Below are 127925 nucleotides of genomic sequence, written 5' to 3'. Positions count from 1 at the left end.
GGAAGGTGCGATGTCCCTAGGTACGATGTCCCCAGGTGAGGATGAGGAAGGTGCGATGTCCCTAGGTATGCTGTCCCCAGGTGGGGACGAGGAAGGTGCGATGTACCCAGACGGGACGGGAGCAGAGGGATGGCACTTGCACTCACCAGGGCACAGCACGGAGGATCCCCACGACTTTGGGACAATGCAGTTCCCTTCCCTCCGGTCCTGCCCTGAGCAGCTCGGCGTTGAGGCAACCTACAGGCAAAAGGAAAAACAAACAAACAAAAAAAACCCAACAAAAAAGAAGTTGGGAAAAAGAATCTGAAGCTTGAAGAAACAAATGAAATCTCATCATTTATCCCCAGTGGTCAGTGGCACAGATAACATTTTTCAAAGTGTAATTGCAGTCAATTGTACTTTCCCCCCAGTGCCCGTCAGCTCATCTTAGCTGGTGTGATAAATGTTAGCTTTTAAGCAAGAATGGATTGATTATTAATAGCTTAGATACCAGTTACAGGAACTGCAATAAAACTAGATTTTAATTTCCCTCTCTATTAAGGAATCTCATGTTTCATTCAACGTAGAGAGAAAATAGGGGGTTTTGCGAAGATATTAGATTTACTGCTACTATAAGAGATCATTGATGCACCGAACTCTGGGTTATATTTGACCAGTTTTTCAACGAAAGGCAACCCGGTGGGTTGCCGAGTCTGCCCTGAGCCTGGCTCGGCCCTCCCTGGTGGAAAGGGGCTGGGAGGGGATGCTCTGACCAGCGTTAAGGCATTACCTTTAAAAAACTCTGATGCTTCAGGTGAGCAGCCCTCTCCTGTGCCGGGAGAGCTCGCTGCTGGGGTGGGAGGATGCAGCACCCCGGGGTGTCCCGCGCCCATCGCTTCTCTCCATCCTGGGCAGCGCTCGGGACCCCGAAACTCCCTGGCACCAGCGAGCAAAGGGGTTTTGCAGCTCCAGCATCTTCGATGGCAGCAGAGCCCGGTGCCAGCTCCTGATCCGCTCTAACCTCCCTCCCGTGCGCTCCTGCTCACCATTAAAACAAAAATCCCTGCAGAAAATCACTTAATCAGGGTAGGGATGTTTCGGCTGTGATTTGTGTCTAAATCAGGAGAAAAAGCATAAAAGCTGCCTTGACTGAAGAACATAGTTGTGCATTTTAATCTCTTATAACTTACTTTTATGATGTAATTCTGAATTATGTTATTGCATTTGTATTTAGAGAGCACACCAGATGGTGCATGCAGTAACACTTTAAATTAGGGTTTCCCAAATACACATTAAATTTAGATTTAATAAGACAGTTATCACATGGGAATTAAATACCAATTGATTATTTATAAAATATCACAGCTCAGCAAAGTGTGCACCACAGATGACGCAGGGGAAACGCACCTTTCGGGAGCGACTGGGGGTCCTGCCCCAGCTCTTGGGGGCACCGATGGCCACTGGCCTCCCTGGCTCCTTGCCACCTTGTCGGCCTCCTTGGCACCTTTTTCGGCAGCAGAGAATGGACACGAAGGGAGGGACACTGCCATCCTCCCCCCAGCCAGGCCAGCGCCCTGGCATGCTGCCTATCCCAAGTGGCACCCAAATTGGAGCAGTGACTCCCAGTCCGGCGGCCGGAGGGGGACCGCGGCTCGGCTGATGGCTGTTTCAGACCAGCATCACCTCCAGGTACATAAAATCATGCCCTCAAAGGTGCCTCCAGCCACATAAATCTGTGCACGTCCCCTTCGGCCGTGCATGTCCAGCCATGCCGGTTGCCCGCAGCCCCGCACCTACACCGAGCTGTGCACATCGCTTTTGGGCAGGGAGGTGCTGCTGGCAGACCCCAACGGGCTCGTCCCCTGTGGAGGGTGCCGGTGGCGGGGGGGGTCCCCACAGACGTGGGGCAGCTCTGCCCAGGGGTCCTCCGGCGCAGGGAGCCAGCCCCGTCTCCGTGCCAGGCAGCAATCACAGCTCAGTCACTGCCCGAGTGGCTCCATTCCGTGAAAACAGTTAAGATCCTTTGCTGCCACTGATTTATTTTTTATTATTATTATTATTATTCAGAACTGCAATATGCTGCTCATATACTCTGGGTAATTTACTTTTCTAATCAAATTGATTTCCATTCAAATGAATTCTCTTGTCCGTCTCTATTCCAGTAATGTTATTTTAAGCATAAGCTGTGTCTTGGTACAAATGTATAATCAAACGGGTAGATGCAGAGGGCATTGTGGTACTTTATGGTGAATCAAATAGAAGCGAAATTATAGAAGCTTTTAGGCGCAATAATTTATGTATTGTAACTTCTGGTTGGGCCCAGCAAGTGAGATTACATACCCCTCCTGGATTTATCTGTCGTCTTGGTTTGTGGCTCAGCATTTCTTTCTTTCTTTTTTTTTCTTTTTGTCCTTGCGTTGAATTAGACTGATCTAATTCCTCTCCCCAGAGGGAGCAGAGGCCCAGGGGTCGAGGGCTGGGTGAGGGCTGCCGATCCCGTGGGACCCTGCCCGAACCCAGCAAGGACCGGACCGAGGATTTGGGGTACCACCCCGCTGTCATTGCCCCCATCCCAGCCCCAGCGCAGACAGCATCCCCTGGGGCCAAAAATCAAGTGCCTGCCTCCCTTAGCCATCCTCCCGCAACGCATCCCTCCGTTAGCTGCTCGGGGAGCAGCCACACGTTAATTATCTGCACGCCGGTGGCAGCTTTCCTGCAGGAACTTGTTAATTGCTGCCGTGCCACCGCCACCATCGCTGGCTGTCACCACCCTGGTGCGACCCTGAGGATGAGGCCAGCCACCACGCTGGCACTCCGACCCATCCCTGCCACCTCACACCATTCCTTCACCAAACCTGGGGCATAATCATTACTATTTTTATTATTACTCTCAAGATATCCTACAATAACACTCCAAAGACCCTGCCTGCAGCCCTGCTTGCTGGGGCTGATTTATGTGCCGGTGGCAATCTTAATTCAGCGCCGGTGCCCCCAAGTCAGCGCCGCAGAGCAAGGCGGGCACGGCGGCGTGCGTCAGGAATGATGCAGTTCCTACCCTTCACCCTTTATTTGTATTTTCTGTCCTGCACGATATATATCAGCCATCGCCGGCGCTGGAGTGCCGCTCCACAGTCTATTATAAAATGGCTTGGTGCAAAAGATGCATATAAATAAGAGAAGCCATGAAGTGTTCCTCAGCCGCTGGTGCAGGGAGCGCTCGCGGCCGTGATTTATAGCATCTGCTCGATGGGCCTCTCTGACATAAATCTCACACTTCATTCACATGTACGGAGTTAGGGAGAGGGAGCGGCGGCACCCCCAGCACCCGTGGGCGCACACCCTCTCTGCTCTTCCCCCCCGCCAGCAATCTCAGGGAAGGGGATGGATCCATCCAGGGATGGATCCAGCTGTACCTGGTGTCTCGGCTCTGGCCAGGTGCAGCTCTTGCTCTCTCCTCTTTCCCACAGGGTTGAGAGCAGGGAAAGTGCCAGGCTCACATGGGAGCTCAGTGCTGGTGGAGCAGCGTGGTGCTGGGATACCGCAGCTCCCGGTGTCCGCTGGCTGCCTGGCGGCATCCCCCAGCTGCAAAGGCAAGGACCAATGTCTTCTGCAATGGCCAACACCATCTGCAATGACCAACACCTTCTGCAATGGCCAACACCGTCTGCAATGACCAACACCATCTGGAATGGCCAACACCATCTGCAATGACCAACACCTTCTGCAATGGCCAACACCATCTGCAATGACCAACACCATCTGCAATGGCCAACACCATCTGCAATGACCAACAGAGTCTGCAATGACCAACACCATCTGCAATGACCAACATTGTCTGCAATGGCCAACACCGTCTGCAATGACCAATGCTGTCTGCAATGGTCAACACCGTCTTTGATGGCCAACGCCGTCTGCAATAGCCAATGCCATCTTCCACAACCAACGCCGCCTGCAATGGGCAATGCCTTTTGCACCAGCCAACATGGGTATGTCTGCCCGGGGCCATGCCGTTCCCGGGCCCTCCTGCATGTGGTTCTGGGCAGCTGTCTTCCAGAGCCTCCTGCTTTCCCCTATCTACAGCTCACATTTCGTGATCCTTCCAGGCACCTGGAAGGAAGTTCCTGGCCCTTTCGCCTCGGCCGTGTTTAGTTCCAGCCGGGCAGCCTCACCTCCTCCACTGCGGTGGGTGACGAGCTCCCCTTCACCCTCCTGGGGTGGTACGTCATCAGGACCTGGTGCAGAGCAGAGCTGGAAAAGATAAACTATAAAAAAGCCCCCAAAAGCAGCCTAAATCTGCAGCCCAGCAGGGACTGCAGCAAGCGGAACAGCTTTTACTCAATTTGGGCAATTTTTCCTGGAGAAGGAGGGAGCCGCTGGGCACTATGAGAGACCTGGATCTATTTTCCCCCGAGCCACGCAGGGTGGAGCGGTGTCCCTCCTGTCCCCGGGCTGGTGGTCCCCGACCCCAGCACCCACCTGGCTGTGTCCCTGGGGGCCCACGGTGGGGACAACCTGCACCCAGAACAGCCCTGTAACACCCCGGGGACCAAAAACCAGCAGGGCTGGAGGTGAAGAGCCAAATTCAGAGAGTTTAGGTAGGTGCAGCGCTCCTGCGTCTCTCCCTCCGGAGCAGATCCCAAGAAAATGAAGACGTCTTGAGCCTTTAAAACCCAGGGCTCCCTCCCAGAAATCAGCTGTGATCCAATACAGCATCAACCGATCCTCATTGTTTAATGCCCCACGGAGGAGTGTTTAATGCACCCACGGCTGCACCCATCGCCCCGCGGCTCAGCCTCCTCCCTCTCACCTGGAGGGTGCTGCCGAAATCACGGCCCCGCGCCGGGCAGAGGGAGACCGGCCGTTTTATAATAATAGCAATAAAAATAATAACGTTAACGTAAAGAGGAAATCTTTCTCCATCTGCCCCGCGTCTGCTCCACCGGTTTCCCCGCGCGCCTCTCGGCTGCCGCAATGCGAGGCACGTTACAGCGCGGTCCTGCCCCCCCCACCCCCCCGCACACTTTCCCTCTGCACATTTCTACAGCAATGTCGTTTACTTGGTTAAATAACTCATTTATCTTTTTATACTCTCTGCAGATCATAATACACCCACTCTGACAATACCGCACACCAAAGACCTAATTTTAGAAATGGTGTTTATAAGTAATCAGTTTGAAATATTGGAGCAGTCGTATGATGGTTTTTTTTCTGAAATACTGACGTTTGCAAGAAAGCTGCTCATAAGGAAAATTCTGATTATAACAACTCATTTAGAATAAATCAGTTTGAAATGGTTTATATAACACGGCGGTATGTGCTGTACATGAGCATCCAAGTTTCTGTGTTTTTCCTTTCAGTAAGATGAGATTAAATGAACCCCCAAATGCAAGTGGTTTTGGGCACTTTTTTTTTTTTTTTTGCTAAGCAGAGGAAATGCAGCTTCTCAGCAATTTTATGGCCAATTGGGTTGGGGAAAAAAAAAAGAAAGACAAAAATTACGGAGAGCAAAATTACCACCCTAACAGCCCACCCCACTCCTGCTCGCCCCGACACCCCCAGCCCTCCCTTCCAGCTGGGGGGGGTCCCTTGCACCCCACTCTACCCACCCTGCAAGGGCATCTCAGGCTTTTTGGCTTTGTCGGGGGCTTTGCAATCCTTTTCCCCCCCTCCCCATCCCAAAACCAACACCAACCCCTGCAACAACCCCATCCCTGGGCAAAGCCGGAGCCAAGAGCCCCGGGGCAGGTACAGCCTCACCACCGGAGCATCTTCCCCATCCCTGCCGGTACCTCGCCCCCCCCCAGCCCCGGCAGCAGGGATGGCGTACGCAGCCACCGACCCCGCATCTCACGGAGCATCCTCACCCGCTGCCCGAGGCCTGGCAAACTCATCACACGTCTCCGCGGGCTGGGGGCTGACTCCCACCGTGGAAGCAGAACTGCCCAGCCGGGGCGCGGGGCAGCCGCCCCTGCAGCGGTCATTTCTCTGCCCCTATTTTCGGAGCCCAATTAAGGTTTTCCCTTGACGATCAGGCAGAAGGCGCTCGGCGGAGCGGGGAAGCGGCAGGTTCTGGCTGACGCTGCATCCTCCGACCTCGGCCCCGGTCTCAGGCAAAGCGCCTGAGCGCCGCTTCGGGGGGCTGCGAATTGAATTTAAAAAAATAATAATAAATAAAGCAAGTGTGATAGGGAGGGAGCGTGTGATGTGTCCAGGAAAGAAAGCCAGAAGATGCCCAAAGCCAGCTCAGGTGAGGTGTGGGGAGAGCCCAGGGCAGGGAACTCCAAAAACCCCCAAATTTGGGCAGAAGCATGCCACGGGCCAAGGCTGGGGTTCGTGTCAGTTCAAAGTGGAGCCCGGCCCCTCGGGGCAGCACGGGACCCTGGAACCCCTTCAGCCCACTTCTGATTACAACATCCACTACCCAGAAAGAAAGAAACCAGAGGGAAAAAAAAAAAGCTTTTAATTGTAATTTACTTTATTATTTTGTAAATGTGAATTTTACAAAGCGTTTTACAATTAATGATCACATTGGGGTTTTTTTTTAAATGGATTTTTCATCATATGAAAACAGCTATGAGCACAGTTCCAACTCGGGGGTCTTAATCTTTTCTCTTTTTTTTTTTTTTAGTTACTGATATATCGTGTCAGCCATGGCTACAAAATAACAGTCTTAACTATACAGAGTAAGAGCACATAAATACTAGTGAATAATGCACGATAAAAAAAAAAAAAAAAAAAAAAGAAGCTAGCATCGTTCGTGGCTGAGACAGTTGAGGAACATAATTCAGTGGTACTGTGAGATTTCCGTACAGCACAGAAAGTATTTTTAACAGTCATGAATTACAGTACTACTTAATACCCTATGAAGACGCTTTAAAAACAACCTTGTACTTTAAGTCCTTTTTTTCCCAAACATTCTGTCCAAAGGATTAATGTTCTATTTGAATCAAGTGCCATCCAAATGTTCAAGTCAAAAATATTTATACATTTATACTCAGTTGTTTTTTTTTATTTATTTATTATTTCTTTTTTTTTTTTTTTGTCTGCTAAAAATAGTATTGCAAGTTTTGGCTTTTTACCTTGACATAAAAATCACAATTTCGTGTGCAAAACGCTTAAACAGTGGAAGAAACTCATCGGAGGAGTTGAGGGGTTTCCAATGTGAGTGCGTTAGACGTCAGCCCCCCCCGGGCGAGCGGGGCTGGGGAGCTCCCCGCTCGCTTCCCTCCCACCCCGCGCGCTCGGGGCTCGCTCGCTCGCTCGCGGCACGACCGATTCGGACAGCAGGAACACTTTGAACAGCAGTTGAAGCCCGAGATGGCTGTGGACTGGCAATGGGGTGGTGGGGATTGACTGCCGGGGAGGCGGCGGGGGGGCTCATCCCGGATTTTCCCGTTGGCCCTTCTCCATTGGCGGTGAGCTATTTCCAGAAAAACGAGCCATCCACAAGCGAAAAACCCGGCAGCAAAGGGCTGAGGGGAGGCGGCGGCCCCCCGCGTAACGCCACGGCTAGGACGCTCCCTCCAACGCTGGTCAAGCCGTGGGAAATTCCAGTTTTGGGGGGGCCGTGTGGGGTTGAGCCCCTCGCCCGGCCGCAGGAGGGGAGCCCCGGTGCGCGGCACCCACGGCCGGGGTCCCCCGCCACCAGCCCCGCACCCACCCACCCTCCCCCGGGCGATTTTTAGGGTGAAACCACAGTTAGAAGAATTAAACCAACAAGGTGGCAATAAGGACCCGCTCCCCAATTTCTTCCCTCTCCGCGGGCAGCTCCCGTCACCGGCCCCGTGGGGATACCGGGGGGCTTCACCGCGACCCCCCGGGAAAAGCTGGGCCTGCGGGACGCCGGGACGTGGGACCGGGGTGCGGGAGAAGAAGGTCATGCAGCCCTTCTGCAAAGCGGCAGCTCGCAGGATGGTGGTGTTAATTGGCGCTAACGAGGAGGAGAGGGGCTGGCTTCTACACTATATGGCAGCTGCAGGTAACTTGTATGCTTACACTCCATTTTCTTTAAAGGTGCTTGGTATAACTTTAGATATATAATATACATGTAATATTGCTAATAGTCAAGCATAAGAATAAAGGTGCAGACATACCATAAATACTGATGCTTTGATTTTACACTATCAGACCTAGATGAATGCAGTTTCCTATTCACATTATAAAGCAGCCCCAAATTCTATAATTTAAAATAGTGTCGTAAACAAAGAGGAGGAAGGAGTCGGTTATGATCTGATCTTCTTAATCTGTTTTCCTTGGAAAAAATGATCAAAAAATTCTAAGGCACTCAGGAAAGCCGCATACAATCGATGGACTGCTCTGTTCTCACCTTACATTCAGTATTTTAAAGGGGTTACTTTTTTTTTTGTTTTTGTTTTTTTCGGAAGAATACAATCATTACCATATAACATTTTCAAACATATCATTAATCCTCCACACACAGGAAACATTAGTGCAAAATGCTTGCCCTCATCTACCAGATAAGGAAAAACCCAACGCCCTTCACATTTTAGAAGTTTGCCTTCCTAATAAAATAATTAATAAAACAAACAAACCCAAATCAAAAAAAAAAAAAAAAAAGAAAGAAAAGAAAAAAAGGAAAAAGAAAGAAAAAACCCCAAAAATATACAGGAAGTTGTGCTAGGTATAAAAATATATATTTTCACTGTGCAACTTGACTCTCTTCAGACTCTCTGTCCTAAGCCATTCAAGTACTTCTGCTGCTGCCCCCCCCGGGGTGGCCCCGCCGGCCGGGGCCGTCTGTCTGGGCACGGGTTTGGTCCAGAATTAATACCTGCAGCCAACTGCGAACCCCGGCTGGCGGGCTCAGCCTGCTCACCGAACCCCGGCAAGTGCCAAAAAGGAGGAGGAATCCTTTGCGGTATCTTTAATATATCTCTATATGCACACAGACACACAACGAAGGGACGACTTTTGATCTCCGACACCCCGACCTGCTCCCAGCTTGCCTCAAACTTTTGGCAAACCCAAACTTTGGGGGATCAGGAGGGGCCTCAGCCAAACCTGACCCCCCGAGCCCCGCCAACCCAGCCGAGCTGCCCAAGAGCTGGCCCCCCAGAAAACGCTCCCGGGGGGGGACGGGGACACCCCTGGGGCCAAGGAACCGGACCGCTCCGTCTCCTCGGGAGCGTCCGGGGAAGAAGCCCACCCCAAGCTCAGCCCTGTGGTCCCCGGTACACCCCCCGCTCACGTTCCGTCCCCCCGGCACGGGTAAGCACCGACGGGCATCACCGCGCAAGAAGGAGCCTCCTCCCGCGGGCAGGGGACGAGCTCCGGGCTTGGGCGAGAGCGCGAGTTTTGTTTGCTGACGTGGGTAAAGTGCAAATAGAGCCCCCGGCCGTGCTCGTCCCCGCTCCCCGAAGCATCGCGCACCTCTGCACCGGCTCATCGTCACGCCGTCACCTGCAGCAGCCCCCGCAACCCACCCCGCCGGCAGCAGGGCGCCCGGTCCAGGGCATCACGGTCCACCCAAGCCAAGCCGTGCCAAAACTCCAGAGCTGTGCAAGACGCGAGGCAGAGACCGCCCCGTCCTTGACTGTTTTATTCTCGGGGCAAGGAGCAGTGGAACAGGCTAAGCGCCGGACAGCTTTGTTACCACGATGCAAAAAACTGCTTCAAGTATCAAAGAAAAGAAAACAAATGGCCAAAAGTTGGGTTATCCTCTTCCCCACTCCCCCTTTCCCAATGGAAATACAAAGAAGGAAGAAAAACCCTGAGCAAAGCGCCGTCTGGATTCAGGAACCAAAGCAGGAAAGAAAAGAAGAGCGCAGCCACAGTAGCCTTCAAAAGCGACTCTCGGTGCACCTTGCATTTGTTCAATAGTCCCAAACTTGTGAAAGAACGAGCTGCAAATACCATTAAAGCAGGCCGCCTAATCACAGTAAAAATAATAAAAAAAGAAAAGAAAAAAAAGCCATACTTGGCTTTCACGTCACTGCCCCCATCCCTTGGGTGGACCCTGGCTTCAGCATCCCCGCGGGTGCCCGGCACCCCCCAGCCCGGCGGCAGCACCCAGGGCAAAGCCACGGGGATGGCAGCGACTGTGCCCAGCGCCCTGCGGGAGCCGGGTCTGCGGGAAGGGTTACGGTCGCTTTGGGGCATTTTTAAGGGCGAGCGGGCAGAGCCGATGCAGGCAGGAGGCAGCAAGCGGAGGGGGTGAGCTGGTACCCGCTGCCCGGCCAGGCTCCAGGGGCACCTGCAGGTCCCATCCCTGCGCCCGCACCATCGAGCCGAGGCCAGCTGGGGCCACCAAAGCCAACACAGCCTGGGGACATCAGCTTTCAATTAAAAAAAAAAAAAAAAAAAAAAAAAAGGCAAATAACTCAACATTGGGCTTTTCCCCAGAAGAGCCCGTCTGGAGGATGAGCAAGAGGCGAACCGCTTCCTCTTTCCCAAAACCTCTTCGCAGAAGGGCACAAAGCTAATTTTTTTTTTTTTAACTTTTTTTGCATCCAATACACTCCAAATTATTAAAAAGTGAGAGTGGGTGGCCTGGGGAGGAGGGGAGGGGGCAGCGGGCGAGCCCCGCACGCCGGCGGCTGCACCGTGCCCTGCCTCCGGTGCGGATGCTCCTGGGAGCCGACACCGAGAGCTCCCGGCTCCGTGCCCTTCGGAGCAAAACCAACATGCTTTCCGTGCTCAGATTCCCCTCCAAAGCCCTTCGTAGGCGGCTGAGGGGGGCTACTCTCCCCCCCGCCAGGAGGTGGCCCCAGGACTTGGTCCGCCTGCCTGCCCACCCTGTTGCAGTGGGGTGACACCAGCCTGTTCGCCCAAGAAGCGGGTGACGTGAAGTTGCAAGCAAGGAGAAGCAAACGAAAAAGAGTCGCTGGGAGGGAGGGAGGGAGGGAGAAACCAAACCCAAAACCCAGCTGTATTGGGGAAAAAAAACCCGACAACAACCACAACACCGGCCAGGGACTCCACCTGCATCCCACGCAGTCCTCCTGACACGTGCAAGCCTCAACTCCCGCGGAACCATCCCTGCTCCCGGGAACTGGATAAAAATCCCCGAGACAACGGCACCGAGTCTCCGCCAGCCTCCGGCAGCGGCCGGGCACCGCAGCACCCTGCCCCGCAGCACCCACGGCAAGGGGCTCCCTCCGACACCAGAAGCCTCTAACGATTTCCCCCACCCTGTCCCACTTGGCTAGAGCCCTTCTGCTAGAGACAAACATCGCCAGTCACAGCACTTGTACCCTAACACACCTTGCTTTCCTGTTAAGTGACGGTAAAACTTTCTTTAGAGGACAAGGTTAACGATGGCTTTACTTCTGAGCTGAGTAATGGATGGGGTGGTGATGATGGGGGGTGGTGGTGGTGGTTGGGGGGGGTTGGCTAGCTTTTCTCCTCCCCTTCTTAAAATAAAAAAAAAAAAAAGGAAAAAAAAAAAGAAAAAGCTACAATCTTATAGACTAACCTCAGGAATATCAAAAAAGGAGCCCAATATTTTTTTTAAGTAGGTCGCCACAGACCTAGTTGTTTACAGTATAACGAATGCGATTATTTCCTTCATAAATTTTAAATACAAGCAGAATAAAAATCACATTTTTTTCAGGCAACAGTAGCAGTTCAGTAGGTAAGTGGCTTGATCACATTTTTTGTTTTGTATTAGTAATGCATGCAAGCAGCTTTAGTATTACAGATCCCTTATAGGTCACGAAACGTTTGCTCTCTTTATAAAGTCCCTCCGTAAGTACCATCTTGTCTTCTCACGGGAGTTTCGGGCCGGCTGGAGGAGCCCGAACCTTGTTCAAAAGGTTGCGGAGTGCTTTGGGTATCCGATGCCATAGCATCTGTGGCAGCTGCCTCCTGTATCACAGAGCCAGCCCCTTCGGCATCCTCGCTCTGTTCGAAGGACTGGTTGGATCCATTGCTTAGCTCTACGTTCACCGTGTTAGTTCTCAAGGCTACTATAGTTCCTGAATCGCTCCTCCTTTCTGCATAGATTCGCTGCTCAAAGACCTGAGCAGTGTTGGGCTGGAATTCAGGATCCAGGGGGACACTGTTTGTGGTGGAGCCCATGACTGTGCGGTACATCTCCATCCCTTCGGGCAGCATGGACTTAATCTTCGGCAGCCAGCGCTTGCGGACCCGGCGGGCGTTGGTGCACATATCGGCTGCTATAACATTCATCTCGCTTTCCTTAAAGCTCGGGGCAAAATTCTGACAATACACTGCAAAGACAGGGATACATACAGCTGAGGATTCAGAGAAAGCAATACAAAGGCAGCACAAAGGTGATCACAGCCTCTGCCCCGTCCCAGAGACCTGCCGCGGGGCTTAGCGTGGGCTGATGCCACGGAGGGGAGGCTCGCCCGTGGACCGGAGCTCTCGCAAGGACAGACTTACAGACAAGGACTCCTCAGCTCAAGACAGAGACAATCGAGAAGGGATAAAACCAGAAGGCTGAAAAATCCCAGGTGGCACAGGGAAGGGGCTGGAGAAGGACCACTCGCTCCCCGGGGACCCAGCGAGCCCCACAGGTACCGGGGTCCTGCAGCCTCCAGCCGCGGCACGCCGGGATGGCCAAAAGCAAGAGATGGACCCAGAAAAGGTCAACACGAACTCCTCAACAGTACATCCGTTAATGGCTCTTAAAACCACGGTGGCGCAGGCAGAGCTGCGGGGCTGGCAAACGTCAGAGCTGCTCTCTACCGAGCGGAGGGGACTGCCCGAAGGACTGTCCTCTGCCCGTCCCACGCTTCCCACCGGCCGCTGCAGAGCCAACCGGCACCGCACGGACCACCGGCCCGGCCGGTGCGGCTGCTCCAACATCCCACCACCAGCGCATCAGCTGGCACGTAGCCTGCAGAAGCCCAGAATACCTCGGCTGCAGCCCTGCTCCTCCACGGGGGCCAAGCACCTGATGTTACGGAGCAACATCCAAGAAACTGCCGCGGTGAATAATTATCAACTAAAGCTTGTGCGCAGGGTAGAATTCAGGCAGTGAGAAGTCATCTTATGCCCTGACACACGACAGCATGTCGTAGGCGCTGTCACTGGACAGCAACGCCTTTCCAACCTCCGAAGGTATTTGCAAGCCTTAGCAAGGACCAAGGCTGGAAGGTCCAGACCCAGGGCTCCCTGGGCTGAAGCTGCTAACGGGGAGGCTGTCTCAGGAGAGCACCACGAGCAAGCTACGGGCAAGCACCAACAGCACAGTCTAGTGATTCTGTCTTTATGTACTGGACATCTGCCACCTTATCCTTTCTCTCCACGTGCTGCAGATCTCAGAGGGTGGCTGGAAGGCCCCTGGAGTTCAGCAGCACAGCAACAATTAGGGAGAGGAAAGATTTATCTTCTAAATCTTAAAAATAAAAAATAAATTGCTTAGAGTTTCATTTTCCAGCGCAATAATATTTACATAAAGATTTACTATCCAGGATCCAGCGAGGGTGAGAGAACACATTGCTTTCCACTGTATATCAAGCCCACGGTAAACAAGCTTCGCTGCACTAACCCATCGGGGTTTCCTACACCACACAGGTCCCCGCTCACCAGCAGGCACCTTTTGTCCCACAGCACGCTCCTTGTATTCAAGGGTGACTGCAAGAGCCAAATATTTAACCATTTGTTTCTGGTGCCTGACATAAATAATGAAACTACCTCGATGGAAGTAGCAAACCTCTCCTTTTCTTGTACGAACACCAGGCGTTGGGCACAAATAGGCACACTGAAGCAGGTAGCCTTGCACATCTCAGCCCTGGCTAAAGTTAGGGCGCTGTGTAATCATGCAAACACAGGGGATCTTACCTGCAGGACAGCAGAAGGGGTGTTCAACAGCTGAACCTTTTGTACCCCCGGCTCTGAGACAGAGCTCAGCGGCTCTACAGAAAGACAGACTGACTAGCTGAGCTACGTGGCACGATGCAGAACTTTGTTTGCAGTTCAAACGTTAAAAGCAGAAGGTCCTGTTGCTTTATGCAATCTTTTGAAAAGGCAATTACTTGCAGCAGGGCTCCCATTTTACATATTTTAAAAAAGAAAAAAGTCTACAAAATATATTCAAGGACATAGACTGTAAAACTAACAGAAAGGCTGCCAGCGAGATGGAGAGCAGATCCTCCCATGCTGCCAGGGCTGAAGCAGCCAGTGGATTCCCTGATTCCTGGGGGCCCATTTACTGCTGAAGACCAACAGCCCCCAAAGCCCAGGGCACCGCAAAGCATGGCTGCTCTTGGGCATCGCCACAGCCCGGGCACAGCGGGGCCGGCACCTCTGAGAGATGCGCGGAGGACGTCTCTGCGAGATGGATTGGAGCTGTATGCTCTGCTCCTGTAAACCAGGGGATTTGGCAGAGCCCTGCACTTGGATGAATCCAAATATGAGCCGGAGCCTGGGGGCATAAAAGCCAGCACATGGAGACGGCCTGTTTCAGAGGTATCAAGCTCTGAATGTTGCCAAAACTATAATTTCAATTTCCTTCTTAAAGCCCCTATCAATAAAATGATTAACTGCAAAATTAGTGCTTTAAAATATTGCAAAACAGTCAAGTAGCAATAATGTTTTATATTAAAACACTGCCAAAACCCACCAAAAATTAACTTCAGCCCCCCAAAAAGATGCAAAATAAAAAATAAATTGATTTTCCTACACTCTAATTTCACCATATATAGTTCCCATTATTACGCAACAGAGATGGCCTTCCCTGCTTAGTTTTCGGCTTTGCTCTCGGCATGCTGTTCCAACAGAGCAGCAGTAAATCTCTCTCCTTACATTTGACTGCATTAAGAACCCTGCTGTCCAGGGGCTTCCTGCTGGGATCGCTCGTGGAGGACCGGATTCCAGTTCCGCAGCTGTTGGCGAGCGTGTTCCTGCAAGAAAGGCAAAGGAAGATCCTGACACCGGGGACTCCAAGGGACAGCCACTGCCTTGTCCTCTTCCCTTTAGGTTCTTACAGAAGTATCACCACCTTGCACGATTTTAAGGTAAGGAATTGGAAAACCTGGTGCTCGGGTTCAAGCATTGTTAAGAAAAGGCACAGAAATCAGTGCAGCATATACAAAGGATGAAGCACTCACGAGAAATTATCTATTAACATGGTTAAAACACCAGAAACTAAACCGAATCCCTTGGGAGAGCACAAAGAGGACATACCGATCAAAGAAGGTGGCCAGAAGACGTCTCAGAAGGACCTTGTGTTTGACACCGGCACATAAGTGGCAATTCATCAGCTGCCCCCGGGTGATGTAAACACCTGAGCCTGGAAGGGTTGGAGAGGGAGAATTCAAAATTAAACCCTTGCCTCGCTGACAGCACTGCCTGCAAGCCACAAACAAACTGCTCCTCCTGCGCTGGTCGGTCCTGACGCTGGTGTGACACGGGAGGGAGCGTGCTCGTCACGTCCTGCTACAGAAGCCCAACAAGGATGGCAGGATTTTTGGAAAAGCCTAGCAGGGACGGTTATTGCAGTCCCTCAGGGCCTTGGCAAGTCCCAGGTAATAATAATTCCTAATTTTATCTGTACAGAAAGGAAGTCTGGAAATGAAATGACCCTTTTTAAAATTTTTTTTGCAAAGACACACAGTGCAAGGCTTTATTCTGTGATTTTATATGTACAGAACAGATTATTTATTCTTTCTGAAGGAAGAAAACCCCAATCCATTTGGCCTTTTCTTTTCTCAAGTGAAAGATCGTAGAACACAGAACTAGAAAGAAAGGAAAAAAAACCCCATCTAGCACAGAAAAGGTACTCGGTTACACTACAGATCTAACCGTTTCCAAAAACCCCAGCCCATCACCTCTTGATACTTCTGGTGAGCAGGGAATTTTCCTTCTAATGCACAGGAACAGCTGACTTTGAAATAGCCTGCCTTTAAGGACGTTCTCCAGAAGAAAAAGGAGCCCCTGCCAAAGCAGCTTTACCCATCCAGGGGTTTGGCAGTGCTTTACAGCAGGTTTCTTATCAAACCCTTTTACTTTGCACATAGCTCACAGACCAAACCGCTCCTGCCTCAGCATCGGCTTGCAGGGGGAGGTTACCCTATTTTTCAAGCGTACTGTTATACAAGAGGGTTTTGGTATTTGCTTTTAATTAAGATTAAATAATGGGTTGTATCTGGATCCAGAACACACTCTGTCCTCCTCAAGATATAAAAACATCTACTGCAGAAATAAAATTACCTCCTGGATTTCCAGGAAAGCCTACAGATGATTGTCCCTGATCTTCAGGATGAAGACAGAGCTGCAGAGCAGCCCACGCCGGTGGGCTGTGCCGGGGCAGGCGCCCCGCAGCCCCCCGAGCCCGACCCTCTCCCCGCGGTGGGCAGCTGCCTGCACCTTCCCTGCTGCCGTGGGCAGCCCGGGCCACTGGTCCTGCCCCCGAAAAGAGCAAGCATCGCTTCGGATCTCCGAGCCATCCCACTTCTCGCCAGGTATCTTCCACATATCGTCTTCCACGTATCTTCCACGTATTCTCCTCCACGCACAGCATCTGTCCATCAGATGTACTACGAAGACTGCAAGGCTTGTTGAAGACCCTCTTGGAGAGAGCTGCTGAAGTTTGCAGAATCAGTCATGGCGTGAAAAATCAGAGACAAAAGGAAAATACTCCGAACGGAGAGTTGAGGAAAACTTTCGCTGCAGGATCTTCCTGCGTGCTCCGGGCTCGAGCCCCCTCCCAGGTCTCACCAAGTTTGAGACAGGAATTAGCTTTCTTCAGCAGTGGTATTTTAAGAGATAAGCCATCAGAGAGAACGCCAGACACTACTGAGGGTAACTTCACTTTAATAAATAAAAAATAACCGAGGCAGCCACTATCGGTTAGTGATATTAATCTACTTTTTTTCCAGATTGAAAAATGTAAATCAAGCAGAGCTGCCTCAAGCGAGTTTGCAGCTCTCACTGTGAAAATAACCTGCACCACTTGATGGTTTTAAGAAGTCTCACATAGAATGTAAATGGGTAGAAAATGAATATTCCAGATACAAAATAAATACTTGTGGTTGTACGCTGTGCTGCGGCGTGTGCCTTTTACTCCTGCCTTCTATCAAAGACCCATGCTCCATCAGATGGAAACCTTTCTGGGCATCCCCTGAAATTCAGATTTCTTCTACAGACTGCAAATAAAAATCACACTACTCACCAAGAGATAAATGACCAGAAAGAAAGGACAACTGATTTGGATTGATTGTGCTGCCACACATCCTCTTTGTACCAAGGGCTTTACAGGTATTAATTAAACCTCCCTGCCTGGGCAGCAGGTACGGGCTGTCGTGCAAAGATCGCTTCATCTAAACATAGCTACATCCAAGGGAAAAAACTTCACAACAGCACGGGCTATAGGCTGAGAGGACCATTGCAGCAAAGGGAAGTTGGGGGGAACTTAGAAAAGCAGATTATAACTATTTAAACTGGAATTTGACCTGGACACCCCAGTCAAACATCCATCTTCTGTGCAGCACTCGGGGTAACCAGGCTGCAGGCTGGCACAGCCACAGTTTCACGCCTGCTGGATTTCACTTTGTCCAGCCCTACACCACCAGTATCATTAAAAGCTAAACAGCACCATCTTCCACCTCAAGTTGGCCATAAATCCTTTATAGAGAAGTAGTGAATTCTCCCAATATCGTAAATTCCCCCCAAAATGAAAAAGAAAGGTAGAAGAAAGGACCAAAACCAATTCCTTCTCTTTCTACTGCAGCGTTCGACCATTTAGTAACGCCCTCAATTTTTTAAAAACTTTTACAGGTTTTTCAAATCTTGTTCACTGACGCAAATTTATCTCCATTGCTTTGTAAATCTTATAATGTGATAGGGTTTTTTGGGTTTGGGTTGGTTTTCTTTTTTTTTTAGATCTGTGCATCTAAATCAAAACACAATTGCAATGCAGCCCACACCAATCGGGAAGAACACAAGCTGGAGAATTCAATTAAAATGCTAAATTAATTCAATTGAATAAATCCTGTTAATGACACATTTTTCTATCAGCAAATTAAAGGAAACTTAGAACTTTTAAAAAGATGATTGGGGATGAATAATCCAGAAAGACACAGCAAGGGCACACAAGATGCATGACTCCAGCAACAGTGCAAGCAAGATGAACACATTTCAGGAAGGAAAACATCAGCAATCCCCAGGCGTTCTCAAGCAAAGAAAAGTTACCCCCCCATTACCTGCAACGAGCTCAAGTTTTTCTCCAGGATCTCCCTCTGAGTAGAGTTTCGGGTGGCAACGGTATCCGATTTGACTGATAAGACTGGCTGGGAGAGCAACTAGATCCCGTCGTATGAGGACACAGGAACGGTTCTCCAGTGGGATCTGCTCTGGCTTCTCTTGAGCAACTTAAAAATTAAAAGGGAAAACCATTAAAGCAGTTTATTATGCAGGCACAACATTAGCAGAAGGTCACACTTTGGCCTTTTCCCGTAGCTGTTGGAAATATTCCTCCCTCTGGAAGTACAACCACTCGCCAGGGCTATCGGCCACAGGGCAGATGCCACCTGAAAGCACGAAAAGATCCCCTGGTCTCCCCCATCATCTACCACAGCACTCTTGTATGCACGTTCAGGTTCTGCAAAAGGGATTCTTAGAATCTAATTATGCTTTAACTTTTCCTAAGTTAATCATTTATGAAAATGGGCAACTCTGCACAGCTGGCATCGTTCTGCAAGTGCAGCATACGGAGCTGGCTTCCCCAAACACTCCCAGAAGAATGGCAGGTTACTTCACCAGGGGTTTCTAAAACAGGCAATAAATTGCCCGAGTTTGATAAATACCTGCATCAGTACCACAACTACTTTTCCTGATGTTTTTTTCCCTGCTGAAATTAAAAGCCAGACCCTGCAGAAACCCACTGCACCAAGAAAAGTCACTGTACCTTCCCCCGAGGACGGCACCCACCAGCCCCCTCCTGCAAGCTCCAACTCACCCTCCGAAGCGCCTTCTCTTACTCTGCCTTTTGCAGGCTAACGTTTCCTCTCAATAACAAGAAAGACCCCAACCAACGAGCCAAAAAATGTTATTAAGCTGTGGCTTCAAAACCAAATTACTGGGTTTTTGCCAGGGCACAGCTGCGACTTGCCCCAACGTACCGTCCCCAGAGCCCAGCACTGCCCTTTAGCAACTGTTAACGTTGAAAAGCTGGAAGTACCGAGCTGTCCTACCAGCACCGCGCAAGTTTGGGTCCTGTGGGCATACAGAGGATTTGCTTTCTAAAGCACATTTTCAGTGCAAGTCCACGGGCTTGCTTAAAATTACAAATTTTGACAGCAAAAGAGGGCTAACATGGGTGTACATCAATGCCAGCTGTACTGGGACGCGCTGGGAGCAGTTACAGTTCTGTATTGCAGCCCATCTCTACGATGATCCATCTTTTTTCCCAAAACTGTTTGATAATGTAGCAAGTGCCACGCATGAAATCAAACCCAGCTCTGCGCTTCAATATCTGTGAATACAGAGAGAAGAAAAAACCCCAGTAATTAGCGTTTCTGAACTCAAAATGTCTCCTACTCAAGAGAAGTCTTTTCCTGCAATTATTTCGGCATTCTGGGGGCCACTTTTCCTCTCTCTAGATAAAATAACAAGTTTTGCAGACTTGTTGCTGCAGTAACCAAAGGGCGATGGCTCCCATACAATGGGAGCAGTGTTCTAACTAGGACATGCCCCGCGACGCCGTGCTGTGCCGTGGCATCCTATCGCAGGCACGGGGCTGGAAGCATCCCCACCCTCATCGCTCTCTCTTTCCCTAATAAGTCGGAATACCAGGAAGATGCCCCTTGCTCATGGAGCCGCGTGGCAGCAGAGTAGCGTTTCCTTCAGTGATTAAGGACCAAACAGGGGCAGAACAATTCACGCGATGTTTTTAAACTAACTTCTCTTGCCATCGCAGCCCGATTATCTATGCAAAGTGGCAGGGCTTTGTAGGGCTGATGTGCAGTCCCACTGACATACAGAATTTTCACCAACTGCAGTATTTCCCTGTCTAATAGCACTCCCAAACATCCAGGCACCCTCTTCTTGGAGATGGGAGTCATCTGCTCACACAGAGGAAGCATCTCAAAGACCTGCTATATTTCTGATGCTTTCAAAGAGTGATAAGCACAGTATATCCAGTTAAATACTAGTATTTTCCTGCTTAAGCAAATCAAAAGCAGAGGGAGAACCAATGCCCAGGGAGGGCCCGCTCTGCTGTCCTTCACTGGTTTTTTGGCTCTGGCAAGGCATGGTCACCAAGGCAGCACAAGGGCCACTGCAAAATAAATGCAAATCTCAAGGGGAAAGGAAGCAGCAGGAATGGACACCACAGTCTGCTCCCACCCAGAGTCCTCTGCAGGTTACACACAGGCTGAACTAAAACGTGAAATTATATATACACCACATACGAGCTATCGTTCTGCTGATGAATCCCAGAAACCAGTCTGGGACAGTCAAGGTCCTCAATAGCAGCAACAAAAGATAGGTGAATGATGCTATTAGGGGAATTTGGCAACAGGTTTTTGTGCTAAATGCATGTGCCGGAGCTGTCAGGAGACAGGACAGGTGAGGACAAGGCTGTGACCGTGCACGGAGCTCCTGCTAATTGCAGGCAGCTCGTCAGGGTGAGCGCTCCGCAGCGCTGGGCTCTCCACGGAGCCACCGCTTCAGCTGCTCGGCAGGAGCAGGAAAACCATCGCAACCCCTCACAAGCACAACGCTCCGCCCAGGCTGTGTAAAATGGCATTTTTAATATTTCATTTTTACTTTTAACTAATGACTCAGGTCAAGAGCGCCCACGACATTCAACACTGCCTAAAATCCAGCAGATGTTAAGCTGCTGAAGGGAAGCTGGGCAGACTGATACAGATTCTCATAAAGTTTCTTAGAGGCTTCCAGTTATTTTTTAAGCGCTATAAAGGCTGCAAGTCTCCAGGGAAAGTAGTTTTGCAATCAATACCCCAAATGAGACAGAGTTCAGAGCAGGAGAGGCAGAAGAAGGTCCTCGCAGCTTGTGACCCAGCGTTGCTGTAATGGGAACAGAAGAGAACTCAGCCCGGAACGGCCATCAGGCGTGCCCTCCTCCTGCCCGCTTCTTCATCGAGAATGCTGCCATTGAAGAAATTGAACACCTACAACATCCAAGTGGCAAACAGCTACAGCGGACAAGGACAAACCTACCTGCTCTGCCACTTTGCGTAGGCAAACATTCAATAAAAAACAATTTTTGGGTCAAAGAGATCCTAAGGTAGCAATAATGAGGCAGGCAAAGAGAAAGATCAGCACAAGCACTGTGCCCACGCTACCTTCTTGGAGAGGTTTTGAAGGATTTGGTGTCAAACCTGTTTCCTGAAAGAAAAGCAGCTTTTCAGGAAGACAACGCTGCCGCGCTGGTTGGTGACAGTCCTGCCTTGAAGAAATTCTTTGCTTTTGAAGACATTTTGCTTCCTACACACAGAGCCATCGAGAAGTTTACATTTCTTCCTGTGAAATCAAATACTTCATAAAACAAACTAAAATTCGGGCTAAAAAGACCAAGTGTAACTCAATCCACTATTCTATTTTGGTTACATCTGTCCTGCTGGCTCGCTGTCTATAAATCTCTTATTAAACATGGGCATGAATCATTTTTTTGACTTTGTTTCCATTAAAGCATTAGCACAAATTCAACGATACTAAACAAAAACGACCAAAGATTTAAGCCTTTCAGTGCCACCTCAATTCAGCAGATAGCAATCAGTTATGTAAAGAAGCAGGATACAAGAGACACTTTGGTCCCATGTTTTCAAAGAAAGCCAGTCTGTTTGGCCTTTATGCTCTGAAGAACAGGATAGTATTCGCTTCTAATTAATTTGTATCTTCAGAGGGCAGCGGCTCCTTCCCTTTGAATGAAAGGGCAAACAATGTGAAGTATTGTTTAATACAGTTTTGTTCTTGACTAAGAAAGGAGCCTACCAGCTAGCGGAGAGGGGCAGGAAATCATTACAGAGGAAGCAATGAGAGCTGCCAGCCAAACACTGGTATATTTTATTTATTCAGATATTTGCTTTCATCTCAAACTTATACGGATGCTGCAGCTAGCAACAAGTGCTGCAGAATGGGATATATCCCAGGTTTTCTGGCTGAAGAAGCAGCCTCAAACTAACTCACCGGTCCATGCTCGGAGGAACGCCGGAGTCACGGGAATTACCGGGGCTCCAGGCTTCGCGTGACGCTGGGAGCACATGTTGTCCTCATCCCTAAAACGTACTGTCTGGTTCAGAGGTCTGTTACACCACCTTCTTGCTGAGCCCATGATGGTTTTGGTGATGCCAGGATGGTTGCACGCCCCACCTGAGGTGCCTGGGACCAGAGATCCTGAGCCCACACAGCTCCCATTGACCCTCATCGGTGATGGGCAACAAGCTGCTCCGGTGAGTGCCTGGGGTCTGGCAGGGCTGGGAATTGCTGGCCACACACCTGGTGCCAGTATTCATTTATTTCCTTAGTTCCTGACAGTCCAAACACCAGCGCTTGAAAATTACTCATGAGCCCCCAGTTCCCACCAGTCTGGGTTCTCCTCTTGACCATTTACTGCACGTAAACTTCAACACACTCCCGTGGGTAAGAAACAACTATTTCTGTTTTAGGAGTGGGATTTTGAGATACAGAAAGAGCAGAGTGATGGACCTTCACCCGAAAGTTAACATTTCCAGAGGCCCAACATGAAACCGTAAGTCACGAGCCCCGGTCCACCGCAACGGTTACAAAATCATCTCCACCTGCTCCACCACCAGTCACCACGTATGCAAACACATGGATAATTCTCCCCTGTTCTCTAGATGTCGAGAAGTTTCTTTTCAAATAGCAATATTTTACAAACATTTTTATCCCATTAGCCTATTTTCCACTGGCAGTAGTTCTACCCCAAAAATAGCATCCCTGCCGCAGCCCCGGCATCGCCAGCATCTGCCTGCGTATGTAAACCTGTACCACAGAGGACACACGCACGCACTGGGACAGATACATGACATAGTCCCAACCGGGATAGTTTATGTTTTACAAATAGGACATTTATAACAACGTACTGGAATGTAGCGATTTGATTTGTGACCTATTTATACAGGGATGTAATCTGGAATTAGTATAGGAAAAATATTACTGGTTTATAAATACCCCTATCTTGCCTTCACTTCAGATCTCAGCCAGGAGTGAAACATCTGCCAGCCTAAAATTAAACATCTGTGTTTTACGGTGAGGAAACTGGGACTGGAAGTTTAATGCCAAAAAAGGGCAGAGGCTGCGCGCCCCCGGCGTGGGGCTCTGCCTTCCTCCGGCTCCTCAGCGGCACCAGTCCCCGTGCCAGGACGGACGATGCCGGAGCTGGCCGGCTCCCGTCGGCACACAGCAGCACTTCCAGCAGCGGGGCTGTTTGCAACCCTCAACAAAAAGCCAAAGGAAAAGCGCTCTGGTGAATAAACAAGGCGTTCTTCACCACTTTATTTCCTAAAAAAAAAAACCCCACTAGCTCTTTGCTCGCGAGCATCCCCCTGTTGCGCAGCACAGCGTCAGACCAGCCATCGCACGGCACTGGTGCTCGCAGGATCAGGTCAGCGTTCCCGCAGTTAGAACCAGTTACTTTATTACGGCTGCAATTATCTGGCGTCGCGAGCCGTGATTTACATCGTCGCAGGGTGTTGCTCCCAGGCTTGGTTTGGGATGCTGCACTGGCTGTGCCGGAGCCACTCATTATGGATTCTGGGTTGTTTCTTGCCCTCTTTCCTTACTGTCAGGAATCAGAGGCCAGGAGAGAAAACTATTCTCTCAGCTAATTACCACAACTATTCTATAATGGCTATTTTAGATGAATTTTTAATGAAGTGTGCTCTTGTCAGTTCGGGATTTCATAACTTTCAAGTCCAGCCTTTACATTCCAGCCATTTGCTGCATAAAGATTTTTCCTCTCCCTGGCAAACCGGCGCAGCAGGAGCAGGGGAGGAGGACGGACCCTCGCGCAACTTCGCTTGCGCCTGTCAAAATTAAATTAACTGCATCTGCTAAGCAGCAAGCTGACTGACAAGAACGCAGTTCAGTGCAGAAAAACGCCGAGCATCTGCAAGTCCTGCTGAAACCCACTTCAGATCAGGCCCACGACGCTGTAATTAACAAGGATAAAAATACTTTGCTTTTGTTTAATATTTTCTGGAGTTGTGCATTCCTCAGATCAGATGCTAGAAACCTCATTAAGTCTCACTCATGTCCTCAAGGCCCACATGTTCTCCACCACCAGACCTAGTTACAGAATAAGGAGCCATTTTACCGCGATGCTCCCAGCCTGCCACAGCAGCAGGCGGGCGCGGGGACGGCGGCGGTGACACCACGGCCACCGAGCGCGGCTGGAAGCAGGTGGGAGCTGAGGCACCTTTTCCTACATCCCTCTGCAAGGTGCCACCCCGTCTACCGACACCTAAACCTAACCCTCCCATCGGCCCGTGTTTAAGACTGGGCTTATCCTTTCATTTACCTGCTGCTCCTTTCACAGGTCCAACATTTTGTCCTGGTCCATCACACCAGTGCCACCAGTGCTGGAGGCACATGGCTTAACGGGACCTCCTCCTCGCTCCCTCTACCACCATCAAACCCTTGGCCAAGGTGAAGATGTGCTCCTTGCCTCTCTGATCCCAGCTTTGGAGATTTGCTGTGGTTCTGACTATAAAAAGGGGTGAACAAAAAATAAATACACCCCCCCCCCCGCCCCCAGCCTTGGGGCAAGAAGAGGCGTCGTGCTGGGCACCTTCCCCTGCCCCACACTGCCCCGGCCTTGGGAGCAGTGGGTGGTGATGCTCAAGGTGGGTGATGCTCAAGGCAAGCGAAGAGCATCACCCACCAGCATCCCACCACACATTCACCGGCATTAGCTCAGTCAACGCTTCAGCCGGGGAATGGAAAAATGGAGAAAAAGGAGAAAAAAAAAAAAAAAATCTCTCTGAAATTCAGGGCTTCATCTGCTGTGCTCTTCTTTGGCTTTGTTTTTGTTTTTACAAACGGGGCTCTTGGAAACCTTGGCAATCACTATTTTAAAGGGCTCCCCCCCTCCCCCAGGCCTTTGTAAGGCTGTCAGGATCTACATGCCAGGAGCAGGATTAGCTGGCTTCTCTCTTCCATCTTATGGTTTTATTATTCTGCACCTTTTGAGGGTACAGTTTATCCCGAGTAATTAAAACACAGTTAGCTGTACAAGTCCAAACCATAATGGAATAGCTTAGGTTTTATTTTTTTAATCTCTTTTTTGTGTGCCCTCTTTTCCAGAAAGCCTGATACTATAGCTGGCTTATTTAAAACAGGAAACTCACTTAAAGTGTGCTGGTGTGGAAGAGGTATTTTAGCAGAAAAGTGGTATATTAGAGCCTTACAGTGGGGCTGGGCAGCACCACACTCCCAACCTGCCTCCTCCCCGCATGGCCCCTGCCTCGGCATCACGACATGGTTCAAGTCTTCCCCCTACAGAAACCAAGAAGGAAAACTTTGCCGCGGGATGCCCGGTTCCAGTGCGAGGGCTGGACGGCTGCAGCATCTCCAGCGATGCCCCAAAAAGCTGCTCATATTTTCACTTTTCCAACTGGGATGACTCCCGCACCGCAAGAATTAGGTACAGCCTCATAGCTGCTGCCTGCACCGTCCCGTGGCTGGTCCTGCCCTCACCTTCTGAATTTATTTTGTTCTTTTACTGCATGAACCAGCCCCGTGACAGGGAAGGAAAACACCGTGTCCAAGGGTATAATCCCATTGCTCTGAGGAATAATGTGGCGAGCTCCGGCGCTCAAGGCAAACCCACATTACTCACCGCCTGCTCCACAGCGGGGAAGCGCAAAGCAAAATAAAACCAAAACCAGTGTGCGGGAAAACAGCCTGATTTCTGTTCGGTCTGACTCTAACAGCAGCTGGGGATGGGCGGCCATGGAGGAGACCCCAACCTTGTCCCCATCCCCTGTCCCCACTCCTCCTCACCTGCCTGGTACCAACTGCTGGGACTTGAAGCACGGCAGAGAGAGCAGACAGGCTTTTGAGGCTCATTTTCTACAACTGGCTTGTCCGTTTTTCTCAGCAAATATTTCTACTATTAAAATAGTAACATTGCTACCAGTATGCTTTCCCCCTTTTGCACACGGCTTGGTAAAAATGCTTGGAAAATATTGCTTATCTGCTTGCTACCTGGCAGGGGGACATGCCAAGGGGACACTGGGGTCTGGCTCTTTGGGATGGGAAGGGATGGGACAGCATGTGGGGATGAGCCCATTCTCACTACTAGGGAAAGCCTGGCTTTAGGTAACAGAAATGGTCATATTTGTCAAATCTCCTCCCTTGCTTAAGAATAAAATCAAACAGCTTTGAGGAAAGCATGCCAGCTCTTCAACAAACGAGACTTAAATATTTGCAAAATTAGTCCAGCAATTTCAGCACAGAACCGTACTGGGGAAAGCGGCTCCAGGCGAGAGGATGCTCCGTGTGGCCAAAGCCGGCGGGAAGATGTCCCTCCCCAGGGAGCACCCGTGGATCAAAGCTGCCACCACAAACACCTGCAGCTCCGACGGGGAGGCCGCTGCACGGAGGCTGAGCCTCCATGCGGGATGCTGCGAGCTTCATCTGCATGGGATGCTGCGAGCTGCATCTGCACGGGATGAGGGCACGCCAGCAACCCAGCCGGGCATCTCCCCCTCCGGTCCTGAGCCCCCAGCTCCGTACCCCCCACTTGCCCCTGCTCCTCAACAGGGTCCGAGCCCTGCCCGGTGCTGGGGGTGCACTCCCCAGGAAAGCCTCTCCTGTGTGCTAAGGGAGAGGGAAGGGGCTTCGTGCCCCTGCGCCTGCTCTGGGGCTGAGCCGTGGAGCTCTCGGCTGAGCCCCACCAAAGTGGAGCCACCTCCTCTAAGGCATGCCCAGGGACTCAGCTAATAGAGAAATAAAATATTAACAAGAAGCCCCCAGATTGCTTTTCCCTTTTTGACAGCGATGCGCTGGGCAAGGCTGGCAAAGGAACGGGGGGTCACTTCAGGCAGTGGGCATAAAAGTCCTTCTTTTCTTCTTTTTGCAGATGTGCCTAATTAACATCTATGAAAATGATTTATTTGATGTTTTTCTCCCTTCCTCCAAATGTCGTACGTTCATCAGCTTTTAAAAAATTTTACTCTAAAAGGCCAGGACGGAGGGAACGTGCACCTTGCTGAAGACTAACTCCCAGCCCGACCACCTAACCCCACCGGGCTGGCAAGGGCTGACGCTTCCCTTCCCACGGATGACCATCCCTCTTGGATGACCAGTGGCAGGTGAGCTCCGCCATCGCCGTGGGACGGTGTCACCACCGCACGCCTCGCATAACCACCAGGCTGCTTGTCGGCACCCTCAGCCAAAAAGCGAAGGGCTACCGACCGTGGCGGATGACGTAGCCTCTCTCATCTAAAGAGCTTCTCAACTGGGGACACGGCCCGTGAGCGATGGCACGGGGGGGGACCTGCTCATGCCACACCCGGACACCAGCACCGAGCCCACCACGTGCACCGCACTACGTAAATAAACAAACGAAGCCCCTGAAGACAAAAGCCTGACGAACAAGCCCAAAGCTACCCGTGCCGGCTGGAGAAGGACCAAGCAACCACCGAAGGAGAGCAGAAAACCCAAGGAGAGAGACCGTCCATTACCAGAGTAGCCTCCCGAGGACTTGATGTACATCTGCCCGTACTGCTCCTCCACCATGGTGTCGTACGCCTCGTCGTCCTCCTCGTCCTCCTCGTTGTGGTAGGAGGTGGGGCTGTCGGTGGTGGGAATGCTGCTGGCGCCGGGGCTCGTCCGCTCCCCCTGCGAGTACTGGACCTGCTGGACGTTGGGGATGAGGGTGGCCAGGTTGGGCATCCCGTAGTAGGAGACGCGGGAGAGCTTCAGGGGACCGGCGTTGGGGCCGCCGCCGCCGGTCCCCTCTCGGGCGCCGGGCTCGAGGGGCCGCTTGCCGGGCAGGCCGGGCAGGGCAGCTGCCTGCAGCTCGAGGTTCTCGTGTTTGACGCGCGTGAGGAGCGGGATGGGCATGGAAGGGGACATGACGTAGGGCGCCGAGGCCGACTGCAGCTGGTTGCAGGGGCTCTGCGGCTCCGAGCTGGGGTCTTCGATCATGGTGGTCTGAGAGTCACAGTGGGGAGAGCTGACCTTGAACATCAAGTCCGTCCCTTTCTCCACGATGTGCTGGATCTGCAGGAAGCCCGCCGTGTACATCACCACCAGCTGCTCGCTCGCCGCCATGGTCAGCTTCCCGGTGTAGCAGAAGGAGAGGATCTGCTGGAAGCAAGCGGGGGGGACGGTACCTGGCAGCTCAAAGGCATTTTTGCTGTTCCCACTGAACAAGTCTCGGAAGTAGAGGCTGCTGGCGGCCAGGACCGCCCGGTGCGCCTTGAAGGCTTGGCCCTTCACCACGATGGAGACGTCGCAGTACAGCCCCAGCAGCCGCTGCTCGTTCAGGCAGCCCAGAACGGTGTTCCCAAAGTTGGGAATCTCTATGTGCAACATCTGCGACATGGCTCAGGATCGGCTGGAGCTCCTCAGACATTCAATGCAGGAATATCCAAAGTAGGGCACATCTGAAAAACGGAGAAGGCAGGGAGAGAGGCACAGCGTTTTTAGACAGTTCACCAAAGCAGGCAGAAGCAGAGGAACCCACCTCACCCAACATCAAAGGCTCCAAGCTAAGCTCTGAGAGCCGATGCGGAAAAGCAATCGCTTACAAAAATTACTTATCGATGTTTTCAAACAACGTTGGAAATGCTATTGGTGGATGGCAAAGGATATTCGGAAAACACAAGTATTTTCTTCAAGTTGTGGTCTGTTTAAATAAGCACCACTGATTTACTCCCCCGGGGGTTTTACTTTATGCAGGAAAATCTGAACGGTAATGGGAGAGGAGTGAACAGTAAAGCAAATGTAAGATAGTCAGACAGATCTCGGGTAGCATTATATAAGAAACACAACAACCACCAGCTATGTTGAAACTACAGAAAAGATATTTATAAAACAATGTGCCATTCTGCCTGAAATAAATACAGGATTCTGCCGGAGCGACAGCTCCCAGGAAAAAGCACTTTGAAAAGCAATCTTCCCATTTGCACCAGAAAGAGGGAGCATTTCAACAGTTAAACCCTTTCTCAACAGATTTATCCTCCAACAAAACGAGGCTTATCTCCAAATTAAGCCAGATATTTGAGCCCCAATAAAACAAACCAACGTGCCACAGCAAGCCGCCTACCAAGTTGTCTTCTTATTTTTCTCCCCGAAATCCAAAGTGGGGCAGGGGGGAGCCCCAACTCAGCCCCTCCTGCGGCCGGAGCCCCCCGGCCCCCCCCAGCCCATCGCCCACCGGCCGGGGGTACCGGCCCCAGCCGAGGGGCATCGGGGACCCTCCGAGCAACCTCACACGAAAACGGGCTCGAGGCGACGACGGCTCCGGCTTTGCATCCCACCGCGGCCGCTCTTTAAGGCCAGCTGTACCTTTTGGCCATGGGGATAATTCCTCCTCTCACCGACCAAAGCCTCGCGTTCGAAGGGAGCTCATACGCAAACCCCGTGCAACGGCGGAGCAGGTAGCGTTAGTGCAGCCCGTGCACTGGAACTCCAGCAAAGGAAATCACTGCGGATTCACCGACACGAGCCGGAGCCCAAACCCCCCCGTCCCCCCTCCCCGAGCTCCACGCAAGAGTCCAGGAGATTTAAAATCCTGTTTGCCTTCAATACTACTGAAGAAAAACTACGGTTAACTAGTGCTGAAAGCTCATAGGAACAATATTAAAAAAAAAAAGAAAAAAAAAAAGAAGAAGTTTATCTGAGAAAGAGGAAAAAAAATATATCTCCGAAAAGAAAATAATAACCCACAAAGAGCTGCTCTGTTCCCATTGCTGGCAAAAAAAAAAAAAAAAAGTCCTATCTGCAAGGCCACGGGGTAACAGGAAGAAAAGGGAACACACTTGGAGCCAATTTAATTGTATCTGCATGGTTAAAAAAAATTCTTCCGAGCGAGGAAGTTCCCGGTCCCCTCGCCTGGCTGGGAGCGAACGTACCTTCAGCAGCAGCCGGTGCCCAGCGTGGCCGCTGGCCGGAGGGGCTCTGCGTCCCTCCGTATCGCCCAGGCCGCCACGCTATACGCAGCGACGACGATCGCTCAGGGGAGGGGAAAAAAAAAAAAATAAAAAAAAAAAATATAGTATCAAACCCTGGGTTTGTATCTGCTGTAGCTCAAGCTTTTACCAAGTCAAATCTCCCCGGCAGCGCACAGCATCTAAATGAATAGGCCGGATGCAGATTAACATTCAGGCTGCTCTCTGCAATGAATAGAGCCCTTTGATTAGGGACCTGAAGTAAATGCCAGTTTCAAACCGAAGCTTTAAAAACAGAGAAATATCAGTGCCAGAGGAATGCTCTCAGTGTTGGTACAAGACAGACTTTTGATGAGTCACTGCAATGCAAACAAAGATGGCAGAAATACTGTACTGTATGCTGATGAAATGCTTAGTGGTGCCACGGCAACTGAGACAGGTTTTAAATTTATAGTGCAGTTTTGCATATGAATTACGCTGTAAACTGCCTCCCCTGCCATCTAGTACATCCAGAGTGTCAAAGCATTTAAACTATTCCAAACAGTCTGCAGAGCTGGCACTGCTGCTGGTTAACTCCTGCAGCCGGAGGAAGGCGCGGCCAGCATCCCCCAGCATCCCCCAGTATCCCCCAGCATCCCCCCAGTCCCAGCACCCCCCCAGCCCCAGCACCCCCCCCAGCATCCCAGCATCCCACCCCAGGGGCTCCCCAAAACCGCCCACCCAAAAGGACAGCCTCGGGAATGCCCAAATCTGCCCAAAATAAAGGTGCTCCTTGGGCGGCCACAGTCCTGATTCGTGCCCCCCTCCCAGGTCCCGTCCCCCCCACCCCCAAGAAAGCCTTTCAAATGCAGGAAAAATGTTTACCCCTTGGGGAAAGCTTCTTTCAGTCTGTGGCTGAATCCACTAAAAGCAAATCCATTTGCTTAAGTAATGAAATCCTAGTCACATTGTCTCCTGGATTCAGATTTTAAATTACCTTCGCATTTATTGAGCATGTTTGGTGCTTTTTTCTGGGAAAGAGGGTGGGGCCTCACTTTGCTTACTTCTCTCTTGCCCAGAGCGTTTTTATTTCTGCTACTGCTCTCGGATTTGTTTCAATTGCTCCGCTCGGATGGTCACACACAGTTAAAATTTAGGAGATTAGAGGTGAAGCCATCCTTAGAGGAGGATAACCGTAGGGAAGAGCAGACCGGGCCGGGGATGCTCCGGCATGACCCCTCCCTGCCGATGGTGCTCATACCTCCGTCCATATCGATGTTTGGTGCATTAAGTTCAACTCCACAGCAGCGAACTGCTGCCACTCCTGCACGCCCAGGGGCTGGCTGCCTTCCCCTGCTCTTCCAGCAAACGGCACTAACACGTCTGCTCGGCATCCCACGGGACCCGCAGCCTCCCGGCGCTTGGCAGAGCCGTGACGCTCCCAGGCGAGGACCTCCAGGACCTCCACGCGTCAGGAGCGCTCAACGCTTCGGCCAAAACTTGGCGTCAGGTCAACGAGAGCTCTGCCTGGTGTTGATGAGGAGGCTAAAGGACCGAGAGGGGACCAAGGTGACATCCTGCGAGGAGGTCAGAGATGACACCGCAACAGCCAAGCCCAAGAGCCCAAGACCTCTTCCAACCACGGCACCACCAACCTCTGCTGGAGAAGGAAAGGAGTCTGCCCTGGCAAACGCAGATCCACTCTGGATCTGTGAAAATTACTGAAATTGCATGTGCTTTACAGAAACATAACTTCTCCACTCAGGGACCTGAATGAAGCCTTGTCCGTGCGGATGGCAGACCACGGGTGGAGAAGGATCTCCTCCTCTTTTCTTCCAGCAAGAGCTCCCTTAGAGCTGGAGGAGAGACCAGGGAGGCACTGGAGGGGACCTCCTTGGACCCGCTCCCAAGCCCCTGCCTCGGAGAAACCCAACAGGGCAGGATGAGTGGGACCAGCCAAGGAGAGCTCGGTAGCACAGAACAAACCAACTTCAAATAGATATCAATTATTAATATTGCTTAGAATCTGCTCTATAAACAAGCCAGGCATGCCAGGAGGAACCCATGCCTCTCTCTAAAAACACCAAAATCGTGCCAGTTCAGGATACGTTTAAACAGGTGAGAAGCACCAGAGTGCCCCAGCCTAGCAAATTATTGGCAGATTTCATGTAAAACCTCCCGTGAGACATCAGAGTTTGAACCAAGATGCTCCACACAACTGACCCCTCCTGGGGGATGCCTCCCGCAGGACTGCAGCCTGGCCTCACCACCCCAAGGGATCCCATCCCCAAAACTGCATCACTCCAGCTCCCGGTGGCCTTTCCTGCCATTCCAGGAGATTTCTGGTCACAAAGGTGCCAAGCGAGCGGGCGAGCTTGCTGGTGGCACTCGGTGACAGTTTAGACCTCCAGGTTTCCCAGAGAAAAAAGCCCCAAAACACCCTCACAGGGAAATGGTGAAAACAGTAACTGTGTTTGGTCTAGAAACGGCATCGAGGAACACAGGCGAAGCTGTACCAGCGAGCTGCAAAAGCCCAAATGACTTCAATAACCATATAGGCCAGGACTGCTGGATTTTTGTTTCTTCCTCCCCGCTTTGCCCCCGCCTTTTCATGATCAGAACATAGAAAAAAACCAAACAACCCAAAACCATCAACAAGCCCCAACCCCCCCAAAATCCAAGAAATAAAAGAAGGCAGTCTTGAAAGCCAATGAGAACCTGCTCACCCCCAGACCTCACATCCCCTCAAAACAACAGCAACAAAATATTATTGTGACTAGAGTGAATGCAATAACATCTGATAACATCTAACTTAAAAATCTCCTCTACTAAATATGCTTTTTTTTTTTTTTTTTTTAAATAGAGCACCAAACTACTTTTGCATGGTTTGAAATGGCTTCAGTCCATTTGACACGGGAAGAGCTGTGCTGCAGGAAAAATGACCTTAGCAATTACAGATGTAAACTGTATTTTGCAATCTCGTCTCCCAAGCTGAGCTGTGCCCCAGGGTGCAGGAGGAGCCCCCAGCAACATCGCCATCCCCCCAAAATCCAGTCCCCTTTGGGCTGCCACGTCCTACAGGTGACAGATCATCAGATGGACATCTCTTACCAAATGGGAAAACTTGGACAAAAGGGGATTAAAACCAGCCAACCACCCCTCACCCCCCCGATTATTTAAGATATGTGACCATTCAAGCAATACATCATTTTGTTTTCTAATGGCAGCCTCTTTTTCCAGCTCTTGGATATAGCAGGACAATTTGTACATGTCTGCATGATTTTTGTAAAGTCATAGCCTTTGTCACAAGATGTTCATAAAAAATGCAGCTGTTATTTGATACGACTTCCATGAGAGTTTGAGAATCCTCAGTTTCTGTGTTCATGTGCTTTGGGGAGAAAAAAGCAGGTTTGCTGTTTTCTAAAGTATTTTCCTGCTCTGAGGCCTGAAAGGTCGGGGTGAGACGACAACAACAAAGGAAAAAAAGCATCGACCTAGAATAAGATGCTGGCATCAGAGCTCCCCCAGGAGTAATCAGAAATAATTAGATAATGTATTTAAATTGTCTTTTTCCTTAGCCAATATACAAAAGGACTCAAAGACTTCACCCCCCCCCAACAAAAAAAACCCAACCCCAAAATCCCCAAAGTCCTAAGGTTCGCAGGAAGGTGCGCTGGCAGCTGGGACAGGGACAAAGGCAGCAGGACCCGCCGGGGGTGGGAGACAAAGCGGTGGAGGGCTTGCACCCCCCCAGCCAAAGCCCCTCAAAAGAAAAGAGCTGAAAAGTCCTGCCCTTGAAGGCCCCAAAGGGTCAAAGGAAACTTCCCTTTCTTCTGTAAATGAGGAGAGAGGGGGGAAAATCCCACCCTTGGATTTGAGGCTGGCAGGGGGATGTCATCCAACCGGGGCGGGGGGCTCCCCAAAGGCGCCCGCCACCCCAGGGCTCTCCCCAATTCCACCCCCCCCCCCAACACAGGGGTGCCACCCACCCAGCTCTTGCTACAGGGTTTTGGGGTTCCCCCCCCCTCTTTTAATGAAAAGGAAACGCACTTTTTACATAAGCCCGAAGGAAAATACGCAACAGCTAACTGCAAAACTCGGTGGCGAAGGACCATCCCCTCAGCACGGAGCTGCTCTAACGCCTTAAATAAAATAAAGAGTTAAATAAAGTCAAATAAAATGCACTTCAGGTCTACGCTGTGCATACCCCCCCCCGCCATGCACCGCAGTGACAGAAGCAAAAAAGAAAAGTCTTTGCACCCCCCCACCCCAAAACCAACCCTCCCCTCTGCCCACGTCGGGGTTCGGGGCGAGAAAACCCAGGGAGGGGGAAGGAGAGGGACCGGGGCACAAATGTGAAACGCCGTGGATGCCTGCACAGTTTAATGCCCGTCTTTGGCAGGGGAAAGAAAACAAGGTTAAGTTTGGTAATCAAATGACAGTCATAGCGAGACTCCTCTTCTCTCCTGCAGCATTTGTTTCTGCAGCTCCAAAGTACTTATTTCTGAAATGCTGCAAGTGGCAAGCAGCGAGCAGTGCTAACGTACCCTATTTTTAGTGTAGCAGCCAGTGGCAATGGGTGAAAGAAGATTATTTCTGCCGTATTAAGACAGCAGAAACTGAATTTGCAAATATTACTAAGTAACACATAAGCAACGCACACGCAGCAGACATGCAGCACGGAGCTACATTTGCTTTATAATCCTAAAAGTTCGCCCGGCAAGTAAAAGACCTGGAGGCTCGGCCAGGGAATGGGGGAAAAGATGGGAAAGTGAATTAAATTAATGCTGATGATGCAGCCCCGCCGGTGCGTGAAGCCCCCGCTGCCAGGGCAGCCCGGGGATGGGGTGCTGGGTGCTCTCCCCGGGGACCCCGGCACCGGCAGCAGCTCCCCAGGCTCCGTCCTGCTGCAAGGTGAGTCACCGGCAGCCTGGGCGCAACATCACCGCTCGAGGTCACCCACCCGGCAGGCTGCTGCCTCCAAAAAGTGCCGTCATTCAGCCAAGGCGAAGCGTGTTATTGCCATTATTTTTTAATTTTTTTTCCCCCCCCTAATCTATCACTGATTTTAAGAGCTCTCAAAGCAAGGAGAAGCAAAAATAGAAAATGCAACATTTTAATATTTTTTTTTTTGCAGATTGCCGTGAGGAAAAGGGGAAGGGAGAGACATGGATAAAAAAAATACAGTTATTCTGCAGAATGTAATTTTTTGCAATCTAATAAAAACTCAAAACCCCGACTAAGTTACATCCACCAGAAAGCATACAGCACCCCATCACCATGCCTTCTGCAAAGCGTGCATTGCCTGCATCCCATCGCAAACATTAATTCACATCCGTAACACATCAAAAAGACAAGTGCCATGCTGAATTGTATTCTCCTCACTCCTAGTACACAACAGCAGAGCTAGCAATATATAACATGCATGACTCAGTTCTACCATCGTGCCACTACGGAGCAGAAAGCCTTAAAATAAAGTAAATATCTTAAAAGGTCAATTAAAAAAGCTTACAAAACATCAGACGCTGCTTCTTGCTAGAGCTCATTACCTAGTATGGTGGAGCTGCCTGTGTGTTTTTTTTCTTGTGCAAGTTAGTCTGTGAGTCAGCATTAACACACATGAGAACATCAGGAATACTGCCTAGTTCTGATGCAATGGAGGTTGTAAAAAAAAAAAAAAAAAAAAAAAAGAAATCGCACTCCGTTTGGACAGGAGCCTGTAATTCAATTGCCTTTACTTTTCAATTACTGCATAGCCTACCCTGACCAACCTGCAGAGGGGAAGGAAACTTTGCTTACATCTCTGTCTTAAAATTAATGACTTTTACTTTTGGCTACAGCTTATTCTCCCTGCTTTCAAAAAAAAAAAAAGTAGGCATAATATAATTAACCCTTGAAGGGCAGCTGAGCCCTTGCAGCTCTCGGGATCTCCATGTTTTTGTAGAAATTTCAGCCCTGGAAAACAATACTGCCAAAAAGTTCTGGCGAAGGAAGACATTTATACATTAAACTTTTAATACTTTATAAAGCGAAGCTACAATTGCATCTGAGCTTGATCCTTAATGGAAATATAAGCCTGCAGAAAAGGAAAGTTATAGACTGCAGAAATTTAACTCTGTACTTTCAGGTTGACAGAAGCAAATACTAGACTGCATAGCATGTTTTTCAAAACTGAGGTTTCTGGTCATTGAGCAAAAACCCCGAGAAACCTAAAAGTTGTGACATGAGGTGGTCACCTCAGCCTGATGCCCACTTTCCCCAGGCTGAGGGGGGGAAGCAGAAGACCTGCATTTTTCATACCTTGCATTCATTGCTTGCGCTTCAGCAAACAATTCTCTCTCCCCCCTTCCCGGGGGGAAACCCCCCTGCAGACTCAGCTCCCACTCTCAGGATCGCAGCATCGAGGCATGAAGGCACAGGAGACAACGCCAACTTTTCATTCCTGACTCCTCTGCTCTTGCAACAAAACCCTTCACCGGTCCAACAAATTTTGCCCAAAGCTTCAGAATGTGACTATTTCTGCAACGTGCCCTAAAACACCCCCAGACAACACTGCAACCCAGAATATTATCTTATATATCTATGATAATATAGATTATATATGGTCAATATATTATGTATATAATATTATTTTTTTATATATATGTATTATATATGGTCAAGTACGTCTTCAGAGCCAACACTAACATCTTACGAGTTTTGTGCTGCTGTGCCACAGCTGAACAGCCAACGTCCCCAGGAGAGCCCTGCTGATGCCCCGCTCTAGCTAAAGCACATACATTGCTTACAATGTGGGGCTTTTATGGAGATCCAAGCCTCATGGAGCAGAGGACGGTCAGAGGTTGGAGGTAAGAAAGTCTCCCCAACGTTCACAACATGCTGCAGACGCGTGCTGCAAACACTGAGCTGATCCCACGAAAACGAACACCGTTCAACCCATCAAAAAAAAAAAAAAAAAGGTATAGCTGATGCATATGGATTAATAATCCAGTGGATCACAAGCATATTCTAAATCCCAGTTTAGTTTGCTGGTTGTTTGTATGAGTGGACACAGGCACTATAAAATTCTTTTTTTTTGTTTGTTTAAATACACAAGTATGAATAATTTTTAATGCTCATTAACCAACAAGGAAACCCCCTGATATTAGAGATCAATCACTTCTGCAGCTCCCCTTGCACGGAAGGGTCTGTCTCAAACCAGTATGAGCCTGGTGGGGTTTTTTTCTTAAGCATGTGGGATACTTGAATACAGATGAATTGAGTTTTAAAGGAAAAAAACCCAAGCAGCAACTTCTGGGCCAAGTTCTTGTGTGCCAAACTTTTCAACTGCCACAGCACAGCTCGACAGTGTTTCAAAAGAATTTAAGCACTGTTTTGAATACTGCTGACAATCTTCCTCATCAAAATTTGTAATTTAAATACCTCAAATCTGAAAAGCACGCTCCCTGGGGCATGCTTCATTCTCCCTCCCCGCCGCCCACCCTCCCCAAACCCCATTCGGCACAAAATCCATTGCTTTCCGTATCTGGCTGGTTTTTCCCCCACCTCCCACAGCCCCCCGGCATCACCCCGCAGCATCCGCTGCATCCCGCAGGGACCCCGCTGCTCAAGCAGAAGTTTGTTCTTCAAATTACCCGTGGACGAAATCTCTGTGTGCACTGCAGCACCCCAAAACACCGTCACCTTCCTCTTTTATAACTATGATGCTAGTTTAGAAAGAAAACCGTTTACTGGTTTAGAAATAAAACGGCGCTAACCGGGCTGCCCAGACTCCTACGGCAAGAAAGGGTTAACGCGAGGAGCCCCGCTTCCCAACCCTCTGCTATCCAGTAGATAAGATGTTCCCTCAAATGCCTTCGGATGTGTCAATAAACCCCCAAATAATTCTATGTCAGTAAGTCTAATTGGCGAGGAATGGCAAAATTAATTTCTTGGGGTCTATGTGATGTTAGAGGCAGCAGCTCCATTTTGGCAGGAGCGTGTTTAAGATTCCCTCCCAGTGCTGCAAAGCACCTTGAAAGGTCGACGAGCGCTTTCATATTCTCAGATCCATCTACAACGCTGCAGCAGATGAAACGGATTGACCTAGACGAGAACTGAAACAGTCTCTGTGAAATAATCCATCAACACCCTTCGCCAGCCGCAGCCGCCTTTGTCATGGGCACGCTTGGAAATCGCACCTACCTATTGCAGCCGATCCGGGGCTCAATAGGGTTTAAATCACGGCCCTGCTCTCCTGGGATGTAACCAAACACGGCATCGATAGCTGCAGAGCCGCGGAGACGGCACACAACATAAAATACCTCCATATTAAAGTGTGTGCAAAGCCTGTGCCCATTACCGAACTCATTAAAGACAGTGATACTTTGTAACATACTCTAATCTTTAATATTCATAGCTTGCTTCATTTGCATACCATGCCATAAATAGTTGAAGCAGAGGTAAAACACAAAGCGCTCTACTTGCATTTCTAATTATGCCTAAAATCAAATGTAAATCACAACACATCCAAGACACAGAAAATACTAAATTTGCTGTCTCTCAGTTAAAATCTTAAAAAAAACCCAACCTCCCCCAAAAAACCCCCCACACGCACAAACCCAATTATTTTTAACAAGAAAAATCAAAGGGGCTTACAGCCGCCTGTAGCGGGGATGACACCGTTTTAAGAGGGGAGCTCACACGTCCAAGCCCCAGCCCTGGTGACGGACCCCAGCAGCAGCCCCGGCTGCAACCCCTCCGGCCAAGCGCTGGCACCAGCTCATCTCCCCAACCCCTAAAAAAAACCCCCAAAACCTGCATTTACCACCGAGCTGTGCTGCAGCTGCTCATTTAACCTTGGTCTTTGAAGAAACAACAGGAACCTTTTCCTCCGGGGCAGCCAGGAAAGCTGATCTCCAGCAAAGGAGGTAAATTTGAAGAATCAGCTCGAATGTGAACTTCGGCTACGGCGTTGGGCTGGCCGGAGGTCGGTGCTTTGGCATCACCAGCCGGCGCGGGAGGGAAAGCGGCCCCGGGGCTTGGAAGCTCCTAAACCCAGAGGTTTAATGAGAAAAGAGGTGTCTTGGGGTGTTCGCCTTCAGCAACTCCCAGTCTAGGGAGAAACAGATGATTTCTGTTCACAACATACCAAAACCACACTGAGGTAGCCTGGGGTGTTTTTTCTCCGTTCTGTTTTTTCCTGAAACATGGAAGAGCCCACGGAGCCGGGAGCAGCCCTGGGGTGCTCCCACACCTGCTGTGGCACCCACCGGCATCAGACCCCTGGAAAAGGCTCAAAATCCCGTTCAACAGCCGGTGATGCCGTTGACGGCAAGGCTTGGCCTTATGGAGCCGGGTGCCCTCCAGGCACATCCCGGACATTATCCCTTATTATAAGAGCTACAGCAAATTCACCTGCCTCCTCCAGAAAGGGTACTGGGGCACTGGGTACTGTCTTTAATGGCTTGTGGGACTTCAGACCCCAGCCACCGCGACCCTGGAGGGTTGGTTTCCACAATGACTCTCAAATTATCGACTTTTAAGGAAAAGCGCGGTGCTGGTGTGGCACAGGAGGAGGAGCTGGGCTGCGCTTGGGGCGCGGGGGGACCAGACATGAGGTCCTGTGTCCTCACCTGTACAACTGAATTAACCACATTTCCCCCCACTTCACAGAGGCATCGGAAGACTGTGAAGCAGAATATCTGTAAAGCAACGCGATACCCTCGTACGAAAAGTGTTATTAGTACATTGCTGCCAATGGCATAAATAATTTCCCTTTAACAAGCTTGTTTCTGCATCAGGCAGCGGAGTCCTCTTGATTTTATGGAAGTCCATCAACACCAACACGTGAAAATGCACATTTTTAGTTCAAGAGCGCTGGCAGGGGCACGGCGTGAGCCTGCACCCACACGCTGCTCCCATCAAGGTGGGTTCCTCCCGCCCATGACCCACAGGACCCACTGGAACCCCAACCCAACCCTGGTCCTGCTGCCACCTCCTGCCCTTCCCCGCACCGAGACACCACTCCCTGCCCACTGCACCGGTCCAACACGCTGCTCCTGCTGCTTCCAGGAGGCTCAAACCCTTCCTCCTCTTCATCCATCTCCCCATTCCTCCTCTTCATCCATCTCCCCATTCCTCTTCTTCATCCATCTCCCAAGAAGCTACCCGCAACAGAGAGGTGCAGCTTCCACAGTACTCAGAACATAATAAAATCTTACAGATTTATGCCCAAAGTCTTGATTAAAATCAAACGAACCAGATTTTGCAGAAGTAGGACAAAAATTGCACATTTTGGGGAGCCATAAGGCGCCCTTGCCCGGCAGAGGAACGCAGCATCCTTTCCCACTTACCTTCCCTTTACTGCTGGGACTCCAGCCGCACAAACCCACTACGTCTTAATGAAAGGCTTTTGCGGGTGGCTGTCCCCAGGGAAAAATGCATTTTTAAGTCACTTGAACCGAGACTGATTTTCAAGAAAGAGCCAGCTAAATATCACCAAAGGGAGCCGGGCACCCGGCAGTCACCCCGGCTGGGAGCACAGCTCCGAGCCATAGCCTCTCCCTTATTAGATTTTTCCCATCTTACAAAAGGCTTAAAGAGACTTCTGAGAATGGAAAGCTGAAAGGAAAAAAAAAAAAAAAAAAAGTGTATCATCGCCATGTTCTGCTCCTGCTCGTATGCCAGGTTTTCAGGATCCTCAAATCCCATCAGGGCGCAGGTCCAGGGATTTGTGCGAGGGTCTCCCTGGGTCCCCCCCCACGTGCTTGTCCTCCCCCGGCACTACAGCTCATCCTGCTCCCTTTCCAGACTTGTGTCCAGCTCAACAACAATATTGCATTGGTTCTATTAAAGAGTTAAAGGATCTTTTCTGCAGTTATCGACTTCCAAAGAATTCCAGAGACGTCATTAAATTTAACCCCCAAAGGTGAGCGTTTGCTCCGTCCCCCCCAGCCCGCGCCGAGGGAGAAGTGAAAGTGAGCTGCTCACAGCCTGCAAAGCTTTTTTGCTGTTCGTATGTACCCTGGCATCTTGCCCGGACCTATTTTTAAGCCCATTTACTAGAAATCCCACAAATTAAAGGAAATACGGATAATGTTGTAAGAATCCTTTGGGCCAAATAAAAGCTACACATAATTTTCCTTGTGCATCAGAGTAAGATCCTTAACCACAAAAACCAGATTTCCCCAAAGCTCTTTTGCAACAGCGAGAGAATCTTGTTTTGTAAAAAGTTGCTTTGATTCACTCCTGGATTACAGGGAGCGCGGCAGACAACCGCTGCCTCCCGGCCAAACCGGGAGAGGTGATTACTGTTATGAAACAGAAAGGTGTTAGGAGAACACAAGTAAATTAAACATCTCTCGCTCTGGAATGGTGACTATTAATGACAGCAAAGCATGCAGGAAGTGCTCGTGGAGAGAAGCTGTAGGATGGTTATCGGGGTTTTTTTCTCTGCATAGGAGACTGACTGTTGTGTGTTTTTATTTTCTAGCTTCTTTCAAACCGCGTGTTCATGGTGCTCATGAAAGGCCAACGTGCTGAAAAGCTTCCTCCAGTGCGTCGCCGCCATCCTGGGCAAATTCCTGCTTGGTGCGCCCCAACCCCACCTTATCCCAGCTCCGAGAAAACCCTGATAATCTTGTTTTGACGGTCCATCTAATAAGAAGACCACCAAACTCATTTCACTTGTCCTCATGCCAAAACCTGACCTGTTCCAGGCAGGACAGTCACCGCAGACCCGTTTCTCCATCTCCAGTCCCCATCCCCAACTGCACCCCAGTGCCACGGTGGGGCTGGGGGTGCTGCCCCCCCCCTGCTGCCCACCTGCACCCCCACGACAGGGCCAGCGAGATGCTGACACAAGCTGTGCATCACGCCAGCCGCCGTGACGGGTCTCCACAGCATCTCCTCGGGGCTTTTATGCAAAACAGGGATTTTATGCAAAACTAAACCTATGCTCCGTATCTCTATATTTATTTAGTAATAGCAGGGTCTCTCGTGGGGTAGTGCAGGACAGAACTGATGGATCTTTCAGCAGAAAGCTCACCCACTGCTCTGCCAATCTCCATCCTGGGCAACTGGTGCCGGTGCCTTGTGGCCGTTGGGTGTCAGCCCCCCGTTTCCCACGGGCACCCCTCACCTGCCACCGCAGCAAACGGAAAAGGGGCGAGCGGCACCGACAGCCCTTCTCCTCCACGTGCTGCCCTGGCTGGAGGAGGCTGCTCCCTTCCCTTTCACCCCTCGCCCACACCGGTTAAATAAAGGAGCATCCGACTGCAGCATCTTCTGCACCAGGGCCGTTGGGAAGGAAGGAGAGAGCCCGTGTTTTATACGGCATCCGCAATTTTAACTATGCAAAGACTCCATCACGTTAAATAAACTCCAGTAACAGCTCTTGTGTTTTGGTAGGATTAAAAAGAAACTAGCAACCAGATACATGTTTCGATGAAACTCCTAAGACAACCAGAAACAGCCCCAAAACACAACGGTAAAAGTGACATTTGTGGTTAGTCCTTGCGGGGAGGGGATGAGAAGGTGCTTCATTTCCAACAGCAATAAAGCAAAGCAAAGCAATCATCATTAAACCTGACTCTCCTTTCACTCTTGTTCATCCCCAGCAGTCGCTTAAAACGCCTTCATCGCAAACATTTCAGCTTCCTTTTGAAAGGAAAATAATTATGCAGGGGACTAACCACTTCTATTCTACAAAGACACAGATCTGAACAGTTAAACACGCAACGTTGGGAAGTTTTCCAAGATTTATATGTTTTGCATGGAAAGCAAATTTTTTTTTTCCTGCCTGGGAAAATATTTAAGTGCTAAGTTTATGAAGCCAAGTCCATTTATTCCTGGTTTATGTTGCTGCTCGGATGGAATCTAATTAGCGACTTAACCAGCAGCGTGGGGATGCGGCGCTGGCCGATGCCACGAGCCCCCCACCCGCGGCTGTGCCGGCACGCAGCCCCGGGGACTCTGGCCCAGAAATAGGTTTTCTCCACGGCACAGGATGGCAGGGCTGGCCGAAGGATCACACCGCGGCCACCCTTCCCTGGAGCATCCCGAGGGCAGGCGGTGCGGAGGTGCCCAGGAGAGAGCCCCAGGTTTTCCCCCAGCCCCACCAGCCGCAGTTCATCGCCATCGCACTTTTTGACATGGTAAAAGTCTTTTTACAGTGATGCTCTTAGAAATAGCAACACCTGATTTGCATTTTCCTGCACACTTGCCTTTCTTACTGAATGGCTGGCTTCACTGTGCACAGACTGAAACTCCTCCTTGTCCTCCCGGCTCAGAGCAGCTTCCACCTCCGTCAGTCCCAGGTGGGATCGGTGCCGGCGAGCCGAGGCAGCGGTGGGGAACAGTCCTGCCGCTGGGATGCCAGTGGGCAAGACTGGGGACAGGCAGCTTTCCCCACCGAGATGGCATTATGTCAGCGAGATGCACGATGCGACCATCGCGGTACGGAGCAGTAGGACTCATTGCACAAATATTATTGAACGTAAACCAACCCCGTTTCTCAGTCCAGGCTCTGTTTTCACACGCACCAGTACCTTCCACAGATGCACTCTGTAAGTGCTTGAAATACATCTCCCCTCCTTTTTTTATTATCCTGCCAGTGCAGTGCCCCTGCTCCCAGGGAGCTGGCGGAGATGCAGAGCGGGAGGAGGCAGCAGCAGCAGGGCTGGGCGCTGGCGGCAGCCACCTCACTCGTCCCCAAATTTGGGAAGCCAGAGAACAAGGCTTCGTCCTTCATCACAGGCCAATGTGGGAGCAGGCGTGGAAAAAAAGCCCCAACGGGGCTGGGCACCATGTGGGTGTGAGAATGGGGGTGACCCCAAAGAGTAACCCCAATTCAGCAGCATCACCCCTGAAGCACACTGCTGACAGTCCGGGATGGGAGCAGCCCCAGGCAGCCCCCACAGCACCCAGACACTTACCTCCTGGGAAAAAACAAGGGAATATGGCCCACAATGGCTTTCCATGCTGAGAAAGAGCTTCCACGTCCGAGCTGGGACTTGCCACCTCCCGAGGTCCCTGCCCTCGGAGCAGAGGATGGTTTCCACACCAGCAGCCTTCCCCTCCCCGCACAACAACCTTTTTCCCATTCATTTCCTATGAACTGGGAATGACAAACATCCCTGTTCTCCCAGGGAACTCTTAGCCTCGGAATTACTTCTTATTTCTAAGAGGGGTTTGTTCTGGCCTAACCCAGAGCAGCATCAGTCTTTCATCAATTAAAGATGATAAAACTCTGAGACCTGTTCAGCCCCAAGTCTCAATCACTTGCTCAGACACCTAGAGACTTTTCACCCAGACATAAGGTCCTTCAGCTTCTTAGAGCAACATGGCAAGTGATTTGCCTCTATTTTTCCATTTATTTTTGTATTTATGAAAATCTTTCTGGCCAGTTAGACCAAAACCATAGCAATTGCAAAATCCAGGAAATTTGCTGCAATGCTCTGTAACACTTGCAAGGCAATTAGCCAAAACCTCACACAAATAAGCTTTTTTGCCACACTGTTCTAACCACCAAGCATTAACCCATTTTCTTAGGAAACAGCATCTGCTGAAATAACTTCCTAATCTAGGAGCAGGTGTGGAAAAAAAGCTGCTGCAAGTATCTCTAGTCCATGGTAAACAAAATTTTCAGGCAGAGTTGTCCTGCTCAGAGGGTACCAACTCGCCTCAGCTGAGCAAAGGGCTCCTTACACAGACCCGCTTCCCAGAATATTTATTACCTGGCCAGGAGAATGGACAGGGTTGAAGCTTTCCCTGCAGCTCTGATATGCTTAAGAGATGGCACTTCCCCAGAGAAGTCCAGGGCAGAGGCAAAGGTGGAGCAGCCTGCGGCTTTGGGGCAGGAATTTGCACCCTTGAACCCAACTGTTGTGGGGTCTGAAATCCTGGGAGCTATGGGAGCTGCATCCTATAGCTGCAGGAATAAATCACAGCACAGGCAGACAGCTCCTGGGTAATCATTGGTAAGAATAAAGAAACCACTGGGCAATAAAGCAACTGTTTCCATTTCCTACCCCTGCGTTTACATGGCTTTTCTTCCTGGGAAGGTGTCAACATATAGCAAAAATTAAGCTTCATGATTTGCCCTAGGAAACAGTTATCACATAAGATAAACTGAGGCAGAGCACGATAATCTAACCAGCATTACACAGCAAACCAGTGCTCGCAGGCAGCAAGACAAAAATCATGCTTGATATTTTTCCTTATTTCAGATTAAAATAGCAGCTACGCTTCCGTGCTATTTGTTATAACTCATTCCCTCCCTTATTCTCTGTCCCTGCTTTCTCCCCCATCCTGAAAAACCAATAAAATAAAATAAAAAGCTTCCTTTTGGGAACGCGGCGGTAATAATACTGCTACCATCTGTTGATAAGTCCAAGGACCTGCACAGGGAGGAAAGAGGCTGCAAAGCTGAAAGGGAGTCAAGTGTTTGCATGGTTTTATTGAGAAATGAAATCCAGCTTTAAACACAGTAAATCGGAGACTATTCTGAATCACCTCTTGAATTTTTTAATGCTACTCCTGGGAGCACTGAAGGTAAATATGTTAATTTGACTTCAATCATGGTGCAGAAAAAAAAGCACACTGTATTAGTTTAGGGTACCAAGTCTTAAAACTATTCATGCATTTCTGCATATTTTATACTCAGCAAATAAAGTTCCAAGGTTCTATAAGGAGGCTGAGAAATTATTCTGAGTAAGCAATAATGAGGTGTGCATTATATAAGGCTGATACTAATGGTAATCTATTATTAAAATTTAAGAGTTATAGCAGCTACATTTCAAACAGTCCTACAGCAGTTTTTCTTCTCTAGGAAGGGAAAGCAGCACCTGGAGGAGGGAGGTTGGCGAGACAGCGGGTTTCGTATGTGGTGCATGGGGTAACGGTCTCCGACCGAGTTGTACCCCAGGTCCTTGGGGTAATCTCTCCGATGTTCCTCTAATTAACTCTTCCACAGTGTACCACCACCGCTGTGGCGAGCAGCCTTGTCCGGCCGCTCAGGCACGGTCATGAGTCACGGCAGGTTCATATTCCCAGCCTGTTTAATTCTCTGCCTGATGTTTCAGCGTAATGGATCTCCCAAAACGCATTAGGCGCTAAAAAATTAACAGGGTTTCAAGTTTGTACATCTTAGTGATCCTCAGGGCTATCTTGACCCTTGATTTCTGCGGTGATACCCCACTTAGGTTGCAAGGAGGACGGGAACGTGACCAGTAAAACCCGATGTGCTTTTCCTACCCCTGCCTACGCTCCTGCCAAATCACCTCCAGGACCCCAAGAAAAACAGCGTCACGACATCCACGTCAGACACACGGACCACATCAGCATTCAAACGAAACGAGGGAAAAGTGCAGCATCGCATCCTAGCGATGCTCGTCAAGCTCAAGCCGAACTTTGCTTGGTGTTGGTGTGAGCTAGACCTGCTCTGCCCCTCTGCCAGCCCCACTCCTGCCCAGCACTGGATGCTTTCCTGGGGAACGGCCAGTCACCCCAACGGGGAATTGCCGCGTGCTGCGGGACCCATCTCAGCGAGCCGTGCAGATTATAAGGACACATCATCCAGTGCAACGGCACCTCTCAGCACCGCCGTGAGAGAAACAAACAGCAAAAAACCCCCCAGAGTTTGGCTCATTTTCCTCCTTCCTACATCTTTTGGTGAGAATCAAAAGGAGTCTCTGGGGGCTGTAAATCTGTATCTGACAAACCCATACAGAAATAGGCACATCAGCGAGGGAGCAGGCGCTGCAGCAACGTCGGGCGTCTCCACGTTTAACCTGTTACAGCTCTGTCTCGCAGGGCTCACGGACCCCGAACAGAAGCCGGGAACGCGGTAGTCTTACCACATCGCTTGCCCCCTGGAGGAAAATCCCCCCTCGGTTTGCATGAAATGCAAAATTAAATTTCAGCTGCATTTCAGAGTGTATTGCTACTGTGCAGGCAAGTTCTTTTTTTCCAAATGAAATTTTTCAGTAAGTTTAGATCCCAAAGGCAACATTCTGCCCAAACCGAAGGATAATGAAACATAATAATTTCAGGAGAGACAAACTTAGTCTGAGACCTTTCTGCACTGAAAAGGATCTTAAATAGTGACGAGCTCTTTGCTCTCCAGGCTGGACAAGGCACTGGGGAGCAGACTAAAGCAGAAAGGATGGAGGGGGCATGGAGCAACTTGGCATTTGCCAGGTGTTCATGGCATCTACCTGCTCTGTCTGCCCACTCCTTGCTGTATCACCGCCTACCTGGGCCGAAGGAGTTAACAACTCTTCTAGGACGGCGTAACAGGAGACAGGAGTTAGTCATCTAGGCATGTCCGGATTGGTATGAACAGGGAGCTGGCATATGAATGAAGTTGCCTTGGAGATGCAGCCAAAACCAATGACCAGATATTAACTTTTCACAACAGGCTGCCAAGGGAGGCAGAACATGCGAAACCAGCAGGACGACAGCTTCCAGTAGAGGCGGGAGTGCCTACATACAACGGGAGGGACCCCTGAGCCCCCCTGGAGAAGGAAAACCCTGCACATTTTTGCTCAAGAGGCAGGAGAAATTTCCCCTTCCAAAGCCAAGTGGGCCAAGGGCTAGCAACGAACCCCTGGTCTTGGACCTTATGGGGTGGGTAAACGATACCCGGATGCAAGATGCTGTCTTCCCTTGGCCTAATTTTAAAGTTGATAATAAAGATACCAACACCCAGCTCCTTACTTCTTTCTGGCACCAGCTTCATAAGCAGAAAGAACAGCTACGGGCACCTTACACAACGCAGCCGAAACGAGATGTCATTAAACAAAAACATTAACAAGTAATTCAAAGGCTGGGCTGGTGAAGGATTACACACCAGCAAACATTCCCCTGCCTAACCCCAGCACTTCATCTCCACTTCCAAGGGCAGTTTTGGAGGCGGATGAGCAGGAAAGAAGTGGCTGCTCCGGCCGTCTGCTGGGCTCCTCCGCCGGCACCCAGCACAGTCACTCGGCAGGAGGAAACTCAGCTTCAAGCAGAGGTTTCTCAATCTCAGCTCAGAGGAACGTAGCTTCCTACGGGGCATTTCTCCCACCCTGATGAAGGTGTCAGCCTGCTGCCCAAGGGGACTGTGCCAGGAGGACAGCGGGTGACCAGCCAGAAGGCAATAGGTTGCACCAGCGGGAAGAGCATCCGCTAAAACCCATAGGTGAAGACCATGGGCAAAGATCAGCTCACCTAGACCTCACCTCCATCCAACTTCATCTCCATCCAACTTCAGCTCCATCCAGCCTCACCTCCATCCAACCTCACCTCCATCCATCCAACCTCCATCCAACCTCACCTCCATCCAACCTCACCGGAGCACCGACCCATGGAAAGAAACAGCTTTTCCACCATGACAAGGCTTGCACTGCACTAGATAAATTGGTGCATTGTTCCCTCCACCCCGGCAGGCAAAGATCGCCCGCCGCTGAAGGACACACGCCGTCAAAGAGCCATACCACAACAGGATCCATTCACACAGGGAATGACTTACAGGGGAGGGTTGGATGTGGGAGAGCCATGATCCCCCCACCACGGCTGCACCGGACACGAGACCCAGCCCCACCACCACCTCCGCCGGCCGGCCAGCCGATGAAGGGGCTGTAAAACTGCCCTCCAGGCTATCTGGGACATCACAGAGCTGAACAGCGCTCGCCATCTCTCTCATTAGAAGAGTGTGAGATGAAACGGACATATTTGTATTAGAGCCTGAAATGCAGAAAGCTCCCGTTCCAAGCCGCACGCCAGCCCCTTGATATTTTTTCCCAGAAGGAAAAACAGAAGATGCTTTCCATAAGCAGACAATTTCAGCAGCTAATTTTACCATCACTTATGGTCGACTTTATGACTAAGATTTCATGCTGACTATATTAATCCTGTCAAATTTCAGAGTGAGAGAGAAATGATACTGTATATTTTATGGCTGCAATAACTTCTAAGCCATTAGACATGCATGCTGACATGAAAGTAATCAAATTGATTTTTTCCTATTACAATGAAGAACTTTGTATGAGCAAATAGTCTTTCTGGCACAGGAATGAAACCCCAAGAAGCCTGCACTCACTCAGGAAATTAGGAAATTGCCACGAGCCATCGTTCAGAAATTTGGGTATTCTGCTTACTCACATGTTATTGTCACCAAAGCTGAAAGGAACATGTTAGTCAACCAAAGGATTGACAAAAGCCGATGCGAGGGATAATTGGAGGTTTCTGAAGAAGTTGCAGTTAATTGCTTTCCCACCATCAAAGGCTCCACCGTGCCTTTTTTAGCCTCACCAGACACACCGAGCCCCTCACATGGCACAGCAGCTCGCTGGCCACTTCTCCAGGTGCTGGGTATACAAGCCAGAACAGGTCAGAAGAAGCTCTTTCGAGGGCTTCTCAGCAAGTCCTGCAGACTTGGAAGTATTAACGAATATACTACAGGTGCCAAGATGAAGCCCTGGGTGCGTGCGTGTGGATGCCGAGGCAGCAGTAAATGAGAAAGCCCGTGTGCCAGAAGGTCAGCTGAGAAAACCCGCTTCGTTTTCAGCCCGGCCTCTGCTCCATCCCTCTGCAGAAAGCAGAGAGACAGATCATGTCAAATAATTCTTTAAATGTAAATAGGCCTTTAATTATAAATTCCACTTGCTTAGTGTTTTGCTGTTTTTTTAAACGCAATTCACACCTACACTCGAAACTAGGAAGCCCTTCTTTGACTTACACCAATTACCAAAAATTCTAATTTAAAAACCTTTAATTCAACACGGTTGTAAAGTTCTAGAGAAAGTCGGGTCAAAACTGACCCCACGATGGGCAGACAAGGCGCAGGGCTGACATGACGGTCCAGGGTGTCCCTGGCTATGCGCGGGACCCCCGGTGCCAGTACACCCCAGTACACCCCAGTGCATCCCAGTGCACCCCAGGGTGACGTGGCCGCTGCCTGCGCAGGCAGGGGCAAACCCAGCCCAGGGCAGGGGCTCTGCAAGCCAGGCCTTGCACAGGAAGGGTGAACCGGTCTGCACACCTGCAAGGTGCAAAAACCCGTGAAAACCTGTTTTCTTCCTCCGATGCGTGAGTGCGTGTTGGGTGTGAGAGGACAAGATTGGCTAGGTTCAAAATCTTGAAAGACGCAGTAACCAGAAGCAATTAAGTGTAGATAACACGTATAATGTAATAGACTTACAAGGCACCCTGAAAGGCGTAGTCGCGTCTCTTCCATAGCCAATAAAACTTAAGATTTTCTTTTAATTTTAAGTATGGATCTCATACCTTCTTGTAGAATACAGACATAAATCATTAAATAATGTCAGATCTTTCAAATCAAGTAACCCGCACATAAAAAATTTGCATACGTATGTGCTAAACCTGTCTAAAGGCTCAAATGAAGATGGGGCGGGGCATGTATGTATGTATAACTTCTCTGGGCTAGCAAAAGAATTGCAGATTTAACATGCGTTTAATTGCAAACCAAAATGCTTTAATGGCTCTCTACCAATAAGAATTATTTTTTATTTTGTTTGTGCTATTTGGGTTTTGTTTTTTTTGAAAAATAACTTAGAAATACAAAATCATAAACCCACAGCTACATGGATCACCTAAACCAAGATTTGCTAAATGACGATTTTAGTGAATTCATCCATCCTACTACACAAGATATTTGTAAAGTCATTGGTGTTGCTGCTGCAACCCAAACATGCAAAAGGTTTCCATACATGTTATTAAACAAAATGAACTAACTTTTTGGATCACTTTTACACTTACTTTTTTTTAGTTTAGCTTTAATTCTAGTTTAAGACTTAGCACCTTTCACAAACAGAAGTTCACAAAAGCACAGAGACTCACACTTGCACCTATAAAGCCCCTTGCTGTCCACTTTGTTATCAATTTCTTACCTTTCAAAACTCAAATAAAACCATCCTGCGACTTTGCCATTATCTCTTTTAGGATAGGAGAGCTCTGCCCAAGCAGGGCTGAGCAAACATCCCCTTGCCGCCTTTGCCACTTCTTCCAGTGTTTACTGGTCCCATTTTTTTTACACGAATCCCCTCCCGCCCGATGCAGGGGAAGCGGCAGAGCGGTACGCACGATCCGGGGAGTTACAGCCCAGCGACGACGCATGTGTTTCATCGCCCACATTCCTTTGCAGTGACTGCAGCACTCAGCACCATCGCTGCTCCCTGCGCTGCTACAGGCGTGGAGGGAAGGGACGGACTCGGGGGGACGGACACCCCCAGCCACGCTGGGGGACAGGGACAGCTCGGAGGGCTTCCCATTGCTACAGCTCCAGCTAGCATCGCCTCCTGCAGTTAAGAAAGCAGAGTTGGTTTGGGGTTGTTTTTTTTGGTTTCGGGGGGATTTTGCTTGGTTGGGGTTTGTTTTTATAAATGGCGTATAAGCAAACCCTTTCCCAACAAAACCCAAGCCAGAGCCCGTCCCAGCACACTGAGCACCATTAACCAACACCCACCAAACGGGTCCCCTCCGCTGTCCCTGCCGGTTTTTCGGATCCCACCTCCCGGAGCAAGCCTGATCCATGCACCGGCTCGGGATCTGGCGAGCTGCAGCTCCCAGAGGAAGATGACTAGTCAGCACATGAGACATGAGCCACAGCCCAAAATCAGCTTCACCTGAACCCCGGTGCCTGCAGCTACCCGGTTGGAAAGAGATTCTTTTTAGCCAAATCATTACAAAATTGCGCTTTAAAGTTATTACCCAAACCCCCCAAATCCATACTTTTGCAAAGGTAGGAGAGGTCTCCCGGGAGAGGCGGCGAACAATATCCATGAGTTTCTCATGACCTTACGGAGATTGCCATGACAACACTGCTTCGATCCTCCAAACATGGATATATTCATTTGCACTAGTGTGATTGAGAATAATTAGAGCGAGATTCCCCGAGCCGGGGAGTCACAACCGTACAGCGGTTCACGGCAGCGGAGCCCAAGTTTCGAGGGAAGCAGCCTCAAATTTAAATGTAAAAAAGAAAACCCACAACACTCTTTAGAGCCGTGTGACCTAATTCATTATAAAGAATGTCAGTTAGCAAACCTTTTAAATAAAACATTAAGCTAGAGGTAATTTGAAGCCTTGTGGATTTTGTTTTACTCAATTATTTTCTAATGCTTCAACTTCAAGAATAAATACGCAGAAATAAAAAAAAAATACTAAGGGTTTCATTTAATTCTTTTTCAAAAGAAATGAAGACATTCATACTAAACCAAAATACCCTCAACCAAGCCAGATTTTTAATTAAAACTTTTATGTCCTACAAGATTCTTCAAGGTTGTAATATCTGCTTCCACATCCGTGAGCTAGCGTCACGCTTGCAGAAGGGCGAGCCCGTAATTCATGTTAGACTAACCTGTGCTACGCATTAGTATAACTTATTTCCAAGACATATACTCACAAATTAAACCAGGTTTGAATATTTTTTTTTTCCTTGCCCGTAATTTACATAACCAGTTGCAATTTTCACTCTGTTTGTTGGGAAGTTTCCCTCCAGCAGACACCGAGACAGCAGAAGATCATGCTGGCCTCTGCTTTGGTTTTATTAATGCATGATGGCAAGAATGTGGTTGTAGCGAGGCAGGTAGAAATATAAAACCTGGCGAAGAGCAGTAGAGGATAAAAGCCACTGTTGATATGCACAGTCTGATATGAGGTTAATTGGGAAAGGGGGAAAAACAAAGAGAAGGAGCTTGACGATTAGCGCTGCAAATGCTCTTCTAAGAAATACTATAAAACCCAAAGAAATTCTATTTCTTCATGCTGCAGCACTTCATAGGGGTTAGGCTTACCCACAGAAAGAATAATTTAAGAGTCTAGAAAATGTCACTGTATTTTAAAAGACTCTGAGGTCTTCACTCAACCTGGACGAGCTTTTCTGAGCATTTTGTGCTGTCACTAGACAGGTTCCCGAAGGGCAATACGTGACTCAGGCGAAGGGAGCAGGGTGCCCTGAATGGGTGCCCAGAGTCCTCCGTGGGTCCGGGTGCTGGAGCCGCTCTCGGCACGATCCAGCTCCACAGCGGGCTCACACCTCAGCCCACTGCCACGCGGCACTCCTCATCTTTGCATTTACAGTCTTTTTCAAACGAAAAAGGAAAAAACAGGTACTTATATGCAGGGCTGGTTTGGTTTTTTTCCATTTCCTAACTGCTGCAGCAGTTCAAGGGAAGAAAATTCCCCATTGATAGGGAGTATTCCTGGATACATTTCCGACTGGAAATACAGGGGAAACATGGGAAAAGAGAAATCAGCTGTCCAGCATGAGAGATAACCCTGCTGTCCCAGTTAAACCCAGCCCTGGGCATGCACACAGCAGGGCAGGCAGAGCCAGCGACAGCAAGCCCAGCAGCGCAGCCCACCTCCGAGGACGGAGGCCACCCAGGACAAGCCGAGGAGCGATCACCGCAAGTCCCCAGCCCCACAGCCCCCGGGATCTGCAGGGACAGAGGTTCTCGGTGGGACAGCTGCTGGTCGCTTCTCAGCCCATACTCTGGGATAAGCAAATACATTCAAAAGGAGGAGTCCTTGGGAGCAAAAGAAAATCATAAAAGAAAGTTTAGAGCTAAATATTTGATTTTCATTTGGCAGCATCACCCTTTTGAGGAGGATACCAGAAAAAGATTTGCAGAAACATGCTTAACACTGCTCCTCTAGCGAGTCTGCACTACGAAACACCCAGGAAACAAAGAAACCCAGAAGATAAAAAGATTCCTTTCTGCCACCGTGTTTAAAGCACTTCACTACTTTCACTCATCCTTCCATGCAATCTTTAAAAAAATAAAAAGTCAGCCTTTCCCAGTAATTCATTCAGTGGGTCGCAGCGTGCATCTCCCCGCTCAGCCAGCAGCTCGTGACGGGGGTGAGCGGGATACCCGGAGATGCCCAGGGCAGCCCATGGGAAGCGCAGGGCAGAGCCAACTCTTGTAATCCCTCACTGCTGTAATTATCACATCGCAACCACACCCTGGGGCCACTTTCAGGCTATTAGAAGTTCTCCTCTGGGCCACCGAAATACGACGTTTTGTGTTGGCACAAGGTATCAATGGCGGTACCCAGCTGAGCACCGTCGTGCACATCACACGGATACATCCACCCGCCCAGGGCGCTCCGACCCCGCTCTCACCAAGGGCCTCCTTTCAAGATCGAAAACTACTGATGAATCCATTTCTCTGCAGCAGAGAATAAACAAGGATTAGTATTCACCCGTTCATAACAGGGAAACCCTGCAGCTAGAGGTGGAGTCAGTCAATGCCTGAACATCCAGCCTAAGTTGCTTGACGAATGCTAACTACAACTTCCAGCTTATTTATCTAATTTGGTTTGATTTTAAAATATTGAGTTATCTAACCAGACACAAAAAGAAGTCTGAAAATTTCCCATGCTAGTGAAAATTCTCATATATCTCTGACTATTACTGACTTTTCTCAATCACATTTGTATTGAGAAATGCCTCAAAAAAATTCAGGACAAAGGCTACAGTTTTTCAAAACGATCTTAAGTGCCTGAAAAACAGGATTCTATACTGAATGAGCCTTTCCAACTCTGGCTGCGATCCACAGCCTGTAAACATTTTACTCATTTAAGCTGGTTACAATATTTATTAGGGTCCGGTTTTGTCTATCAATCTATAATAAGAGCAGAACAGCCAATACCTATAAAACAATCCTCATGATTTTAGTAGAGTCTGGTTTCTGTATTGGAAGGGGGCAGCTCTGAACCAATACAACCAGTTTGTAACAAAAAAACCCAACCCCAACCAAATATGGAGGAGGGATGAAGTCGGTGGCAAAATCCACAATGCCTTCAGCCAGGGCCAGGATCTCCTCCAGGAACGTGCTGATGCTCAGAGAAACCCAAAGAAGATGCCAAGGCTGGACCGCCTCGGGGCAGGACCACCCGTCCCACCACAGGTGCCCCTGGTCCAACCTCCCATCACCCAGGCAGTGCCCCTCATTCAGGATGGTCTTACTGGTACCGGCGATACAGAGCCTTAACAGTGCAATAAATGTGTAATATTGGACATCTGGGGAGTCGGACACTGTAAAGTGGATTTAAGTTGGGTACCTACAAGGAGCTGCTCATGGTGAAGGCGATGCAGTGCACCCCTGCCTGCTGGAAATAGGAGACACACCACCAAATAGTATCAGAGAGAGACGAATAGCTGCAAACTAACAGAGCCCATAGTGACTATCGGTACGGATTTGAAACAATGATCTAAACACGAAAAGCCTCCCTGCCTATTTCTGAAGCCATGAAGTACAATACTCTCCCCCCCAACTCCAGCCCTCATTTTAAAATTCGTCCTTTATCAGCTTGAGTTGAGAAAATCCAGTAGAAAGGCACAAATAGATTGTGCTAGTAAGCAGAAAAACTGTTACATCTTCTGAATGTAATTTTGCCAAAAGCCTCTGCACAATTTTTTTTGTCACGCTTTGCATTATGAAGGAAATTTCTTTTTAGAAGAACAGGAGAATGATTTGCATAATATTCTTTGCAAGTTAATATCAGCCTCTGATAATGATCTCTGCATAATGCAAAAACGTTTGAGAAGACTGTTACAACACTAAGTAATCATATTTTAAATTATGTTTCCCTTTATAGAAAGGTGTTGCAAAAACACACAGACATGAAATCTGTCTGTTGAAGTCCCAAGAACCACCTGACCATCTTCCCACTATTCTACTGTTACAGATTGCAACACTGCCTTTCAAAATCTTACAAAACAAATTACGCCGCAACAGTCTGGCTTCACAGAAGGCAGAGCTTTTTCCTGTGCTGATGCTCCAGCACATTACATTTCACAAGAGCTTCTGATGTACTGCACAAGTTAAGCAAGGACCTGGAAATTAAGATGTAATACAATTAGACGTACTGCAGCAATTAAGGCAGATTCTCCCATCTGCACTTGCACCGAGCCGTGCCACGCTGCCGAGCTGCAAGGTACCGCCGAGCAGAGGTGGCAGCACCGAGGCATACCCACCCCAATTGCCACCAGGTACTGGGGACACTGGTTTATCTGGGTTCCTTCTTTTGCCCGGCTGGCTGCAGAGCACAGAGCACTGGGAATTAAGACCCTGTCACCACCGTCGTGTCCCCACCGCACAAGAAGGTGTCCGCTCCGGCAGCCAGCAATCTTCCCGAAATCTCTCGGAGGGATTAGGTGTTGTCTGATGCAGTCACAAGATCTCCGCTAATGCCATTGTTCATGCCTAATTAGGTCAGGAACTAAACATAACAAGAAGAGGTCCAGGAGGAAGCCATTTATACAAGCATGCCGAGCAGCATCCTATTAGATGTGGGCACCGACTATTTCCCTCAGCCCATCTCAAACGGGGGATGTGGGTGGGAAGCTAATGCACTTGGATATTAAATGCTCAATATGTCACTAAGACTTAACAACCACAACCAAGTGGTTTAAACCTGAGCTAACCTTCCTTGAACTAAAATAAAACTGCGAAAGGAATTCAGAGAGGTTCTTGGGACAGCCCTTGCACGAGGCAATAAAATACAGGAGCCGTACACTTCAACGAAGCAAAGAAAAGACAACACGTTCAGACCTATCTATTTCTCATCATGCAAATGATGTAACGGTCTCAGATTTGGAGGAAAGCACGAGGCGGGATCCAAGGCGTAGGCTGTGCTCCCGAGAGCACTGCCATGCAGTGCCAACGCCAGTACGTGCCCCAGAAAGCAAACGTCCCCAGCCTCTGCCCATAGCATCCTCAGGACCACAGAGAAAAGTACATGTAGTCCAGCTAGCGCTACCCACGTCTCCAAAATATACAACAGGGCATCATTCAGCATTGAGGGTGGGTGGTTTTTTCCCACCTACAAAACTAAGTCTCAAATTCAAATACCAGATCTGTGCAGTCAAGGCACGGAGAAAATAGCCTCTTGCATGTCAGAGTGAGCTCGGGAAGGCAGTCGTCTCTGCTCAACTGCTGCACTCGGTATAGAAATCATAACACGGACCCGTGATCGTTCCTCTCCCCTACAAGTTCTGGTAACTTGCAGAATTTGTCCAACACGTTCAGCAACAGGCAGAAGAAGAACAACGAGGGTAAGCTGTCAGACCACAGACTGGCTAGACAGTTTTTAGGGGAGATTTTTGCAGACACTCATTTCTTGGTGGCGTTGGTTGTCACAGCCTCATTAGCCCGCGTACATGCTCAGATGTTTTTGCAGGGCCTTCAGCGCAGTGAGTCTTCATACAGCAGGCTGTACCTACAGATGCTCTGGCACTGCGGACACAAACCCCTCCATCCCTGCCCTGCTGTTCAGCACACCGCAGGGCCAGACACTTTTGCAGTGTATTGTCAGGTCCCAGCACACCCCACCTGGAAGCAGCCCAGGCTAAACCTCCAACAACCCTCTGCTCCATCCCATCCCCTCTTTCTCATACCTTTTAACAAGTTTCAAGCAGTTCCTTGCTACACTTCATCACAGGCTTCCTCGAATGGGTTTGCAGACTCCTTGCCCTCTCACCAGCAGAAACGTCAACGCTGAACCCACCAGCAGCATCCTCGTTTCTGTGCTGGAGAAGGGGCACCAAGCTCCTCCGCAGCTCTAAAACTTGTGTAACAGTGACTAAAATGAAAACCAGTGATGGATGCAACACTGGAAGAAGGGAAAATCAGCGGCTGCCCCAGGCTCTTGTGCCCCAGTGCAGACCGTGCCCACGGGCACACACCGAATGGCAGTACGGGGTCAGGGCGCAGAGCGGCTGCTGGATGCCACAGATCTGGTGCTGGGCCCAGAACTCGTTACCACTCTTTAATGAGCAGATTTAAAATCAGCTGACTTGGTTAGTGGAGATGCGAGCTGTGACCGTGGCGAGGAAGCCTGGCCACCGGCTCGGAGGGGATGCGGTTGTACAGAAAGCCCACGAAGAGGCAGCCGCCCCACGCACGAAGCCAGCAACATCTCCGGCTGCATCCAGCTGCGTCTTCAGCAAACCTGCAGAAGAGTCACCACAAACAGCAGCGTGGGCAGTGAATTTGCCCACCTCTCTGAGTACCAGATCAAAACTGATCCTTCTTCATGATGCTGTGGCACAGCGGGTCCCAGGGTGAAGCCCTGAATGCCCTGACCGCTCAGGGACACTGAGCAATGCAAGCAGCATTTGGAACTAGTTTTCTTCAAAAATTGCAAGCAAATCTCTCCCTTCCTTCCCCAAACTGGCACATCCATCCATACCGGCGGGTGGCACCACCAAATGCAATTCATATGCACCCTACCCACCTCCCGCGTGGCTGACAGCCATCACCTGGATGCCAAGAGGGAAAACTTCTCCAAAGCCCCAGCAAGCACCGCAGCCGTCGGCACGGGTGCTTGGGAGATCACAAGGGTGTGGGAACTGCCTCGTGAACTGCCTGAACCAAGTATTTCTATCACTAATGCTGCACTTTGTGTTTTACACAACATTTCTGCGACACAGAGGAGGAGGTTAGGAGCAGGCTGGAGCGTGGGGAGTGGGCAGCCAGCTTACCAACGGTCTGCGAGACATCCAAAGGATTTCAACAGCACGTATCCCTGCTGCACTGTCAAGGGAGGCTGCAAGAGCAGGGCTCCTCCTGGGCTGGCACTCGGCATTAACTTGTGTTGCTTTATAAATATATTGCAATTGAGCTGTATATAAACTGCTTGAAGAATCTAAGGGGGAAATACCAGTTTGGATGTGCAAGGGCTGCATTTGTTTTTCCAGGTGGTATAAACAAATCATGACTTTCACTCTGTAAAACCTTACAAAACAGTAGAAAAGGCTACTGGAATATTTTTGTTGTTTAAAATCATTTAAAAAGCAACACGATGTACTGTGGACATCATCGGTGGACACACGTACCACCGTAGTGGTCCTCTGTATTTTGTTGGTGGCCAAGCAGAAAAAATAACTCTCGATGCTCTGCCGAGCTGTGGTGGCCTGAACCAAATGCACTCAGACTGCAGGTTCTGCTCTGGATGCAGACCGTGAGCGAGGTCTGCCCAGAGCTCATCAGGGTGTCAGGCAGGTGGTACCTGAGAGCCTGCAGATCTTTTCTCATTTTCCAGGCAGGAGCTGCCATGAGGCAGCGGCTCCCTGCCATCAAGCCCTTCTGCAGGGGCTGGCTGGCCCGGCAGCGCTCAGGCGAGCACAGACTGGATCTTTCTAAACAGCACCCATTGGACTTTGGTAAAAAAAATATACTTAGTGGTGTCAGTAAGATGCGTAAGCCTCGGTAAAAACCAAACAGCTCTGGTCTATCTGCAGAAAACAAGCTATGAGGGCAGCGTGACCGCTGGCAGGACTGCTCAGCTCCAAGCCCTGCCGTGCACTCGGCCGCTGCCTCTGAGGATACACAGTGATTTCATCACTTGGTTCCTCCACCCCTCCAAGCTGCACGGCCCTCCTGTCCCACCACCCCAGCCTCAGCTCCCTTCCAAAGAGCAAAAAGTTAAGTCCTCCCTTTTGCATCGTTTCTTGTGCCGAATCCAGATCAGTCAGCAAGTGCTGCAGGATACACCTCCCCTAAGGCCACTCACGAACAAGACAACAGCCAGTTTGGGATCTTAAGGGGAAGATAAATGAGGAAACTTCCTAAATTTGATTGTAAAAATATTCATGAAGATACCAAGTGGCTCGGGTACCTCCAGCTGCTCTCTGCAGAAGCGCCCACCGACTCCCAAGGAAACGCACAGGCGCTCGTCCAAGTCTGTGAAGGGTCTCGAGTGGGGACTGTGGGGGAGCCTGTGTAAGCCCAGGGAGAAGGACGGACACTAACACAGGTACTGCTGACAGCAGGACATCAACTGACCTTGTTCACAACTGTGACGGGCCCTGAGAAGGCAACAGCTCGAGATGCGCCCGGCTCCTGCTCTCCTCTCCAGCCTGGTGCGCGCTGGGGAGCAGAATGGGACAGCACATTATGGGCTCTTCCCCAAACCAGTTCAGGAATCTTCAAGGATACGGGACTAGTAATCTTAAAAACACCATACAAGGATATAAAAGTTGCTTTGTGCTGAGATCGGCATTGCAATCTGGAAGCAGAAGCGTTGCCACCGTTAGTGGATCTGAAAACCACCCGGAGCCAAGCCACCCCAGCTGGCAACGCGGCATCTCCAGCCCTTGCTGCCCGACTCCAGAGTAAACCAGCCTTGGGCTCGACACTTACACTGCAAAACCAAAGCACTACACGTACATTGAGCTCAATCTACATTTTTACAGTTGCACAATGAAAAACGCCAATGAAAAAAACCCCCAAACCAAAACACCTAACAGTCGTCTGAAAGACCAGTTATTAGATTGCTTGAAATGACTTGAAACGCAATTCCCACAGATTTTATTGGACTACTCAGATATTGATTCTGGTGTGCTTCTTGCTCCGTCTGCAACACAGAAATTCACCTTGCTAGAAACCCCACCTGCGTGCTGGGCCAGAAACACGCACTGGGAACGGTTGGAGTTGCTTTGTTTTCCTCCCTCTTCCTTGGCCTACAACTGCCAGCACATATCAATAAAATAAGCCAGGAATTTCAAACAGTAATTTCTTTGTTCCCTGCCTGCACGTCTGCCACCATGCTGAGAGATGGAAGAGCACGGGAAGCCTCCGTGCCCGCGCAGGAAAAGGAGCGTGCGGCACAGACGCCGCAGCTCCCACCTCTGCCCTGGGCGGTCGTCTCCACGGTGGCCATCACCCGGCTGCATCTCTGACGGCTTCTGGACCAGACTTGCGGGTCCCCCTCCGGAGCCTCGCAGCCCTCCTGCCCGCGGGAATTCCCTCCTTCCGCAGGATCCCCGTGGGACTGTAGGATGGGAGGGCAGAGACGGAGATCGAACACGCCAGGATATTCTTTGTCGCTCTGGTGGGGTGGTTTCCCTTCCCATCCCCTGAAGCGGTTTGCCCTTGCTTTCACCCACAGGGACAAGACGGCACCCTGGGGTACGCCTGTGCCAGCAGTACACCACCAGTACAGCCGACCAGCGGAGCTGGGACACGGATGGGTCACGCTCCAGTCAGGTCTGCCCCATTCCCGTCAAGTAAGATGATTTTTGCATCCTCATCCCAAATCCTCTCAGGTTATAAATTCACGTGACGCCTCAACACTTGACACAAACCAACAACAGTATGAATTATTTTTTTACCCACATAAAAAGGGACAAAAACAATTAAACCCCAGTCTCTGCTGTGTGTGAATAGCTAGTTCAGAGCTCCAAGAAAGGGCCTCCATCGCCCCGGCCATCCAACATCCGAGTCCCTGTGATGAGGTGCCAGCAGCACGCTCTGTGCTTCACGGCTCGCTTCACAAGGCATGAACCCAGCCCCAAGAAACTGCCATCGTTTTCTCCCAACCCCTGCAGATGTTTCAGCTCAAGCTGGCCTCCTGGCCAACACGCCGGCATCCACTCCCTTGCTCACGTGCCTGCGCAGTAAAGCACCGTGCGACGGCACAGCGAGCTCGGAGGAGAGCGGAGCAGCTGGAAGACGACAGCTCTGCAACTTCCAAATTTCTATTTAGCTTTTTTTTAAAAAAAAAAAATCAAAAAAATCACGCTTGCAGCATAAACGCGAGCTGGGCTGGTACTCCGCTCCTCCCTCATCGGGATACGCTCATCCTTCAATTTACCGCTCCTCCACTCATGAGCTGCATCGCTGCCTCGTTAGCAGCACACCCACCCTGTTAATGAGTCAATGCCCCGTCCCTATGCTGGGAAGGACGGCTGCATCCTTCACTGAAGGACCTGCCCTTCCCAACTTCTCCAGCATCCCTCAGGAGGTGCAGGAGATGCGAAGCTCTTGGACAGCACAGGGCAAAGCTCTGGAGACGACAGCCAGAAGCCGAGCGAGTCTAAGCCTCGGGCCGACCGGCACAGACTGTTCTGGATGGGCTGGAGGCTTGGCGAGGCTGGAGCAGCCGAGCGCAGCCTGTGGCCCTGCCGGAGCCGTGGCACGGATCCTGGGAGCTGTCTGATGAGTCAAGAAGTCCTGTTGTTCGATTCACTACACAGCCTGTGAATTAGTCAATCCTCCTCTTTTGCCTACCCCGCAGGCTGGAGGGGGGGAGGCTGGGCCCCATCCAAATATTGTGTAAGCTGCAAAAAAACCTATTTAAAAAAACCCCAAACCAGTTCAGCTGTAGAAATACTATTTTGGAGGACTGGGGGAAAGCTGAAGCCGTAACAGCAAACGATTCCTTGCTGTTCTCCCATTCCCTTCCTCCAAGAGCCTTAAAAAGACTTCCCACCATCCCGCTACGGCCCTTCTCGCATTACATTCGGATAAACTGAAGAGGAGCGTGGTGCTCGCGTCCTGCCCAAGGTCACGGTGACAGCACGCCGAGGAAGAGCCCAGCCCGGCGATTCCTGGGGCTCTGCCCCAGTCCCCAGGGTTCCCGAGCTGCGGAGCAGCAGGTCACGGGCAAGACCTGCTCCGGTGGGGAGAGCACAGGCAGGATTCAGGCAGAGGAGCGATGGAGCTACGAGGCTGTTTTCCGTCGGCTTCACTTCCACGGACACCCACGCAGAAAGCTAACGCAAGCTTCCCAACTTCTACTTTTTTTTTAAAAGGCTTTTCTCTCTCCCTCCTTTTCTTCCCCCCAGTTTTTAAAATCCAATTATAGCACGACTCTCTCAGCAGGGGTCAGTGTAGAATAAGAATCGCCCGAGTTAATGGACATAAGACCAAGAAAGATGAATGCCTAAATGGTTTCAAAAGTTGTATGATGCCGATTTCATTAACATTTTAATTGTAATGTATCTTTTTAATCTTCTTTCACACTAACGGTTTTATATGCTTCAAAAAAAGAAAAAACTGCTGACAACAAAAATATCAACATACCAAAATTAACAGACGGAACTGAGTGCTGTAATGGGAACTGAACGAAATGCAGAAAACCGTGTTAATGATGCATTAAGAGTAGGAATTGTACTCAGACAAGAGTCAAAAATTCAGCGCTACAGTTGTACGCCCCGTCTTTTGCCTTCCCCAGATATTCGGCACAACCCCAGGTATGTATATGTCTTTCAGCGGGGTTGTGCTGAAGCAATAACCCAGGCAGCGTTACCAACTGCGTGCATAGATTTATTCAAAAGAAGAGTGCTTTAGACCTGGCAATTAATCTCATTTAACCAGGGTGATATACCGGAGCAGCAGATTCAGAGGAGGCTTCTGCCGCTGCTGCTGCCCATTCCCCTCCTTACTGAATGGCACCGCCGTTGCTGTCACCGCTCTGCAGGCTCAGGTACCGTGGCCACAGCAGCGCTCACAGACGTGAAAGATGCAGTTACAACCACCGTGCAAAATTTTATTTTACTTAATTAGAAGACAACTAAACCTGAGGTAATGTTTCATTAAGCGTGGGCATGTATTGATGATGTTACCATGCACAAACGGAGGGAGGGACAAAAGGAGAAAATAATAGCAGAGCAGACAGATGAAGTTTCAAACAACTTTTCTTTGTAGAAATGAGTGACTGCACGGTGCAGATGGTTTCACCTGCCTGCGAGGCAGGGCTGCAGCTATAGGAGCAATGCAAAAACCACAGCGTTTTACTTCACAGTCCATCAGAACTTGTTAAAAGGGAGAAGACCGATGGAGAGTGAAATAAACCCTCCGTACAATCGTTAGCAAATCACAAAACCCTAAGTTTGCAAGGAGAGTGGGATTCCAACCACAGCCACAACAGAACAGAACCAAAAAGCACATTATCCTACTCGGATGTAGTCCTACGAAGGTCGCTACAGCCAGTGCAGCATTGAGGCAGGTTCCCAGTGAAGGGGAAGAGGGGTTACCCCTCTTTGTAGGAATTTCATTCCAGCAGGATCTCAGCCACGAGCTTTGCACCCAAGAGAAGAACCTCTCCCCCGGAGGGGTCCGTGGTGCACCAGGCACATCCCATCCCACTGGAGGTCTCCCACCCAACGCTGGCCAGGCCCATCTGCCCCTTCCCTTGGAAATCGAGTCATTTTAACCTTCGAATGTACAAAACCTCCCTCCTCAGGTCTTGCAGGCACCCGGCCATCGCCTTCTGCATGGCATGCCTTGAAACGCCAACCCTTTATTTATACACCTGCACGTTATACCTCTATGTAGCATAATCCCTTCAGAGCTTAGCACCCTGGAAAGCACTGAGAACTGAAACATTATCACTCCTTTGCCATGTCATCACTAAACAGTATCTTCTACAACAACTCCGCAAGGAATTATGTTATTTCCAAGCCTAACCCTTGTTTTCCTAATGCTTCATATAATCGGAGCGTAAATGTTTGTCCTATGACAGAGAGAACTGGCATGTAAAACATGTACCCACACACAATATATATATATATATAAAAAAAAAACTGAGGCTGCCATATGCTTCCCCAGTGGATATCATGATAGGAACGCGCGTGTGGAGCCGAGCCAGTGCTGGCACTCGAACACAGGACCCTTTCCACACAACCGCTCTGCCACCGAGCCCACGAGCCTGAGTAAGCACAAGCTCGGTCGTATTTAACTTGCAATTCTTCGCACACGCTGTTCTTCACCGTGCTGCCGAAATTCGGTCTCCAGACACCCAGGGATGAAAAACATCTGGCTCCTCTCCCCAAATCGACAGATCCAGAAGAGAGCCCGGATTGCTGCAAATGAGATGCTGCAAAGAAAAGAGGATTTTCCTTCTCCTGTTTTTGCAAATGATTAATAGATCCTGAAATTGGCTTTATTGCTGTGGGGATGAGACCGGGAGGTGAAGTATTTAATCTCATCCCAGTGACTATATATGGTCACTCTGATGGAGTCACCTCCCTCCCCTCACGCTCCGCTGCCCTTCGCTCCTGGCACTGGCCTCCGCAGCAAACTGGCAGTGCTTGGGCACGGCGCCGGCGAGCCAGAAGTCAGCAGACTCCCCACGTTACTATGCTCTCTCTCTCCCCCTTTCCCAATTTTTTTGGCTTGTAATTTTAAAAATCTTAACTCGGGAGAAAAACAGAGAGAATACACAAATACTCGGGGAAAAAAAACCCCAAAATTTTAGAGTACTTTATAGGGAATTGTTGCACATGGAAAGAAAAAAAACCTGTCAAGATACTTATGTTTAAATGTACCGTTCATAATCGCTTAAAAGCTTAAAAAAAAAAAAATCAATCTTTTTGTGAAAAGTATATCAATTTATTCAGCCCACACATGCCGGTTTGTTATTGGAGGGTAGTTTGTGGCTGCTGAAGCAGTAGCAGTGATTTCTGCCCCCCCATCCACCCACCTAGGGGAAAAAATGCACTGAAATATTTGTCTTCACAGGAAATGAAACAAAAAAATGTACTTGACATGCAAATTTTTTTTAAAAGTCTGATGTGAGGACCTCTAAAAAGTCTGAAGCCAAACTGCCATGTTTGTGAACAGCCCTGGGAACACATGCAGCACGAAACACGTGCCAAGTGCTATTTATCTTCATTTTACCCCATTGAGCCGCGAGCTTTCAGGGGGTCTCGGTCACCGTACCAAATAATTGCTCTCGCCACCACCGGCCCCAAAACCTCCTCGAGCGAGGACCTCAGAGGAGGAGCTGGTGTTGTGCAGGGGCTGCAAATATCAGCAGCCCCCCCCATCCCTCCTGCCCTCCCCGTCCGTCAGTCCATCCGCAGGGCAGCCTCCACCCCAGCCGAATCCGTGGATGAGGAAGAGTGTGGTACCTCCAGCGGGCTGAAACCCCCCCACCAGGGAAGAGAAGGAGGAAGCTCTGCACGCTCCTTCCATCATCCAGGGCTCTACGTGGCAGGCTCTGTCCCAGCAGTCCGATTTTTATTACCTCCGTCCCCATTTAGGAGTAACCACATGACAAAACCGAGCGCAATCCTGCACAGCGGAGCTCGCCCGGGGATTGCCTCTCCCTCCCTGGGATCACGGCATTTTAGCAAGTTTTCCCTTAACAGCAGCATTTGCGGATACAAAGAACATAAGATTTAATATTTTTCTAAATTTCTGTTCTGCCTCCAAACATTTGCTTAAAAACAAGTTGAACTTAAAAAAAAAAAATAAACCGCTAATGAATCACAGTTCCTAGCAAATGAGCAATTGCAGTTGACACAATGAATTATGCCTGAAGCAAGCTGGGAAACATATTTTGCAAATGATCTCATCCACAGGCAAACCTGGCATGACACTTGATTTGCTAAAAAAGACACAAAGCCTGTCAAAATTCCTGTCACTTCGCAAATAAAGTCAGGTAGAGAAAACCAACAGCCTCACCCTCTTTTAAGCATGCTTCACCTATTTCTCAATTGCTCTACAGGCTTGATTTAAAAAAAAAAAAAGACATAAAAACCCCAAACCCCACACCACCTCCTTTAGGTGTGCCCATCCCAGCTGGGTGCTGAAGGCTATCGGCTCCGCTTCCACTTCCCCGGACGAAGAATAGATGGGCTGGGAGGGTGCTCTTCGGATGGCAAACACGGGCTCGATTTGAGGGCTAACTGCAGCAAGGCACAATGCTCTCTCTGGCCATTAGGTATGGCAGAGAACTTACGGTTCAGTTTAATTTCCTCCAGCTGAATGCCTGTATTTTATTTCTTTCATTGCATTCAGCTAAACTCAAAGAAATGTAGGAAAAGGCAAAAAAAAGAAAAGCAATTAAAGCGCAGCCCCCCTGCTCCTCAGCATCCCTGGAGCTCTCTAGGACCGGTTCCTTTCGGCCCGGCACAGCCCACCCGATTTCCCCACCTAAAAAGCCGGCTGGCTCAGAAAATCTGGGCAAATTCAAACCCGTGGCTGAAGCCTCCTTCTAACCCCATTTTGTCAGGCCTGGGTATTTTTAAACACAGGCATTGTACAGAGTGAAGCAAGAGCAGAGTCACATCACCCTTCCGCAGGTTGTTTCGCTATGTTTATCCCCAATCCACGCCATCCTTCACCGCGCGCCCCAGAGCCGCGTACCGATTTCAGTACTAGTACGTCAATAAAGGCAGCTCTCGGATACAGCACATCCCTGCAGAGCTCCGCAGCCCGGCACGAGCCCTCCAGAAGGCCTGGCAGGGGAAAAAAAATAAAAATATCGGACTTTATATAAGACGACAGTCTAAAATAAATATTTCCATTCCGAGGCGAGATGGTTTGCGTCCCCAGTCGGGTAAGCACACGCCGGTCTGGAGGTTTCTCTGAACCCAACCCAGAGCTTCTCGAGTCGAACCGGCTCTGGCAGGAGATTTCTTGGCGCTTCTTCCCCGAGTGCCGACCGGCAACGCCGCAAAGCGGCCTTGCACCCCCTGACGCCTCGGCTTGGGATCTGAACCAAACCAGAGTCCGGAAAGGACTTACCTGGAGTTCACAGGCAGGCTCCTTCAAGTTCAAGGAGAGGGGCTTTTCCTTTTCCGAACTCGCCAGCAGTAACGATGCTCTACCTCCCCCGGACCGGCAGCATGACTGCCCCGCCGGGATGCCGACCTGTCACCGGCACCCGCCGAGAGGAACCCGAAATCTGTGTCCCCGTCCCCCTCCCAAATCCAAACAGACTCCCTTAGGAAAGCAGGGAGTTACGGCTGGGGGAGCAAAAAGGCTTTTATATTGGAAGAGAGCACTGAAACCATCACTTCCAACGCGACGCAGCATCAGCGCACGCGTCTTATCGAAAGGTGTCCGTCTCCTAGGAACTCTGGGAAAAGCTTGAGGAGACACGAACAACCAAAACATGCCGGCGGTGAGCGGCAGGAGGGGTGGAAAGGGAAAATTTCCCCAAGGGCCGGTTCTTCGCCAGCACGGGAAGGGCGGTCTGGCCCAAAGGGTGAACCCGCGGGGAAGGGGGGCTGACACCGGGAACCGAAGGCGGTCGGGGGGACGCAAGCGCGCAGCCTGCCCAAAACACGGATTGCGCGTTTCGCCCCGGTGAGCCCCTTCGAACGACGCGGAGACCCCCCGCTCACGCACGTCCCGACGCCTGACTTCTGCCCACCTATCTGTATCACTCAGCAAGCCTCGGCAGTTTTCTCTGACAAATCCCAAGTTCTAGAAATCCATCCCCGCCCTTCAGCGCTCAAATATCCCAACTTTTCTCCCCTGAAGCCGCAACTGTAAGGCCTCTGCAGGAGGAAAAAAACCCCAAACCCACAGCAGTTATAGCTACAGAAGGACATTCATTCTCGGGGGGAGGAGGACAAGATCCCCAATTATTTTATATTTGCTGCTTACTTCAGATTGCACTATTATTACCTCCATTACCCACACCTCGAGGTCACGGACTTACTGTCCTAGGCTGGGCAAACAACATCAATTCAGCTAATAAGGAAAGGCTCAGCTTTCTTCTTTCTAGTTGCAGGGTTTTTTTAATAGCAGGCTCTGAATAAGGCAGGTAATTTGGGCTTAGCAGCGCTCAAACGCCGCCGCTTTTGAGCGGGACCGGTTCTCTCGGCCTCCCCCGGCACGCGGCGGGCACCGGGGACCCCGCGGGGTTTGCGCAGCCGCTGCCAGGGTCGCCCCGGACCCAAAGCCGATGTGGCACCGAGAGGGCAGCAATCATTCCGGTTTGTTTACCGATTCCGACTATCTCCTCCTGTTTAATATTTCAGCTGGAGAAGGTAAAGCGGCACGCCAGCCCCTCAATTACGCGGGGCGCGAGGCAAACATTTGGCAGGCAGGAAGCGCATCGAGCCGCCCGCAACCTCGCAAATGCCTCCTGAAAGGAGGAAAAAAAAGCGACCGTTCAAATTAACGACCCGGCAGCGGGTAATGGAGACTTGGCTGGAAGCGATCCTGCGCTTTGCCGTCGGTCGGTACGCGGGTGAGCCCGGCGGAGCGCAGCGCGCGACGTACCGCTGTCGTTTTATTTTCCTACGGCAGGGAAGATGTTTGGCGAAGTCCTTGAGCGCAGCAAAAACGCACTTTTAACTACAGCAGGGCTGCGGACTGCAGCAGGCGGGGGAACGCACCGGCGCGCGGGAAGGCGCTTACCCCAAGAAAAACCCAACCGCCTCACCCCAATTTTTCTCCCCGTAAGATGCCAACGAGCACATTCACCCCCCTGCCCCTCGCCGACTGACGGGGGTCTCGCCCGCAGGGACGGGGGGAACAGCCCCCCCGGTCCCACCGCAAGCCCCCAGCTGTGCGAGGGGGGCACCAGGCACCCCAGGGTTTGCTCCCGAACTCCGAATTGAGGTGTTTGGCCGCCTTTTGGTTTTGTGGTTTGGTTTTTGGGTTTGTTTTTTTTTTAGTATCTCCCCTATTCACGGTGTTTTCCTCCCCTGGGAGAGAAAGTACGAGCCTGCGTCTGCATTTAAGCTGTTAAAAAATAAAACCGCCAGCCAGCACCGCAGCCTCCTCAGAAAGGTATTTCTAATAATAACCCGATTTTTCCACATTTCGCGCAAAGACTCGAAAACACAGCCCAGGAACTAACCCACTTCGTCCCCCAACCCCGCTCCCCGCGGGACCCCGTGGGTCGCCCCCTCCCAACACCCCAAAAATCCCCATTCCCCCCCCCAAAAAAGAAACCTCAACGCGCACCCCGGTTCGGTTCGGTTGAGCCAAACCCTCCCTGCGGGGGAAACCGCAGTGGGGTCAGGGAAGGAAAAAGCTTCGGATTAAAGGCGCGATGTGCGTCTGTCGTGGGGGGGGGGGTTGTCCCCCCAAAAAAGGGGGGGCTGGGCCGCCTTCGCGTGTTGCCCAGCTTTCCCCGAGTTTCAGCATCGGGGGGGGTGTCTTCTCCACTTGGTGGAATATAATAAAACCGGGGGGGGGGGGGGGGGGCGGATCGCGGCTCACCCCCCCCCCCCCGCCCCGCCTCAGCCCTCCCCCGGCTCTCCCGCCCCGCCGGGGGTCCCGGGGGGGGCCGCGTCTCTCACCTGCGGGGCGGCCGGGCCCCACGGACGCTGCCCTGGGCCTAGCGGCGGCGGGTGCCGGCGGTCCCGGCGGCGGCAGCAGGAAGTGATTCCAGCCGCTCCTCACATGGACTTTCCCTGACCTCGCCCAGCAGCCGCGGCCGCCGCGCTCTGCCGGCCCCGCCGGCACCGGCACCGGCACCGCCACCGCCACGGCGACGGGGACGGGGACGGGGACGGGGACGGGCCGCCCCGCCGCGGGGGGGGAGGGGGCGGGGGGACCGGCCCTGGAGAGGAGGGGGGGGGTGGGGGGGCCGGTCCCACCTCCCGCCCCTCTCCCTCGGTCTGTCTCTCTGCGGGGATGCCCCCGCGCGGGAGGAGGGAGCGAGGGAGGGCGGGACGCGGGGGCGGGGGGGAGGGGGGGGGCGGACGGACCGAGGGACACCCCACCGGCCACACACACACACACCCCCACACCCACCCCGGGCATCGCCGGGGAGGGGTCCGGGCGGGTCACGGGGGGGGGCACCTCTGCTCTGCTCTGCTCTTCTGGCGTGTTACTGGTTTGGGTTTGTTCCGGTCTAGTTTGGTTTGCTTTGGTTTGGTTTATTTTATTTTATTTTACTTTATTTTATTAATTTTTATTTTTTATTTTACTTTATTTAATTTTATTTTATTTTAAATTTTCTTTTTAAATTTCATTTTATTTTATTTATCTTATTGACTTTATTTCATATCATTTATTTTATTTATGTTTTATTTTATTTATTTTTTGTTTAATTTTTTATTTATTTTTTATTTATTTATTTTTTATTTAATTTTTATTTAATTTTATTTTACATCTTATTTTATTTACTATCTTCTTCTATTTTAATTGTGGTTTTAATTTTATTCCATCTTCTTTCATTTTATTGCTTTCTTGTTTTACGTTTCAGTTCATTTGATTATTTGGGGGTTTGTTTCCTTTTTATTTTGCTTTTATTTCCTTTTTACTTCTTTTTTTTTTTTACATTTCCTTTTCTAATTTTTCATTTAATTTTATTACTTTTATTCATTCCTATTTACCTTTATTACTTTCTTTTCTTTTCTTACATAAATTTTTTCATTTCATTATTTCTTTTTTGTTTCATTTTTTATTCTTCATTTTATCATTATAATCTTTATTTTATTTTATTTCATTTTTTAACAGACTAGACTAGCTCAGCTGGAAGGCACCTACAATGATCACCTAGCCCAACCGCCAACTGCCTTACGATTTTAGTTTATTATTTCATTTTTTAAAACGTTATGTATTTCCTATAGGAGCCCCCCCAGGCTCCCACCCCCCCGCTTTCTCCTACCGCTTTGGGGGCTGGAGCACCCGGGCACCCTGCGCGGCTCCGGCGGCCGCGGGGTGGGCGTTCGGCGGGTGCGAGCGGTGGGACGCGGCACTCACACGGGCCCGGCGCAGTCGCAGAGGGGCCCGGCCCAAGCCCTCGCGTTCGCCCCAAATTGAAATAATTTCGGGGTCTCGCCCGAGCTGGCGGACGCCGTTACGGGGCAGCTCCGACACCGGGCTTTGCAAATGCTCCCATTTCAATAAAAGATGTTTTTACCCTTCGCAGGGGTTCGTTCGGAATATTCACTGATAAAACCCCAAACCAAACTGAGGGAGCTGGCGATTTTGACGTTCCAAACCAACCTGTCCCACTCACACATCCTGCTGCTCGGCACCCGGCGGCGATGCCAAAACTCAGAGGCGGCAAACGGCACGTGCCGGGGGGCTGCGCTGGGTCCCAGCCCCCCCTGGGCTCGCTCCCGCCGTTCCGCTCGCCGGCTCCTGGCCCTCATCCGATGGGATCTCGGGATGGCGAAGGCTCTCTCCCGGAGTCGCCGCCAACGCCACGCGGGCGGTGCCGCTCGGCGATGGGGCTGGTCCACAGGCGACGCCACCGGGCTCTGAGCTCCGGCATTCCCCTTGGAGGAGAAATCCTGCGGGATTCGCTTCACGACGGCGCTGGGGAAAGGTCCGGGGGGTCCCAGCCCCCCCAGCCGAGCGAGCGGGGTTTTTCAGCCCTTTATCTGTTTTATTTCTGTCATTATTTGAGATCTCACCACCTACGCCTTCTCGCTTCCACGTGCCATCGCGGCGCTCCGTCCTGCGAACGGTTGCTCCTTTGGGCCCGGATTTTACAAACGGCGGCGCGTACGCCGAACTTCGCGCGTCACCGCGTCCCGCTGGCTGCATCCCGAGGGATTCTGCATCCCGAGGGATTCTGCTCGGAGGGACCAAGCAAGCTGCGGGGTGGGCCGGGGCGACGGGTGCCGTTTGGGACCTTTAAACCCTCGAAGCTGATCAGGAGAAGAGGGTCGTGGTCTGGCCGTGGGGAAGCCCGTGGGGGCACAGAGCTCCCACCCCCCAGTAAAAGCCAGGAGATTTTGGGGTTCGATGGTCTCGCAACCCAGATTTTAATGTCGGAGGACGACGTCCAAGCTGAGAGCCGTGCTGACCCGCAGCTCCACAGAGCCCTGCCACGCTCCCAGGCTGCCCCCAGCTCCGCTCGCTCCTTCCAGACCCTTCTCCTGCCGTAAAAACCCTTTTAAACGTTATAGACAACAGCAGAGTTATCGGAGGTGGGACTGCTTGAGACTGGTGGGCGAATTTCCCTTCCGAATTTCCATTCCAAATTTCGTCCTATAGCCTAAAAAAAAAAAAAGTCATTTTGCTTTGTTGCTTCTCTAAGCCCAAAATATTAAAATCAGCAAACCCATTTGCATGATTAAAGTGCGCAGTGTTAGCCCTACGTCTTCTAAATAAATTTCAAAGGAATAACAAAAACCTCTTTAAAGCACGAGCCTCTTTCTGTCTGTTTTGCATGCAAGATTGTGTCAGAACTTCTTTGAATCTGGAAGTTTCTTTTCTCTCACACTCTCGAACATTTATCATCTCGAGGCTGCCTTAAAATCTGCAGCAAAATATCCCCATATTTTAAAAATCAACATCGGATGCCTAGAACTGCTCAAGGCTGAGGAATTTCATTAGCACTTGACACTTTAAAAAACAGTGTCAGGTCAGGACAAACACATTTCCTTTGCTGCGCAAGATAAAGTCGGGGTTTTTTTTTAGAAATGATGCATGAGAAATATGTCCCCAAACCGCATTGTGAGGTAGAGCAATCGTACGGCCCTTAAAGCGTGACGTTCCCCGCTCCCCTCCCTTGTCTTCCATCGAAGCATCTCAACGTGATGCTCCGAACGCTCCAGCACCGCCACGGCCACCCCCTTCCCATTCAGGAGGGAATTGGGCAACGCCGGCCCGTCCGGCCGCCTGCCGACCAGAGCGGAGCCGCTGGAGTTTCATCCCAGTTACAAAGAGGGGAAAAACCTCCGGCGAGAGCCCTCCCTGGCGCCGGACCACCACGTCCAACCTCCTGGGGCTGCGGCATCGCTCCCTGGGGGCAAACATCCCTGGGGGGGGGGACAGCCAGCACCGTCCCCTCGTCCCTCCTGGAGGGACCACAGCTCACGTCAGAGCATCCCTGCGTTGCAGAGGACGCGGGGAAGCGGTTCGAGTCATTCGTATCGCCCCGAGAGCTTGCGTTTACTGGCTGCGTTCGCCAGCCGAGCTCAGGCTCAGGGCGGCGGTGTGGATTTTGGAAGCCCCCCCTGCGCCCCTCCAAGCTTCGCGGGAAATCCAGCCACGTCCACGGGGAGCTGCGAGATGCTGCATAGTTGGAAAACTCCCGTTCTTCCCCGAGTGCTTAAGCAGGAGAGAAAATCTGAGCTCCGTGACTTGCCCAGGGCCTCCCCCAGCTTTGAGAGAGCAGAAAGCCTGCTAATGCTTCAGCCAAGAGAGCATCTTCCCTCCCTTCGGCCATGGACATTTTAAAAATGTTCTGTGATGGAGAAAGAAACATTTCTTAAGTACCATTTGATGTCTCGGAATGGCTCCAGGGCTAGAGAAAACATGTTTATTTACTACTATGCTGATTTTAATGCGAAAGATTGGTTCAGCGACTAGAGGAAACAAAATAGGCAACATTTTACATAATGTCTGCAAAGTGTTCTTGGGCTGACGAAAATATTTTCTTTCTTTCTCTCTCTTTCCTGCATTTTTTTTTTAATCTAGCATTTCAAATTGAAGATGGCTTGAGGGCTGAAGAAATCACTTGATAAAATACCCAAATTTACATTCTTGCAGGAGAAAAGCTAACTTTTCTTTTTTTTTCCTTTCATCTGAACAGTAGTTTAGTGAAGCAGAAGAAACAATCCTGCAGTATCCCCCGTCCGTTTAACCCTTCCTGGCTGCAGCTCTTCAACTTAACATCAGCTGTTCACCGCAAGGCTTTAGGGATTTTGTCCCTTCTCCAAATTCCGGCCTCTAAGGACGCTGAAGATGGTTAAAATACACTTTGCGTCTTGCTTTCCAGTCGTATTTCTGCACGCCTGTGTGGGGAGCCAGCCTGGCTGGGTACCAGCCTCACAGCTCTCGGGGAGCCCACGGCAAAGGACCACCGCACCAGTCTGGGGGGAAACCAGGGAGCAGAGGACAAATTTCTTTTGCACGCAGGCATGACTTTCCAGCCAAGTTGGTCATGAACAAGACCTGCAAGATCTTTCTGATCTTCCTACCTCCGGCCACGCTTCGCGGCTGCGGGAATCACCACGTACGCCCAGCGGAGCGGCTCCGGGCTGGAAGAGGATGCTGGAAGAGATGCAGAAAATTAAGAAGTCTGTGTGAGAGAGTCCTTTTTCTGAAGCAATCCTTCAGAGGACTTTGCAAAGCAGATCAATTGTCATATCAGGATGAATTTTTGTAAGTGGGACAGAAGCTTTCTTTGTAGGTAGAAACAGTATTATCTACCCAGTCCAACACATGCAACCAGCATTTGCACTGTGCTGTGAGCTACAAGGCAATCTGGTAGGGAGGGAAAATTACCTGCTACCAGAAACCTTTACTTTGATGCTAATTTAGCAAACACTTCGGCATAATTGGTATTCATAGGAGAGAGGAGAGGACACAGCAGGTATATTACAGCCATATAAAGTTCATTGCGATTAACAAACCATCATGAATAGCAGCAAATGACAAAACAAAATATATCAGAAACCCCCGTTTATTTATGTACAGCAGAGGGATATGCCTTCTCCTCTCCCCATCATACCAGCCAAGTGAATTTGCCAAACGATGAGTTTTGCTCTCTTGTGCTCCCGCCTGCAAGAATGGAGACAATCTTTAATGTCCTTGTACAAAACTAAAACACCGTAAGTGAGGAAAGAGTTGGTTCCTTGGGGGATTTGTTGCCGTTGGTGTAGGAGCGCTGAGCGGTGTGGGAGGATGCACAGGTTCTGGCCGTGTAGAGCAGTAACTACCTAGGTACACAGCCCTCGGCCACGAAGCTCGAAACGGGTCTGAAGGTAGGTATTACGTCTGCCTTTCCCGTTGGAAAATGGAGATAAAGAGGTTAAATGACAACCTGTGACCGTCCCAGGAATTTATCTGCTGGCTCTGCCTCATTAGTCTCTTGCTCCTCTGCTCCTTGACCGCTTCGTGGTGTCTTCATTTCACTTCCCACTCCGGAATTACACTCGGCTCCCATTAGGGAGCCTTGCTGGCGTGTATTTCACTGGGAAAGCTTTAACCCTGCTGCAGTAAATCTCTCCTGGGTCACAGGGGGTCTCATTCCAGCCCAGCAATGTTTTCATGTCAGCCCCGCAGAGATCCCCCGGGACGCCTCGGGCTCAGAATTGGCATTTTGACGGTGTCTGAGCTCTCTGAACCAGACCATGACCCTGGGAGATAACTGTCAGTGCAGGCCTCTTGTAACATTAGTAATTGCGATTGCCAGGCGCGATCGGCCGTGATGGGACGATGAACGGCGTATTCGCCGCGCCTCGCTGTTACCCATCACGCCTGAGGAGGGACGGGGCTCTAACGCTGCGTTTTGGGGACAGGCCCCTGAAATCTTTGCTCAGCCAAAGCTGCAGGACCCAGGGAGACAATTTCTTGCCCAAGAAAGCCTTTCGTTTGTTGTCTTTGGTGGCTGTTCAGCTCAGTTATTTTTTTCTCCCCCGGGTATTCTCCTTTCCAGCTTTGAACGTGGTGTGACAGCCCCAGCTATCCCAACCCTCCATCTGCTCCAGCTCATGTAATGCCGACCAGAAAATGGGAAAAGCCGCTCGCAGGCTCGGCCACCTCACTCCTCTGGGCAGGGCTTTCCCACATCAGCATCCCCAGTAACAGGATGAATTCACTTATGGGATAAGATGCTGCTCAGAGTGAGCCCATGTGATGGAATCGGATGTTAGAGTTGTTATTTTTTTATAAATAAAGTAAATAAAGTTCTGAGTTCTTTACATTAAGCATCTGCTCAAGGCTCAGGCATCACCCTACGCGCCACAGCTGACACGGTGCAAACGGTGCTTATTTTGACTATAGCCAGGCTTATTTCATTTACATGAAAGTGATTAGGAATAAGTTAAAACAAACAGAAATGAGAGTGTCTCCAAGGTGGCCGCGTTGTCCTAACTAAACTGGTACAAGGTTGTTTGTAAAAAGGCTTTACTTGTTTGTAAATAGAGAAATCCTTCAGATCCTGCTGTGAGAATTGCTCCAGAAGCGCAAGGCACCGCTCGTTTCCAGCCGGGGCTCCCACGTGGTGAGAGTAGGACAATAACAAAAATAATAATGTATCGCTGGCCTGCTTTAATTGTTATTTATTACATAATGGTATGGTGACTGTGCAAACGGGAGAGGAGAAAACCCGGTCCCGGGAGGCATTTTCCCTCTGGCTGTTAATTCACGTGCAGGGACTAAATGCCCCGGCTCAGCCGAAGTTGCTGGGCTCTGATGCTGGAAGGCTCCTGACCACCCTAGACCCAGACTACGGACTTTTTTTCAGAATTCCAGAAATTTTCAGAAATTTCCAGAAATACTGTCAACTTAAAGACTCAACCTGTTGGTGGATACCTCTTCTTGTAAACGAGCCTGATGCTGAATTGCCTTTACCGCTCAGAAATTGTATTTAACCTGAACTGGCACAATTCACAGGATTTTACAAGTCCCTCTCTGGCTGACTGCTTTCTCTTTAAGGCTTGACCAGGATTTCTGCTCCCAGATGCATCACCTTTCACTTGGCTGTGTGAGAATACGACTCGTTAGCGCAGGAACTGCTGTACCAAGCAACTTGGGCGACTGCGACGCTGCCGTTAGAACCCGCTCCTGCTGCAGCGCGTTGCGGTTGAGGTCACCTGTTTGCTTTAAAGAGCTTGAAACTCGGGCACGGAGCGATCCTTTCTGGTTTAGCGGAGAGAGTGAAGCCGGGCTCTGTGTGCCCCTGGTAACGTGGAGGGGTGTCTGCAGCCAGCCCGGAGGTTTTGGGGACACCAAGCACCACCCTGAGATGTATCTCAAACCAAAACTCCCTGCAGACTGTCTCAGGCTTCTCACATAGTACAGCTCATTTCTTTGATACAGCCATCACTTTTTCGAAGCCTTTCTTGGATAATAATTTTAATGAATTTAAAGTTGACTGCTCAGTTGACTGCTGAGAAAATAAACGCTTCCCTCTCAGCCTCTCCCTACAGATTCCCTTACATCCCTCACCATTTTGGGACTTGGATGCACAGAAACACAAGCAAGGTGCCTTAAACCAAGCAGCTCAGGTCACCCTTGGAAGGGCAAATAACTCTGGCCAGCTGGAAAGGGGACGAGGTGGCCACGCGTCTGCTCTGCGGGAGACGATGACGCCCTCAACGAGAGTGTGGAACTGCCTGAGATGAAGTCAGGCGTTTAATTTTTCTAAGATAAGCATGTAAATTAGACTAGCATAATCAGTCTGTGTTTCCCCTTCCTTTCTGTAGAAGAACATTTTGGGTTGAAGTGTCTGTGCTGTGACTGATAGAGCAAGTCACTGTTGTCAGAGCCGTGATTCATGAGTTGATGCTGCGGTGCTGGAGGTGGAAGCGGGTAACCTTGGCTCCCTGCTCCTCCCCTGCCGGGCACCCAGGATCCAGTGTCACCAGTGGGTGCTGCTGGGCAGCGGCTCCTTCACCGCTGGAAATGGGCTAACACTAATACCGACACCCACTGAAGATTTTATCTGTTAACGTTAGCATGTGGACAGCCAAACCAGCTTAGCTGGGCTCCTGTCTCCTCCAGTGACGGCCAGTGACGATGGGCTGGGCAGGGGGATGGAGCAGCCCAGCCACCCTGCAGCGCTGGGCTTGGCCCAGGTGTCTCCTGAAATCCTGCTGCTGGACATGAGAGAGTCCGGATTTTTACTTGGAGTGACTGAGGTGATCTTCTGAACGATTAAGCAATAACTTAATTCATGGTAAGAATTTTAATGTCTTATGACTGTGAAATTTCCTAAATATTGTACGGTGGGAATGTCCTGAGAAAATAGCGCCGGACTGCCAGCTCCTCTCCCACCTCCTCCGCCTGCTCAGCCCAGCCTCTCCCGTGAGAAGAGAGGATGGGAATTGGGAAGTGCTCAGCAAATTACCGGATCAAACATCTGCCTTCCAGCAGCGTGACACGTGAGGCAAGGAAATGCTGAGTGGGAAAACCACCCTGCATCTTGGGGTGCCTTTCACACCTGCATATTGATACAGGTAGAGGATGCTCTGCAGGGCCTGGCCGGGTGTAAATAACAATAAAATGTGGCACAACCCCCAAATACTCAGAAAAATGAGAGGAGCTCTTCCAGAGCTCCTTACTGCTCTGGTTAGTGCCTGGGCTGAACTCCTGCGAGGAGATCAGCTGAATACACACAGAAGCCCCTGAAGCACCGTGGATGCGGCCAGGATGCGCACTGCTCTCGGCAGAACAGAACTGATGGTCGCCTGTCAGTGCCAAGCAAGGTTTTGCTCATTTTTTAAACTCAGGCTATTTTAGTATCTCTTTTGGCAGTCAGGAGGGGAAAAAAGTAAAAGAAAAAGAATTTATTGCGCTTTGATGCCTCCCTCTCGTACCTCAGTGAAATACAAAGGAAAAATGTAAACTTCTTTGGGTGACCATCTCGCCTATTAAAGTTATCTTTGAAAATATGTTTAGTTACAATCACACCAATTTCTTCCCTCGACAAATGTTCCATGTAATTTGTTCTGCAGACCTGATGGAGGATTTTAATATGGCAGCTATGGCAAAAAGCAGATCCTGCAGATGACCTCTCTTATAAGGTTAGTGCATTGCACACAAAAGATTTCCAAAGTGACTCTTGGTGCTGAAGTCAAGCCAAAACTCTTAATATTTCCCACACAACCAGAGTGCGATCTTATCACAGGAGCCGCAGTCAGAGCCCGTGCATTGGCACAGCTCCTTTGCTATTGTTGAGAAAGTGTTGATTTGAGAAAATTTAGAGTAGTAACGATCCCTCCCAAAGTGTACTGTTACTCTTTGTTCTGTATCTGCCCTTGTGGCTCCACCATTAAAAATGGAGAGCACAACCCAAGAAAAGCCATCGCTTCGACTCCCTCAGGACAATGCTCTAAGTGATGAGAAAGAGCTTCCCCAGCCAAAGATCTATTGGAAAGAAGACTTCAGCCTATTAATTCTCCAGGTCTCCCACAACAGTTTTGAGAGCTTTTGTTTCCCATTGTTAGAAGACAAATTTCTAATCCACTCTTCATTAGGAGCTCTGCAGCGATGTGACGTCCCGCCCTGCCCCCAGACTCATCCCTCGTTGCGGGATGTCTCGTACCTGCTCCGAGGTGCTCCCCGCTCCCGGCCGGCCTGGGCTGGGCTCACTGGCGCCAGGCAGAAGGAGGAACTGGAGCACCAGTTAATGCACACAAAAGCATGGGAAAAAACCTACTGTGATTTACCCACACGGAGTTCAATAAACATTAGATCTGATGGCATTCATCGTTTTTTCATAGCATGCTCGATTACTGCTTCAGTTATTGCTCAAATGACATCATTCCTGGCACAGGAATTGATTGATTTTTTAATGAATATTCATATGGCATTTCAGCCAGGAGTAGGCATTAATATTCTAAGAAAGAAGAATGAAACGTACATCCTAATTTAATGAATGATTGTAAATATGTAGCTGATGGATAATGTGACGATGAGCATTTAAAAAGGCATCCATAGTCACCTCGGATGCTTTTCTTGGGAACAAAGGGGCAACCAGGATGCAGGCAGGGCGAACGGGGCGAGGGAAGAGCTGGGACTGGGCCACCCTGCCAGGGTGCTTCTGCCCAGCTGGTCACGACACAGGGTCGGGATTCCGCACCCAACCCAGCCGGCACCTTAAATGCCCCCAAAGAAATCATTTAATTATTAGTGTTAAATCGATAACGCTTACTGACCCCAGGTGATACTGGGGCTGCGATGGAAAACACTGGTGAGAGCGATCTGTGAAGCTCTCCACGAAGAAACAGGAGATGAACAAGGGAGACAGGAGGGAGCACCCATCCCCTCCATGCTCATGGGTGCTGGGCACCCGTCCCGTCCCCCCGCCAGCAGCTGCCATCCCACCCCGGAGATCCCGGGGGCTTGTTCGAGCCGGTCCTGCCGCGGCAGGCAGGTAGAGCGCAGCTCTCCCCTCCGTGGAGCTCTGTCATGTTCAATACCCTTCACCATATTACGAATTCAAGGCTCGCGGTCCCCGAATGTACATACATTTGTCAGACACTCTTAAGATGTCTCCCTGTTCTGAGCACTGATCCTTTGTGAAAGCAACAGTTGTAGTGCTTAAACAGCGACAACGGGCTCAGTTCTCCCCCCGCCCTGCGCCAGTCCCAGCTCTGGAAAGCACTAAAACGTGGACTTAGTGCATCGCTGCTTAGAGCCTCTTAGACAGGCATTTAATTTAAATGTGTGTTCGGTCCCGTGGGGAGAGCACACACCTGAAGCATCTTCTGGAAGCAGGGCTTAAATCAGGGCATTGCCATTAAAGTCACCGAGGTGACAGGCATGAAAGGCTATTTATACCCAGCAGCTTTCTATTGTGCAAGGGAGAGAACAGGCCCTTCTGCTGACAAAGCAGAAATGCGCCTCATCCCCACATGAAATGCAAAAAGTCATACCCTAAATTCACTGCAACCTTTGCAGAATTGCAGGCAGGACCACACCGAAATCTCCCCTGTATTGAGACCGAGGAGCAGGGACCCCAAGGGGTACAGAACTCGTTTTTCTTTCCCTCGCCAGTCAAATCAACCACTTGCTATTCCTCTTAGCAGCTGGCAGGGAAAAAAGATACCTTTGCAGGCCAGCTCCTGAAACTCTGACTTAAGAAAAGAGCCAAGGAAAACGGCTCTGTTCTCTCCAGCGCCCTGGAAGAGCAGCCCTGCAGCCAGGGCTGTTGCTTGCGCATCAAGATGCGTGGGACCGAGTTTGCCGATAAAAATATATACAAAGTTATGCTTGGTATGGAACAAGCAGGCAGTAACTGCTGAAGACTTCCCAACATCCTGCTTTTGGCTCGCCTCCAAAATACCAAAACAAAACAAAATTCACTTGGCATCTCTGCAGATTGAAGCAAGTTTTCTTTTTGCAGCAATTGCTGAACAAACGTTTCAATACTGTGCCACCGCCTCCGCCCCTGCTTTCTCCCCCGAATCATGTGCTGGAAGGATGTAAAAGATATTCAAGGTCACAGGCAGGCTGTGAACAAACCTGGCCGTTGCCCATCTCTGTCCTCTCTGGCTTCACTGCACCATGTCAACCAACATGGAGCGCAAGCCAAGGGCGATGGGTGCGTTTGCCCGGCGGGACCTGCAGCAGCGGGGTGGTTTCTCCAAAGGGGCTGAGCCGCAGGGGTCGGCCCCACTCGCTTCTTATTACCCCGGCGGCTTTTGGAACCCCTTCCTGGCAGCTTGCACGCCTGGGCCGAATTCATCCCTTTGTGCTTGCCGTTCACATTGGAAAAGTAAAACCACCTTCCTCCTGATGGTCCCATCCGCGCGCTGCCCTCAAAGGCAGCGGGGTGTTTCTGTGCAAGCCACGGCAGCAACGCGGGAGCTACAAGGGCATCAAAGTCAGCCTGGAAAAAAACCCACAGCAGTGGCCTGAAATGAGGGACTTCAGGATTTGGCCTCATATTTCTTGTACTACACACCGACACAAAGCAACGTACATCTTCTGTACGTACGTGCATTGCAACTTGACCTTATGAGAATCGCTGTCAAATGTTTTATTTATTTCCCCAGGAACAGGCAGTTTTGTTTGAGAAGAACACAAGGTGAAATCCTGACCTCGCTGAAAGCACTGAGAGTTTGCCATTGACTCCAGCAGAACTAGAAGTTTATCCAGTGCTACAACCAGGCTTCAGGTCTTGGTTCTTGCTTCAGTTCTTTGTTGGTGCTTGACGCTTTAAAGGAAGAGACCAAAAATCCTATAGCCCTTTCATGCATGCCCATCATTCCCAAAGAACGGGAAAAAGCAGCATCAGTCCCCTCCTGCCCTCTCTGGTAAGCAGTTACAGTCCTTGAAGCGTGAAATTTGCTTGCCCTTATTGTAGCACATTGCTATCATGTCGTTACTGATCATAAAAATTACCCTGTGTTTTCTCAAAACGAGGCACCGCATTCATCCCTTTCTGAAGGCGTTCACGGTGTGTGAATATAGGCATAATTTAAACAAACAATCTCTGTGGAAACCACCCCCCTGCTATTGCAAAGAGAAGTGCACTCCCCTGGCTTTGGACAGCCCGATTTCAGAAATACATGTATTTCTGCGATTCTGACCCGGCTAGCGCTGCAAAGCCCTACCAGCAGCTCCCTTAAGCACAGCAATAGCTACTTTGCAACCAAGCCTTCCCATGTACCCAGAGGAGCTCTCTTTGTATAGCGTCTTAATCAGTACATAAAATGCTTTCAGTGAAATGCTGCCTTCTTCTGTTTATTTGTCACAACTGATGCTCTGGTGAACAGTAAATAGGAAATTTGTTGGCAAATCAGCACTACCAGCTTGGTTCATTAGGAAAAGCTGGAGTACAAGAGAACTGTGGGCAAGTCCCTGTTGTGACTCGTGCTGGACCCTCAGTCCTTGAAGCCCGGCAAGTTGTACAAATCCTGAAGGCACATAAATCGCTCCTAAACGCAACCTGGCAAAACCGAGACAGCATGTGTTTATGTAATTCTTAGCAATAAGGACTGGGTTATTAACAGGATGTGGGCTGATTAAATCAATGTATGCACAAGAAGAATCCACCATCGGTTTTGCTAAGAAAACGTCACATTTAAAATTCAGTCCATTTTTGCCAGGCATGCTGCTCCCCACTCGCCTGCCTCGCCCCCAGCCCCGCTGCATTGCACAACGCCAGGTTTCATGTTTGCCACCAGACAGTTTGCAGTCAGCCTCACATGGTAAAGAAGGAAGTAACAGTGCCTACATTGCACATAACTGCAAGCAAATGTGTTTCCAAGAAACTATTAAGCAGTGTTCATTTGAAGTTTAAATTAAAAAAAAAAGAAAAAAAAGAAAAACTTGGAAGAATTTTTCTTGGCTTGCAGCTTTTTATGAAATTCGGATTTTAAGTGAAATGTGTCCAGGCAACATCAGTAATGCAGCGAAGCCAGGCTGCACGCAGCGACGCGGTGTCTCGGGCTGGGACAGATGAAACAGGGACCCAAATCCTCCCCAGTGCCAGCCACCCACCGGTGTCCCCCCCCCAGGCCATCGTCCCCTTCCAGCCAGGCTGGCAGGAAGGGGCGGCGACCCGCAGCCCCCAGAACGCAGCCCGGCACCTCAACGCGCTCCCACCCCGGGCAACGATTGGGAAGGGACCGGTGGCCGCATGGGCACACGTTCCCTTCTGCTGAGCCTGCAACGAGGCGGCACCGTCCATCCCGGGGACGTGCAGGCAGCTCCCGCCCGGGACCGCCGCCGGGCTCTGCCAACGCCTGCCCCAGCCCAAACGCCTTTGCCCGGCCAAAGGCTGCTCCGTCATCATCGTCGTCCCCCCCCTCCGAGCCCTCTCCCCTGCCCGGGGTTGGCTTTGGCCCCAAATCGTGGACGGCGTTCGGGTCAGCCCTGCGCTCACCCAACGGGGCTGGCCGGGGTCCCGGGGTCCCGGGGGTCCCCGGGCGGAGGGACGGTGGCAGGAGACTCGCCAGGACACGGCGGCTCTGTATGAAACGGCTCCTTTGTGCCAGGAGGGTACACAAAGCCGGGCGTAGCACACAGCGGCGATTGTTCCGTCGGAGGTTTGCATGGACGAGGCCGCTGACCCTCGGCAGCTTCAGACACCCTGGACGTCGGAATAAACGAACGGGCATCATTGAAGTAACACATGAGGCTTTTAAAATATACATCGCTGCAATTTATTTTTTTAAATCATTGCTCATTTTTAGAGGCAGGGAGATAAGGCTCCTCTGAAAAAAAGCTCTTTGCCCATCTAAATTCTCCCCATTACTGAGCAAATGGTTTGCAACAACAAATTTATTCCGCAGCATCTCCTGTGCTCTTTTTTGTTTGAAAAAGCCACAAACAGATTGTGATTTTCTCTAACAGATTCACCATCTGGGAAATTTTTCATGCAACTCCTTTCCTCACTGGGAGCAAGTTACTCAGAGGGGAATTCCCAGCAGAGAGCAGACTCTGAAGGGATGGGTGGTTCATTTAATTAGCATGCATAATCTTGACATCCTTACTCAGGCAAAACTCTCACCAGGGCCAATGGGAGATTTTTTTTAATTTTTTTTTTTTTTTTAAAAAGAACCAGCTAAGGACTTTGGTATTTGTCTCTTGGTGTTACATACAGTATTTTCCATGCAGGGGAAAGTTGGCTTCTGGATGTATTAGAGACTCTGATTTACTACAGTCTTGTGCATCCAAGGTCAGGATGCGGCCCTTCCAGCCTCCGTCACAAGGCTGAGCGCTGGCAGGAGGAGAGCTAGTGGCAGAGGAACAGCTCCCTTTCGCACACTTACCCCGTTGGGGAAACAGCACACATTTTTGGAGCACGCTCTCTGCAGCCAGTGGAGTGTGGGCTGGAGGTCAGCGGGGGAAGAGGCTCTCCAAAACCCAGCAAGCATCAGCTCGGAGATGTGTTGTGTTTATACAGCCCTTGTGCAAGTTACGTGGTCTTTTTTTCCCCCAGTAGATTAATTTATCGCTCCAGAAAGATGCGGGAGATGCAGGGATGCTCCTTTCATCTATGGTACCTTAAAGCTACTCCTCTGGTAAATCAGCACACAGACAAGCCTTGAAGCGCAGCACACACGCAGTCTTGATTTCAAGCCACCCGAGCTGAGAGCTCAGAGCAGACCCCGACAGCCCAGCTCTGCTCTCACCTAAGCACAGTTTTGATAGCTGCACAAGAAGATCTTACACTAAACAATTTTCACTGGCTCATTACCGGACAAAACTTCGCTTTGAACTGACATTTTCTGGGCACGATGACTGCTTTGAAGCAGAAAGACAAAATTAGTGCAGAGAGTTGGCAGGTGAAGAAATGAGAAGGTTTGGGGTTTTTTTTTTTCCCCAGCAGCAGAGCTGTCCAGAAGCTATGGAAACCTTGTTTGGCTAAATAAAAACGCAGAAAGATAACAAGCCTTCATATTTTCCAGCAACGCCTTCACTGGAACAGCATGCTATCTGTGTGTGCTAGAGGCTCCAGAATAGCCAAAGCCGTTCCCGAAAATGAATGTGCCGTGTTATTTTCCACAACTAGTAGTAAATGCTGTCTCCTACCTCCCCAGGAGGGAAAGAAACAAAATCGGTGACTTATGAGAACCTGGGAAGAATGATAATGAGCCTTCAGCCGGGTAAAGCCCTTTAGGATAAGGGGCTGGTCTCTCCTCCAGTCTGCTCCCAGTGCCTTTTTGAGATTTACACCCGTAGATTGGGTCAGAACCTGCCCCCAGCTTGCTTTTATGGAAAACAGCAATCCTGATCCTAAAGCTGTACAGACAGAAACAAAAGGCTCAGCTTTTGGAGCACACTCTGGGAGTCAGCTGAGTTTGCTGGCACGGCACGGTGCCTGCCTTTGAGGAACCCCGAGGCCGTTCCCCGGGCTGGGGCACCGGGTCATTCGGCTTCCCAGCATGGGCCAGTTACACTGGCACGCTGGGGTGCCCAGGGTAGAAGCTCACTCCGGGAACTGGGCAAACAAGTTCTTCCCTAGGAGACGGCAAAGGCTCAAGAGATGTATTTAAAAGTAACATTAATAAGAGAAAATGCACATTTATATGGTACATTCCTGAGCCTTTTACTGTCATTGAGTCCAATACTCCACAGCACTCGGCCAACTTTGCCATCTGCCATTGTGCTAATAGCACCAGCCACATTTTTGAGCGTTGCTTACGGTTTCCTATGTAATAGTGAAAGTGAAAATATATCCACCCTTGCCCAAATCATTCTCTCTTTTGGAAACCTCCTTCCCCTTTCTTTCAAGTCCTCCACTGTGACTCTTCAGCTGTTAAGTTGGGATATCAGACAGGAACATCTCACACACACACGGGGATGCAGGCTGCTCTATCCACACAGATATTTCTCCAGTTCACCTCCAGCTTTGTCCGCAACGGTCCTCTCCGTGCTGGTTCTCTGAAGCCTGCACCTCCGCTGGCTCCAGCCTCGCTAGTCACTGGAGAACAAGTCCTGTCCAGCATCTGTTTTGGGGTTTTATGCTGCTGCACATCACTGTAGTACTTTCCACATAACAATAGGAAGTCCATCATAGTAGGAATATTCCTCTTCATTCCCATGGGAAGCATCACAACTGTGTCCTGAAACAATACAGCTCTGCAATGCAAGCTCAGCTCCGTGCAAGGAAAGGAGGAAAGACAGCACCTTCTCGTCATTAATTGACACGCACCTCGACGCAAAGTGACAGCTCCTTCCCATCACTCAAATGCCCGTGGTGGGCAGTTCAGCCTGCTTACTAGGGCCAAAGCCTAGGAGCTAGAAGGCTGTGCCGTGCTCCCAGCTCTCCTCCTGAGTCATTGTTGAATGACCTTCAAGGCGGTAAAAAACAGGCGTTTTAGTCAACCCTCAGTGATGCTTCTGAGGTGTAACCACAGAGGGCCTGATTCTCCTCTACCACGCGCTTGCCGTGACTATTTGCACCAGTGCAAACAGAGGAACAGGATCAAGGAGATCCCCGCATCAGAACGATACTAGCATCATAAGACAAAATTCTTCCTTTTTCTTCCCAAGCAATCAATCCATCAACATGTTAAAAAAATAAGTTTAATGTAGGTGGCATGTTTCATACAGAATTTAACAGGCACCCAAAACACCAGCTGGTGTCATGTTCTGAAGAGTTAACAAGGTGAAACTCCAGCACGTCAGTCTCATTCATACATTCACAGGGTAAACAACAGGCCAAGGCAGCTTTGCCACCGCACGTACCATCATTGTTGGTCTTAAGTCTGCACAACGCAGCCGGAGCCTCTTTGTTGCCCAAATACCTGGAAAGCTCTGGAGTGAGCAGGACTCATAGGGGAAGTTCTCTGAAGAGGTTGGCATGGGTCTGGGATGGACACACTCTCCCAAATCAGTATTTCTAGTATTTTTCCTGATTACTCTTGAGGGTATTTTTAACCTAGTAAGTATAATAGCAATATTTAAAGGCCAAACATGGAAAGAAAAAAAAAAAAAAAGACAGGGAACAAAACAGCTGCTCTCACTGTTCAGGATGAAATCGGCATGAAGGAATGCAGAGATGAAAATTTAGTTATAGCCATCTATATCATAAGAAGGGAAAACTTAACTCATTTTGGAGCCTGATCCATCCCTCCCATCACCAATGAATTTGGATAGAGTAAAAAAATCCAAAAGAATATGAATTTCCCCAGTGGGGCACAGTTTGCAAGTACCTGCTCAACATGAAATATTTCTGGCAAATATTATTATAAGCCACTTGTTTGACTCTTGAAAAGCAGGAAGTTCAGCTTCCTTTGTTTTCTTTCTTGTCTTCCATGAAGTTCTGTTCCCTCCTCCTTTATTAAAAATGCCAGTTTTTTCTATTAAACTAAATAGGGACACCCCCCCCCCCAGCTTATTCTTTGCATATACTTAATACAACATTTATTCTGCCTCTTTCTCCCTCCCTCAGTTTTGGCTTGGCTCCCCTCGAGCTTGTAAGAAACTTTTAGAATCTCAGCTCCTTGAGAAGAAATATTTTGGCAAAGTAATCCTAAAAGCTTTAAAAAAAAAATCTCAAATTTAAAACCACTGAATTTAAATTCTGAACCACTACCAAGATCTTACTTATTCTGCAATCTCCTGGGGATGTTGTGAGGTTTAATTAGCTCTAGCTGGAAAATGCTTTGAAGAGGAAAGTGCCATAAAGGTGCCAAATAGTGCTCCACTCGTGTAGATCTAAAATGTTCAAATTATTACACCATAAAACAAATAGTTTGAAAATTAATTCCTCTTCCTTGCCAGCATGACTTCAAAGGGACCTCACTTCCCCCACTACGCTGGTAGGATTGCACCACCTGAGCACTGCAAGCCATCCAAGTACTGGTAATGACCAAGAATGAAAGTATTTTGAACTTCATAGCACCTTTGAGGTCTCCTTCTCAATTATTTAATCTTGGGGTTGTCTATCTTTGCGTGCAATTGCAGACTTGAGATTCAGGGCATGCTGACAGTAGGTACTTGGCTACCTTTGTAAAAGAAGACTGGGGAATCACTGCCCACTGTCTTCTAAGCAACTTAGCCCCAAGGTCTCTCTCGAGGAACATTTGGGTATTTGGCAAACATTACTTTTTGGGGATTTGATATGTACTTTTTCCTCAGTATGCACCACTGAATCTGGCTGCGGAGGGCTGATGGGGAGTCTGTGCAGTAAAGCAATGAACCGCTACACAGAAGCCCTTTTTTGTTCAATTGCCACTGCAGGAGTGTCACGGAGCCGATCTGGACTGCTTAAATAACCACCGCCAAAGGTAGCAGCAAAAGTGGCTTTATTGAAGTATGATCTTGTAGAAGCGAGGCTTAACAAAGTTTGATGGCAAGGTTCAATCTATTACTTACTGCACAGAGGATAGAATAATGATTCAAAGTTACCAATGCAAAATTTTAATGCCCTGTGATACAAGGTTATGTGCAGTATTGGTCACTTACCAAAGATCTGCAGTTGGTAACGGGTCTCTCAGCCTCGAGGAGTAACCTTGAGAGGCATCCCAACTCAAGGGGAGATCACCGCTATGCAGCCAGCTGCTTAGCAAGAGGAGCTCAAAAAAAAGCTCACCCAGGCTGTCATATTTATGAAATAAAGTGGTTGGCTCATAGTCAAATTACATGCGATGGAAAAGGTAAGTGTGAGACTCCCTGTACCCACAAGCTCCTTTGTTCCTTGACCAAATTAGTCTTGGAAGAACCACCTGCTATTCATGTGTTAATCGCATGATCGGTGTTCCGGTTTCCAAGCTCATATACATCAAAGCTCGCCGTGTCACCCTGCTCCTGCGTGGGTTTTCAAAGAACAGGTTGGAACTAGAGAAGTTCACGACCCAGTCACAGCCTAGACCTTTACTTCCTTCAGAGCCTGAACCAAACTACCACTGGTTTGGTCAAGCAGTTGAGTGTTTCTGTCACAAAGAGCACCCACCAGCTGAAGCAGGCACGGGTGGGCAGCGCAGCAGCGCCCACGTGTACCACAAATCACCCTTTTACTCATCTTTATAAGGAGTACTGCAATACGGCCATTCCAAGGTGAAACAAGGTCCTACCATCAACCAGTCTCCGTGCTGTGCCTCCTGCGAAAGGTGACGGAGAGCTGCTCTCGGCTGTGCCTCGCCGGGCTACCGGCTAGTCTCTCAGCTCACACCAGGGCTGTCTGCTGGCCATCTGTAATGTTTCCTGCAGAAATTCTTGAGCACAGCCATCCCAGGAGTCCCACAGTCTGCACGCCAGAGCTGCAATGCCCCAGGCTGACAGCTGTACTGGGGAGAAAAGCACTGGGCTGGGAATTACTGGGAATTCCCTCTGCCTACAGCGCAAGCTGTAGCTCGGACCTGCAGGACACTGAGGACCTGCAGTCCAGAGAGTGATCCCAGAACAAGGCTCTGGGGAGCTCTACAGTTAGGAGGAAACTTCCAGACACCAGTTTGTGACATATGCTGATACTACATCTTTCCTGCAGAAACAGCCTTTGGCTCTCACGGGGCTAATCTAAAGTTCACACCACCGCGGCCCATTATTTATTCAGCTCTGCATGTTCAGTCTGCATTATCTGTAACACTTGATAATGAGATAATTTCTGGGTTTGCTTTAGCTTTGAGCTTCAGACAGAAGCTTCTCTTATTTTGCATCCATAAGCCTACAAATCAAAGTATGTCAGCAAAAGACTGCAATACACACAAGCTGAAATATGAAGCATCCTTCCCTGTGTGCAAACTGGCTTTGTTCTCGACCACATTCATATCTCAGACTGAAGAGATCATAAAAAAACAGTCACGTATCTCCAGTCTTGCTTATTCCATTACGATTGACTCCATTGATTTCATGGGGAGGAGGGGGAAGTGTCTCCATCATTTTTACCAACTTCTTTTTAAACAGTTCTTTAAAGAACACAAGGAAAAGAGCAATATTCCATTATAAGGAAAAACAAACAAACAAAAATAGAATAAAAATAAACCTTAGGCCAGCTTCTGGACTCCATAAATAAAGAGTTACTTGACTGACTGTGGAAGAAAAGTCTGACATCTGAGATCAAGACCAGTATAACCGAGCTTAATGCTTAACTCCTTGAGCTGTCGGTAAAGCTCTCCAGTGACCCCACTCTCACTGCTGCAAAGGTAGGAGAGAATGTTTTCTGTAATCACAGAGAACAATTATTGCCATTTCGGATTGCACTCTGTTTTCAATCTCTCCTAGGTCAGACAGTCTCATCTCACCATACTCTGTAAGACAGAGCACCTCTGTGAGAAAACTGGGACTAAGCAATTCAGGGAAAAGTAGAACCAAACGTCAACATCTAAACACTACAGACCATTGCAATGGGTTCCCCTTAATTGCTGCAAAATGATAACATATCTGCCGTGACTGGGAATTTCAAGAGCACATGATACCAAACTCTGCTCCCATCACTCCAGTGGATTTGTTCCATTAGGGTAAGACTCAATTACTCAGCATTAACTGCCTGAAAAGCACAAAGCCATTCAAAGCTCTACAATTATGTTAAAGTGAACAGAACAGTACAGTGGGTCAAAAGCACGTCTTGCAAAAATCTAAAAACAAAACAGGAAAAAACCCAAACACCCCAAACCCCCTACACTCTGTAGAATTTGGCCCCATATCCTTAGCGGGGAATATGCAAAATGCAAACTACATAGAGAAAGGATAACACTGGTCAAGTAGGATACGTATTACATGCCTGAGACATTAAGGAACATTTTTAGAAAAAGGGTGAAGATGGATTAAGAGCGTAGGGTGCAAAGTTATCTGGCTTCTGTCCTCCAGATAAATCACTGCCTTTTTCATGACCACAGGCATACAGGAACAGCAGCAAGGTAGGCTCCTATGCACTAGAAGAAACTTATATTAACTTGTACTGTGCAAAGAAAAAACACCCAATCAAGCACTGCACTTTGATAATCAAAATGGCACCTCAACCCTCAAAAAAATACAAATTCCACAGACAAGTACGTTAATTTATCAATAAAAAGTAGTACTGATAAATAAATTAATTTATATAAAAAAAGAAAAGAAGATATCGACACATTTTGGGGTAGAAGAAAAGTCACCTTCTCAGCCCACATGCGCTTGTTTTATTTACATATCCACAAATACCATGAAACACCATCCCAGCCCCCCCACTAGCAGCATGGTCACATGAATTCCATAGATGAGCAGTTCATTCATGAGGCTGAAGTCTACCCGCCTTCGCCCCAGTAAGAGGAGGATGATGGAGAGTTTGTACTGGAAACGCAGAAAGATCCGGATGCCAAGGTACTGAAGGCAAAACAAGATAGAGAGTGCCACCCAGAGGATGGAGGTAAACAGGCTGCAGCTGAAGTACAGCAGGAAACGGATGAATCCATACATCCATCGGGATTTGAGATAGATGTCGAAATTGTTGTACTTGGTACGCACCAAGTGAGTGGTCCTTACCGGGCCACAGGCCGAATGCAGGCAGGTCGTGTGGGGGCCGTGGAACGAACGGACCCGGCGGGGAATGGGGATTACAGGCATCAGGCACCCCACCGGTCACAGAGTTCCAGGGCAGGATTTACAGGGCACATATCAAATGTTATCCATTAACATGGAAGAGATCCAACAGCCTGGGAACGCTAACTCTTTGCTGAATTTCCAGGAAGGAAGAGACCTGCAGGAAGGCAGAGAAGGAAAACATATTTAAGTAGCCCCAGCAGGAAGAGGGGCAGCACGGCAGATATTCTCTGGCTTGGCAGTTACTCACAACTGCTTTGCAAATCTCAACTTCTTTGCTTATTGTTTGCCAGGCAGACATATAGAAATACAGTTCTGTTTCCATCATCACCAAGTCGGATTCCAAACAGCTCCCTAGTAGCACGCCATGTCAGCACTAGTCGTAACCTGTTATAAGCTTTACAGTGTTAATGCAGGAAAGCTAGGAACTTTGTTCTGGAATTATCCTGGCTAATTCACAGATCCTTCTTAATCAAACAGCCATCCTGCAACAGTCCACCCATGCAAGTAGTAATACTAGTGTTATGTGTTTGCATTGGATCATATCTCTTTAAGGAAAAAACCCAAAAGTTCTCCAAGTACTTTTGCAAGTGAATTCTACAGCCCAGACTCAGCGGTGATTCTAGATTTCTGCTCATTTCAAAACTTGGCAAAGCTTCACCAAATAAACAAACTGAAAATAATGGAAGGTCTTGCAAGAACAATGAGGCAATCATGTTTTTCACACTCTACAGGATGTACCTCCCCTTGCTCAGCCGAGCCTTGCGGTCTCACTGTCATTGCATCCAATGGCAAGGCAGCCTTTCAAAGACATCTACTAGTTTATTTCTCCCTTCGGGACCCGCAGAGATAAGTGAAACATCTTGATCTTCTGGAGTGTTTAGGATTTATAATCTTAACATCCTTCCACACACCCATTGTTGTTGTGTGAGTGATGAGCAGTAGCCTGTTAGCTGCTCTCTGCTTCACCCCAGGCTTATGATGTGCCAAATTCCGGGAATTATGAAATGACAATGCACTCATCAGATAATGCTAGAGAACAACAGGGACTTCCCCAGCCTCCTCACACACCCAAGCGTTCAGACCCAGGCATTCAAATCTGGGCAGATCTTTCCTTTGTTGAACCAGAAATCCTACTACTCTTAAAATTAAAACTGAAGTAATTTAAAAGTTACTTCAGGAATATTTTACTTTGTTACTAACAAAACTAATCACGGAGTAAATTATCAGGCTGCAGGAAACTGTACTTGGTTATCAAAAAACTTCTCTGATGCAATGTGCATCACTGGGTAAGTCTCTTCACTGCTTCCTGCCTCAAATTACATGTAAATGGAAATTGCAGTTCTGATCTCTTCTGCTTGGCCCGAGGTTCCAATTCCTTCTTGCCATTACAGAAATTTGCAGGCAATCTGTTGGCTCCACATGAATCAAGGACTAATAAAAAGGAGCATGGGTTAACTTACTATTAAGGAATTTAGGAAATTGAGGTCTATTCTCAATTATCAAGGACAGCCTCATAATTTTAAGTGCCTCTTTGCCATAATTTCCTGTCTGTAGAAAGGAAATACTAAGCAGCTCAGAAGTGTGTTACAAGAATGTATTTTGCAAGACATATGAACTGGTCAGATACTAAACCAACACTACTTAAAAAACAACACAGTTTTGTGCCTGGAGCATGCAACCAAACATGCTTCCTACATGCTGCATATCTACTGCTCAGTGTTTGTTTTCAGAGATATTTTTGGAGGACTAAATTAGCAAGACAGGTTAAAATTCACATACTCTGGATTCAGAGCATTCAATTTCCGACAATGCAGCCTCTCCTTACAACCTCTTTCACCGGGACACAAAAGACAGCTTATCATTCTCCAGCAAACTCTTACATAGCTACTTAATCTGAGTCCCTGAGCAGCCACAGGGAAATGGGCACGCGCGCGCTATTAGAGCACTCAGCAAGACCATGCCTGAGTGACAGAGCACAAACCCTGCCTGCATAAGCTGTAGTTTGTGGGGGCAAACTCAACACACCGGCTTAATGTCTGAGCCCTGTTTTAGAAGGGGAGTTTTGATTCTGACAAAACCTTCAATAGATTAATCCAAGAGAACCACTCAAATGGCTCAGCTGCAGAGACTTACTCTCAGTGAACAGCAGCAGCTTGTTCTCATTTATTAAGTGTGCCCACCACATAAACAACTAGCCTTTGGTAGGTTCATGCTCTTTATATAAACTCAAATATCAACACTGGAACAGCCATGAGCAGAGGGACATTGTGAGAATAAAATAAACTTTCTGAAATATTACATTTTTAACGGTGCTGCCATCCACTCAGCAGAAGGTTGGTAATCCGCTGCCGTTTCTGGATGCCACTTAATTCTTGTAACAAAAAAGTGAAGTTTTCCTGTGGCACCTGGCCTTCTAGGAAGAGTGAAAGAAACTGCTAAGGTGCTTCATAGACTCACAACACTCTACATATGAGTTGATCTAAAAGATAAAATGAGAGAGTAAGTTTCAGTTTGCTTATTTTGTGTGTTAAAAAGCTCAGAATTACAAGGCCCCTCCCCAAGCATGAGTTTTTAATCCTGTAAAGATTCTAAAAAGAATCACACACTGGATAATATATGTATTACAGCTTACTGATACATGCTGGAAGGAATCAGCTAGCTTGTATTCAATGCCATACACAAGGACAAGAAAGAGAAAATCACAGACAAAGAACTTGTCAGTAACCTTCTCCTGTCACAGAGCCATCACCGTTCATCCAGGGCATACAAAACACAATGCAGAGAGCATGCACGGCCAATGTTTTCCGAACAGAATATGGAAGAGCAGGCTTCCAAACCTATACGTTGGTACACGATGCCTAGAAATAGATTTGGACACCCGTTCCTCAAGATCATTTGTTTGGGCCTTTCTATTTTAAAGCACATTGCTGCGAGGCTGGAAAGCTGAGTTGGTCTCTTCTGGGTATCAACCTACAGCTCAAAGGATTTCAACCCTCAGGCCTTGGCAACTCAGTGTCAGCCATGCTGCTGTTACCCCAAGCATCACATTAATGATAGCCTCATCGGGAAGTTAAAAATCTGAATAACCATTCACTTTGGTGAGCTTTCACTCCCTCTTCTTTAAAAATGGGGCATCTGGTGAGAAAGCTACCGAAATACAGTGCTACTTCTCTTCATCTATCACACATTCCAGGCAAGGTCTGCTGTTGCTCAGGGTACTCATAATTCGTGGAGGAGGAGGGATGACAGAAAAGACCGCAACGTTCACAGATGACAGGACCATCAGTCAGGAGCAGCGGGACCAAAGCGTTCCAGAAGGAGCCAAACAAGGTTAGGGACAATGACAAATAAAGGTTAGTGCTGATAAATGAAAGCAGGGAGTACCGGAAGGAGGGGAAATTCGAACTCCTCCTACATCCTACCAGATCCTAAATTAAACCGCATCGGCTTGGGAAAGGAACTGAAGGCAGGAAGCTCAGCCCGGACCTCCCCGTGCCCTGCGAGCTCGACGGTCCAACCCAGACAACGCGGAGCCCCCGCCGACCGACCGACCGGGCGGGCAGGGACAGCCCCGCACGGCCACCGGGGCACGGCCGCGACTCACCTCAGGGAACGCAGAGCCCCGCCGGGGTTGCGGGGAACGGGGCGGCCGGGACCCACGGGCCGGGCCCGCACCCACGGGCCGCGCAGCCACGCCAGCCCCAGACCGGCAGGCGCGGCCCCGCGGCCGGTGACCGACCGCTCCCGCTCCCACTCCCACCGGACCCCAGCGCACAAGAGGCCTGAGGCGGAGGCGGCCGCCGCAGACACGGCGAGGCCCGGACCGCCGCCTCCCAGCCCCGGGAGCGTCGCCCCGCACTCACCGTCCCGCCCATGGCTTCTCGCCGGGCGGCGGCCCCCGCCGCCGCCGAGGCCAAACGCGCCGGGCCCGGGCTGATGGAAGGCCCGGGCCTACGGGCGAGCGCCGCAATGCGCATGTGCAGAGGGCAGCGGCGCTCCGGTTCCGGCCGGTGGCGGCGACGGCGGCGACGGGCTGGGAGCGGCCGGGGAGGCGCGCGGCGATGGCGTCATCGCGCCGCGCCCGCCCCCCGGAAGCGGGAGAGCGCCGCGTTGCCCGGGCAACGGGGGTGGGGGGTGGGGGGGAACGAGGAGAGCGGCCTGAGGCCGGGGCCGCCGGGCCTGCGGAGACCGGGGGGGGGGGGGGGCCCGCCGCCGGCGTGTGGGGCCATGCAAGGCGGGGGGGTGGCAGATGGAGCCTGGAAGGTCGTTTCCGACGTAAACCGGACCGGCGGCCAACGCCGCTGAGGGGATGGTGGGGCCCGGCTGGCTTCGGCACCACGCGGAGGGGTTTCAGCTGCCCGGCCCCCCCGTGGCCTTAGGGCTGGAGCCAAGTCCTGAGGGTGCCGGGGCAGCTCCCGTCACAGAATCGGCTGCGGAACGTATTACCGTTGCCTGGAACGAGAGCGTGGCAAAGATTTCTCCGAGTCTCTCGTCGCTTGGACCTTTTCTGACTCTGAGCGCAGTTTGGTGGCCTGGCGGGTCCCGCCTGTGGGCTCAAGGGTCAGATCCAGGCTTGCTGAGCGGCCGGGGCAGTGCCGGCAGTTAGGCTTTGGGAGTCCGTGTCCCGGGAGAGCCCGCAGAACTCCTGGCCCTGCTCCCGGGGGCCTTCGCCCAGGCCCTCGCCCCGCTGAAGGAGCTCAAGCGCTGCCAGAAAAGCAAGGCGGTAAAACAGCAAATGGAGGAGACCCAGTCTTCTGGGGAGGCCAGAAAGATCCAAAAAGCTCCTGAAAAACAAACAGGTGGAGGAAAATTCAAAAGCGATATATAAAAATAAGGAAAAGAAACTTCCTCCCCGCTGTTTTTCCTTGGATTTAATTAGGAATTACTTTCCGTAATGGATAGAATACAGAACTTTTTCACTGGCTCCCTGCCCCGCTCACCGTCTAGGCACTACCACGGTGGAAAAACATTAAATAATAATAACTCAAGCCATCTGCCAACACTAAGACCTGCCACGCCGCACAGGCAGTTGAGGCAGCAGGCCAAATACCTCCCAGCGTCCCAGCTGTCTCACTGATGTTCACACTCGGTTTTGGTTCCTCCCCGTTCTCCTGCGGTAGTGCCTGCCCTGCAGAGCAGTTTTATTCTGCAAATACAATGAAGGGCCCGAGGTGCAGGATGTACATTGAGGGGAAATTATAGGCAAGGTAATAAGTGGCGGTGTACTCCTAAAAAATTGCCGTTTCTGTGTCTCCCACGTACCTTCTGGTGGGAGGGAGAAGGGGAGGTGCGAAACCGATGCATTTTCCCAATAGCATGAAACTGGGAACATCTGTTCGGTGACTAAGGTAAGCAGGAGAGCCATGTTCCATTTATTTCCCTCTGCCATTGCCTGGGACTGGAGCCACAGCCCAGAGATGGGAATTTCAGCCCCAGCAACAAAATTATGAAGGTAGTTTGGCTTTCCAGCTTTGCCTTGGAGAATTACGGGGATGCTGCTGAATGCAAGTGCTGCAAAGGGAGGCTCCTGACATCCTGCAGGAACTCCTCAGGGTGGGAAAGGAGGTCTGGAGGTCTTTCCTAGGCTCCAGAAAAACCCAGGCAGCTCCGCTGAGCGACCCCACAACCTAAACACGTGTGTGCAAGGGTGCGATGCAGCAGGATCGGTGCCGAGACCGACCCTTTTAATTTCTTAGGTCAGGATGACAAAAAAGCAAGATGGCCCTATTCAGTTTTCTACCCTAAATATTTTGACCCCTTTGCTGCTCAAATGGATGTGTATCTTCATAAAAAATAAACTGTCCTCAGGTCAGGCATGAATTGAAGCTTTGACATTCAAAGAGATAAGATCCTGAAGGAGTGCTTGTAGTTCAGCTCGAAGGGAACCCGCCCACAACACTCCGGCAGCGCTCTGGGTTGTATTTCTTTCCTGTGCTAATTTTACTAAAGACACAACTCATATTCCTGTTGATTGAACAGTTTTGTGGTGACAGCGTTGAAGATTTGTGATGAAACTTATCATCAGCCCAGAGAGCGGGCCATTAGTACTAGTCACAGCGGCCAGCTAGTGCTGATATATTTTATGGCACGCATTGAAGAAAAACATACACATTTATATGTCACTTGTTGCAATATAAATGCTAACTTGTACTTCTTTCAAAACTTTTAATGAATTGTATACATTTCACAAGATTTATAGCATGAACTGAATGGCTCAAAATATTACTTTAAACAGATTTGTCACTTTGGCAACAGAACAAAAAAAAATCTGGAAGATACTGTGTTTAGAAATAAATCATAAATATATGCATCTTAAAAGAGTTTATTTCGGTCATTAATAGTTGATGGGCCCCCCCAGTGCAGGATTTAAAGTTAAATTATGCAAAATCAAAAACAAACCTTATAATACTTAATCAAACATGCATAAAACTGTCAGGGCCAAATAAATTCTCTCAATTAACTTGCTTCAGATTGTGATTGCATTTACTAATTTAATCAACACTAGAATAATTTGGAGACTGGGTAATGATAAATTACTATGGTGCTGCACATGAAGGGCCGCTAAGGTAGTGTGCCGAGACAAGAATGCAAGAAATGCTTTCTAGGCTGAGGGCAAAAAAGTAACAGCTGAGTCGTCGCAATCATTTTATAATGGAAACATCTTCTTATTCCCATTTAGGGGGGGATTTTTTTCCAGTAAAGACTTTAAATGCCCGTCATGGATAGACCTTGTCTGGTTGAATGACTTCAGTGTTAGCCCACAGAGTCAATCTCATTTCAATCTGAGATGAGTGAAGAAGTCAAACCTAGGCAGGTGCTCCCTCCACATTTTTTACTCTTTTTGTGAATGTGATATTTTCTCTGAATGCAAGACTAGGAACTGTGACTTCCAGCCCTGCTTTCTGGCACCGATTCATACTTCGGCCTTGGTCAAGTCATTTAGCCTGGAGCTGGTGTAACAACCCTGTCACATTGAGATGTCCTTTAGTTCAATCCTTCTGCGCTTTGAATGGATCTGCACTTACAGTAAAATGGGTCTGACCCCTGTCGAGAAAAAGCTTTCAAGGCCATTACTTGTGGAGAGCTAAACATCTCATTTTTGCAAGCGTAAGCAAGGTTTTATGGAGAGGTTCTCATTTACAGGTTCCTGTGAAGGACGCTGTAAGGTATTCAACCCTATAAAATACCTGGACCTCTGGAAATCAGACCCTTATTTGGTCTTTAACCTTTCTATACTTGTTTTGCAAAAAATAACAATGTCCATATAGCTGCTGTAGGAGTGAACTCGTCACTGCAAAACTCTGTCTCTCTCTTTCTCTTTTTCTTTTTTTTCCTCTCTCTCTGCAAAACATACTTTCCAGAGGCTAACTGACCACTTTTGTCACCTTTTATTTGAAATGGGGATTGTGCTTTATAAATGTATAGCCTAGCACTATTTGGTCACCAGTAGAAATCAGTAAATAAAAATCTATGTGCTGAAAAGCATATCTGAAAGATAGCTAATAAGTTTCCTTCGGTGACCGAGAAACAACTACTTCCACAGTAATTCTATATAGATAGGCATAATTCTTAAGGTCTTAAAGACAATAAATGTGTTAACATGATATTTTTCAAACTAGCATTCACTGCTGCCTTCCAGTTGTATCCAAAACCACCATTCAAAACCAATGGCATCTTGTGCAAACTCCCTTGGGTTTTGCTGAGCCAGCCTGTAAAGCTGAAATATAACAAATTAAGGAATTAATTCTTTCCTTTTCCTTAAAGGAGATTTAGGGTCAAGTCTGGGCCTTAAATTTTAAGTGTAATCGATCCTCCCTGCAAACCTAAAGTGCAAAAGCTTGTGAAATAATTTTTCCTTATTACTTCTTTCCAGATCTCATCTCTTAGCTGAAATGTCAGCTTTAATAAGTTTGAAGAGATTTGCATGTGGTAAATAATAATGCAGTATATTAGACTAATCAAATAAAAATATATGTAGCAGAAAGTGGAACTAATTCCCACTTCTGCAGCACCACAATACCTGTGTGCAGCCCCCAAGCAGCACTCGGAGCCCCGGGAAATCAGCGGGGCTGCAAAGCGGCAGCCTCGGCTTGTGGTGTTATTTGGGGTTTCAGTAGCATTGGAAACCGAGGGATTGAGTGATGTACGTGCATCGCTACACCCCCAACTAAAATACACCCTGCAAACTGGAAAGCAGCAGTGCCAGGTACAAATGGAAATCCCAGCGCAGATGGTAAGGTTGCAGAGCACAATGAGGGCAGGCTGCCCTGTCCCTGCAGGAATCCTAGCTCCTGTAATACTTTTATAGATAGATATTTTACAGGTGACTTGCAAAATATAAAACTAGACCAGTCTGCAGTTTCTAAAGAAATAAATGGTTCGTGTGAGGCATGGTGAGACAGTAATGCTTGATGTATTCAATATACGTGAGACATCAGCATGCTTTCTGGCATAATAATCTGCCCAGTGCTGCCGCCAGCCTTCGCTGCACTCAAAAGCAGCCAAGCCCGGGGGGTTTGCTCGGTGGGGCTGGGGCAGCCTGCCTCCCCTCTGCTCCCTCCTCGCCACATGAGACAGGACAGAAAGACCAGCACCAGTGTGGGTGGGATCCCAGTGAACCCACAAAAGGTTGATATACATAAAAAATGTGTGTCATCCTATAGTGGGGACAATTCACTGTTCAGATAACATAGCGAAAGACAGAGCCTTGCTAGCTCGGCTATTCCCCCCGCCTCTGGAGAACGGGAAGGTAGTTATTTTAGAGATGCTGGAGTCATGGAAAGATTCCTGCTGACCTCTGGGGGCTGGAGCAGGAGCCAGCTGCACACATATGGTGGGTGAGAAACTGTCTCTAAAACAAATGAAAATAGAATTGGATGCTTTGCCAGGGACAGGACTCCTGCCAAAGCTTGTTGCTGCATCATGTTGGCTAGCCCCGATCTGGCTGATGTCAGAAACTGCCTATTATGCAGAAAACTCTCATGGAGAAGTGTCATTATTGCCTTCTGTTCATTTGTAGGCTAGGTCTAATGTAAGCACGAAGCTTTAAAACAGACCCAATCCGTATCTGCCTTGTGAAGCTGAGGTTTGGCAGGCAGGCTCAGGAAGCCTCGCAGCTCCTCTGGCTCTGCCAAGCGCTTCCCAGAGGGTAAGATCTCAGGGGAAAGTAACACCTTTTCTCTGGGAATCTTAGTTCCCTGATTTTTCCCATTCATTAATAATGTATCTCAAGTCGTATCATGGTAGTAGCGGACGGGTCCTCTTAAACTCATTGCGTAGATCCATCAGGTCTGCGCGGAGGAGGTCTGTCTGCTCTAAGGTCATTTTAGCAACAGCAAACTGTCCCCTGGGTCAGCAGCAGAGCCGGGGCATGTCTCGTCTCTAGCATTTCCAGTGCCCCCGTCTCTAATTTCAGACCCAGGAGGGTGCTCAGCACCATACCAGCACTTAGAGCAGAAAGGCTTTGGGGCAGGGAGTTTGCACGATGGCTCTGCACATAAATAGCAGCACCAGCAGCAGCTAAATGCTAACGACCGCCCTGGGAGACCTGCACTGGGCAACACGTGAAGACTCAGATTGAGCTCTTCAGTGAGGAAATACAGACCCATTCTCACTCCATTATTCCCCAACAATTTCCTGGAGAAAAAAAAGATGATGAGGAAAAAGCACAAACACCACCAAGATATCCAGGCAGACTTGAACTTTTACTCCAGCCAGTTCTCCTTCCATCCCTCTTCCAATGCTTAAGCCTCAGTTATCCAACACCTGCATTCAGGGAAAGGGCAGGCGCTCGGGGAAGATGGAGAGTGACAGGAGAGAGCGGAGACAAACCTTCGCTCGGCAAAGGTGTATTTCCCTGAGCTCCCCCCTCGCCCCCGTGCCTCCGATGTGAATCAATGAAGCCATCTACTCTGGGCATTGGCTAAATGTCAAATTTAGAGACAGCATTCATTTTTCTGAGATCAATGGAAAGCAGAGTTTGCCTATATTTCTTAAACATCATTACAGAGCATCAGTCAGTGCCCAAGCCCCCCACTCGCCGGGATTAGCTGTGATGGCATCGTTTTCAGCACTAGAGGGTTCACTGGGCCACGAATCCTCCAGTGCTTTCCGTTAGGGTGCACAAAACACAGCCATCGTATTTTAAGGTAAATTACTGTAGGAGTTCTTTTTTTCCAATTATCATTCTCTTTTTTTCGAAACCAGCCGGGAAGAGCAGGTGAGTGACTCCCACAGCAAAACCCCAAGGGCAGCACCTCCCATCTCGGGAAGCACATTGCGAAGATCAGCCCCTGGTCCCCACGGCGTGTCACCCGTGGGCAGGGTACCGCGGGGGGGTGTCCCACGGCGTGGCCGAGCCCCGGGCTGTGCCTGCGGCCGCGTCCCGCGTGGCGGTGCTCCTGCCCCAGGGATGCGGATGCTGCTGCTGCGCCGGCATCGGCGAGGCAGAAGCAGGGAGCTGGCGGGGGGGATGTGGAAAAGCAACACCCAAAAATTCAAAGCTATGAATTCAGTGCATTACGCAGCGCGAAGCCTCTTCTCTACGGCTTTGCAAAGTCTCCCTGCAGAGAAGAGGTGTTAAGCAGGCACGCTCCCCATCTCCTTGGTCCCAGGGTGGTGGGTGTCCTGTCCCGTCCCTCCTGATGTACCAAAAATGCCAGATGGGAATGGGGTGCACGTGGGAAGGACCCTCAGTGGGAACCTGCTGCATCGTCCGTGGCCCTGCAGGCCCCTGAGCCATCTCTGCCTCTGGTTCCTGGGGCATAAACCAAACTCATTTGTGTTGGGCAAACCTCACCCTTTGTCCCTTTTGCTAAGCTGAATTTTGCCCCTGTGTTCACAGGGGAATCGGCACTGGCTGCCCAAGGTGTCTGAGGAAGAGTTTGGCCTTAATTTAGAAAAATGCTTTGCTGACAGTTTGAGAGAAATTTCTGGTGCTTAATACATTTCAGGAGTCTTTTTTACTTTGCTTATTCTTAGACTGTGTAGTGCAAAGAGGAAAATGACTTTCCAGCATCATAACAGCAGCAACACCCATATCAATAAAAATGATCAAGAAAAAAGGAGCAAAGGCTTTATAAGACAAAACTACCTTTAAATATATCCACAATTAATAGCAGTGTCTTTTCAAAGCCCCTGTGACTGGCTGGCAGGTGCCCCTGCAGCACCCTGCTCAGGGAGCACAGCAGGATGAATCGTGCTCCTTTCTCCCTAACTTTCCTGAATTTGTTGCTGGCAGATCAGCCCGTAACTTAATGGTGCAGCGTTTTGCAAGCAAGAACATGGAGGAGACAAAAACCCAAAGCCCTCATCAATCACAGCCTGGCTCCTGGTACAATTAGCAAGTTCTATTATCTTAAGAATGACACTTGTAGCACAGAGCAAAGCGAGGCACACCTAATATTATAATACTGCATGTAAAAAAGGGAAGGCTTGAATTGCATTAGCATTGCATTAGACTCCCATGACTTTTTATATCAGCACTTGTGAGTTATTTATGAATTCATTTATTTACAAGGACAGCCCTTTCTGCATTCAGTTGCCATGGTTGCTTTAACGCCTGTATCCTATTAATTCTGGATGTTATGAAATAAATATAGATCAGACAATCATTGTGTGGCGGTGGTTTTTTTTATTATTCTTATTTTACAATTTGATTCCCTGTGTCCTGGCCAGAAAGGCTTTAACACCAGGCATCTCTCTGGAGCATCCATCCACTGCCAGATGGCTGGGGAGGCGATGTTGGGGCAATTCACAGAGCTCTTCTCCCTGCCAGTCCTTTCTGCCACAGAAATACAGCCTGGGCTGGGGCGAAATGTGGCAGCTGATTCCTAGCACTGAGTCACCCGCTTTAGTTTAAGGCAGCAAGTGGAGAGCAGAGCTGGGAGCAAAAAGGGAATTTAGCAAGGCCAAGTGTTAGCGTGCCAGCCCGTCTGGGTAGCACAACGAGGCATCAGGCACCCTCGCCTTCAGGAACTGCCGCGAAATCTTTCATGATGTGGATTAGGTATTCCTACCTTCACCCTGCAAATAGTCTGTTTGCAAAAACACATGGTTATCCAAGAGTGCCAAAGCAGGCACAGCCCTAGAGAGAACCTAGAGGGTTTCTCATGTCACCTCAGAGAGATCAGAGTGTGTTTGAGCACCCGAGTCTCACATGCAGCTATTGCCCTGGCTCCTTTTTTGAAGGAGATCAGTTTGGCTGCTCTGTTAGCTGAGAGACAGGGAGTGACTTAATTTTACAAGGGTGAGAGCTTTGAGGCTGCTGCCTGTTACAGCCAGGAACAGCCGTCAGCCCCCCACTGAGTGGGAATGCCCCACGAGGCTCCGGGATTTGGCTGACCAAGAAGGAGCTTGTGTTTTGCCCCGTGGAGAGGGCAAAGGTGCCATTCGGGGAGGAAGATGGTCCTGGAGCCAGGATCCCAAAGCCGACGTGCTGGCGGTGTTTTGTAATAGAATTCCACAAGAAAATTAAATCAATTACTGAGTCTAATAAAGCTCTCAAGGTTTTTAATTAAACTAAGTTTTAATTAAAGCAGCATGAGCCCATGCTCTTTTGATATTCTGCCTCAGACCCCAGAGGACTGCAACTCCTTTTTGTAATTTACATGGGCTGGATCAATCACTGGAGTCACGAAAATGTAAGAACTTTGTCAATTTTAGGGGATAAAATATTGTATGTCAGCCTGGAAAGTCCGGCAGCTCAGGGCTGGGAGAGGCGTATAGCTTAGGGTGACCTTTCCTGCCCTCGGCAGGGAGGAACGAGCATCAGCTCGAGCTGGTACTGTCCTGGGAAAAAAGTCCTCTCCCAGGCAAAACTCCTGCCGTCTAATCCAGGAGGCTGCTGTTAGCGGGAAGTTAGAAGGGCTCAACAATTCCCCTGTGCCATGTCAGAGCTGGTACTCTTGCCTCCTACAAAACCATGGCCCACTCTTCCCCCAGCAGCGCGTATGGACCCCAGGCTGCTGCTCGATGCTGCTCTGCCATGGGGCACCCGGCAGCACTGGTCCAGGAGACAAGCGGGAAAACTGCAGGCGAGCCAGACCCACATCCTCCAACCCGGACATCTGGTAAGTGGCCCCAGAATGTTCTGCCTCTATTTTAGTCTTGTTTTGTACACAATATGCCCAAAACATACTTTATTTCTTAAGGAGATAAGGATCTTTATGTAACCCATTTTTCCTTAACGCTAAGTCCTTTGTCAGGATTAAAGCATCCTAAAACATCTGTACGGGCTTGGGCGGCAGATGTATCGAGAAAGCAGCCTAAAATAACACGGAATATTAACCTACTAAATGAGGTATTAAAAAAATAAAATAAAAGGACCCTCTTGCATTCTTAGTTACAGCCAATTCCTGACTCTGGCTACCACGATGCAGGCAGATAACAACAGTGTGCCCTCTGCAGGGATTTCCATCTGAATGGTCCAAGAATTTTTATCTGATGCCAGAACTCAACTTTGCCAGGGTCTCGGCCATGCCAGAGGAGCAGAGCTGCCCCAGCGAGGTGTGTCGGGTCCTTCCGAGCCGCCACAGGGCTGCATCCATCCATCAGGAGAATCGGAGCAGCCGGCTCAAGGCACAGTGCGAAACGCCTCTGGACAGCAGCAACTTCATTTAAATTTATTCAATACTACTTAAAAATCAGTCCTTTGTATTAAGCAGATTGATGGACAGACGCTTCTGATGGGTTGGGAAGTTTGCGTGAACAGGAGGAAGGGAGAAACTCTTCTCTTGGCCGCATCGTTGTGGAAACACAGCGCCCCGGCCCCCAGGTCGCCCTTGCTGGGCGGCTGGTGAGAGCCTCCCTCCCATCTGATTCGCAAACCATTTCCCCTCTTTTTAGTGGGAATAGCGTCACTTTTCCTGCCCAGACCTGTGACACCTCGCTCAGGGAGGTCTCACAGATCTTCTGTTTGCACCCAGGAAAATAAGGAACACGGGGAAGTTAACCCAAAGGTGCGTTCGTCACCTCCGGATCTGCCTGTGCCCAGCCTACACGCTCCCGCCAGGACAGCCCGCATAAAACCCCTCGGCTGGGCAAAGCGGCTGTTCTGTACCACCTCTCCCATCACCTCCCCGAAACGTGGCACTGCTGCACACCGGGGCCGCTGCAGAGACATCAACGAACACCAGCGCCCGCCCGGATTTCCCGTAATGGTGGCAGCATCCAGAAGAGGCGAGAGCTTTACTGGTCACCAGCTCCCGGGGCAGCCCATGATTAAACTTTTCCAATTTTACAACCCATGGACAAGCTATAAAATGGAGCGGTTTCAGAGGGATGAGGCTTTTCCTACGGCAGTGTCTCAGCCTGAGTGCCCCGTCCTCACCCTGAAGTCTTTTGAATCAGGGCCGAGCAGCGGGAAGGCTGGCAGGCTCTGCGGGCAGGACCTTGGCAGCTGCTGCCTGCTGCAGAGGGTCGCACTGGAGTTTTTTCTGTGCATGTGTGCGTGAGAGAGATGTTTACATGTGTTTTCTAAAATCAGCAATGAAGAAAAAACATAGCAGGGACAAGACAAGAGCCTCCCATATTGCCAGGGAAAATATACCGAAGGTCTGAAAATAACCTAGAAATAATGTCTGCAACACCTTGCAGGGCGGGAAGCGCTAAGTGCTGAGCAATATTAATTCAACTTGTTCAGCCTGGAAGTTAATGTGACCTGGCTGGGGCTGCTCAGGGCTTGGTCAGTCAGGTTTACGGTCTCGACTGTGGTGTATTGTGTTTCTTCCCCCTTCATTTTTGCAGATTACTGCAGGGAGCAACTCTTTTGACTAAACAATTTGTCCTTCCATTAAGAAGAGTTCATGAAAAGTGCATTTGCTTAAAGTAATCAGTGAAGAGGAGAGGCAGGGGCACCTTCACCCACAGTGTGTCTGCAGAGGGACCAAAAGGAAACCTGCCTCCAGCTTTGCCCTGGCAGGGGCTGCCCCTGCAATACCGTGGCCATGGGAACCAGCATCCTCCTGCTGCTCCCCACCACTGGGCTCGGACCCTGGGGCCGAGGGGGCTGGCAGGGAGCCCCTCTCCAGCCTCACCCAGCGTTGCTGGTCCTCGAGGCACATCGGCAGCGTCCAAGAAAAGCTGGGAGCCGTGGTCTGCTCTCCAGCGAGTGCACATCAGGAACTGCCCCCAGCTAGCCCTGCTCCTGACACCGTCGCTGCTAATCAGACAGCTCTATGGGTGCTCGTTAGCTTTAACAGCTCGGCAGGGATGGATGGAGGCACGGGTGCGGGGATGGATGGCCGAGAGCACTCACTGACTGCTTTCCCAATGTCTTTGCCAATACCCGTGATCAAACCTGCTGCAGTTGAAAGTCTCTAGAGTGGATCAGAAATAACCTGCAGTGCCTTGGCCAGTTAGAGCCCACCGTTAGCAGCCTCCCCTGTCCTCATCTCCCGGCCCATTTCCAGCGATCCATACAGGTTCCATCAGTCCTGGCCACAGCCAGCTCCCTCCCAGTCAGCCAGCTAAGGCCATTAGTGTGATTACTGGAGGTCGTGAAGTTCAAACCAAAATGTCAATTTTCATTTGGAAGAATGGTCCTGTTTTAGGAGCAAAGGGATTTTTTTTCTCTCTCAAAGAGACCCCGACTGTGAAATCATTGCTCCCCAAAGACTTGCAAATTTCTGGCCAGCGAAAGGTGCCAATAGCTGCTGGAGCCAATAAAAAGATTAACAAGGGTCACCGGTGCTTTCCTCTTTCCCCGCACTCAAAGGCTCTGGGGCCTATTTTGAAGATATTAACCATTGCCTTTACCTTCTGCACGTTCATCACTGGGTTTGGGGTCTTTATGGATTTATTGACAAGACACTGCCATTAATCTTACCCGCAGAATGCCAGCCTGGGAGTCACTTAGGTTACATCACCCCTTCAGACAGGAGCATTTAGCCAGACAAGTTTTAAAAGGAAGATTGAAATAAGACAAAGTAGCTGGTGGGTGAAATCGAGTGCTGCTCTGCAAGGCCCTGGGGCAGGGAGAGTGTCTGCCAAGCAGCCTCTGTGAGTTTGTGAAGGCAAAGACCTGGCCTTGGGGAGGCATCTGGGTTCTGCTCATTGATTCAGCCGGGTCAGGATGCCACCCCATGCTCCAGGGTTAATGATCCACATCTGGGTCGGGATTCGGGAGGGCAGAGAGCCAGCGAAAAGACACATGCTGACCCCACTGAAGGTGTCGCAGGCAGGGGTGGTATGGTGCGGTTATGGGAAATTTCAGATATCTCCATTCTGGAGGAACTCAAAATAGCTCCAAAAGACCTTGCTCACATTGGGCTGCTGCTGGGAATCCTGGCTGGGCTGCTGGCACCGCGGGGTGGCACATGCCAAGGTGGGGTGGCACATGCCAAGGCTAGGTGGGCTTCTGCCCACCTAGGAGGTGTCATGCTTTTAAAGTGGGTTTTTTCTTCGATGTCATTGTATTAAATAATTAAGTCTGTTCCATCTTTACCTACTGACAATGTGGCACTTAATTAAGTGGTTTAATTAGAAGCTGGCAGCTTTAATTAAGTTTAGGACTGTAGAGGTGACTGGGAGCCTCCAGCTGAGTCGCAGAGCCTTTCCCTGGGGGAGTGATGGGAGCTGCTGGCGACGGAGAAACCTTTGCTCCCTTGTCCATCGTCCTTAGCCACACCAGGGAGAGAACCACCGTCCTGCTGCGTCCCCCCCCATCTCCCTGCTGCTGAGGGTGTGGGTGGTTTGGGCACCCTTTGCTCGGACATTTAGGAGAGCAGAGGTCTTCACTGGGACCATGGAGTAGGAAGCAGACGTGAGGGGTATGGCCAGGTCGATGGGTGGGCTTAGCAGGAGGTGGGTGTTGGGACCCACAGGCTCTGCCCACTGGGTGCCCATGTCTCCTCACCGTGGCTAAACCTGCTGAACACCCAGGATGGGTGGCCGTGAGCAGGACAGGTATTGGAGGGTAAAGGGTGCAGTGGGCTTAGGAACAGCATCTGCAATTCTAGACCATGCACGGGGTTGTCTAAAAGATGTATTGCTTTTTAATAATGTAAATATGTAAATATTACTGAGGTGCCATTAATCCTCATTGCCTCAACATGATACCACTCTTAAGAACAAATGTAATAAGATATTACTAATATGCAAAGTAATAGTACATTAACCTGACTAACACCAATAAATTGCAGAGCTTAGCACAAAGCCAGAAGTTGCTCACGGGGCAACCTGCACCCTGCTCACCTTGGGGCCACCCCAGCAGCACCCCAGGCTCTGCAGCACAGAGGAACCCTGGCTTGCCCTGGAGAACCCCTTGCCCTGGAGAACCCCTTGCCCTGGAGAACCCCTTGCCCTGGGGAAAGCACACAGCTGGGAAGGAGCAAGGATGCCCTGGGAGAGGAGGTGGGTAGGAGCAGGCTGGGCTAGGCAGACCCTGCTCCTAGCATCCTTATTTTGGAGCAAGAGCCCTAACCGCTGAGGCTCCTTTTTCAAAGCTTCACATGTTTTCCTGAGGGATTTCTTGATCCCTCCCATAACAGATTTGTTTTAAATCCTGTTGCAAGTGTGTATTAGGAGGGAGAGACTTGTTGGTCCCAGAAGCATGGAAGTTAACCCAGGCTTTGTGCCAGCTTTCTTGGCTGGCCTTGCTAAGAGTTGGCCAAGCCTTCACCTCATCAGTTGTTGGATTTTTCTCCCAAGAAGCTGTATCTCTATTCACAGACCCAAAGTCCAGCTCTGTTAAAAGCTTCAAGCACCCCAGCTCTCACTGCCTGCCTTTGGTGGTGTATTTCCTCTTGAAATACAAGCACATACAGGGATTAAAACCTGGAATGAGCGTCCTGATTTACATTTGCCAGGCTGCGAGTGCAGGCTATTGCCACCTCTCCTCAGACCCAGCTTCAAGCTGTGCGAATGGCAAGTGGGAACTGGGGGAAGAGCACACATCAGACCAAAAGGAGCAGGGGAAGCCATAAAGTCTGAATTTAGGGCTTGAAAGGAAATTATTCTGTGCAAATGGCTGCTTCAGTTCAAATCAGCCCTGCCTTGTAAATCCTGCTCATCCTTCTCACAAGGGAAACCCGGTGAAGTAACCAATATTTCAGCAGCACACAGACTTCTGGAGACCTTCACCTCTCAGTGTCCTCTGAGCCCTGCACCTGGGCGTGGGACTGGAGAGCAATTCAGGCACGAACACGGCCATAGTTTATGCAAAAATTAACCTGTTGCCCTTACTTCGGTCAAAGTAATTCCATTTAATTTGGTAATCTGGGCCCTTTATCATTAATGAGTCCTTGGGGGGTGGGGGTCAGAGCATCTCTTTTGGCTGAAGAGAGCAGCAGAGATTATTGTTAATATTCAGGCTGTTCAACAGAGCAGAAAGACCCTTTGCTATTGACAGCACTGCTGATTTTCTCCTCATTGGTGAACGGAAATTGCCAAATTAATCTCTCATTAGATCTGAAATTAATCCTCAATTTCATGATTAATGAACCTCAGAACCACAGATTTACCTGGGTAGAGTGTATTGAGAAATTGTATACAGCAGATGTCTGCAAATAACCAAGATTGTGTCTAAGAAAAGGAGTAAAAAATAAATATTCTCAGTTCTTCTCTGTAGAAGAATTAAGTGGCACACAGTAAAGTTGTCAGGCAGTAGGCTGATTTCCCACACCCCCAGAGCATTAATGAACTGTGGAACTCACTGCTGGAGGATGTTGTGTAAGTTATCATGATGAAGCAGCTAGAAAAAGACTATGCAAATCTGTGCATTATATGTCCATCTACTGCTTCCAGCTCAGGAGGTCTCTAGTCAGTGGATTGCTGAAGGCTGGAGGGGCAGCAATGAACAGCAGCAGAATTGCCCTTTTTTCGAACTCTTCCCCTATGCATTTGCTGCTGCCTCATTAGAGATGGCTCCTGGGCCAGAGGGACCACTGTGGATGCTCGTGTGGGTCTGACCCACAGGACAGGTTGCAATACCTTGCAGGGATATCAATTAAACCACTCCAAGCTCATGTAGATAAGGCTTTAGGCCAACCAAAAGAGCTCCAGTTTATTTGCCCGAGCTGTTTCTGTCTCTGTCTCTCACCAATACACTCCTTGCATGCTCTGCCAAAGCTCCTCTTTCTCCTCTTGCTCAGCTAATTGGAGCAGCCGGTTGGAGCTCACTGTGTACAAACTGCATTTCCCTTTCCAGAATTTGAACATTCCCTTTCCTTCCAGGGTTTCTTTTATGCATCATCATTTTAGGAGGCCCTATTGTACTGGAAATCTGTTTGCCACATGTTAGCTGGAGCTCATCTGCTAAGATCCTTGGTTAAATATTCATGGAGACGTAGCTATTAACTAGGGGCGAGAACTCAGGTTACACAGCGGAGATGAGAAAGGTGCGCTGGCAGAGAAGACTGACTCAATATCAAGTTAAAAACCCTTGTGGAAACGACTTACCCTACATAAGGCCTGGGCATGGAGAGGTAGGGAAAAATCCTGATCACATTGTGCTGCTGAAGTATATTAATTACCTCAATGTGATCCGTAAAGTGGTGTATTGGGCAGCCTGGAGCCCTAAAGCACACATCTGGCAGCAGGTGAAGTCCTGCATGAGCTTGTGGCCATTAAAGAAGCAAGAGGGAATTGCCAAACTGGTTGAGCTTTTAACGGGGGACGAAAAATGAAGTGTCCTTGCATGGCATGTGTCCATGCCCACGTTCACAGGGCAAGGAGATGGGTCGAATAAGGAATAGCATCAAACCTGCTATGGGGTCCCAAAAGAGCGACGGCTGGGGAGAGGACAGTGCCCTGTGCCTTTGCAGGAGGTGGCTGGGGACAGACCACCCAGCGGGCTCCTCTCCACCGCCTCCTCCCTGGCTATTAACTCCCACAACCTGGAGGCAGGAACAATAAGGGCAAAAGGACAAGAGAGCAGAAGTCAGTCTGGGGTGTCGGGTAACCGGTTACCTGAGCTCTGCCTAAAGGTAACTTCCACATGAATAGCCCACAAGCGTTCATCCGAACACTGACATGCGAAGCTGGTGAATTATGCAGGGCAGCGGGCCATGCTAAGCAGATGGCATCGCTGCTGTAACGTGAGCAGCCACACTACACAAAATGCAAAGCCCAGCAATTAACCTTTTCGAAGGTTTCCTCTTGTCTTGGGGATTAAGCCTCCTCCAACCCCCCTGCGCTCCACTCCTACCCAAGAGAAAAGAGTAATCCCCCAAATAAATAAGGGAAATAGACTTCGATACCTCCAGCAGCCCTGTGAGATTGTCACACGGGCTCCCAGCCCTCCACCCAAATACCAGCAGGTCTGAAGAGAGCGCAGGAGGAACAAGAACGCTGCGCCGCCTGCGGCACTTGCCCTTCCCGGCCGCAGCAGCCTCTGGTTTGGTTCTGGCCCCAGGGTTGCTCCCCATTCCCACACTTCCCTGCATCTCGGGCACATGCAGCTCCTACCAAATCAGCGAGTCCTGGGACTGCTTCTGTGCAGCTCGTGTCTGTGTAATTCCGTGTGTCTCTCTGCCCAAGCAAACGGATCTCCCTGGGTGAAGCAGGGCTTGCCCTGGCTCATGCACAGCAGTGTCTGCAGGGCAGCTGCTGGCTGCGGTGGCATGGTCTGGGGGGCAGTGGGGTCCACAGTGCTGCTCTCTCACACCAAGAGTCATTTTCTGTCTCCCTCATACCTGCTGGCTGGGGACAGCAGGGTCACCAGACTGACTGATAGCAGGATCAGCACGGAGCCACTGCAGCTGTAGACTGCTCACGCAAGCAATGCAACATCATGGCTCGGGAGCTTGTCACTGCCCTGAACCCATGCCACCCTGTTATTTTTCTTTGAGATGAATCTTTGGCTCCAGAGGATGCCTGGAATCTTTTTGGGGTTCAGTGTTTATTTACATACCCAAGCTTCGGCATTTTATTCTCTCCAGAGTGTGTCCTCCTGGAGCCTGGGCCAGAGTTGATTTACGAGACGAAAATAAAAGGGAAATAAATCATTTTTTAAATGAAGAGAGCAAATTGATCTTTTCCTCTTAGAGTGAAAAAGATCCCACTATTCCCAATAAAAAAGGTCTATGGCCATGATTACTGGCTTAGGAGGGTGGGCAAAAGAGAAGGGGCCAGGGAAAGAGCAGCCCTCCACACTACAGTGCAGGTGAGGGGTTTTGTTCATGTTCTCCCCCAGTCCCAGACTTACATTCACCTCACTGGAATGGGCAACACAGTTAGAAACCTTTGAGCCTTCAGCCTGCTCTCAGGAAACAGGCAGAGTGGATTTCGTCCTTTGAAAAGCAACGCCAAAGAGGGTTTGGGTGGGCCAAAAACAGGGGAAAAGGGGAGCACATTCCCTTTCACTCTCCCTGTGCTCCAACTTGGCAGCAGCTTGGTGACCACACAGTGTGGTGAGGAAGGAAAACATGGACATGGGCAATGATTTACTATTTAGAGGAAAAAAATATGTATCACATGCCAGGCGTTCACCTTGGTGTATGACAAAGGCTATTATTTTAACTATGATACTTAATCCTCTTCATAATTAAACTGATTAATTCACAACAATGGAGTCTATATTGCCTAATACTTTTAATTAACAAAGTGTTGTACATATACTGGCAAAGCATTACTGGCATGCTTCCTATGCAATACACTTAATTCTGTGATAAATTGGTAGTATAAATGACTAAGATACATTGCACCCTGGAAGAGACTGTCAAGAGAGAAGGACTTCAGACTCTTGGTCACTGGTTGGACCATCACAGAGCAGAAGAGATGCCAGATCCTCTCCTTGTTTACTGTGCTGCTCTGCAATCAGGACAGTGTCTGTCCTGCTGGGGACCTTGGTGCCTTTGCAAATGGTAATTCTGCTCCAGACCTCAGAGAAAGTCAAGCCAGTTTCTCCATTTCTTTCCAGGGATCCTGCCTAGAGAAATGCCAGGATGACATTTCTTTATCTCAGTGCATCCCTAAAAGGTGAATACTTGGTACCACTTGACCTGGAGGCTTTGCTTGTTTTCCGGCTGGCATCCTAATCTGATTCATGTATGAGGATTTTGCCTGCACCAGTTTTTAAGATCTGGACTGCTGCTGCTAAACAGGGTGCTCTTCATTCAGGATCTGCTTCAGAGGAGCACTGCAAGGTACAAAAACAAGCCTGTGAAATCAGTGCACCAAGGCCAGAGAGGGATGAAATTTAGTTTTACAGTTAGCACAAAGTTTAATGCAAAACAATCACTTAGCTCCTTAAGGTGCCTGGGGAAGACTACAGGAGGGTAAACTTTGTGTGCAAGTACAGCAATGCTGACAGCTACAGCACCTCCAGAAAGAGCTGACTACAAAGCCAGTTCTCCTCCTGCTAGTCCCAGTGTACAGTGTCTCAAGCTTGGGGTCAACCGTCAACGCAGAGAGACCCCAGGAAGGAAAAGAGTGGGATTACCAGGGGAAGAAAGTACCCAAAATGGAACCAGCCACCAGAGCAGCAAGGACTTGGCCCTTGGGGCATGCTGGACTTCAGGGATACTTCTCTGCCAGTGGTTGTCCCTATAAAAAGTCAATTTAGATCCTCTGGAGGAGTTTTCTCTGGGTGGGCATGCTGCAGCATCTGTCACGTCCACGTGGCCCTCACACAGCAGAGCAGCCCGTGCCTGCGCACGTGTCTTGCTGCCGAGCTGTGAGGTTAGAGGTGACAGATGTTTTTATGAATGGTCATTAGGTCTGAGAAGGAAACTGTGTCTTGTAAAGTAAGGATATGAAGGTTAATGGAAGGATTCTATGTTTTCCCAGGTTTCTTACAAATTAGTTAAGAGACAAATACCCTGGGGCCACATGCAAAGCAAAATTCATTCCTGCAACTTTTATTGGATCACAGTTGAAGAACCTCACGGTCAGAGGTCATCAGTGTTACTTTAAGACACAATCACTGGGGTCAAGCTAATTAGCACCAAGGGATCACATGGCAGGCTTTTCCCTTTTCTCTTTGTTTCTGAGTCCTCTCTGACCCCTGATCAGAGCCTCCCAGTCACCACTTCTCTGCAGTTATCTGGCTGACAGAACCCTGGCTTAGCTCAAACACTCAGCTGAAGAAACCTCCAGGTTTCTTCTTCTTTCAGTTCAATATGCAACCAGACAGGAGACAACCTATGGCAAACACAGCCACATCTCTGTCTCCAAATGGTGCGAGCTATGCCTGCAGCTCAGCACAACAGGAGGAGAAAGGGATGTGGAGAGCTGGGAAGGACATAAGATCCTCCCAAATCAGAGTTTCGGCGTGGCATGCCATTTCTTCATGGCAGTCCTCATACACACTTGTATCCAAAAATTTTCTGCATGGAGTTGACATTAAAGGATTGTTGTGTTGAACGTTTAGAGATCAAGAAACTAGGACCTCAGTGTTATGGCACATCGCCTTGTGTTTTTTCTGGCCGTGCTCACTCCCTTGTGAGGACACCAGACAGGCCACTCAACCCCTCTCTGCCATCTGATGGGGCTGATGCTGGTCACCTATCCAGGACAGCAGAGGCACAGGGACCAGCAAGGGGCTTCCATGGGCATTAGGGAGGTGGCTGGAAGACAACGGGAATATGCTCTCACTCATCTGTTGCATTTGTTTTGTGATTGTTTTATTATGGGCTCTTGCATACTGCTCCTGTTTGCTGGAGAGACATACCCGTAACTGGTAATGGTGGTAAGAGCCACACAGCAACCACAGCTGGAGGGTTTTTAGCAACTTCCAAATGTATGCAAAGGCTGGATTCCTTGCCTGTTTTCCCTGGGATGGCCCTGCAGAGGCCGTGGCCTTGCTATGCAGAGATGTTGCTTGTGCACCAGCCCAGGGCCAAGCATGTCTCCCTCCTGTCCCTGGGCAATGTGGGCCAGCACCACTTCTCCTTTGACTGGCAGATCTGAGCCCGTTGTGCTTGGTCAGCACATCACAATGATGAGTTTCATGCAAAAGCTGAGCGTAGCCCCAGTCTCATAAATTTGTTATGCATTACATCCAATTAATGTAAATTATTACAGTGACTAAATAATGGCTCTGCCATCAGCTAAGGGAATAATCATAAGTGAGCCTGCAACTTCCCAAGGTCCAACTGAATTAACCCTTTCCCCTGACTCCACTGGACCTGGTGTGAGAGCTGGGTACTAGCCCCACTCCTTTGACTGCAGGAGCCGAGTCTGCCTGATCCAATGCTCTTATCACCGTCTGTGAAGGTCTGGACAACACCAGAGCAAGCACAGTAACTGCAGCTGCCTACTGACAAACACAGCATCTGTCCTTCCAGTCACCATGTAAGAGACACCCTTCTCCTTGCATCTCTTGCTGGGCTCCACTGCCTCAACAGTGGACACTTTGAGAGGAAGGCATGATCCCAAACTGCTACAGCTCAACTCAACAGCAAGGTCAGACGAGTGACCAGATATTCGTTACATCAGGGAAGGATGTGGATGGAGCAGTGGAAGAAGAGAAGTAGACTGTGCTAGGGTACCTGCCCAGAGAGGCCAGCATTTCACCCAGTTGAGGGCCATGCTCAGGAGCACAGGGTTATGTCCTTTATTTCCCAGTCTCCAAGGCACAGAACCAGTCCGAGCTGGCCACCCACCTCCCAGGGAAGCACAGCCAGAAGGTATTGACCACCAATTCACACACCTGCTTCCCTCCAGTGTGCAAAACATGCCCTGCCCCTGGGGACACAGAACTCAGGGTGGGTACAAAGCATTGCCTGGCAGGGTAAACGCGAAAATATAGTCCTGTTTCTGAGGCAGATTTAATGCGTGCTTTTGGGGGCCTGTGGTCAGAGCGCCCCAGGCAGGGAGCGTATGCTCATCATAAATGCCTTCAACTGCCTGTGCTGCTGAGACCTGGAGGGACCCTGGTGTGTTTTTCAAGGCAGAAGTGATCATCAATGTTTGCAATAATTCCTGGGCTCAGATTAAATGGAATAGATTAAACGGAATAAAGGCACGAGTTCAGAGCAATAAATAAATAGTCCTCTCCCTGCCTCAACGTGCTCCTCATGGATTCATTCGCAAGCTTTCCTGCATCTTCCTCCTTGGCTTGCTTGTGCCCAGCTCCTCATGGTACCCATTTTACCTTGGCAAAGCAGTCCACAAATCATAGTGACACACCAATCAAGAGATCTGGAAATTTTTACACCACTCTGCCTCTTGAAAGATGAGTCACCTTCTGCACCATGTTCCTGGGCATCCAGATAAATCTGTCACAAACTTCTCCTTCCCTCAAGGAGCAAAATTCTTTCCCTTTTTCAGTAGAGCTGTATTTCCTCTTTTTAAGCTCCTCTTTCTTGCCCCAACACACATTCACACCCCTCAGCCACCTCAGTATATTTCTCCCTTTGTTCCTGTTTCACTGACAACTTCATCCTAATAGTCTCCTCAAAGGAATGATGAATGCATAAGCTGCATATTGATCACTGCAGTGATTGATTACTAGATCTCTTTGACAGATGAGCCTACTAAGGTAGTTGCCAATATGGAGGTATGGATGGCAGGGCCCCCTTGTACAACAGTCTAATGGTATCTGACCTGATAGGGCAGAAAGGCAACTCCCTCATTTCAGCAGGAAGAAAGGCCTCTTTATACTCTTTATAAAATAATTCATAGGAAACTTAAAACACTCAGACACAGAGAGATTGCAAATGGGGAAATATGATGGATTATGGGTTGAAAGGAGCCGACTTCTGGAAGCTAAATTGATCCCCAGGAAAATGTTTTTGTCTGCTGTGAAAAATGGGCAATATCTCAGCAGCTCTGGAGGGCTATAATCTGGAAAATAATTTGCTTTTGATTTCCTTTAGTTTCATGCAGGTGTTTTTTTTTTTTTTTTAAGTTGGTTCCTTGCAGGCTTTGCTGCTCAGCTGGGAGAATCAGTGATGAAACAGGCAAGGGATTAGCCATGCCGACAAATACGAGCTGATCCTTACTTATGGTTATAAAGCCCTCACCCCACCCATTGTCGCTTATTCCACAGGAGATATTACATCCCCTGCAAGAAGTACTCTGCCAACCAAAAAAAAGAAGAGTCAAGCACATAACTGAACATAGTGTATATGTGAGAAGTTAGAGAATCTCCAGCCATGATCCTGCAAAGACGTGCAATCAACTGACGCATGTAAATGTTACACAAGTGCTCATTTTCTAAATGTTTCCTGATTGCCTGTGTACCTCACTAACAGTTAAGAAGATAGTGCACAAGGATTGCTCGTCTCCTTACTCAGTCCTTGCTCAGGGAGAAAACCTCTGCATGTGATCCTGTGAAATGGGAGTAACACTTGTGTGGAGCACTACTAGCAACAGCCACGCAGGGAGAGGATCCCATCAGCAAGGAGGGGTGCTGGGGTCTGTGCTTCACCTGCTGAGCAGTTCCACTGCAGACCTCTGGCCCCTTCCCAGAATTACAGAAGTGCAGGGCAAAACAAAGAGCAAACTGACTTTTTCTAATCCACTCCAACTCAACATACTTAATGACTGTTACAACAGTCATGGTGTGTAGCTCCTCGGCAAGGCAGCTACAGCACCATTCCCCTTTGTGGACAGGGAATCATAGAATCAGGATTCTGATCAGAAAATCAGGAAACTGAGGCTTGGACAAATAACAAGTAACCTCAGATCTCAAGAGCCTGAGTAGGACTGACTCTGGGATCACAGAGCCAGCTGATGTCAGAGCTAGAGTCAAAACTGAGTTTTTTATTTACTGCTTCTGCACTCTAGTCACGAGGGTGTCCTGCCTCCCTGGCTTAGGGGCTGGTGAAAGAGAGAACATAGGGTTGGTCAGTAAAACACATTTAGAAGCTTCCCTTCAGAAGCGGAGTTTCTTTTGCTCTCATTTTTTAATGAGCTTCCTGCTTCTACTGCTAATAACAAGAAATGTTGTTCTGGCAACAACTAGAAGTTTTCTCTGACTTCAAAGCCCTAAGAATAAAAATTATAGAGACATAGTTACAGCCTCCCAGTGCCTGGAAATTCCTTGGCAGTAGGCTTTTGCTCCAGAGAAATATTGAATCAATGGTGTGCTAACAGCTCAGGAGCCTATTACAATAACATGCATACCTTGAGTCCAGACAATCAATAAGTCAGCAGGATGCAGCTACCAGAAAACAACAACGAATTAGTTAGATTTCCATAGACTATACATTTGGTGAGTAATAATCTGTAAGTAGAAATGAACCTAGCCTGGAGAGGCCACTGAGCCAAATGGAGATCTTTTATTCATGTCTTCAACTACTGCATTCACTGAGTAGGATGTTTGTGGAGGGCTTCAATGCTCTAAATATACATGTGCATGTTTGACTTTACACATATTCCTACTGAGCTCAGTTATTTTATTATTAACAGGACTTTTGTTTGCAGATGTTTTTCAGTATAAGCCAGTATAGAGGTCCAGTAGCGAAAGACTGTCAGGCTTAAATTTAACGTATCTTAGTATTTGCACATTCCTACTTTGAGGTACAGCCGAGGATGCCCTCTGCCTATCAGTAAATACAGTCCAGAGGTCAAATCTTTCTCAGTTTACATATTACTGCTGCTGACTTATATTCTTAGAAGTCAGCCAGAATTGACCTCTGGCTGTGTAAAGCACTTTGAGTGTAAGAGCTCTCAGAACAGCAGAACCACAAATCACCAGGTCTAAGTACTACAAACAGTTTTGAGGCTACTTCCATGGTATCTATACAGCCAAACTGCCATTTCATTGGAGACATCCAAGTTTGTTTTTCTCCCTCTAGAATAAAGAGCATTTTCACTTCTTTTTAATTACAGATACATACCAAAAGTTGATTAGCTCTTTATTGCTAGAGCTTCTATTAACTAAAGATAAATGTTAAAGAAAGGCTTGCAAAAGCACAGGTCACACACACACACACCAGAAGAATTCATTCTGGCCACAGTTGTGGCTGTCCTGCTCCTCACAGATTTGTGTCTCAGCGGCAATCTTACCTTTTGCCCAACACCTATATAGAAGGGGAGGGGGCACAAATTATGATCTAAATTACACTTGGCTAAATTCAAAACAGCTCAACTTAATTCACCTAAGTGTGAAATTAGATCAGAAAGTAGCCCTAGAGCATCAGAATTTTAAATGCTTCTCGCACTCATTTGGTAGGCAGTTTCTGAGGAGCCAGATTTCACAAGCTAGTAGCTGATTTTATCTGCTCAGGTATTAAAGTTGTCTATTCTTGACAGATTTTAAGGAGCCTTTTTCTGAATACAAGGTTTTATTTAACAGTAATTCTTTCTTTAGAGCAAACTTGAGCCAAGTCTACTCAGATACCTATAGCTCAGAGCTTCTATAGGATATTTCTATAAACTAACATAACTTATACCTGCCAGCAGTATCTAGGGTACCCATTTGTGCTCCTTTAAAATAAATACCATTCCTGAAATCTTCTAAGACTGTACCTTCTGGTAGAAGCAGCCCCTGCAGCTTTACTAAGACACAGACTATTTGGTTTATTCAGTCTCTTCTCAGAAAGGAAAGGCTATACAAGCCTCCACAGAAGAAAAGGCTACCCTTCCCTGTCGGTCTCAAAGGGCTTTTCCTAGCCCACCAGCCTCCAGTAGAAGGCTGGCTGGGAAGTGGTGCCCGGAGGCATTTACACAGTTGTGGGCTGTGAAGAGAGCCCCGAGTCTCTGCCCAGCAGGCAGCATGGTTCTGCTTGGTAGGAAGGGGTTTAGTAAGCAGGTCTAATAAACCGCTTTGTACAGAATTAATTAAGACTTTTGCTAGCTAGCTAGAAAACGACTTTGCATCTGAATGTTGTTGTGCCTGCTCTGATTTGTATTGCCAGCTGAAACACAAATACCAAATAGGACGTGTTAGAGAGATATATTAGCTTATTGCTTTTAGTAAAGTCTAAATGCCTACCGCAAGCTCTCTGGAGAAAGGACGTCTGCATTAGAAGTGGCCTTCTTCAACAGGAGAGATCATTCATAGCTTATGATATTAGTCATAAAAGCTTTTAATTACATAGTCCTCATTCTGACTGGATCTAGTGAGCAGCTACATCTGCAGATGACACCAACCAGTGTACTGAACAAGTGTATACTTGCCTGTGTATTTATTTTGATTTCATGTTCATTACCTAATGATTTTTCATTTATAAGAAACACAAATTTCCGAAAGAAATAAGAATCCCTATATTAACCCAAAACTTCTGGAGATTTTGCACCCATCCCTGCACCACACTGATCCAAGCTGAGAACAGGCAGGAAGGAAGGATTCTCTTATACGAAGATACTAAATATAAGGCTGTGCCTATCATAAGAACAGACATTAAGTTGCTCCAAGAACATATGTACCTATGGGGTGTTGGGGAGGGTCCAAAATTGTGAATTCCATTTCAAAGAGACATTTTCATATGTATGTGGGGAAACATTCAGCAGTGTCAGGAAGTGATCTATGTCTATTGCCGTCAGCAGCATCGGCACAGTCCAGGCACAAGCACTGCAGTGAACTTACACACTCATGCACGTGGAACTATTTTTCATGGAATTGATGAATTCTGCAGTGACGTTCATAGCAGTAGGACACATTATTGCTGCAATATATGACTATCAGTAACACCTACAAGCCTTTAATATTCTGCAGCTGAACTGTGGAAACAGAAGAAAGTTGCTTGTAAATGCCTAATTCACAGTTTAACTGGGTTGTCTGTCAAAATAACTCTCAGATGTGAAACTTCAAGTAGGAAGCCTAAACACCAGAAAAATGCAAGGAACTTCTTGATGAGCATTAAAAGCATTTTAGAGAAGGAAAAAGCTAGCAGAATACTTTTCTGCTTTCATCCTCATCACTGAGAGTTTCAATTAGCTCTGTCCGTACAGCTATGTAATCACAGGCTTTCCTGCAGTCTTGCAACTCCATTATCTGAATAGTAAATACAATAGTTTTAAGCGACAGGGCTTCGTGGGCAGAATATGGCAAAATGGATTCTGCCCTTCATTTTCTCGCTATAGGAAATGTTTCTTGCTTATTTCTATTTCACAGTTCATTTGTTTTGATGGGAGTGCTGGTTAACTGCTCTGTGCTTCAGGATTTGCAGCTGCACTCCCTGTTTCTATGCTTATCTCTACAGATAAAGTTGCTCTCCATCAGAGCGCCCAGTCACTCATGGGTACAGATGCAGGCCCCCAAATCTACCCCTCTGAGCAAGTATGCAAGCTAGTTGGTGGCAGGAGAATCACGGACTTTGAGCAGGAATGGACAGAGGGGTCGCAATGCAAAAAGCATACTAAAAAAAAATGAGCCTTTTGTGTTATATGAAGGGATTGTCCACTCCTGCCTTGCTCCAACTGCAAGCCTGTTGCAGGATCAAGGTGATTCACAGCCTCTGAGTTCATCAGACTTTGCCTGTCTCTTCCTATATGTTTGTACTGCACCTAGCACCATGCTGTCATCATGCAAACAATAAGTAATAGCTGCAGAAGCGGCACAAAGCAAGTGGTCAACAGCTTAAGGGAGCTCCCCTCTCCAGAAACGCAGCGATCCAGCAAGACACATCTTAGTTTGCATTCCTATCATTTGAATCGCCTGATAGTTCATTGCATGAAACATTGTCCAAGGGTTTGGCAGGAAGTTGTGCTTAACGGCAGACTCTCATAGGAGGCACTTGATTATATTAGACAGATAATTATTGATCCAGCTATAGTTTATCCTTGCTGCCTAATTTCAATAAACAGCAGCTTGGGGGAATTAGCAAGGGATTCTGTTCCCCCTCCCCCTGCTTCTTCAGGATTTGTCAGAAACAAGATGATTTATGTGTATTCCAGTAAGATTCTCGTTTGTTGGCAGGCTGCAGGGATTGTTTGGGGTTGGAAGTAGTAAGCTTTTATATTTAAATGCTTCCATGCGAGTATTCATGGTTCTCACTGCCTTGCATTGTAATATCTGAATAATAACTGTGACTTATGCAAACCAGTTTTCAGCTGTTCACTGTGATCAATTTTTCATTTTAAGCAACTCCCTGCCATCCCAGAAAAAAAAATAATCTGATAGGCAAGAAGAGCGAGATCCAAGGAAGGTAGTAATACTCTTTCCTTTTTAAATAATGCACAACTCATTTCTGGAGCACTTTCAAATGTGTTGCTTTCTATTAAGCGCAGATAATATTCTGAAGATCTTCCCCCCTCCTTTCAGGTGAGGCTTTTGGAATAATAAAGCATAAGAACGCAGGTCTGCCTGGTGCAGCGCGGACCAAGGCCTGGCTGGGCAAATGCCCATGAAGCACAGGCAGGACTGCAAAAGCTCTATGTTTGGCATAAAGGCAACAGGGAGAATTATTTCCCGGTGCTGTGTGCCAATATAGCAGGTACTCTGCCTCATTCGAGAGGCACCTGTGTTTTTACCAGTGACCAGCATTTCTAGAACTAGCAATGCATGAAAAGCACTGCACAAACACAACGTATCACAGCAGGCGCTTCTGAAAGCAGCTGAGGGAAGGGACCATCTCTCTTTCAGGAAGCTGGTTTGGCCTAAAGGGCAATGGTTGCTGTTGAACTGGGGAAGGATTAGGAAAATATTTGCTCCCTGACAATATTCAAGTAGACCAAGTCTATTAGTGAGGAAAGGCTCTCCTGCTAGCAAGAAAAGTGATGCTTAACTAGATAACTTCACTTGATAAATGTGAGCATCCCAGACAATTTCACCTGAACATGAGCCTGTGGTCATTCTCCCAGGTTGATTTCACTAGTGTGCAATGGATGTCTCTAAATTTCACTCACAGGATGATAAATAACTTCAGTTCCTTCAGGGAACACTTAAGTGTCTTTTCTCTTTTTTAATGAAAACCTCCCACTTGGGAAGTGAAAGAAAATTCTTACTACTTATAGTTAGATCTCTGCACCAATGCTTCTAAACAAGTTTAAAAAACATTTTGGTTTTATTTCTACTTCCTGCCTCATTTGGGAGCCCAAGTTGCTGGAAGACTGCTAGGAATGTAGTTCTGTCTTACTAGTACAATTTGGAAGCTTGCTGTATAATAAACACTTCGTCAAGCATCAGACAGATGCATTATGACACAATTCACAGATAAGCGCTTAAAAATACTCTGCTCACTTCCAAGCCTGGTCTTCCCAATGGGAACCAGATTACTGCTTGTGGTTTTCTCAAGGCCAGTTAGATTGATGCTCTGTTATTTCACCTTATGGCCAAGAGTCATAGTACCCAAAAATCTTTCCTTAGCTACCAGATACAAAGGTCACATAGAAAATGACTTTCACGTGCATCTATGAAAATTCCCTAAATCAGCAATATCCATGTATTCCCAGCCTGAGATGTTTCATGTAGCTCTCTGCAGTTAGGAGGACCCTGGACTTCTTGCAGGCATTAGCAAGGAGTCCTTCTGCCCAGCAAAATACAAGATAGACAGATTCTACACACAGCATACAAGATTTCATACTGTCACTTGATTAGTTACTTTCAAGAAAGGTTTCAGGACAACCCTTTTATTGCATTAACCTTTAAAACCTGAAAACAAAACAAAACAACCCCAACCCTTTTCCCATCTTAATTTCAAGGGCTCCTCACTCCTGTCTGAGTCATAGCCCTCATTATAAATTGTAAATTTTTTTCTAAAAAAGGGTGAGAGAATGATCTGTTGTAGCTGGGAATCCCAAAATAAGCTGTAAAGCTGGCCCATTACCTCTGAACTCCTACAAAATGATGAAAGCCCTTTTCCAGAAGCTCTTCCAGTGGTTGAGCAAGAGAACTACCTTCTGACAGGCACCTGACCTTGTTTTAAAGACTTCAGTGGCAAGTATCTCCACAGCCCACAGGAAGTGAGCCCAGCAGTGAATCACTAGCACAGCACTGCCTGAGAAAATGTAACAGGTTCAGTTAAGAATTACTGGAGTGAGACAGTTTCCAGAAAATATTGAGGCTCTTTTAGAAGAGATCCTGTATTATTTTTCACTCTTTTACAGTACAAGGGTCTAAGATCTTCTTTGCTGAATATTTAGTGAACAGCATCTGCAGCATCTTAATTACAGTAGCTGTTCTCATCTTAATCTCTTGCTTCAGAATAAGGTTAAGTGTAATCTGTCCTAGATTCTTATACAGATGGTTCATTTCTTAAATACTTGAGAAGAGTTTAGTCGATCTTTAATTCCTTAATCTGGGAACCAAGACCAACCAACCTGATTCTGAGCGATATTTTACCAGATTTAACAAGAAAAATGTAATACACACACCCCTCAACAGGGGTTGATTTCTTTTCTTTTTCTTTTGTTTTTTTTTCATTCCAATGAAAGTTGCTGGAGGTGAGAAGATCCACACATGACTCTCCCTTCCTCCCATTAACCCCAAGAAGTACACAGCATTATGGATAAAGAGCATCTGAGTGGCAGGAGAAGCTAGCAAGTACCTTTTTCTTTAGTTGAAATATAGCAGTTTCTAAACAGTTCAATAAACCATTCAGCAGCTGGTTTTTTTATCTATAGCCAGATTGCTGTCATTGCCAAAAAATACAAATCCTGATTGGACATAGATTTCCTTTCTGCAAGAAAACTGTGCCTAACCAATTATGATTCTGGCAAGGAACAAACTAAGACACAGTTTTCAGTTAGGTTCATATTGAAACACAGTGTGATTACAGCTGTGAAAATTGCTGATATAAAATTTTAAAACAAAATTTTGTTTTGTAATTGTTTATCTGAGTCTTGAACCAAACTTCTTGACCTTTATATGCAGCCACAAACAAAAAAGGGTAGATTTTTCACTCAGACTAAGGGAATAAAAACCACAAGGGTTTTGACTACACTTTTTCTTGTCTGGTTCAATTTCCCTTTATGAGCTGAGTTTCTCTCTATTCTCAGTGTTGTACCAAGGGAACCCCAGCTGATATGAGAGCACAGTTACGCTAGCTGCTCTACACTCCTAGCGAGAAGTGATGTGAGCCCCCAAAAGCAGCCAGAGGAAGCAGCTTCAACCGCAGCTGTCAAATGAGAAATCAAGCCCCAACATCCTGTGGCAGTCAGCCCAGGGCCCTGCATCTCTGGAGTCACAGCCCATTGTCCAGCACATGGCCATTCTTTTCACAGGAAATAACTGTGTGTTCACTTCTTTAAGCTAATAATCACTTCACCATTTTAATTCCCCAGCTCTTGGCTTGTGCTTATGATTTCAAGCTTTGCATTCAGTAAGACCCTAAAGGAAGCTCAAGAAATGAGCTCCCCAATACAGTCACTTCTCTTTGTGAACTCTTCCAGAAGCGGCTCTGCCTATGTTGACCTTTGGCAAGCTTCCAGGGAGGGCATTTTCACACCCTTTCTAGCAATCCTGGTAGCTCCATGTAGGAATAATTGACATGTTTTATTTCCCCTCAAAAAAACTGAGTTTGTTATGTGGGCATTTTAAAAACTAACCATGATGCTCCTAATATTGCTCTGTGTTAAAAGCAGCTGGCTCCAGAAAGCCCTTGAGATGTTCTTATTAAATGCAATGGTCATGAGTTTCTGCAGTACGCTAAAGTGGCACGTGGCAAAGGCATGCTGGCTGTTGCAGTCACGACCAGGTCTCCTAACCATCAGCAGGAGTTTACTGCACAGGCTTTTCAGGCAAAACTTGTGGCAGAGATGACAATGAGCTGGTCCGATTGGACAGAAGTCATTCCACCATGAAGAGAGCCTAGAAGGGCCCAGATGAAACCCTTGTAGGTCAGCAGCAGTCCAGACCCCGACCCAAGTGACACTGTTCAGTGCACACTGAGTCAGTGCAGTTGCCACTGCAGTTACCCGCTTCCTCCAACTCTTCTTTTCTGGGTATTTCCCAGTCCGCAGCAGACTGGGAAAGCTTCCCCACACTCTGTGTCTCTATGCATGGGAGAGCGAGTGGCCAAAGCCATACTAGAGCTGCATTGACCCCATCCTGCACTTTTCAGCACCATCCATAAATCGCGTGTGTTGCTGAACGACCCTGACCACTGTTACCCCGGTTCGAGAAAGATTACCTACACGCTTTATGTAAATACTACCTCAGTCGTTACAAATACCTTTGAGGACGGGGGATATTATTGAGAGGGATTCATTTTGGGATTGCAAACACCTGCCAGCGCGCAGCAGCAGATCCAGAGGTCTCTTTGTTGCTCCCCTTCCCCGGACCGGAGCCACACGGGGGGGCCCTGAGGAGCCCCTCACTGCGCTGCACCCACAGGATACCTGCGCCAGCCCTGACAATGCCCCCGGAAACCTCAAAGCCACATGTATGAACGCATTGATCTCCGAATGAACAGTAGTCTCCATCTATCTCTCCTCGATAAATCAGCGGCTCCTCAGGCCGAAATCTCCTCGCGGGCCTGACAGGACCCCTCCTGCGCCGTGCCTCCCTGCGCAGGCTCTTTGTCACAGCCCCTTCCCCCCAGCACACGCTCAACTTCCCCAACTTCCTAATGGGCCTCTTGGCAAGCAGCAATTTTTCTCCGAGATTATAAATTTCAGCTGTTGCCCTGATACAGCAGATGTTGGTCTTCCAGCTCTCCTCGATTGGTCCCCGGTGACAGGAACCGATCGATTTTTCGCCTCGGACTGCGCGGACGGATTAACACAGTGATAAATGGCTAAGGATTGATTTGCACTTAATTGACAATTTGGTGAACCTGTTCTAAAACCCCGAGGTTTGGCCCCGGCAGCGAGCACGCCGGCGTAATATACGGCCCGATCGATGAGGCCCGGCCTGGCCTCGCCCCGCCGCCCGGCCTGAGGCGCCGCGGCCGCGCGCGCGGGCCGACAGGGGGCAGCAGAGCCTGCGGGACGGCGGGCGCGCGGGGCGGCCGTTGGAACCGTTAAAAACCGTTGGGGCGCGGCCCCTCAGCGCGGGGCCGCCGGCTTCCCCCTCAGCGCGGGCGGCGGACCCCGCTGAGGGAGGCGGCGGCGCCGGCGCCCTTCACTCATCACACGTTTCTTTCTCCCTTTTATTCCTGCCCACCCGCCCCTCCAGGCCCATCGGCTGGAGCGCAGAACCTCTGCCCCAGGAGCGATGGTGCGGAGGGGCAACCTGCTGCGATGCCCGGGCGCTTTCTGAGGGATTTTTGTGGGAACTGGGGCCGGGGACAGAGTTGCAGGCAGCCTGCCAGCCGCCACCGCTGGGGACTGGCCTTCAGCACGCCGATTCCTGGCACGGTGATAGCAGGGACCACGCTCCCAGGTCTGCCCCAGCGACGGAGAGAAAGCCCCC

General features: G+C 49.1%; 2 protein-coding genes across 4 annotated transcripts; both read right to left on the bottom strand.

Moving 5' to 3' along the window:
* Positions 1–7654: 7654 nt before the first annotated feature.
* NACC2 (NACC family member 2) lies at positions 7655–71012 on the bottom strand. 2 transcript variants are annotated; one of them, XM_075055158.1, is made up of 6 exons: positions 69766–71012; positions 27582–28508; positions 18111–18278; positions 15094–15199; positions 14713–14810; positions 7655–12170 (listed from the first exon to the last, which is right to left on the bottom strand). In XM_075055158.1, exons 2-6 carry the CDS (start codon positions 28444–28446, stop codon positions 11671–11673), a joined length of 1737 nt encoding a protein of 578 aa, XP_074911259.1. In that variant the 5' UTR covers positions 28447–28508; positions 69766–71012; the 3' UTR covers positions 7655–11670. The 2 variants fall into 2 exon arrangements, with proteins under 2 accessions (XP_074911259.1, XP_074911260.1); XM_075055159.1 differs by lacking the exon at positions 69766–71012 and adding an exon at positions 35506–36094.
* Positions 71013–91372: 20360 nt separating this feature from the next.
* TMEM250 (transmembrane protein 250) lies at positions 91373–95843 on the bottom strand. Of its 2 annotated transcripts, XM_075055147.1 has the most exons (3): positions 95662–95842; positions 94098–94277; positions 91373–91952 (listed from the first exon to the last, which is right to left on the bottom strand). In XM_075055147.1, the coding sequence occupies exon 3, from the start codon at positions 91817–91819 to the stop codon at positions 91400–91402; it is 420 nt and encodes a 139-aa protein (XP_074911248.1). In that variant the 5' UTR covers positions 91820–91952; positions 94098–94277; positions 95662–95842; the 3' UTR covers positions 91373–91399. The 2 variants fall into 2 exon arrangements, with proteins under 2 accessions (XP_074911248.1, XP_074911249.1); XM_075055148.1 differs by lacking the exon at positions 94098–94277 and having other exon boundaries at positions 95662–95843.
* Between the last annotated feature and the right edge of the window lie 32082 nt (positions 95844–127925).

Source organism: Buteo buteo, chromosome 23 (genome assembly GCF_964188355.1).
Source record: "Buteo buteo chromosome 23, bButBut1.hap1.1, whole genome shotgun sequence".
Classification (NCBI taxonomy): Eukaryota; Metazoa; Chordata; class Aves; order Accipitriformes; family Accipitridae; genus Buteo; species Buteo buteo.
This window is presented reverse-complemented; position numbering and strand designations above follow the sequence as displayed.

What these genes read in the sequence shown, in the direction of transcription:
- NACC2 (XM_075055158.1), bottom strand. Translation starts at nt 28,446, where the DNA reads ATGTCGCAGATGTTGCACATAGAGATTCCCAACTTTGGGAACACCGTT. An exon ending in AAAACTTGAGCTCGTTGCAG is followed by an intron (nt 15,200 to 18,110) that starts GTAATGGGGGGG and finishes CAACCCTTCCAG; the next exon opens with GCTCAGGTGTTTACATCACC. An exon ending in CTGGCCACCTTCTTTGATCG is followed by an intron (nt 14,811 to 15,093) that starts GTATGTCCTCTT and finishes CCTTTCTTGCAG; the next exon opens with GAACACGCTCGCCAACAGCT.
- TMEM250 (XM_075055148.1), bottom strand. Translation starts at nt 91,819, where the DNA reads ATGCCTGTAATCCCCATTCCCCGCCGGGTCCGTTCGTTCCACGGCCCC.